Source organism: Rhinoraja longicauda, chromosome 40, assembly GCF_053455715.1.
Source record: "Rhinoraja longicauda isolate Sanriku21f chromosome 40, sRhiLon1.1, whole genome shotgun sequence".
In the NCBI taxonomy this organism is placed as follows: Eukaryota; Metazoa; Chordata; class Chondrichthyes; order Rajiformes; family Arhynchobatidae; genus Rhinoraja; species Rhinoraja longicauda.
In genome coordinates this window covers 2,663,364-2,807,335 of record NC_135992.1, presented here as the reverse complement: position 1 = coordinate 2,807,335, position 143,972 = coordinate 2,663,364, and the positions used below count along the sequence as shown (strand labels likewise).

Below are 143,972 nucleotides of genomic sequence, written 5' to 3'. Positions count from 1 at the left end.
TCCCGTTTTAGTCTCCGCAGTATTTTTATAGCTGGCTGTACAATATTGTTGGGGCCCGCCTGTCCCTTTAAGTGGAGTGGGGTGGGGGTGATGTGGAAACTGGGTGTTCCCCCTGATACGGGCATTAATTCCAGACCACAAATATCTCATTCCTGTTTTCAGGAAGGAGGCCACATTTTTTCCATTTGGTGAATAAAAATGAACAACAGGCAGCCACGGAGGAACACAGATATTGCTCTGGAAGGTTCCGTACAACGTCCTGTTTATCTCACTCGTCAGAACATCCCTCAACTCCGAAACAGCAGCAGCAGACAGCTCGTATCAACATCTAAACATAGTCCAGTCAGCAGCCTGTTTGATGAAACTTCAGGCGACCCGTTCCTTTCTCCAAGAACGACACCACAAAGATTCATCCCAACAGGCGGTGGTGCAGCGGTAGAGTTGCTGCCTGGCGGCGCTCACAGCGCCAGAGACCCGGGTTCGATCCCGGCTACAGGTGCTAGTCAGGGCGGAGTTTGTACGTTCTCCCCGTGACCTCCTCCCACACTCCCAGGACGTACAGGTTTGCAGGTTAATAGGCTTGGTATAAATGCGGAGATTGTCCCTCACGTGTGTGTGTGTAGGATAGTGTTAGTGTGCGGGGATCGCTGGGCGGTGTGGACTCGGTGGACTGGTATCCGCACTGTATCTCTAAACTAAACCAAACCCGGGACTCGCTGAGTAATACTGGTGGAGCTGCTAGAGCTGTTGCCTCACTGCGACAACCGTCCAGGTTCGATCCTGACTTCAGCTGCTGTCTGTGTGGTGTTTGCATGCTCGTAGATTCCCACCGGGTGCTCCGGTTTCCTCCCACACTCCCAAAGACACGCGGGTTAGTAGGTTCATCGGCTTCTGTAAATTGCACCTGGTGTGTCAGGAGTGGATGAGAAAGTGAGATAACATAGAACTAGTGTGTGGAAGGAGGAACCACAGGTGCTGCTTTACACCGAAGATGGACACAAAATGCTGGGGTAACTCAGCGGGTCAGGCAGCATCTCGGGAGAGAAGGAATGGGTGATGTGTGAACGGGTGAATGATGTGGACTCATTGGGCCGAAGGGCCAGTTTCAATGCTGTATCTCCAAACTAAACTAAAAATGAACTGGGTTCCTAAAATGGGGTTCATTTACCATATTAATTCGGGGAACACTGTAGGCCCCGACACTGTAGGCCCCGACACTGTAGGCCCCGACACTGTAGGCCCCGACACTGTAGGCCCCGACACTGTAGGCCCCGACACTGTAGGCCCAGACACTGTAGGCCCCGACACTGTAGGCCCCGACACTGTAGGCCCAGACCCTGTAGGCCCCGACACTGTAGGCCCGGACACTCTAGGCCCCGACACTGTAGGCCCGGACACTCTAGGCCCCGACACTTAGGCCCCGATGTTGTAGGCTCGACACTGAAGGCCCCAAAACTGTATGCCCTGACGCTGTAGGCCCCGACACTTAGGCCCCGACGCTGTAGGCTCGACACTGTAGGCCCCGACACTGTAGGCCCCGACACTGTAGGCCCCGACACTGTAGGCCCGGACACTCTAGGCCCCGACACTTAGGCCCCGATGTTGTAGGCTCGACACTGAAGGCCCCAAAACTGTATGCCCTGACGCTGTAGGCCCCGACACTTAGGCCCCGACGCTGTAGGCTCGACACTGTAGGCCCCGACACTGTAGGCCCGGACGCTGTAGGTTCCGACACTCTAGGTTTCTGACATTTTAGCTGCGGACAGCCTAGGCCCGGAGACCCGGGCGCCGCCGTTCGGAGGTTGCGTAGCAACCCGCCTCCCGGCCCGGGCGGCCACCATTGGTGGAGCGGGAGCATGTGGCCGCTGGCTGGGTGGGGTCACATGGGGCGCGGGGCGGTGACGTCACCCTGTCCCTTATTTGGGAGTGAGGAAGTTGGCAACCCCTACTAATACGGGACAAGGGCGGTCCCGTGCGGGACAAACCAATTTAGCCCAAAATACGGGATGTCCCGGCTAATACGGGACAGTTGCCAACCCTAACGTCTGCCCTTCCTATCAATGGGTTGGAGACCTTAACGTTCCAAGCACAGACCAGCCCCCCCCCCCGACCCATTGAGTCACCTCATCAAGCTCGCTCCTCTGTTGTGAGTCAGGGGTGAGAGCGGAGAGATGGATGGTAATGGGTCAAGTGGGAGAGAAGAGGAACTGTATGGGCGGGTACCAACGCTGGAGTTTCAGCAAGTGGACAATCTTCCATTTCCTTCCTGACCTTTCCATCCTCGGCCTCCTCCACTGTCAGAGTGAGGCCAAACGCAAATTGGAGGAACAGCACCTCATATTTCGCTTGGGCCGCTTGCAGCCCAGCAGTATGGATATTAATTTCTCTAACTTCAAGTAACCCTTGCATCCCCTCTCTCTCTCTCTCCGTCCCTCCCCCACCCTAGTCGTCTGACTAGTTTCACTGTCATCATGTTGAGTTTCACTATTAGTATCACTCATTATCACCTTCCCACAGCCAACAATGCACCATTGTGGGCTCCACCTTTCCTTAATCATCGTTGCTTCTTGTGTATTTGTCATTCATTTGTTCAATGTACCGTCTATATCTCTCGTTTCCCTCTCCCCTGATTCACAGTCTGAAGAAGGGTCTCGACCCGGAACGTCACCCATTCCTTCTCTCCAGAGATGCTGCCTGACCCGCTGAGTTACTCCAGCACTTGCGGCTATTTTCAGTGTAAACCAGCATCTGCAGTTCTTTCCCACACAAGCTTCCATCGTAGGGGAGAACTGCAGATGCTGGGTTAGATCGAAGACAGACACAAAACGCTGGAGAATGTCAGCGGGACAGGTAGCATCTCCGAAGAAGGGTCTCGAGCCCGAAACGTCACCCATTCCTTCTCTCCAGAGATGCTGCCTGACCCGCTTGGTTACTCCTGCATTTTGTATCTGCCTTCGGTGTAAACCAGCATCTGCAGTTCCTTCCCACACAAGCGAATGTGCTTTGATGGAGTGTGGAGAGACCATTGGGGGTGAGCTTTGATGGGAGATGAAGCCACTGCCTCACTGCTCCCGTGACCGGGTTCAATCCTGACCTTGGCAGCTGTCTGTGTGGAGTCTGCAGGTACTCCCTGAGACTGGGTGGGTTTCCTTTGGGTCCTCCAGTCCCCTCCCATCTCAAGGGCTGTGGGGGTGGTGTAGGAACGCAGCACTGAGTTTAGTTTAGTTTTCAGCTTCGTTTTACTTTGGAGGAAACATCGCGGAAACAGGCCATTCGGCCCACTGAGCCCGTGCTAACCGTTGATCACCCTGAACATATAAGACTATTAAGGGGTTGGACACGTTAGAGGCAGGAAACATGTTCCCAATGTTGGGGGAGTCTAGAACCAGGGGCCACAGTTTAAGAATAAGGGGTAGGCCATTTAGAACTGAGATGAGGAAAAACTTTTTCAGTCAGAGAGTTGTGAATCTGTGGAATTCTCTGCCTCAGAAGGCAGTGGAGGCCAAGTCTCTGAATGCATTCAAGAGAGAGCTAGATAGAGCTCTTAAGGATAGCAGAGTCAGGGGGTATGGGGAGAAGGCAATAACGGGGTACTGATTGAGAATGATCAGCCATGATCACATTGAATGGCGGTGCTGGCTCGAAGGGCCAATTGGCCTCCTCCTGCACCTATTGTCTATTGTCTATTGAATGCTAACACTATCCTACACACACGAGGTACAATTTACAATCTTTACCAGAGCCAATTAACCTACAAATCTTAACGTCTTTGGAGCGTGGGAGGAAACCGGAGCAGGGAAAGAAAACCCACACAGGCCACGGGGAGAACGTACAAACTCCGTACGGGCAGTGCCCGTAGTCGGGATGGAACCCGGGTCTCACTTTCTGTGCTGTGTTTCTCTGTGACTCCTTGAGGAAGCAACCTTGCTCTCTTCATGACCCAGTAAATGAGGGTGTGGGCGGAGATGAAGGGGTCCATGCAGCTGCCTGTGTAAATCTTTATCAACTCTCCGCCTGATAAACAAACACCAGTGTGGACGTGGCAGTGTGGCAACAGCTGACCAGCTGGACGTTACACTGGATGTGGGAACGCGTCTGAATCCGTGAACAGGTGCAGGGGTCTCCAGTGGGAATCTGCAGCGTCCCTCCCAACTTCCTTCAGAAAGCTATGAAGTTGCTTATCTCCAGAAAACAGGACAAACAGCTTCCTGACTCCCCCCCTCCCCCACCCCCACCCCCAACCCCACCCTCCCCCCACCCCCACCCCCACCCTCACCCCCACCCCCATCCTCACCCCCACCCCTACACCCACCCTCACCCCCACCCCCATCATCACCCCCACCCCCCCACCCCCACACTCCCCCCCACCCACCCCCACCCCCCTCCCCCTACCCCTACCCACACCCCCACCCTCATCCCCCCCACCCCCCTTCCCCCCACCTCTACCCCCACCCCCACCCTCACCCTCACCCTCACCCTCACCCCCACCCCCATCCTCACCCCCACCCCCACCCTCACCCCCACCCCCCCACCCCCACCCCCGCCCCATCATCACCCCCTCCCCCCTATCCCACCCCCCCACCCACACCCCCACCCTCATTCCCCCCACCCCCCCTTCCCCCCACCTCTACCCCCACCCCCACCCTCACCCCCAACCCCCCCTCATCCCCACCCCCACCCCCCCTCCCCCCAACCCTACCCCCAACCCTACCCCCACCCCTGCCCCCACCCCCACCCTCACCCCCCCTCCCCCCCACCCCCACCTCTGCCCCCACTCCCACCCCCATCCCCACTCCCACAAGCACAGGTGTTGGCGGTCAGCAACATTGGTCTGCTCAGCTCCAAAGCAGGGAGCGACTGGTGAGAACGTGGCCCATTCCTTCCAGCTGAGTCAAGGCAGTGAGGTCACATTGCGGAACTACACTTGGGAGATTCAAGCTTCAAACACGTCCGCCGGCCGGAGGTAGCTAACTGTTGGAACAATCCATTAGGTCAATAGACAATAGGTGCAGGAGGAGGCCATTTGGCCCTTCGAGCCAGCACCGCCATTCAATGTGATCATGGCTGATCATTCTCAATCAGTACCCCGTTCCTGCCTTCTCCCCATACCCCCTGACTCCGCTATCCTTAAGAGCTCTATTTAGCTCTCTCTTGAATGCATTCAGAGAATTGGCCTCCACTGCCTTCTGAGGCAGAGAATTCCACAGATTCACAACTCTCTGACTGAAAAAGTTTTTCCTCATCTCAGTTCTAAATGGCCGACCCCTTATTCTTAAACTGTGGCCCCTTGTTCTGGACTCCCCCAACATTGGGAACATGTTTCCTTCCTCTAACGTGTCCAACCCCTTAATAATCTTATATATTTCGATAAGATTTCCTCTCACCCGTCTAAATTCCAGTGTATACAAGCCTCTCGCTGTGGAGTCGTGCCCGGCTGGCTTTGGCATTCAGGATGGGCCGTTAGATTGAGCTGCACGGGTGCTGCACTCATGAGCTGTCCCTGTTCCAGACCTGGCTGCATGTGCAGCTGATGATGTGTGTTCGGCACAGCAGGTGAGATGAGGAGTCCTGATAGCACACGCCGTCCCGTCCCGTCCCGTCCCATGTTTGGCCTGGGGGTGAGCAGGGCCACTCCCTGCACAAGGGAGCAGCATTGTCTGGCTCTCCTGGCTGCTCGGCCCCATCTGTGACTGTGCCCATTGTTCCACACACTGCCCAGTCTGCGTCTCCACACCCCCCTCTGTGTAACGAGAGAATAAACGGGAGAACCATTTAAGACTGAGGTGAGAAAAAAAAAATTCACCCAGAGAGTTGTGAATTTGTGGAATTCTCTGCCACAGAGGGCAGTGGAGGCCAAATCACTGGATGAACTTAAAAGAGAGTTAGAAGACCGTAACCCGTGCCTGCCTTCTCCCCATATATCCCTTGATTCCACTAGCCCCTAGAGCTCTAGGGGGCTAGTAGGATCAAAGGTTATATGTGGAGAAGGCAGGCACGGGGTACTGATTGTGGATGGTCAGCCATGATCACATTGAATGGCGGTGCTGGCTCGAAGGGCCAAATGGCCTCCTACTGCACCTATTTTTCTATGTTTCTAAGCCACACGCAAACTGGAGGAACAGCACCTCATACGAGTCTGAAGAAGGGTCTCAACCCGAAGCGTCACCTATTCTTTTTCTCCAGAGATGCCACCTGACCCGCTGAGTTGCTCCAACTTTTTGCGTCTATCTTCGGTTTAAACCTGCAACTGCAGTCCCTTCCTGCACACCTTATATTCCTTGGTGTGGTCTGCCCGAGCTTAGTTGACCTCCCAGCGGAGCGAGCTGTCCGTCGGGGAATGTTGCTGACTGGGCCCGCTGCAGACTGCAGGAGTACATGCTGAGGGGCGCACTGGAGCTCGGTGCAGCCAACGCCAAGGCCGACCTGCGATCTCCGTACACTAACACTGCCTTACAATATCACAGCACTTGGTAGGAGATTACCGGTGATCTTCACGAGAGGCAGGGCAGGCTCGACGGGCCGAAGGGCCACCTTCAGCTCCTGCTTTGGGTACACAGTGTCCCTAGCAATGGCTGCACTGCGCAGCGTTTGCAGAACACTGGGACAATTCACAAGGTTTCTTGGCAGCTCTTCCCAGACCGTGACATCCAACGTCTGAAAGGACAAGGCCTGGGGAATGCTAACTATTCCAAGTTTCCCGCCCAGACACAGCCTGCCCTGACCCAGCGCCTTGCTGCAGAGTGAACACAGAGCAGAACAGTGCAGGAAAAGGCCCTTCGGCCCACAATCTCTCTGCTGAGCATGATGCAAACTAAACTACTCCTTCTGCCTGCAAGGGTCCATATCCTACAATAGACAATAGACAATAGGTGCAGGAAGAGGCCATTTGGCCCTTTGAGCCAGCACCGCCATTCAATGTGATCATGGCTGATCATTCTCAATCAGTACCCCGTTCCTGCCTTCTCCCCATACCCCCTGACTCCGCTATCCTTAAGAGCTCTATCTAGCTCTCTCTTGAAAGCTTCCAGAGAATTGGCCTCCACTGCCTTCTGAGGCAGAGAATTCCACAGATTCACAACTCTCTGGATGATTTTTTTTCCTCATCTCTGTTCTAAATGGCCTACCCCTTATTCTTAAACAGTGGCCCCTTGTTCTGGACTCCCCCAACATTGGGAACATGTTTCCTGCCTCTAACGTGTCCAATCCCTTAATAATCTTATATGTTTCAATAAGATCCCCTCTCATCCTTCTAAATTCCAGTGTATACAAGCCTAGTCGCTCCAGTCTTTCAACATATGACAGTCCTTTCTAGACGCCACTCTGGTATCTGCCTCCACCACCAAGCCAGGCGCCCATCTCTCTGTGTAAACAAAACTTGATTCTTGATTGGTGCGGGTGTCAGGGGTTATGGGGAGAAGCCAGAGAATGGGGATAGGAGGGAGAGATTGATCAGCCATGATTGAATGGCGGGGTAGGACGGCACGGTGGCGCAGCGGTAGAGTTGCTGCCTCACTGCGCCAGAGACCCGGGTTCGATCCCGACTACGGGTGCCGTCTGTACGGAGTTTGTACGTTCTCCCCGTGACCTGCGTGGGTTTTCTCCGAGATCTTCGGTTTCCTCCCACACACCAAAGACGTACAGATTTGTAGGTTAATTGGCTGGGCAAATGTAAAAATTCTCCCTAGTGTGTGTAGGATAGTGTTAATGTGCGGGGATCGCTGGTCGGCGCGGTGGGCCGAAGGGCCTGTTTCTGTGCTGCATCTCTAAACTAAACAATACAACCCCATCCCACCAATGGACAGTGAATATCCACCTAATCAGTAACCACCATGGATCATAGAACAGTACAGCACAGGCCCTTTAGCCCACAGCTTCCATGCCTAACATAATACTGAGATAAACCAATCTCATCTGCCTGCACATGATCCATACGCCTCCAATCCCTGCATCTTTGGTGAGATCCAGAAACGGGAGGGTGATGTCGGAGATGGTCCAAGTATATTTAAGAGCAGGATGGAAATTAGTGGTGAAGTGTATGAAGTCAGTGAGTTCTGCATGGGTACAAGAGGTAGCACCAATTCAGTCGTCGATGTAGCGGAGGTAGAGTTCTGGGATGGGGCCAGTGTACGTCTGGAACAGGGATTGTTCGACGTACCCGACAAAGAGGCAGGCGTAGCTAGGGCCCATGCGAGTGCCCATAGCTACGCCTCTGGTTTGGAGGAAGTGGGAGGAGTCAAAGGAGAAGTTGTTGAGGGTAAGAACCAGCTCTGCTAGGCGGAGGAGAGTGTTAGTAGATGGGGATTGGCTGGTTCTACGGTCGAGGAAGTTACGGAGGGCTTCGAGACCCTCCTGGTGGGGGATAGAGGTGTAGAGTGAAAACAGGCCCTTCGGCCTATCTTGTCCTCACCGGCCAACATGTCCCAACTACACATGTCCCGCCTGCCTGCGCTTGGTCCATATCCTTCCAAACCTGTCCTATCCATGTACCTGTCTAACTGTTACTTAAATGTTGGGATAGTCCCAGCCTCAACTACCTCCTCTGGCAGCTCGTTCCATACACCCACCACCCTCTGTGTGAAAAAGTTACCCCTCAGATTCCTATTAAATCTGTTCCCCTTCACCTTGAACCTATGTCCTCAGGTCCTCGATTCTCCGACTCTGGGCAAGAGACTCTGTGCATCGACCCGGTCTATTCCACTCATGATTTTACACATAGCAGCACGGTGGCGCAGCGGTAGAGTTGCTGCCTTACAGCGAATGCAGCGCCGGAGACTCAGGTTCGATCCTGACTACAGGTGCCGTCTGTATGGAGTTTGTACGTTCTCCCCGTGACCTGCGTGGGTTTTCTCCAAGATCTTCGGTTTCCTCCCACACTCCCAAGACGTACAGGTATGTAGGTTAATTGACTGGGTAAATGTAAAAATTGTCCCTAGTGTGTGTAGGATAGTGTTAGTGTGCGGGGATCACTGGGCGGCACGGACTCGGTGGGCCGAAGGGCCTGTTTCCCTAAATCTAAATCTAAATCAAAATCAAAAACTCCTCTATAAGATCACTCCTCAAATCATCAACCCTGCAGGTGGGAAGAAGCTGTCCTAGGATCAGGAGGTGTGCGTTTTCACACGTCTGTGCCTCGTGACTGATGCGAGAGGGGATGATTTGTTCGCCGGGCGGGGTCAAGGGTTGGGTGTGTGGCCGCTGGGAATTCTATAGAAATCGCGGAGAATAGCGGGCCATTGACGATAGCCCAGACCGTGGGCAGGCAGGCAGGCAGGCGGTGGGCAGCAGACAGAGGAAGCAAGGAGCAATCGCTGCTGTGATCCAAGCAGCTGGTTCTGCTGCAAAAGTCAGAGATGAACATCCGACCTTTGAATAATGGGGCCGTTTCTGCCGATGGAGACAATGGTGCATTGTAAACTGCCTCAGAGTGGCACAGAGACGATTTCTGTTTGTTCTGGGCTACAGATCGTGACGTACGAAATTTGCATTCTGAATAAAATGATGCCCTTGTAGATTTGCCGTGTGATTGAAGTGGGGCGTGGACCATATGTCATCGTGTCTCTTACGTGTCATTTTCCAGTCTTTAGAGACCTTCTCATATGCGTGGCATCTCTGTACTCTGGGGTGGAGGGGAAAAGATTTATTAGGAATCTGAGGGGTAACTTTTTCACACAGAGGGTGGTGGGTGTATGGAACGAGCTGCCAGAGGAGGTAGTTGAGGCTGGGACTATCCCAACGTTTGAGAAACAGTCAGACAGGTACATGGATAGGACAGGTTTGGAGGGATATGGGCCAAGCGCAGGCAGGTGGGACTAGTGTAGCTGGGACGTGTTGGCCGGTGTGGGCAGGTTGGGCCGAAGGGCCTGTTTCCACACTGTATCACTCTATGACTCTATGGCTGTCTTTCCTGCTCTCTGTCGTTCTGCAGTTCTAATAAGCCTCTGCTCACCGATCAGCCCCTGGTGATGGCAGTCTCTTACAGTCTCTCTCTGACCACAGTTTCTCACCTTCTAGTCTCAGTGGCACAGCGGTAGAGCTGCAGCCTCACAGCGCCAGAGACCCGGGTTCGATCCTGACCACAGATGCAGTCTGAGTGGAGTTTGCACGTTCTGCCTGTGACCTGCGTGGGTTTTCTCCGGGATCTCCGGTCTCCTCCCACATCCCAAAGACGTGCGGGTTTGTAGGTTAATTGGCTTTTGCAAATTGTCCCAAGCGTGTGGGATGGAACTAGTGTACGGGGTGACGGCCGGTCGGCGCGGACTCGGTGGGCCGAAGGGCCTGTTTCCACACGGTATCTCTGAAGTCTTTGTCACACTCTCACTGTGTCTCAGTCTCTGCCTCACTGTCACGAGGCTCGGCCATCAGGCTCTGTTGGATTGCAGAATGTCATGATTAATTGCCCGGTGATTTTAACCTTTGAATGATAGAGAGATACTACACAGAAACAGGCCCGTCATACCGACTGAGATGGCCATCTCCATTTGTCCCATTTTCCTGCATTTGGCCCATACCCCTGTGGCCTTTTCCTATCCACATACATCCAAATGCTTTTTAAATACTATTAGACGATCCGTGGGGTCCCGTTGGGTCCCGTTGGTGCTGAAGGTTCTTTAGTAAGTGAGCAGCAGGCGGAGCGGGCTGTGTGCCGGGCGGTCACGGCCTCCACGCACCACGCTGCCCGCGGGCCAGCTTCCGCAGCTCCACCGGCACCAGGGCGCTGGCACAGTGTTCCTCCGTGTGCTCCTGGAAGCCCCTCACGCCCATGGCCGCCAGGCCGGGAGGGCACAGCAACGGGCGGACGTGGGCACCAGGCGGTGAGGAGCGGGAGGTGGAGGGGGGAAGAGGAAAGGGGAGAGGGAGCCACTCACTCCGGCCCCGGGGGGCCATCGCGGCGGCCAGCAGCAGGAGGGCGGTCGCAAGGCGCTGCCGCCTGCTCGCCCTCCCGGCCGACAAACCTGCACGCCTTTTGGAGTGTGGGAGGAAACCGAAGATCTCGGAGAAAACCCATGTGGTCACAGGGAGAACGTACAAACTCCGTACAGACAGCACCCGTAGTCGGGATGGAACCCGGGTCTAGGGTGCTGTGAGGCAGCAACTCTACCGCTGCACCACCGTGACCGGTGTCTCCACCCAAAACATCACCTATTCCTTTTCTCCAGAGATGCTGCCTGACCCGCTGAGTTACTCCAGCATTTTGTGTCTGTCTTTGGCATATTGGGCTTGTCCCATTTGCCTGCATTTGGCCCCTAGCCCTCTAAAACCTTCCTGTCCATATGGAAGCCCCAAAGTCTTTTCAAAGTCGGATGGGGACGATGGCCTGGTTGGTTACCAAGTATATTGCATCCATCTTCAGTGAAAATGATGCTGCTAATGCCACAGTAATGTCCCACACATGTGGGCGGTCACGGTGGCGCAGCGGTAGTGTTGCTGCCTTACAGCGAATGCAGCGCCGGAGACCCGGGTTCCATCCCGACTACGGGCGCCGTCTGTACGGAGTTTGTACGTTCTCCCCGTGACCTGCGTGGGTTTCCTCCGAGATCTTTGATTTCCTCCCACACTCCAAACAGGTTTGTAGGTTAATTGGTTTGGTAAACGTCAATTTTTTTTATCCCTAGTGGGTGTAGGATAGCGTTAGTGTACGGGGATCGCTGGTCAGCGCGGACCCAGTGGGCAGAAAGGGCTTGTTTCCGCGCGGTATCTCTAAACTAAAGTAAATTAGAAAAAAAATTGTTTAAAATATAATCAGATAAAATGGGGCAAATTGATTAATTTAAGGCAAATTTAATTTAAATTAATTAATTTTTCATAAATTTAATAAATACCCTAACCCTCACTAACATTTGCAAATTCCTGGTAAAACACAGTAAATTAGACACAATACTCTAGGGAATAACCAGCGACTAGTGTCGGCTAAAAATAACCTCCTTGGGTTTCTATTCTTGTATTTATTAAAAAAGCCAACAATTCAGTGTTCTATTTTAACAACTTTATCAACGTGCCACGTCACCATCTCAGATCTATATTTATCTCCAAGGAAAAGATTCCATTGTTGCTCCCACTGCTGACTCCAGGAAACTGGACAAATAGGGGTGACATTTGCTCTCAACCGATCCCCATCATTAATTCCAAATTTCTTTCTTAACAATCTGTTTAATCCATGCATAGCAGTGCCTCAAGATTTCAAGATTCAAGATCCATTTATTGTCACATGTACCAATTAAGGTACAGTGAAATTTGAGTCACCATACAGCCACACTAAGTGAAAAGCAACAGGACACACGGCCACATAAAATAAAATTTAACATGAACATCCACCACAGCGGATTCCACATTCCTCACTGTGATGGAAGGTAATAAAGTTCAACCATCTTCCTCTTTGTTCACCCGCGGTCGGGGCTGTTGAACCGTCCGCGGTGGCCGCTGCTGACTGTCCGAGCCCTCGCGTCGGGACGATCGAAACTCCCCGCGTCGGGACGGTTGAAACTCTCTCTGCGGCACGGAGCTCCCGAGTCGGCCTCTTCTCACCAGAGACCGCGGGCTTCACGGTGTTAAAGTCCACAGGCCCTGCGGTTGGAGCTCTCCGCAGTCGATCCTCGGCAAAGGATCGCAAGCTCCACGATGTTAAAGTCCGCGCCGTGCCCGTGGCATGAAGCGCCGGGCCGGTCTCCAGGAAAGGCCCCCAACTCCACGATGTTAGGCCGCAGTGGGGACGGAGATACGATACAGAGACAAATCACATCTCCGTCGAGGTAAGAGATTGAAAAAGAGTTTCCCCCAATTCCCCCCCACATAAAACAAACCAAGAAACAATAAAACAAACATTTAACAGACTTAAAATAACAAAAACAGTAGAAAGGACAGACAGACTGTTGGCGAGGCAGCCAGTGCTGGTGGCGCCACCCGGTGGAATAGGGGCCTCGGGAGCCATAGAGTGATACAGCGTGGAAACAGGCCCTTCAGCCCAACTTGCCCACACTGGCCAATACGTCTCGGCCACACTAGTCCCACCTGCCCTCATTTGGTCCACATCCCTCCAAACCCTGTCCTATCCATGTACCTGTCTAACTGTTACTTAAATGTTGCGATAGTCCCAGCCTCAGCTACCTCCTCTGGCAGCTTGTTACAGACACCCACCACCCTTTGTGTGAAAAAGATACCCCTCAGATTCCGATTAAATCTTTTCCCCTTCACCTTGAACCTTTGTCCTCTGGTCCACAATTCCCCTACTCTGGGTAAGAGACTGTGCATCTACCCGATCTATTCCCCTCATGATTTTGTACACCTCTATAAGATCTCCCCTCATCCTCCTGCGCTCCAAGGAATAGAGACCCAGCCAACTCAACCTCTCCCTGTAGCTCACACCCTCTGGTCAACATTTTAATACGCAGGAATTAAACCCGGGCTAAAATTAACTAATTTATCTATTATCTCCTTTGATTCTATTTTAAATAGCTCGATCTCATCTAATGTCAACCCCTTTAGTAAATTGCAAAACAATATTTCTGCCATTTCATCGTCATAAGCTGTGAATTCAAGTGTCGTTCACTAGCCTCAATGTTATCTTATTTCCTCTTTCGCTATCTATGGACTTGTTGAATAATTTGCCATTTCTTTGTTTTCCTTGAAAAACAGATTATGTCATCCTATCGAGTCATACGGCAGAGAAATAGGTCATTTGGCCCAAAACCTGCACACTGTCTGCTGGTGAATCATCTGTTTTAATCCCACTGCCCTGCACCTGACCCAAGGCCTTCCAATGTCGAGGTGACTCAAGGGCTAGTCAAGCCACTTCCCTCGGCAGACACATAATGCTGTGGTAACTCAGCGGGTCGGGCAGCATCTCGGGAGAGAAGGAATGGGTGACGTTTCGGGTCGAGACCCTTCTTCAGACTGATGTCAGGGGAGGGGGTCCCGGGTCCCGCCCCCTCCCCTGACATCAGTCTGAAGAAGGGTCCCGACCCGAAACGTCACCCATTCCTTCTCTCTCTCTCCCGAGATGCTGCCTGACCTGCTGAGTTAACCCAGCATTTTGTGTCTACCTTCAATTTGAACCAGCATCTGCAGTTATTTTCCTATTAAATTCAATAGACAATAGACAATAGACAATCGGTGCAGGAGGAGGCCATTCGGACCTTCGAGCCAGCACCACCATTCAATGTGATCATGGCTGATCATTCTCAATCAGTACCCCGTTCCTGCCTTCTCCCCATACCCCCTGACTCCGCTATCCTTAAGAGCTCTATCCAGCTCTCTCTTGAATGCATTCAGAGAATTGGCCTCCACTACCTTCTGAGGCAGAGAATTCCACAGATTCACAACTCTCTGACTGAAAAAGTTTTTCCTCATCTCAGTTCTAAATGGCCCACCCCTTATTCTTAAACTGTGGCCCCTTGTTCTGGACTCCCCCAACATTGGGAACATGTTTCCTGCCTCTAACGTGTCCAACCCCTTAATAATCTTATAATGTTTTGATAAGATCTCCTCTCATTCTTCTAAATTCCAGTGTATACAAGCCTAGTCGCTCCAGTCTTTCAACATATGATAGTCCTGCCATTCCGGGAATTAACCTAGTAAACCTACGCTGCACGCCCTCAATAGCAAATTCCCTCAGTGACTCTGCCTCCACCCCTCTCTCCCACAGTCCATTCTAGATACTCACCGCTATCAATTGCCAAACCAATTTTGGATCCATCTTGGCAACTTGTTCGGGGTCACCTGGGCGTGTTAATCAAGTCTTCTTTAGCACTCTACTTTATCGAGTCTTCCAGCGTGGAAACAGGCCCTTCGTCCCAACTTGCCCAATGGGCCCATCTACACAAATCCCTCCTGCCTGCATTTGGCCCATATCCCCCTAAACCATGTACCTGTCTAAATATTTCCGAAACGTTGCGATGGTACCTGCTTCAACTACCTTCTCCGGCAGCTCGTTCCATACACCTACCAACCTTTGTGTGAAAAGGTTGCCACTCAGGTTCCTATCTAATCTCCCCCCCCCCCCCCCCCCCCTCACCTTAAACCTCTGGTTCTCCATTCCCCTACTCTGGGTGAGAGACTCTATGTGTCTACCTGATCTGTTCCTCTCATGATTTTGTACCTTTGTCAGGAGAAGTAGAAAAGCAGAGTTTTCTTCAAGGAGGGAGAACCTGAAAGGTGTTGTCTTTCAGGGGAACCTGTGCATGGAACATAAATCACTTACGTTCAATGCAGCAAGCGATGATTTGTTAGCCTACTTTGCAGGAGCGTATGAACTCAGTGGAGATGGCTGAGTTTAGTGACGGAGGGCGCTGGTGAAACCGCACCTGGAGTAGCGCGAGCAGGTCTAGGCTTGCTGTCTAAGGTCATGTTCCCCACTGAGCGTCTCGCTGAGTTCCAGGCAGCAGCTCGTCGCCGGGAGGAGGGGGTTCAGGAGGACCTAGGGTCGCCAACTTCCTCACTCCCAAATACGGGACAATGGCGGGAGCACGTGGCCGCTGGCTGGGTGAGGTCACGTGGGGCGCGGGGCGGTGACGTCACCCTTTGTCCCTTATTTGGGAGTGAGGAAGTTGGCAACCCCTACTAACACGGGACAAGGGCGGTCCCGTACGGGACAAACTGATTTAGTCCAAAATACGGGATGTCCCGGCTAATACGGGACAGTTGGCGACCCTAGGAGGGGCTGCCGGAGGAGGTAGTTGAGGCAGGGGACTATCGCAATGAAGCTGTTAGGCAGGGACATGGATTGGACGTGTTTGGAGGGTTGTGGGCCAAACGCGGGCAGGTGGGACTAGTGTAGATGGAACGTGTTGGCCATTGTGGGCAAGTTGGGCCGAAGGACCTGTTTCCACGCTGGATGTCTCTCGGACTCGAGGGCTCTGGGACACTGGGGAGACCGTCCTTGGCCAGACACCAGGAGAGACCGCACTGGAGTTAACGGCATGTGGATGAGTCTCAGTGAAGGTGACTCCATTTTGGCAGTGACCTTTAGACGTCACTTTCGACTTTAGAGATACAGCGCGGAAACAGGCCTTCGGCCCAACGTGTCTGCACCATCCAGCGATCACCCAGTATACTAGCACTGTCCAAAACATTTACACACAGAGGGTGGTGGGTGTGTAGAACGAGCTGCCAGAGGAGGTAGTTGAGGCTGGGACTATTGCGACTTTTAAGAAGCAATTAGACAGGTACATGGATAGGACAGGTTTGGAGGGATATGGACCAAGCGCAGGCAGGTGGGACTAGTGTAGCTGGGGCATGTTGGGCGGTGTGGGCAAGTTGGGCCAAAGGGCCTTTTTCCACACTGTATCACTCTATGAAGGGCCTGTTTCCACACTGTATCACTGTATGGAGCCTGTTTACACACTGTATCACTGTATGAAGGGCCTGTTTCCACACTGTATCACTCTATGAAGGGCCTGTTTCCACACTGTATCACTCTATGACTCTACGAAGGGCCTGTTTCCACACTGTATCACTTTATGACTCTACGAAGGGCCTGTTTCCACACTGTATCACTTTATGACTCTACGAAGGGCCTGTTTCCACACTGTATCACTGTATGAAGGGCCTGTTTCCACACTGTATCACTTTATCACTCTATGACTTCCCAGCCAGTGGAGTCAGAGGTTTCAATGCGATCACCTCTTCCCACTCTCTCCAGCGGCAAATGGCTCGATTGTAATCACTGTCTTTCCGCTGACTGGTTAGTACACAACAGCAACTTTTCACTGTACCTCGCTCGGTACACGTGCCGATAAACTAAATCAACTAAAGATCCACCACCCCTGGAAGGAGTCCCCTGAACCCTCGCGGCTCACCCTCCAGTGTGTCTATCCAGCTTTAGACAAAGGAATCAAAACTGTACACACACCAACAGTGTGTGGACTCACCAACGCCAGGCACAACCAGCCAGGCATTTTTACCCAAGCATTTCATCCTTCTGTCAATGACCCTCTCTCCCCTTCCCTGCCTGCTTCTCTAACCCTCCCTCCCTCTCTCTCTCTCTCTTTGCCTTTAACCCTCTCCATCTCCCTCTTTGCTCTTCACTCTCTCACTCTTTCTTGCACTCCCCCTTCCTCTCCTTCTCCTCGTCTCTCTCGCCCCATTCCCTCCTCCCCTTTCGCTCCCTCCCTCTCTCCATCTCACTCCCTCTCTTGCTCCCTATCTCCCCCACTCTCCCCTCCTCTCCCTCTCTCCTCTCCCCAACCCTCTCTGCCTTGCCATCTTGCTTTTTCTCTCTCCCCCATCTCCCCCCCCCTCACCTTCTCCCTCCCTCCCTCTCTCTCTCATCCTCTGTCCCTCCCTCACTCTCACTCCCCTCTCTTTCTCTCCCTCTCTCCCCTCTCTCTCTCTCGATCTTTCTCCCTCCCTCTCTCCCTCCCCCTCCCTCTCTCTCTCTCTGTCCCTCTCCCTCACTCTCACTCCCCTCTCTCTTTCTCCCCCTCTCTCCCTCTCCCAATCTGTCTCCCCCCCTCTCTCCCCCACCCTCCCTCCCTCCCTCCCTCTCTCTCTTTCTCTCATCCTCTGTCTCACACCCCTCTCTATTTCTCCCCTCTCTCCCTCTCCCTATCTGTCTCCCTCCCTCTCTCCCCCACCCTCCCTCTCTCTCATCCTCTGTTCCACACCCCTCTCTCTTTCTCCCCTCTCTCCCTCTCCCTATCTGTCTCCCTCCCTCTCTCCCCCACCCTCCCTCTCTCCCCCACCCTCTCTCTCTCTCATCCTCTGTTCCACACCCCTCTCTCTTTCTCCCTCTCTCTCCCTCTCCCTGTCTGTCTCCCTCCCCTCTCTCCCCCACCCCCCTCCCCCCCTCCCTCTCTCTCTCTCTCCGTGGGGCAGTGCACAGTGGGTTTGAGCGTGGGGACAGGAGTGGAATGTGTCTACAGGTTAATCATTGGCCTTGCTGTGGCGGTGGGGTGAGCACACAGGCATGAAGTCACCGTGTCTGAGTGCCGTGGTCTGCCCAGGTGCTGGGGCGGGCGGGCGGGCGGGCGGGTGTGAAGGCAACATTCCCCTGTCCCTGACTCACCATTGCCACAAACTCCCTGCCCCTGCCTGTGCCGGCCATCTCTCCGTCCGTCCCAGCAGCTGCTCTCCCTCTGCTGGAAAAAGAAAGTCTCTGTTGATTCTCTGGAGACTTTATTGTGACTTGGTACAGTGAAACTCTTTGCTTTGCATAGAAACATAGAAAATAGGTGCAGGTGGAGGCCATTCATTGTGATCATGGCTGATCGTCCACAATCAGCAACCTGTGCCTGCCTTCTCCCCATCTATACACTAAAACACCTGTTTGTTTGTTTGTTTGTTCCTGAACTACAGCCAAAACGGTACACGATAGCGTAACAATTTTAGGCCCACCTTACTCACCGTCGTCCCTTTGGTGCTAATGGAAGACGTTTCATTGAAATCGGTGTTATATTTTTAAAGTTATTCACATTTTAAGGGCAGTGGAGGCCAAATCACTGGATGGATTTAAGAGAGAGTTAGAAAGAGCTCTAGGGGCTAGTGGAATCAAGGGATACGGGGAGAAGGCAGGCACGGGTTACTGATTGTGGATGATCAGCTATGATCACAATCAATGGCGGTGCTGGCACGAAGGGCCGAATGGCCTCCTCCTGCACCTATTTTCTATGTTTCTTGGGTCAACGACGTAATGGTTCACATGGTTAACAAATTCACTGGGATTTTCTTAGTTTAGTTTAGGGATATAGCGCAGAAACAGGCCCTTTGGTTCACCAAATCCGCACTGACCAGCGATCCCTGTACATTAATACTATCCTACACACACCAGGGACAATTTACACTTATACCAAGCCAATTCACCTGCAAACCTGTACGTCTTTGGAGTGTGGGAGTAAACCGATGATCTCGGGGAAAACCCACACGGTCTCAGGGAGAACGTACAAACTCCGTACAGACAGCACCAGTAGTCAGGATCGAACCCGGGTGTCTGGCGCTGTGAGGCAGCAACTCTACCGCTGCGCCACCGCGCCGCTAACTATTATTGTGCAAAATTAAAGCACATGGGCTTGGTGGCAATATAATATTATTAAGGGGTTGGACACGTTAGAGGCAGGAAACATGTTCCCAATGTTGGGGGGGTCCAGAACAAGGGGCTACAGTTTAAGAATAAGGGGTAGGCCATTTAGAACGGAGATGAGGAAAAACCTTTTCAGTCAGAGAGTTGTGAATCTGTGGAATTCTCTGCCTTAGAAGGCAGTGGAGGCCAATTCTCTGGATGCTTTCAAGAGAGAGCTAGATAGAGCTCTTAAGGATAGCGGAGTCAGGGGGTATGGGGAGAAGGCAGGAACGGGGTACTGATTGAGAATGATCAGCTATGATCACATTGAATGGCGGTGCTGGCTCAAGGGGCCGAATGGCCTCCTCCTACACCTATTGTCTATAATACAGTGATGGGGACAGAGGGTAGAGTGGCAGATGGGAGACAAAGAGTAAGAATTGATGGGTCTTTGGGTGGCAGGCAGCCGGCTACTCACAGTGGCAATCGCTAACTGTGAGGAGGGAATTAACTGGACAAATGTTCACCGTTGCTGGGTGGGAAGGTGGGATATGGCGGGGGGTGGGGGGCGGGGGGGGACTTGAGTGGCCCACTGTTATCGGGTCTGAAGATGCACGGCTGATGCAGTGTAATGTGCACAAATGGGAGGTCATTCACTCAGGAAGCGAGCAAACAAGTAGTGTGGCGCTGTGGCGCAGCGGGTAGAGCTGCTGCCTCACAACGCCAGAGACCTGGGTTCGACCCTGACTTCGGGCGCTGCCTGTGTGGAGTTTGCACGTTCTCCCCGTGGCCACACGAGGCTCCTCAGGGCGCTCCGGTTTCCTCCCACACCCCAAAGATGTGCCGGGTCTGCAGGTTAATTGACTCTCTGTAAAATTGTCCATCGTGTGTGTGGGGAGTGGATGAGAAAGTGGGATAACGTAGAACTCGTGTGACCGGGCGACCGATGGTCGGCGTGGACGTGCCAGGCCTGTTTCTACTCTGCATCTTTCAATTCAATGGAACTCTTGGGAGATGGGGGGGGGGCTAGGGGGTGGGGGAAGATCTGGGTATCCTTGTACACCAGTCAATGAAAGAGAGCATGCATGTGGAGCAAGAGGTTGAGAAGGCAGATGGTACACTGGCCATTGCCAGTGAGAGGATTCTAGCAGGGATACGTCACTGCAACTTTGTGGAGATTTGGGATAACTGCACCTATCTAGGTGAGAAGGGCAAAGTTTAAAGGATGCACAAGGAACTGCAGATACTGGAGGAAAAAAACTGCAGATGCTGGTTTAAATCGGAGGTAGGCACAAAATGCTGGAGTAACTCAGCGGGTCAGGCAGCATCTCTGGAGAGAAGGAATGGGTGACGCTTCAGGTCGGGACCCTTCTTCGGACTGTCCATGTTCTTCAGAGATGCTGCCTGGTCCACTGTGTTTCACCAGCATTTCACGTCTATCTGCGGTATGGCAGGGCGGCACGGTGGCGCAGTGCATCGAGCTGCCGCATTACATCGCCAGAGACCCGGGTTCGATCCTGTCTGTACGGAGTTTGCACGTTCTCTCTGTGTCTGCGTGGGCTTTCTCCGGGTGCTCCGTTTCCTCCCACACTCCAAGGACGTGCAGGTTTGTAGGTTAATTGACTTCTGTAAATTGTAAAATGCCCCCCAGTGTGTACAATAGTGCTCGTGTGCAGGGATCGCTGGTCGGTGTGGAGCCATGGGGTACGTGTCTAACGTCTAAAAGACTGAAGTCTAAAGTCTCTAAACCAGTATCTGCAGTAAATTCTTATTACGTGGTGCTCAATATCATGGCAATTCAAGTGCTCTTTTAGAAAATGTATAAATGCAGTGGGAGTCTGTGCGTTCAACACCCTTCAGATAGTTTAGTTTAGAGATACAGTGCAGAAACAGACCCTTCCAACCAGCGATCCCCGCATACTAACACTACCCTACATACACTCGGGACAATTTACAGGTCGACACAAAATGCTGGAGTAACTTAGCGGGTCAGGCAGCATTTCGGGAGAGAAGGAAAGGGTGACGTTTCGAGTCAAGACTCTTCTTCAGACCCTTCTTCTGACCGGCTGAGTTGCTCCACCATTTGGTGTCTACCTTCGATTTAAACCAGCAATTGCAGTTTTTTTCCTACAGGGACAATTTACAATTTTAATAAGCCAATTAACCCATAAACCTGTATGACTTTGGAGTGTGGGAACGAAACCAGAACACCCGGAGAAAACCCACGCAGGTCACACAAACTCTGAAAAGACAGCACCTGTGGTCAGGATGGAACCCAGGTCTCTGGCGCTGTAAGGCAGCAACTCTACCGCTGCGCCACTGTGCCGCCCCAGTGTGGTCCAGATCACCCACTGCTCTGAGGAAAGCAAGTCCAATGTCTGCTGGTATCTACATGGAATATTGCAGCACAACGCGCCCCACTCCAGCTGTCAGCTGCTATTGCAGCTAATTGTATGGCAAGGAGAAACCATCAACATAGACACCAGGTGTACATCAGGGACAGGCTGCTCGTGGTGAGGGGGGATAGATTTAATAGCAACCTGAGGGGTAACTTTTTCACACAAAGGGTGGTGGGTGTATGGAACAGGCTGCCGGAGGAGGTAGTTGAGGCAGAGACTATCACGATGTTTAAGAAACATTTGGACAGGTACATGGATAGGACGGGTTTAGAGGATATTGGTCAAATGCAGGCAGGTGGGACTAGTGTAGATGGGACATGGTGGTCGGTGTGGGCAAGTTGGGCCGAAGGGCCTGTGTATCACTCTATGAAGGGCCTGTTTCCACACTGTATCACTCTATGAAGGGCCTGTTTCCACACTGTATCACTCTATGAAGGGCCTGTTTCCACACTGTATCACTCTATGAAGGGCCCGTTTCCACACTGCATCACTCTATGAAGGGCCTGTTTCCACACTGCATCACTCTATGAAGGGCCTGTTTCCACACTGCATCACTCTATGAAGGGCCTGTTTCCACACTGCATCACTCTATGAAGGGCCTGTTTCCACACTGTATCACTCTATGAAGGGCCTGTTTCCACACTGTGTCACTCTATGACTCTATGAAGGGCCTGTTTCCACACTGTGTCACTCTATGACTCTATGAAGGGCCTGTTTCTACACTGTGTCACTCTGTGGTGTGACTGACCATCTCTCACAGGGTCTCACTGCTGCCACCCAGTGGCCGGGCTCGGCTGGGGACGGGTTGTGTGGGATGGAGTGTGGGGACAGGGACAATGGGTTTGCCTTGTGTCACAGACTGTGTCGTTGGTGAACAGCCAGTGTGTGAGTCACCATGTGCCTGGGCAACACCTGTCAACGATGCTCCCCATCGTGGGAGAGTGAGAGATGGTTGATCCTGTGTCCCGGGGAACAAAGCCCCATGGACTCTCCCACACATCCCAGCGCCAAGACCCACACAGCCACTTCCCTGCACAGGAGAATGGCCTGGCGGGTCCTTTCCTCACTTAAAAATAGTGGCTGCTGCTATCCAGGGACTATTAATAAATCACCGGCCTGATATGAGTGAGCTCAGACCCAGAATATACACTGACAGCAAATTACAGCAACTCACCACTGCTGATTACCAACGGAATGGCCCAATATAAACCACAATTCACCATGTGGAACCAGAGAGCGGGAAGGAAGGAGCAAGGGAGGGAGGGAGGGAGGGAGGGGGAGAGAGGGAAAGAGGGACAGAGAGAGAAGTCAAGTCAAGTCAAGTCAATGTTGATTTGTATAGCACATTGAAAAACAACCCACGTTGACCAAAGTGCTGTACATCTGTTTAGGTACTAAGGAAAAAATGGAACATACAGTAGCACACAAACATATCAGCACATACAAAACAGTTCACAGCGCCTCCTCAATGGGCCTCAAACGCTAGGGAGTAGAAATAGAGAAGGACAGAGAGAGAGAGAGAGAGAGAGAGAGGGAGAGAGAGAGGAGGGACAGAACAAGAAAGGGTGTGGATGGAGCATGAGATGGGGGGGAGAGGGAGGACAGAACGAGAGGGAGAGAGGAACAGAGAGAGGGAGGGAGGGACAGAGAAGGGGGGATGGAGATAGAGAGGGAGGGACAGATGAGAAAATGAGGGAGGGAGGATGAGAGGGAGAGAAGGAGGAGAGAAGGAGGGAGCAAGGGAGGGAGGGAGGGAGGGAGGGAGGGAGGGAGGGAGGGAGGGAGGGAGGGAGGGAGGGAGGGAGGGAGGGAGGGAGGGAGGGAGGGAGGGAGGGAGGGAGGGAGGGAGGGAGGGAGGGAGGGAGGGAGGGAGGGAGGGAGAGAGGGAGGGAGGGAGGGAGGGTATAATTCTTGGTGTAAAGATGTCTGGGGGTGTGTGAGACTGGGACTGTGCAACAGGGAGCACATAAAGACTAGATCTGCACAGCCAGACTGGGGGGGAGGGAGTGTAACACAGGACAGTGCACATCAGAGGCTCCCTCCCTATCTCTGTCCCTCCCACTCTCCCTTACTCCTCCCCTCCCTCGTTCTGTTCCTCCCTCTCTCCATCCCTCTCTTTCTCTGTCTCTCCCTCGTTCTGTCCCTCGCTCTCTCGCCCTCATGCTCCATCGCTCCCTCCCTCGCTCTGCCCCTCCCTGCCTCTCTAACGCTGGGGCAGAACATATCAGGACAGTGTGTAGCACTAGGAATCTGCGTAGCTGGACTAATGTGTAACACAGGTACAGAGACCCCAGTTCGATCCTGATCACGGGTGTTGTCTGTACAGAGTTTGTATGTTCTCCCCGTGACCGCGTGCATTTTCTCCAGGTGCTCTGGTTTCCTCCCACTCTCCAAAAATATACTGGTTCGTAAGTTAATTGGCTTCTGTAAAATTGTGAATTGTGTGTAGGAACTAAACTATACTATACTATACTATACTATACTATACTATACTATACTATACTATACTATACTAAACTAAACTATACTATACTAAACTAAACTAAACTATACTAAACTATACTAAACTATACTAAACTAAACTATACTATACTAAACTATATTATACTAAACTAAACTAAACTAAACTATACTAAACTATACTAAACTATACTATACTAAACTAAACTAAACTAAACTAAACTAAACTAAACTAAACTATACTAAACTATACTAAACTATACTATACTAAACTATACTAAACTAAACTATACTAAACTATACTATACTAAACTAAACTAAACTAAACAATACTATACTAAACTAAACTATACTAAACTATACTAAACTATACACTATACTATACTATACTATACTAAACTGTACTATACTAAACTATACTAAACTATACTAAACTATACTATACTATACTATACTATACTAAACTAAACTATACTAAACTATACTATACTATACTATAGTAAACTATACTATACTATACTATACTATACTATACTATACTATACTATACTAAACTAAACTATACTATACTAAACTAACAGCAGCACGGTGGCGCAGCGGTAGAGTTGCTGCCTTACAGCGAATGCAGCGCCGGAGACTCAGGTTTGATCCTGACTACGGGCGACGTCTGTACGGAGTTTGTACGTTCTCCCCGTGACCTACGTGGGTTTTCTCCGAGATCTTCAGTTTCCTCCCACACTCCAAAGACGTACAGGTATGTAGGTTAATTGACTGGGTAATATGTAAAAATTGTCCCTAGTGTGCGTAGGATAGTGTTAGTGTGCGGGGATCGCTGGGCGGCGCGGACCAGGTGGGCCGAAGGGCCTGTTTCCGCGCTGTATCTCTAAATCTTTAAAAAATCTAAAATCTAAACTAAACTAAACTACACTATACTATACTAAATTAAACTACACTATACTATACTATACTAAACTACACTAAATTATACTATACTAAACTAAACTACACTACACTATACTATACTAAACTAAACTACACTATACTATACTAAACTAAACTAAACTACACTAAACTACACTATACTATACTACACTAAACTACACTACACCATACTAAACTAAACTAAACTACACTATACTATACTATACTATACTAAACTACACTACACTATATGATACTAAACTAAACTAAACTAAACTAATCTATACCAAACTAAACTATACTAACTAAACTATACTAAACTAAACTAAACTATACTAAACTATACTATACTAAACTACACTATACTATACTAAACTATACTATACTAAACTAAACTATACTATACTAAACTAAATACTATACTAAACTATACTAAACTAAACTAAACTACACTATACTATATAAACTATACTAAACTATACTATACTAAACTAAACTATACTACACTATACTATACTAAACTATACTAAACTAAACTGTACTATACTAAACTAAACTATACTACACTATACTATACTATACTATACTAAACTATACTATACTAAACTATACTAAACTAAACTATACTATACTATACTAAACTAAACTACACTATACTAAACTATACTATACTAAACTATACTAAACTAAACTAAACTATACTATACTAAACTAAACTAAACTACACTATACTATACTATACTATACTAAACTATACTATACTAAACTAAACTATACTACACTATACTAAACTATACTATACTAAACTATACTATACTGTACTAAACTATACTAAACTAAACTAAACTATACTATACTAAACTAAACTAAACTACACTATACTAAACTATACTATACTATACTAAACTAAACTACACTATACTACACTATACTAAACTAAACTATACTAAACTAAACTAAACTATACTATACTAAACTAAACTATACTATACGATACTAAACTACACTACACTATACTATACTATACTAAACTACACTATACTAAACTAAACTATACTATACTAAACTAAACTATACTAAACTACACTATACTAAACTAAACTATACTATACTAAACTAAACTATACTAAACTACACTATACTAAACTAAACTATACTATACTAAACTATACTACACTATACTATACTAAACTATACTATACTATACTAAACTAAACTACACTATACTACACTATACTAAACTAAACTATACTAAACTAAACTAAACTATACTATACTAAACTAAACTATACTATACGATACTAAACTACACTACACTATACTATACTATACTAAACTATACAATATTAAACTATACTAAACTATACTATACGATACTAAACTACACTACACTATACTATACGATACTATACTAAACTAAACTACACTACACTATACTATACGATACTATACTATACTATGCTAAACTATACTGAACTAAAGTGCAGACCCTGCAGTGCTGCACTCACTGAGGCCGAGTGTGGTTTGCAATCTGTGCTGCCACCCAGTGCTGAGACTGGGAACTGCTGTCCTCGTTTCACTCCTCTCCACCACCCTCCCCTCTCCTCCTGCTCTGCCCTCTGGTTACAAGTTCTTCATCATTGAGTTGAATGATGACCGCCAAAGTCACACAGCACGGAATCAGGCCCTTCGGCCCAACTTGCCCGTTCCGACCTGAAGATGCCGATGAGTCTGAAGAAGGGTGCCGACACGAAACGTCACCCATCCTTTTTAATCCAGAGATGCTGCCCCACACACTGAGTTACTCCAGCACTTAGATCATAAGATCATAAGTGATAGGAGTGGAGTTAGGCCATTAGGCCCATCAAATTTACTCCGCCATTCAATCATGGCTGATTTATCTCTCTCTCCTAACTCCAATCTCCTGCCTTCTCCCCATAACCTCTGACACCGCTGTCTTTCTTTGTATCTTCCTTTGGTATCTACCAGCATCTGCAGTTCCTTGTGTGTAAAAGATGCCCCATCTACACTAGTCCCAACTGCCAGTGTTTGGTCGATATCCCTCTAAATCTCTCCACGTACCTGTCCAAATGTCCTTCAAATGTTGTCATGGTACTTGGTTGTTCAACGTTACAGGACATTGCAGGTAGGGTTGCCAACTGTCCTGTATTAGCCGGTACGTTCTCCCTGTGACCTGCGTGGGTTTTCTCCCAGATCTTTGGTTTCCTCCCAAACTCCAAAGACATCCAGGTCTGTAGGCTAATTGGGTTGGTATAAATGTAAACTGTCCCTAGGATGGTGTTAATGTGCAGGAATCGCTGGTCGGTATGGACTCGTTGGGCCGAAAGGCCTGTTTCCGCGCTGTATCTCTAAAGTAAACCTGCTGCCTGCACCTTCGGTGTGGCCACCTCACTGAGGACCCCTAGTGAATCCAACTGCAGTTGCAACCACCAGAGACTCTGAAGAAGAGTCTCTATCCGAAACGTCAACCATTCCTTCTCTCCAGAGATGCTGGCTGTCCCGCTGAGTTACTCCAGCTTTTTGTGTCTCTCTTTGGTTTAAAGCAGCATCTGTAGTTCCTTCACACACTGAACATTTCCCTGATCACCCATGTCCTGCACGAACAGCTAGGGTTGCCGACTTCCCCACTCCCAAATAAGGGACAAGGTGACGTCAACGCCCCGCGCCCCACGTGACCTCACCCAGCCAGCGGCCACGTGCTCCCACTCCACCAATGGCGGCTGCCCGGGCCTACACTGTCCGGACCTACAGCGTCCGGGCCTACAGTCCCGGCTAATACGGGACAGTTGGCAACCCTAGCAATAGCATACCACTGCCATCTCCACACCACCAAGACCATACAGTCGTACAGTGTGGAACCAGGCCCATCAGCCCAACTTGCCCACAATGGCCAACATGTCCCAGCTACACTAGTCCCACCTGCCCACGTTTGGTCCATATCCCTCCAAACCTGTCCTATCCGTGTACCTGTCTAACTGTTTCTTAAATGTTGCGATAGTCCCAGCCTCAACTACATCCTCTGGCAGCCTGTTCCTTACTACACCCACCACCCTTTGTGTGAAAAAGTTACCCCTCAGGTTCCTGTGAAATCGTTTGTTCTTCACCTTAATCCAATAAGTAAATATAAAGTTTAAAAATCTTACCTTGCCCTACCTCAGCTTCACCTACACTTGAAATTCAGCACCCCTAAAATAATGAATACTTTATTGTCGTAAGGTATGAAAAGAATGGCCACATAAAGGGCGCCAACAAAGTATTCCACGCTGGGTCGACTTTAGTTCTCCCCCCCCCCCCCCCCCGCCCATGGCAGTCCCCACGCCCCGGGTTCTATGTTTTTGTCGGCGTGTCCTCTGGCTCCCACGAGGCCCATCTTCAACAGCTGGCACATCCTCGACCCGACCTCGGCCGTCGGTGCCCTCGACGTCCGCCAACCTCGACCAGCGCCCTTGGCGACCGCCTCCACCTCTACAACACTTTTTCAATAGCTGATCCAAAATGGCCGCTCGTTGCAGCTCAGGCGGCCGCCATTGGTGGAGCAGGAGCACGTGGCCGCTGGCTGGGTGAGGTCACGTGGGGCACTGGGCGATGACGTCACCTTGTCCTGTATTTGGGAGTGAGGAAGTTGGCAACCCTAAGCTCAGGCCCTCTCTCCGACACCCTCTCGCTAGGCCACGGGCTAAAATGAAGTAAGGCCTCACTTTACACAGCTCCTTTTAAATCTCTCTGGTGACAGAATACTTTCAGTGCTGTTGTGGCGGCTCCCAAGGGTAGGGCCATACTACTACCGACCCCTCGGCACGGGAATGGACCAGTCCCGGGAGGCGGTCCTGGACTCAGGGATATAAGGACAAGGTTTGGGCGCCAAGCCATTCCGGCAGACTAGACCCGTCTGAGACCCACGATACAATAAATATACCTTCCCGAAATACCTGGCTCCTTGCCTTTATCAACACGCTACACTGTCCAAGTTAGAGATGAAAAGAGGAAGTGTGAGAGAGAAGAATAAATAAAGAAAAGAATGTGAGAGAACTGTGAGAGACCAAACGCAGCAGTTGATGCAAATCTTTGTCGGTGTCAAACGTGGTGACACATGTGTTCTGCCGAGGTGAGGTCAGCTGCATGATTTTACCATTGCATGCAAAACAAAGCATTTTACTGTACCTGTGACAATAATGTATCGTTGACTCAATGAATCGTTGATACCTGAAATAAAACCTAGAACACTCAGCATGTGTGAAGAGAGTTACATAGAAACATAGAAAATAGGTGCAGGAGTAGGCCATTCGGCCCTTCGAGCCTGCACCGCCATTCAATATGATCATGGCTGATCATCCAACTCAGTATCCTGTACCTGCCTTCTCTCCATACACCCTGATCCCTTTAGCCACAAGGGCCACATCTAACTCCCTCTTAAATATAGCCAATGAACTGGCCTCAACTACCTTCTGTGGCAGAGAATTCCACAGATTCACCACTCTGTGAAAAAAAACTTTCTCAACTCGGTCCTAAAAGACTTCCCCCTTATCCTTAAAATGTGACCCCTTGTTCTGGACTTCCCCAACATCGGGAACAATCTTCCTGCATCTAGCCTGTCCAACCCCTTAAGAATTTTGTAAGTTTCTATAAGATCCCCCCTCAACCTTCTAAATTCCAGCGAGTACAAGCCGAGTCTATCCAGTCTTTCTTCATATGCAAGTCCTGCCATCCCAGGAATCAATCTGGTGAACCTTCTCTGTACTCCCTCTATGTTAAGTTAAAGTGGATAACCCCCCACCAGACTACACACACAGACTACGGGTGCCGTCTGTACGGAGTTTGTACGTTCTCCTCGTGACCTGCGTGGGTTTTCTCCAGGTGCTCCAGTTTCCTCCCGCACTCCAAAGACGTACAGGTTTGTAGGTTAATTGGCTTTGGTAAAATTGTAGCTTGTCCCTAGTGTGTGTAGGATAGTGCTAGTGTCCGGGGTGATCGCTGGTCAACAAAGACTCGGTGGGCCGAAAGGGCCTGTTTCCGCACTGTATATGTAAACTCCAAACTCTAAACCAGAATGGGCACAAACAGGAAAGGCTGGTTATCTGAAGTTGCTGAGCTCTGCTGAATCCTGAGCTGAGATGTGTTACCGTTACAGTTTAGTTTATTGTCACGTGTACCGAGGTACAGTGAAAAGCTTTTGTTGCATGCTATCAAGTCAGCAGAAAGACAATACATGATTACAATCGAACCATTTATGGATACATTATAAGGGAATAACGTTCAGTGCAAGGTAAAGCCAGCAAAGTCCGATCAATGATAGTCCGAGGGTCACCAATGAGGTAGATAGTAGTTCAGTACTGCTCTCTGGTTGTGGTAGGATGATTCAGTTGCCTGATAACAGCTGGGAAGAAACTCTCCCTGAATCTGAAGGTGTGCGTTTTCACACTTCTACACCTTTTGCCTGGTGGGAGAGGGGAGACGAGAGAGTGGCCAGGGTGCGACTGGTCAGAGGAGGGTGAGGGCTGGCTCCTCAGCTGGTGCTGGGCTTCATTGCGATGGCAGTGGAGGGCAAGGATAAAGAGGGCAGAGTGAGATTGGGAGGCGTGAGGTGGGAGGCGTGCAAGAAGTGCTGACTCAGGTTTATTGCGTGCAGCACCTGCAAGTTAGCTTTCCGAGAAACATTTGTATCTCAGCATTGCCCAATCTCGCTACCATTTCAACACACTCTGCACTTCTGCTTATTCTGCCAGAGCAGAGCCTCACACTGCCTAACGTTCTTCAGACCTGAAGATGGGTCTCGACTCGAAACGTCACCCATTCCTTCTCTCCAGAGATGCTGCCTGACCTGCTGAGTTACTCCAGCTTTTTAGACAATAGACAATAGACAATAGGTGCAGGAGGAGGCCATTCGGCCCTTCGAACCAGCACCACCATTCAATGTTTATAGATATGTCAAGAGAAAAAGATTAGTTAAGACAAATGTAGGTCCCTTGCAGTCGGAAACAGGTGAATTGATCATAGGGAACAAGGAGATGGCAGACCAATTGAACAAATACTTTGGTTCTGTCTTCACTAAGGAAGACATAAACCGTCTGCCGGAAATAGCGGGGGACCGGGGGTCTAATGAGATGGAGGAACTGAGGGAAATCCAGGTTAGTCGGGAAGTGGTGTTAGGTAAATTAAATGGATTAAAGGCAGATAAATCCCCAGGACCAGATAGGCTGCATCCCAGAGTGCTTAAGGAAGTAGCCTCAGAAATAGTGGATGCATTAGTGATAATTTTTCAAAACTCTTTAGATTCTGGAGTAGTTCCTGAGGACTGGAGGGTAGCTAATGTAACCCCACTTTTTAAAAAGGGAGGGAGAGAGAAAACGGGGAATTATAGACCAGTTAGTCTAACATCGGTAGTGGGGAAAATGCTAGAGTCAGTTATTAAAGATGTGATAGCATCACATTTGGAAAGTGGTGAAATCATCGGACAAAGTCAGCATGGATTTACCAAAGGCAAATCATGTGTGACGAATCTTATAGAATTTTTCGAGGATGTAACTAGTAGAGTGGATAAGGGAGAACCAGTCGATGTGTTATATCTGGACTTTCAGAAGGCCTTTGACAAGGTCCCACATAGGAGATTGGTGTACAAACTTAAAGCACACGGTATTGAGGGTTCAGTGTTGAGGTGAATAGAAAATTGGTTGGCGGACAGGAAGCAAAGAGTAGGAATAAACGAGTCCTTTTCGGAATGGCAGGCAGTGACTAGTGGGGTACCGCAAGGCTCAGTGCTGGGACCCCAGTTATTTACAATATATATTAATGATTTGGACGAGGGAATTGAATGCAACATCTCTAAGTTTGCGGATGACACGAAGCTGGGTGGCAGTGTTAGCTGCGAGGAGGATGCTAGGAGGCTGCAGAGTGACTTGGATAGATTAGGCGAGTGGGCAAATGCATGGCAGATGCAATATAATGTGGATAAATGTGAGGTTATCCACTTTGGCGGCAAGAACAGGAAAGCAGAGTATTACCTGAATGGTGACCGATTAGGAGAAGGGGAGATGCAACGTGACCTGGGTGTCATGGTGCACCAGTCATTGAAAGCAAGCATGCAGGTGCAGCAGGCAGTGAAGAAAGCGAATGGTATGTTGGCATTCATAGCAAGAGGATTTGAGTTTAGGAGCAGGGAGGTTCTGCTGCAGTTGTACAGGGCCTTGGTGAGACCGCACCTGAAGTATTGTGTGCAGTTTTGGTCTCCTAACCTGAGGAAAGACGTTCTTGCCTTAGAGGGAGTACAGAGAAGGTTCACCAGATTGATCCCTGGGATGGCGGGACTTTCATATGAGGAAAGACTGGATAGACTGGGCTTGTACTCGCTGGAATTTAGAAGACTGAGGGGGGATCTTATAGAAACATATAAAATTCTTAAGGGGTTGGAGAGGCTAGATGCGGGAAGATTGTTCCCGATGTTGGGGAAGTCCAGAACAAGGGGTCACAGTTTAAGGATAAGGGGGAAGTCTTTTAGGACCGAGATGAGAAAACATTTCTTCACACAGAGAGTGGTGAGTCTGTGGAATTCTCTGCCACAGAAGGTAGTTGAGGCCAGTTCATTGGCTATATTTAAGAGGGAGTTAGATGTGGCCCTTTTTGCTAAAGGGATCAGAAGGCAGGTACAGGCTACTGAGCTGGATGATCAGCCATGATCATATTGAATGGCGGTGCAGGCTCGAAGGGCCGAATGGCCTACTCCTGCACCTATTTTCTATGTTTCTATGTTTCTAATGTGATCATGGCTGATCATTCTCAATCAGTACCCCATTCCTGCCCTCTCCCCATACCCCCTGACTCCGCTATCCTTAAGAGCTCTATCTAGCTCTCTCTTGAATGCATTCAGAGAATTGGCCTCCACTGCCTTCTGAGGCAGAGAATTCCACAGATTTACAACTCTCTGACTGAAAAAGTTTTTCCTCATCTCCGTTCTAAATGGCCTACCCCTTATTCTTAAACTGTGGCCCCTGGTTCTGGACTCCCCCAACATTGGGAACATGTTTCCTGCCTCTAACGTTCCAACCCCTTAATAATCTTATATGTTTCAATAAGATCCCCTCTCATCCTTCTAAATTCCAGTGTAAACAAGCCTAGTTGATCCAGTCTTTCAACATATGACAGTCCCGCCATTTTTATGTCCCTCTTCAGTTTAAACCAGCATCTGCAGTTCCTTGGGGAGCAAATTCTAAAACCACTCGATCAACAGCTCTGGCTCTCTGCTTGTCCACTGCCGAGTATGCCTGTGCAGTGTGGGAGCGCTCAGCTCATGCAAGGAAGATTGATCCTGTGCTAAACACAAGCTGTCACTGCAGCAGTGAATGCATGAAACCTACCGAGACTGACAACATCTACCTACTCTCTGGCATTGCACCTCCTGGAATCAGAAGAGCTGTAGCCAGTCAAAAAGAACGCCTCAGACAATCAGAGGATGAAAGACACCCCCTACATGATGCTGCTGCAGATGTCAACTTATTTACATCGGCGAAACCAAACGCAGGCTCGGCGATCGCTTCGCTCAACACCTGCGCTCAGTCTGCATTAGCCAAGCTGATCTCCCGGTGGCTGAGCACTTCAACTCCCCCTCCCACTCCCAGTCTGACCTTTCTGTCATGGGCCTCCTCCAGTGCCATAGTGAGGCCCACCGGAAATTGGAGAAACAGCACCTCATATTTCGCCTGGGCAGCTTGCAGCCCAGCGGTATGAACATTGACTTCTCCAACTTTAGATAGTTCCTTTGTCCCTCTCTTCCCCTCCTCCTTCCCAGATCTCCCTCTATCTTCCAGTGTCTACCTATATCCTTCCTTTGTCCCGCCCCCCCTGACATCAGTCTGAAGAAGGGTCTCGACCCGAAACGTCACCCATTCCTTCTCTCCTGAGATGCTGCCTGACCTGCTGAGTTACTCCAGCATTTTGTGAATAAATACCTTCGATTTGTACCAGCATCTGCAGTTATTTTCTTACCCTATATGACCACCTCAGCGTTTGAAACCACGCAGAAGTTTATTTTCTTCTGTCCATCCCCTGGCCTGCAGTGCATCGTCCAGAAGGCTCAAACTCTGGGAAGGGAGACTAGAGAAATCTCCGGAAGACACTCGCATGGCAATCGACCCCTCTGAGAAACCCCCACCAGGTTCCGACCAGCCGTGGATAACCTGGCGCAGTCTAAACAGACTGCGGACAGGCACGGGGAGGAGCAGATCGAACGTGCTGAAGTGGGGATACACTGAAGATACGGCAGACTGCAAGTGTGGATGGGGCATCCAGACTATGGAACATCTCCTGAGCTGTGACATGCTGCATGACACACGCACTGTAAAGGATCTTGCAGAGGCCAACGACGTAGCACTAAAATTTGCTCGCTATTGCCAAACAGTTGTGTGATGACATGAATAAATAAGTTCCTTCCTACACATCCTCCTGTGTGCAGTTCTTGCCCTGTCCAGGGGCACCCTGGGGGATTTCCGGGACCGCCGGGGCTGGGATGCATCCTTGACAAGGAGTGCAAGATAGTTGTATAATAGTTTATTGTTTGTCTTGTATTATGGCGGTGGGTTCTGTTTTGGGTTTATTGTGCTGTATATATTAATTTTAATATTTGAATAAATATTTTTGATTTTAAAAAATGTGTGCAGTTCCGGTCACCCAGCCATGGGAATATCATTGAGCTACAGAAAAGATGTTAAATTATAAAGGATGGAGAGAAAATTTTAGTTTAGTTTAGAGATACAGCGCGGAAATATACCATTCGTGCTGCCAAGTCCGCGCCGACCAGCGATCCCCACACATTAACACTATCCTACACACACGAGGGACAATTTTTTACATATACACCAAGCCAATTAACCTACAGTCCTGTATGTCTTTGGAGTGTGGGAGGAAACCGAAGATCTCGGAGAAAACCTACGCAGGTCACGGGGAGAACGTACAAACTCCGTACAGACGGCGCCCGTAGTCGGGATCGAATCTGGTGCTGTAAGGCAGTAGCTCTACCGCTACGCCCTTAAAGGATTTACAGGGATGTTGCCAGGTCTCGAGGGTCTAAGCTGTAGAGAGAGGTTGAGCAGGCTGGGAATTTATTCTCTGGGTTTGTGGGCCTGAGTTATTGGGTGAAGTTGGAGAAGCTGGGACCTTATTCCCTGGAGCGCAGGAGGATGAGGGGTGATCTTCTAGAGGTGGATAAAATTGTGAGAGGAATAGATCGGGTAGACGCCTGTTCCACCATTGAGGAATTGGTTGGATTGCTCTTTGTCAGGGACCTCCCCCTCGACCTTACCGCCATGGGTGACCCTACCAGGAGCGTAGCTCCAGACGGCATCGCTCTCAGGATCTCACGACCACACAAGCTTCTCCACTACGACAAGGTGACAATCCACAGAGAAGAAACATTTAAGAAGCAATCAGACAGGTACATGGATAGATCAGGGTTAGAAGGATATGGGCCAAATGCAGGCAAGGGGAACTTGTGTAGATTGGGCATGTTGGTTGGTATGGGCAAGGCAACAGAAGGGCCTGTTTCCACACTGTAATACTCTACGACTCTTATGTTCGACAGGGTGCAAAAGAGATTCACCCAGGATGTTATCTGGGCTTGTGGGCCTGAGTTATTGGGTTGGATAAGCTGGGACTTTTTCTTTTGGAGTGTAGGAAGCTGAGGGGTGACCTTAGTGAGGTGTACAAGATCATGATGGGCAAGGATAAAGTGAAGGCTTGCGGTCTTTTTTTTTCTGGCGTAGAGTTTTCAAAAACTAGAGGACGTAGGTTTAAGATGAGAAATGGAAAGACTTAAGAGGGGCAACGTTTTCTCTCAGAGAGTAGTCTGTATCTGGAATGAACTGCCAGAGGAAGCTACTATATATAAGCGGATACAATTAAGACGTTTAAAAGACGTTCGGCCAGATATATGAAGATAGACAGAAAATGCTGGAGTAACAGCGGGTCAGGCAGCATCTTTGGAGAAAAGGAATAGGTGACGTTTTGGGTCGAGACCCTTCTTCAGTCTCGACCTGAAACGTCACCTATTCCTTTTCTCCAGAGATGTTGCCTGACCCGCTGAGTTACTCCAGCATTTTGTGTCTATCTTCAATGTAAACCAGCATCTGCAGTTCCTTCCTGCACATTCTGAGCAGGTATATGGATGAGTTTGGTTTATCTTGGTGTTATGTTCGGCACAGATATTGTGGGCCGAAGGGCCTTGTCTAGTGCTGCACAGTTCTATGTTCCATGTTCTATGAAGGGTTCAGAGGAATATGGCCCAAATACAGGAAAATGGGACTGGCCCATATACTGACCTGGTCAGCATGGACAAGGGCCTCTTTCAGTGCTGTACGTCTCTATGACTCTATGTGTAGGAAGGAACTGCAGATGCTAGTTTACACCAAAGATAGACACAAAATGCTGGAGTCACTCAGCGGGACAGGCAGCATCTCTGGAGAGAAGGAATGGGTGACGTTTCGAATCAAGAACCTTCTTCAGACTGAGAGTCAGGGGAGGGGGAGACTGGAGATGTGGAAGGGTGAGGTGTGACTCTGTGAGTCTGCTCTCTTGGCTGGGCTACATCAAGAGTTATACAGTACATTTACACAGGCAGAATATAACATTACGCCTAAGAAATATTTAGACAGATACATGGACTGGACAGGTTTAGAGGGATATGGACCAAACGCTGGCAGGTGGGACTAGTGTAAATAGACCATGTTGGTAAGTGTGGGGAAAGTTGGACCGAAGAGCCTGTTTCCATGCTGTATGACTCGATGACTATGAGTAACAAACAGGCCCTTCGGCCCACTATATCTGTGCCAGCTCTCAACTCGCGGTCGACACTCATCCCATGTATTAATAGCTTTCAGTGCAGTTGTAGCGACCATAGGGATTGGTCCTGAGAGTCGAACCCTCGGATTGGCCAGCAAGGTCACGTGGTTGTTTTGGCGCCCAATACCAGTTAGTTGGAAGAGGACTTCGATGTGAATAGTTTGAGTTTAATGGTTGTCTGCGATCTCGATTGTTATCTTTGTAACTGAATATTGCTACTGTAGCGACCATAGAAAGTGGTCCTAGTTGTCGAACCCTCAGATTGGCCAGCAAGGTCACGTGTGGGTACGACCGTAGGGATTGGTCCAGAGAGCGACACCGCTGATTGGACAGCGTGGTCATGTGCGCTTTTGGCGCCCAAAAAGAGTCAGTTGGGAGACATCTTCGAAGAGAACAGTTAGTTTTAATGGTTGTCTGTAATCTTGTTAAGAAAACTTTGTAATCGAATATTGCTGTCGCAATAAACTTCTTCAACAAAGAACAAGTTTCCAGACTCGCCATATTGGTGACCCCGACGTGATCCAGCCGATCACTTACCATGAGTGAATCAAACGCCTCGTTGTTGGTTCCTACGCCCAGCACACCGGAGCTAAGCGCGGTCAGCGGTCACCTTCCGTCGTTTTGGATACATCAACCACAATCTTGTCCATACCGAAGCCCAGTTTCACTTAAGAAACATCTCAGCAGACGCAACAAGGTATTACTACCTTGTCAGCGCTCTACCGCCGGAGACGACCGCGCGGGTGATGCGGTTCATCATCAATCCTCCGGCAGAAAACAAGTACGAGGCCATGAAGGCACTGTTGTTACGGACCTTCGGGTTCAGCAGGCAGGACCGAGCTAAGCGTCTTATATATATCATATCATATATATACAGCCGGAAACAGGCCTTTTCGGCCCACCAAGTCCGTGCCGCCCAGCGATCCCCGTATATTAACACTATCCTACACCCACTAGGGACAATTTTTACATTTACCCAGCCAATTAACCTACATACCTGTACGTCTTTGGATGCACCTACCGGATCTCGGAGATCGGCTGCCATGGCTGAAATGTTAACGCTAGCAGGTGAACATACGGATTGCCTCATGTTCGAGCAGGCATTCCGAGAGAAGCTTCCCGAAGATGTCAAACTTATGCTCACGGATTGTTCTTTTAAGGACCCCGTGGCATATGCAGAAAAAGCTGATGCGCTCATGGCGTCCAAATCGAAAGAAAGAGGTTCGATCAACAAGGTCTCAACATCAGCAGCCGGGCCACAGCGACATCAAGATGGCGCCGCGTCTCCCGCCATTTTTCCAAAAGCCCGCCAAAAGGATCCGCACAAGCGCGGCTGGTGCTATTACCATTTACGATGGGGTGGAGAATCCCACAACTGCCGCTCGCCTTGTACCTTCTCGGGAAATGCCTCGGCCGATCGTACATAGAGGCAGTTGCGATTGGCCAGAGCCGACGCCTCCTCGTCCGAGACCGATTCACGGACACAGAATTTTTGGTGGACACGGGAGCCATTGTCAGTATCGTACCGCCGACCGACCTTGAGACCACATCAGGTAAGACAGGTCCTACCCTCATCGCGGTTAACGGCAGCCCCATCCGCACGTATGGTACGCGGAAAATGTCCCTGGTTTTAGGTCTCCGCACGTATGAATGGCCATTCATTATAGCAGACGTCAGCCAGGCGATCCTAGGCGCAGATTTCCTCTGGGCCTTTTCACTAGTCCCCGACGTCCACGGTAACGACCTCCGACCCTCCGCCAGCAACGATGAGCCCGCCGCTCCGACAACCGCCACCCCGCCCAGCCCGACTGTCCAGGCCGTCGTCGCAGCCCCCGACTCGTATGCTGAGGTCCTGGCGGAGTTTCCAGAGCTGATCATCCAGCGTTTCGACGCCCCTTCGGCCAAGCACGGCGTGGTCCACCACATCCGCACCGAGGGCCCCCCCGTTTTCGCTCGGGCCCGGAGGCTACCGCCCGACAAGCTGGTGGTGGCACGGGCGGAATTTAGGAAGATGGAGGAAATGGGCATTGTCCGTCAGTCCGACAGCCCGTGGGCCTCGCCGTTGCATATGGTCTCCAAAGCATCTGGGGGGTGGAGACCATGTGGCGATTATCGGCGTCTCAACGCTGTCACCACGGCTGATCGCTACCCCATACCGCACCTGCAGGACTTCTCGTCTGGGCTGGAAGGTGCGGTGGTGTTCTCCAAGATCGATTTGGTGTGGGGATACCACCAGATTCCTGTGCGGCCGCAGGACATACCAAAAACTGCCACGATCACTCCATTCGGGTTGTTCGAATGGTTGCGCATGCCTTTCGGTTTAAAGAACGCGGCACAGGCTTTCCAGCGACTGATGGACCGTGTGGGTCGGGATTTGCCTTTTGTGTTTATTTATTTAGATGATATCCTGGTCGCCAGCCCCTCAGTGCAGGAACACCGGGCCCACGCGGGCCGTATTCAAGCGGCTCCAGGCACACGGGCTCGTCATCCAACCCTCCAAGTGTCAATTCGGCCTCCATTCTCTCGATTTCTTAGGGCACAGAATCATCCCTGCCGGCGCCACCCCTTTGCCCGAGAAGGTGGAGGCTATCCGGGCATTTCCGCGGCCCACCACAGTGAAAGGGCTGCACGAGTTCGTAGGTATGGTTAACTGCTACCATAGGTTCGTCCCGGCAGCAGCGCGGGTCATGCGCCCGCTCTTCCAGTGCCTTGCGGGTAAACCTGTAGAGTTGATATGGTCCCCGGCCGCGGAGTCGGCCTTTGCAGCAGCTAAGGCGGCTTTGGCAGACGCCACCATGTTGGTCCACCCGAGCGCTTCCGCCCCCACGGCCCTGACGGTTGATGCCTCTGACGTGGCGGTGGGTGGGGTTTTGGAGCAGCAGGTGGGTGGCTTTTGGCAGCCCTTGGCGTTTTTCAGCCGGCAGCTGAGTTCGGCTGAGCTGAAATATAGCGCCTTTGACCGAGAGCTTCTGGCCCTCTATTTAGCTGTTCGCCACTTCAGGTATTTCCTTGAAGGCCGCCCGTTTGTGGCCTTTACGGACCATAAACCATTAACTTTTGCTTTTTCCAAATTGTCCGACCCATGGTCGGCCTGCCAGCAGCGGCACCTGACTGCCATCTCCAAGTTTACCACCGATGTCCGTCATGTCGCTGGTAAGCTTAATGTCGTTGCTGACGCCCTGTCTCGGCCTGCTTTTTCCCCCATTTCAGCGGTGGACTGCGAGGTGGATCCCCAAGAGCTTGCGGAGGCACAGCTTCTGGCGGATACCGCCTCGGTATACCAGTCCACCACTTCGGGGTTGAAGTTGGCTCAGGTGGCCTGCGGGCCGGAGGGCACAAAAGTCTGGTGTGATGTTTCCCTTCCCCGTCCCAGGCCGGTAGTGCCGCCCTCCCTTCAGCGCCGGGTGTTCGATGCCATTCACGGGCTGGCACACCCGTCCATCCGCTCCACCTCTGCCTTAGTCGCCGCTCGGTTTGTGTGGCATGGCCTGCGTAAACAGGTAGCTGTTTGGGCCCGTTCCTGCGTTCCCTGCCAGACCGCTAAAGTCCAGGTCCCAGCGGTCCGTTTTTTCCATATTCACGTGGATTTAGTAGGACCCTTGCCTTCCTCCCGGGGCTACACCCATCTGCTCACGGTGGTGGATCGGTTCACCCGGTGGCCAGAGGCTTTCCCATTGTCAGATACCTCTGCTGCCTCTTGTGCCAGGACCTTGGCCCTCCATTGGGTGGCACGTTTTGGGGTTCCGGCTGTTATTACCACCGACAGGGGGCCACAGTTCACTTCGACCCTCTGGGCCACGCTAGCAGAGCTGTACGGTTCCCAGTTGCAACACACCACAACGTACCACCCCCAGGCTAATGGGCTCGTGGAGAGGTTCCACCGACAACTCAAGGCGGCCCTCAGTGCGAGGCTGGAGGGCCCGGACTGGGTAGACCAACTTCCCTGGGTCCTTCTGGGCATCCGGACCGCTCCTAAGCAGGATCTCGGTGCTTCATCCGCGGAACTAGTATATGGCTCGCCACTTCAAGTACCCGGGGATTTGCTTCCGGACTCCTCCGGCCAGCTGCCTCCAGTTCAGTCAGTCTTAGCATCTCTCCGGGCACGCGTGGGTTCCCTGGCCCCAGTTCCGACTTCACGTCATGGGTGTCCCATGGTACACGAACCGCCTGCCCTGCAGGACTGCGAGTTTGTATTTCTGCGTAAGGATGCCCATCGTTCCCCGTTGCAGAGGGTCTATGAAGGGCCATTCCGGGTTTTGCGTAAGGGGACGGTCACCTTCACCTTAGACGTGGGCGGCAGGAGTGAGCTCGTCTCGGTGTCCAGGCTTAAACCTGCGCACTTGGATCCGCACCGCCCGGTCTTGGTCGGCCAACCACCTCGGCGAGGTCTGCCTCCTGCAGTTCCGCTCAGTCCAGGACCCCCCGCTCCGGTAGTTCCACCAGGTCCGGAATCCCCTGCTCCTGTGGTTCAGGCTGCCCCTCTCCTTACTCGTTCTGGTCGCGAAATCCGGCTCCCTGCTAGGTTCCGTACCTTAGGTTCTGGGGGGGGTCATGTAGCGACCATAGAAAGTGGTCCTAGTTGTCGAACCCTCAGATTGGCCAGCAAGGTCACGTGTGGGTACGACCGTAGGGATTGGTCCAGAGAGCGACACCGCTGATTGGACAGCGTGGTCATGTGCGATTTTGGTGCCCAAAAAGAGTCAGTTGGGAGACGTCTTCGAAGAGAACAGTTAGTTTTAATGATTGTCTGTAATCTTGTTAAGAAAACTTTGTAATCGAATATTGCTGTCGCAATAAACTTCTTCAACAAAGAACAAGTTTCCAGACTCGCCATACTACCGCAATAAACTTCTTTGACAAAGTTACAAGTCTTCAGACTCGCCATACAGTTCAGTTTAGTACGTGTGCCGAGGTACAGTGAAAATCTTTTATTACGTGCTAACCAGTCAGCGGAAAGACAGTGCATGATTACAATCGAACTATTTACAGTGTAAAGATACATGATAGGGGAATAACATTTAGTGCAAGGTAAAGCCAGTAAAGTCTGATCAAAGATCGACGCTCCAACCTGCGGATTTCAACATCGAAGAGCTCGCAGTCTCAGGTAGAGACTGATGTCGGGAAGCTCCAAAGTCGCAGAAGGCTGGGCTAGCCCCGACCCGGGGTCCGATTACCTGGCGCGGGGGAGCTGAGATCCCTCCGATGCGGGAACTTGATCGCCCTGATGCGAGGGCCCGACCACCAGCCACGTGAGCCAAGACCGCCCCGTCAACGGAAGGCTTGAGGCCTCAGGAGAATAAAGAAGGGAAGAGATTGAACTTTATTTCACCTTCCATCACAGTGAGGAATGTGGAGGAGTCACTGTGGTGGATGTTCATGTTAAAATGTATTTTGTGTGTTTTGTTGCTTTTTATTGGTATGACTGTATGGCAAAACAAATTCCTCGTAAGTTGCAAAACATACTTGGCTAATAAAGTATGATTACGATAATGATGATGATTAAAGGATAGTCTGAGGGTCACCAATGAGGTTGATAGTAGGAGGTCATTGAAATATTTCTTCAATATTCTGAGCAGCCTGTATTTCCTTGTACAGTGCGTCCCAATTCTCATTGTCTTATGAGTGAAAACATTCTTCCCTGACCTCTCTGAATCTAACGTGCCATCTGACCAAAGATACGTCTTCCCAGCCTAATAGTTCCCCACTTTCCATCCCGTCTACACCTCTCATCATTTTGTGCAACTCTGTCAGACCCCCCCTCAGCCTCCTTCCTCTGAGTGTGCTGCTACCCAGCCTTGCGTCACTCCTTGTCACATCTCTCCTTGTGCCATCCTTACAACATTCCCACTTAGTTTTGTGTTGTTTAGTTGATAGTTTAAGAGACACAGCGTGGAAACAGGCCCTTCAGCCCACCGAGTCCGCACCGACCAGCAATTACCCCTACACGAGTTCCATCCTACACTTTAAGGACAATTTACAGAAGCCAATTAACCTACAAACCTGTACGTCGTTGGGATGTGGGAGGAAACCAGAGCGCCCGGAGGTAACAACACAGGGAGAACATACACACTCCACACACAAACACACACACACACACACAGACAGACAGCAACCGAGGACAGGAGTGACCGCGGGTCTCTGGTGCTGTGAGGCAGCAGCTCTACCCGCTGCACCAGTCTGTCACGACCCTGGCTTGTCCACCCCTGGTGAGAAGTCCTCACCATGGAACCATCAAAGGGATTCCCTGCTGCTCTTAGGTTAACATATGATGAGCGTTTTTCGGCACTGGGCCTGTACTCGCTGGAGTTTAGAAGAATGAGGGGGGACCTCATTGAAACGTACCGAATAGTAGTGAAAGGTTTGGATAGAGTGGATGTGGAGAGGATGTTTCCAGCAGTGGGAGAGTCTAGGACTAGAGGTCACAGCATCGGAATTAAAGGACCTTCTTTTAGGAAGGAGATGAGGAGGAATTTCTTTAGTCAGAGGGTGGTGAATCTGTGGAATTCTTTGCCACAGAAGGCTGTGGAGGCCAAGTCAATGGATATTTTTAAGGCAGAGATGGATAGATTTTTGATCAGTACGGGTGTCACAGGTTCTGGGGAGCAGTCAGGAGAATGGGGTTAGGAGGGAGAGATAGATCAGCCATGATTGAATGGCGGAGTAGGCTTGATGGGCCGAATGGCCTAAGTTTGCTCCTATCCACTCTTGGCCTGAGTGGGTTGTGGATGGCACGGCCGTGTAGTTAATGGAGCTGCTGCCTCACAGTGCCAGAGTCCCCACATCAGTCCTCTCTCTGTGGAGTTTGCACATTCTCTCTCTTGTGGCTTTCCCCCGGATGCTCCCGTTTCCTCCCACATCCCAAGGACACATGGACCATAGGGTTAATTGGCTGCTGCAGTTTAGTTTTTTCGTTTAGTTGAGAGCACAGCGCAAAAACAGGCCCTTTGGCCCACCGAGTCCGCGCCGACCAGCGATCCCCGCACACTAACACCATCCCACACACACCAGGGACAATTTACAATTTCCACCGAAGCCAATTAACCTTCAAACCTGCACGTCTTTGGAATGTGGGAGGAAACCGGAGCACCCGGAGAAAACCCACGAGGTCACAGGGAGGACGTACAAACTCAGCACAGACAGCACCCGTAGTCAGGATCGAATCCGGGGTCTCCGGTGTTGTAAGGCAGCAACTCTACCCGCTGCACCACCGTGCCCTGATGTGTGGTGAGTGGTACTGTTAGGGGAGAAATCTGAATGAGGATAGAGGCGGCACGGTGGCACAGCGGTAGAGTTGCTGCTTTACAGCGAATGCAGCGCCGGAGACACAGGTTCGATCCTGACTACGGGTGCTGTACTGTAAGGAGTTTGTATGTTCTCCCCGTGACCTGCGTGGGTTTTCTCCGAGATCTTCGGTTTCCTCCCACACTCCAAAGACGTACAGGTATGTAGGTTAATTGACTGGGTAAATGTTTAAAAAAAAAAAAAAATTAAACAAAATTTTAAAAAATTGTCCCTAGTGTGTGTAGGATAGTGTTAATAGTGTTAGTGTGCGGGGATCGCTGGGCGGCGCGGACTTGGTGGGCCGAAAAGGCCTGTTTCCGCGCTGTATCTGAAATATGAAAATAAATATGAAAATAAATAGAATGGGTGGGGAAAGGATTATTGTAAATGGGTGGGTGCATGATGGCCAACATGGGCTCAGTGGGCCGAGGGGCCTGTTTAATGCTGCAACACTCTCTGTCTCAATCAATAACCCCACCTCCCCAGTCCAGCTCAGCATGAAGGTGCAGCTAATCTTCCAACAGTCTCAACAGTGCTATATACAGACACAAAGTGCTTGCTTGTTATGTTATCTATTGAATGCTGTGTCTAAAAACCTGTTGTGTTGCTGTAATTAAGAATTTCATTGTTAAAAAGAGAATGACACAAAGTTCTGAAGTAACTCGGCGTGTCAGGCAGCATCTCTGGAGAACACTTAATTCAAGAAATTTCATTGTGCCATTTTGGTACAGATGACAATTAAACACATGTGTAGGAAAAAAACTGCAGATGCTGCTCTAAATCGAAGGTGGACACAAAATCCTGGAGTAACTCAGGCACCAGCGGGTCAGGCACCATCTTGGGAGAGAAGGAATGGGTGTCGTTTCGGGTTGAGACCCTTCTTCAGACTGATGTCAGAGGCCCCCTCCCCTGACATCAGTCTGAAGAAGGGTCTCGACCTGAAGCGTCACCCATTCCTTCTCTCCCGAGATGCTGCCTGACCCGCTGAGTTACTCCAGGATTTTGTGTCTACCTGACAATTAAACACTCTTGATTCTGTTGTACTGTGGGCTTCAAGTTATGAACTTCAGGAATCCATTTTGCTTTACCAACCAACTCACTCAGCATGCCCTCTCCCTTAAACATCTCTTTGAACATGCCTCAGAATGATACTATTTGGTGTGTATATACACACATACACCCGCACACGCACACACACGCACATACACATACAAACATGCATGCACACACACACACACACATACAAACATGCACACACACACACACACACATACACATACAAACATGCACGCACACACACACACACACACATACACACACACACACATACACATACAAACATGCACGCACACACACACACACACATAGTGGTTCTTACAGCGGCACAGTGGTGCAGCAGGTAGAGCCGCTGCCTCACAGCGCCGGAAGCCCAGCTTCGATCCTGACCTCAGGTGCCGTCTGTGTGGAGTTTACACGTTCTCCCTCTGACCGCATGGGTTTCCTTCGCGTGCTCCCACACCCCAAAGATGTACAGGGAGTGGATGGGAAAGTGGGAATGGGTGGTAGATGGTTGACGTGGACTTGGTGGGCTGAAGGGCCTCTTTCTGTGTTGCATCTTTCATTCAAGTTATCAAAAGTCCTCCTGTCAATATGTATCACCCAGATTTTACACACTTAATAAGGCACAGAAGTGGCCATTTGGCCCATTAGGTCCTTGCTGATTCCCATTGAAGAGCACTCTCATTTCTACTTATCCCTGCAAACTATCCCCACTCAAGTACCCATCGATACTTCCCACCCCAGGGGTAATATTCAGCTGCCACTTAAACCTGCCAGTATTTCAGTTGGATGTAGGAGGGAACCAGAGCACCTGGCATTAAACCACAGGGACAGCACGGTGGCGCAGCGATAGAGATGCTGCCTTACAGTGAATACAGCGCCGGAGACCCGGGTTCGATCCCGACTACGGGTGCTATCTGTACGGAGTTTGTACGTTCTCCCCGTGACCTGCGTGGGTTTTCTCCGAGATCTTCGGTTTCCTCCCACACTCCAAAGACGTACTGGTTTGTAGGATAATTGGCTTGGTAAATGTAAAAAGTGTCTCTAGCAGGGTGTAGGATAGTGTTAATGTGCGGGGATCGCTGGTCGGCGCGGACCCGGTGGGCAGAAAGGGTCTGTTTCCGCGCTGTATCTCTAAACTAAACTAAACTAAACTAAACAACATGCAAATTCTACACACACCCCAAGACCGGGATGGAAGCCTTGTTCATGGGTCTGTGAGGCAGCAACATCATTAGATCCACAACTTTCTACGTTAAATTCCACCTGCCACTTGCCAGCCCCAGCTCCCAGCCCACAGGATTCCTCCTGCAGTCAGTAAACATCACCTCTGCTCCCCACCGCAGCACTATCTGTTTGCTTTATACCTTGTGTGACGTAGACACTGACCACTGGCGAAAGTCTCTCTGGGACTCTGTCATTAGAAACATAGAAACATAGAAAAATAGGTGCAGGAGTAGGCCATTCGACCCTTCGAGCCAGCACCGCCATTCAATATGATAGACAATAGACAATAGGTGCTGGAGGAGACCATTCGGCCCTTCGAGCCAGCACCGCCATTCAATATGATAGACAATAGACAATAGGTGCAGGAGGAGGCCATTCGGCCCTTCGAGCCAGCACCACCATTCAATGTAATCATGGCTGATCATTCTCAATCAGTACCCAGTTCCTGCCTTCTCCCCATACCCCCTGACTCCACTATCATTAATAGCTCTATCCAGAGCTCTTGAAAGCATCCAGAGAATTGGCCGCCACTGCCTTCTGAGGCAGAGAATTCCACAGATTTACAACTCTCTGACTTTAAAAGTTTTTCCTCATCTCCGTTCTAAATGGCCTACCCCTTATTCTTAAACTGTGGCCCCTTGTTCTGGACTTCCCCAACATTGGGAACATGTTTTCTGCCTTTAACATGTCCAACCCCTTAATAATCTTATATGTTTCAATAAGATCCCCTCTCATCCTTCTAAATTCCAGTGTATAAAAGCCTAGCCGCTCCAGTCTTTCAACATATGACAGTCCCGCCATTGACATATGACAGTCCATGACATATGACAGTCCCGCATATTGCACGCCCTCAATAGCAAGAATATCCTTCCTCAAATTTGGAGACCAAAACTGCACACAGTACTCCAGGTGCGGTCTCACCAGGGCCCTGTACAACTGCAGAAGGACAATACAATACAATACAATACAATATATCTTTATTATCATTGTACCCAGGGGTACAACGAGATTGGGAATGCGCCTCCCATACGATGCAATAATTTAAGTAATTAACAGCAACCCAACGAAACGAAACAATTGTAACAGTTTTTTTAGACAGGGTAAAGTGCAAGTTGATCTATGTGTTGTGGCCATCCGGCTCAGCAGGACCGGTTCATAGCAGCTATGGCCCTGGGGATGAAGCTGTTCCTGAGTCTGGAGGTGCGGGCGTAGAAGGCCTTGTATCGTCTGCCCGATGGAAGGAGTTCGAACAGACTGTTGCAGGGGTGTGAAGAGTCTTTGTGGATGCTGGTGGCTTTTCTGAGGCATCGTGTGTTGTAGATGCCCTCCAAGTCTGGTAGCTGTGTTCCGATGGCCCTCTGAGCTCTATGGACTACCCGCTGTAGAGCTTTCCTTTCTGCCTCCGTGCAGCTGAGGTACCACACAGGGATGCCATGCGTTAGGATGCTCTCTATGGTGCAGCGGTAGAAGGTCGTCAGCAGCTGTTGGGGTAGACCAGACTTTTTCAGTGTTCTTAAGTAGAACAGTCTTTGTTGTGCCTTCTTGACCAGCGCAGCAGTGTTATTGGACCATGTTAGGTCCTCCGAAATGTGAGTGCCCAGAAACTTGAAGCTGGACACTCTCTCCACACTGTCCCCGTTGATAGAGATCGGGGCATATTCCCCGTTATGTGACCTACGGAAGTTGATGATCAGCTCCTTGGTCTTGGTGGTATTTAGGGACAGGTTGTTATCCGAGCACCAGTCTGCCAGGTTCTGCACCTCCGCTCTATAGTTTGTTTCATCCCCGTTGGTGATAAGCCCGATCACCGTTGTGTCGTCTGCAAACTTGACAATGGTGTTGGTGTCGAATGCAGGAACACAGTCGTGTGTGAAGAGGGAGTAGAGCATGGGGCTCAGAACACAGCCCTGTGGTGTGCCGGTACTCAGGGTGATAGTGGAGGACAGGTGCGGGCCCATTCTCACTGCCTGCGGTCGTTCCAGCAGGAAGTCCAGGATCCAGTCACATAATGACGAGCTGAGGCCTAGCTGGTGGAGTTTGGTGATGAGCTTGGTGGGGATGACCGTGTTGAAGGCGGAGCTATAGTCTATGAATAGCATCCTCACGTACGTGCCCTGTCTCTCTAGGTGAGTCAGGACAGTGTGAAGAGCCAGAGAGATGGCGTCCTCTGTGGATCTATTTGCCCTGTATGCAAATTGATGTGGGTCCAGTGAGTCAGGGATGCTGGATTTGATGTGTGAGAGGACCAGCCTTTCAAAGCACTTCATGACTATCGGCGTTAGGGTAACCGGGCGGTAGTCGTTCAGGTTGGAGATCTTTGCTTTTTTCGGCACCGGAACTATGATAGCCGACTTCAGGCACTTGGGGACCGTAGCTAGAGATAATGACAGGTTAAAGATCCTGGTGAATACCTCAGCCAGCTGTTCAGCACAGTCCTTCAGTACCCTTCCTTGAACTCCATCCGGTCCTGCAGCCTTGCGTGGGTTGACCCTTTGCAGAGCGCGTTGTACCTCCTGTGTGTTCAGTTGCAAGACCTGTCCCACCGCCTCGGCTGGGGTTCTTTCACTCAAGGTGGTTTTGCCAGTTTCAAAGCGGGCAAAGAAGTTGTTAAGCTCGTTGGTCAGTGCAATATCGCTGTGGGGGCAGGCAGGGCTGCTCTTGTAGCCAGTGATGTCCCTGACACCCTGCCACATGCTTCTGGTGTCCGTGGTGGTGAAGTGGTCTTCCACCCGTTGCCTGTGGGTGTCTTTGGCCCTTTTAATACCTTTGTTCAGGTTTGACCTGGCAACGCTGTATGCTGAAGTGTCACCAGATTTAAAGGCATTGTTGCGTGCCCTCAGCAGGTTCTGTACCTCCTTGTTCATCCAAGGTTTCCGGTTTGGGAACATCTTTATCTCCTTGTCCTCCATGACATTCTCCACACAGCAGTTGATGTAGGGGAGCACAGTGGATGCGTATTCCTCCAAGTCTACCTCTGAACCGTAGGTGGCCTGTTGTGCAAACAGGTCCCAGTCGGTGCGATCAAAGCAGTCCTGGAGTTGTAGGGTGGCATCCTCGGGCCATATTTTGACCGTCTTTATTGTGGGTTTGGTCTTGCGGATGAGGGGTTTGTATGCGGGCAGTAGAAACAGTGAGAGGTGATCAGATTGTCCCAGGGGTGGGCAGGGGAGAGCTCTGTAGGCGTCCTTTACATTGGTGTACACCTTGTCCAGTGTGTTTGAGCCCCTGGTAGGGCACTGCACATGCTGATGGAATTTGTGGAGCGAGGCTCGTAGGTCGACCTGATTGAAGTCCCCTGCAACAATGAAGGCACCGTTGGGGTGGGCATCCTGCTGCTTGCTGATGGCCGAGTGCAGCTGTGCTAGTGCTAGGTTAGCATTAGCCTGTGGGGGAATGTATACGGCCATGATGATGACCACCGTAACCTCTTTGCTCCTATACTCAACTCCTCTTGTTATGAATGGCTGATCATCCAAAATCAGTACGCCGTTCCTGCTTTTTCACCATATCCCTTGATTCCTTTAGCCCAAAGAGCTAAATCTCACTCTCTCTTGTAATTGAGACTGCAGCGCTGGAGAAAAGGAAAAGCTGACGTTTCGGGTCAGACCCTTCTTCAGACCCGAAACGTCACCTTATTCCTTCTCTTCAGAGAAGCTGTCTGACCCGCTGAGTTATGCCAGCTTTTTGTGCCTATCTTCGGTTTAAATCTTCTTTCCCTCTGACTCACCTACTTCCAGCCAAGACCCGGTCTCGCTGCTTCTGGCTACTGCTGAACAGCCCCAGTCGTGGCCGATCCAGGGCCTTCAGTCTACAGGCCTCCAGCCTGAGGAGTAAATACTTGCTACCACCTTGTGCTTTCTTTGTTTGAGCTATTTTCTATTCCTGTGGCGTTTTAATCCCAACGGTTTGATGTGACCTGAATAAATACTCTCAGCACCAGCCCATTCTGCCCAGACATGGCCATCAGGACCTTCAACCCGACAAAACACCAACTAAACAAGGAAAGAGGCACGGTGCTGGAGTAACTCAGCAAGTCAGGCAGCAAAAGGGATGGGCGACGCTTCGGGTCGGGACCCTTCTTCTTCACTTATCCATGTTCTCCAGAGAGCTGCCTGACCCATTGAGTTACTCCACCACTTTGTGTCTTTTTTTTGTAAACGGTTTTTCTAAACTAAACAATGAACTACATTGAACTACAGACTGCCTTTGGTTATACTAAGGATCTTGGGCTTTTTTGCACGAATATCGGGGTTATTAATTTATTCTTTTTTTTTGTTTATTATACGTTACCTTTGAGTATTGTGTTTGCAGGCCTGTTGTTTTTAGAGATACAGCACGGAAACAGGCCCTTCAGCCCACCTGAGTCCATGCTGACCAGCAGTCTCCGTACACTAGCTCTAACCTACACAATAGGGACATTTTACAGTCTTTACTGTAGCTGATTAACCTACAAACCTGCACGTCTTTGGAATGTGGGAGGAAACCGGAGCACCCGGAGAAAATCCACTCTCCTGCCCCTCCCACCCACGGGATCCTGAGCCATGGCCCATCTCCCTCCCTCTGCTCACTCCATGGTGGAGAAAATGGAGGGAAGAATGCTGGGTCCCTGTGGCCTTGCCCGTGACACACAGTGCCTTGGGCCAGTGGACATAGAAACATAGAAGCACAGAACATCCACTGCTTCCCCGTGCATCCTGCGTCTAATGTGCCTTTCCAACAACAAGATGCTTCTAGGTTGTTGAGATATTTTATAGATATTTAGATATTTACTGCACTTCCGTAAGCTATGGCACTGTCCGATTCACCTCTACCCCATTGCGGACATTGGACGTTGTCTGTGGAACTGATGCACTACAATGCTGAGAACTATATTCTGCAGTCTGTATCTTCCCCTTTGCTCTACCTATTATACTTGATTTTGACTTGATTGTATTTATATAGCATTATCTGAATAATATATTTATTTTATAAATATTTAATATATTTAAAAAGTAATAAAATGTATTATTTATATTAGACAATAGATGTAGGAGTAGGCCATTCGGCCCTTCGAGCCAGCACCACCATTCAATGTGATCATGGCTGATCATTCTCAATCAGTACCCCGTTCCTACCTTCTCCCCATACCCCCTGACTCCGCTATCTTTAAGAGCTCGGTCTAGCTCTCTCTTGAATGCATTCAGAGAATTGGCCTCCGCTGCCTGCTGAGGCAGAGAATTACACAGATTTACAACTCTCTGACTGAAAAGGTTTTTCCTCATCTCCATTCTAAATGGCCTACCCCTTATTCTTAAACTGTGGCCCCTGGTTCTGGACTCCCCCAACATTGGGAACATGTTTCCTGCCTCTAACGTGTCCAAGCCCTTAATAATCTTATATGTTTCGATAAGAAACTTCCTTCTAAATTCCAGTGTATACAAGCCTAGTCGCTCCAATCTTTCAACGTACGACAGTCCCGCCATTCCGGGAATTAACCTAGTAAACCTACGCTGCACGCCCTCAATAGCAAGAATATCCTTCCTCAAATTTGGAGACCAAAACTGCACACAGTTCTCCAGGTGCGGTCTCACTAGGGCCCTGTACAACTGCAGAAGGACCTCTTTGTTCCTATACTCAACTCCTCTTGTTATGAAGGCCAATATTCCATTGGCTTTCTTCACTGCCTGCTGTACCTGCATGCTTCCTTTCAGTGACTGATGCACTAGGACACCCAGATCTCGTTGTACGTCCCCTTTTCCTAACTTGACACCATTCAGATAATACTCTGCCTTCCTATTCTTACCACCAAAGTGGATAACCTCACACTTATCCACATTAAACTGCATCTGCCATGCATCCGCCCACTCACACAACCTGTCCAAGTCACCCTGCCACCTCACAGCATCTTCCTCACAGTTCACACTACCACCCAGCTTTGTATCATCTGCAAATTTGTTAATGGTGCTTTTAATCCCTTCATCATTAATGTATATTGTAAATAGCTGCGGTTCCAGCACAGAGCCTTGCAGCACCCCACTAGTCACTGCGTGCCATTATGAAAGGGACCCATTTATCCCCACTCTTTGCTTTCTGTCTGTCTACCAATTTTCTATCCATGTCAGTACCCTACCCCCAATACCATGTGCTCTAATTTTGCCCACTAATCTCCTATGTGGGACCTTGTCGAAGGCTTTCTGAAGGTCGAGGCACACCATATCCACCGGCTCTCCCCTGTCAATTTTCCTAGTTACATCCTCAAAAAATTCCAGAAGATTAGTCAAGCATGATTTCCCCTTCGTAAATCCATGCTGACTCGGAACGATCCCGTTACTGCTATCCAAATGCTCCGCAATTTCGTCTTGTATAATTGACTCCAGTATCTTCCCCACCACTGATGTCAGACTAACTAGTCTATAATTTCCCGTTTTCTCTCTCCCTCCTTTCTTAAATAGTGGGATAACATTAGCTACCCTCCAATCCACAGGAACTGATCCTGAATCTATAGAACATTGGAAAATGATCACCAATGTGTCCACAATTGCTCAAGCCACCTCCTTAAGTACCCTGGGATGCAGACCATCAGGCCCTAGGGATTTATCAGCCTTCAGTCCCATCAGTCTACCCAACACCATTTCCTGCCTAATGTGGATTTCCTTCAGTTCCTCCGTCACCCTAGGATCTCTGGCCACCAGAACATCTGGGAGATTGTTTGTATCTTCCTTAGTGAAGACAGATCCAAAGTACCGGTTCAACTCGTCTGCCATTTCCTTGTTCCCCATAATAAATTCCCCTGCTTCTGTCTTCAAGGGACCCACATTTGCCTTGACTATTTTTTTCCTCTTCACATACCTAAAAAAGCTTTTACTATCCTCCTTTATATAACAATAGACAATAGACAATAGGTGGAGTAGTAGGCCATTCAGCCCTTCGAGCCAGCACCGCCATTCAATGCGATCATGGCTGATCACTCTCAATCAGTACCCCGTTCCTGCCTTCTCCCCATACCCCCTCACTCCGCTATCCTTAAGAGCTCTATCCAGCTCTCTCTTGAAACCATCCAACGAACTGGCCTCCACTGCCTTCTGAAGCAGAGAATTCCACACCTTCACCACTCTCTGACTGAAAAAGTTCTTCCTCATCTCCGTTCTAAATGGCCTACCCCTTATTCTTAAACTGTGGCCCCTTGTTCTGGACTCCCCCAACATTGGGAACATGTTTCCTGCCTCTAATGTGTCCAATCCCCTAATTATCTTATATGTTTCAATAAGATCCCCCCTCATCCTTCTAAATTCCAGTGTATACAAGCCTAATTGCTCCAGCCTTTCAACATACGACAGTCCCGCCATTCCGGGAATTAACCTAGTGAACCTACGCTGCACGCCCTCAATAGCAAGAATATCCTTCCTCAAATTTGTAGACCAAAACTGCACACAGTACTCCAGGTGCGGTCTCACCAGGGCCCGGTACAACTGTAGAAGGACCTCTTTGCTCCTATACTCAACTCCTCTTGTTATGAAGGCCAACATTCCATTGGCTTTCTTCACTGCCTGTTGTACCTGCATGCTTCCTTTCAGTGACTGATGCACTAGGACACCCAGATCTCGTTGAACATCCCCTCTTCCTAACTTGACACCATTCAGATAATAATCTGCCTTTCTATTCTTACTTCCAAAGTGAATAACCTCACACTTATCTACATTAAACTGCATCTGCCATGTATCCGCCCACTCACACAACCTGTCCAAGTCACCCTGCAGCCTTATTGCATCTTCCTCACAATTCACACTACCCCCCCCAGCTTAGTATCATCTGCAAATTTGTTAATGGTACTTTTAATCCCTTCATCTAAGTCATTAATGTATATCGTAAATAGCTGGGGTCCCAGCACCGAACCTTGCGGTACCCCACTGGTCACTGCCTGCCATTCTGAAAGGGACCCATTTATCCCCACTCTTTGCTTTCTGTCTGTCAACCAATTTTCTATCCATGTGAGTACCCTACCCCCAATACCATGTGCTCTAATTTTGCCCACTAATCTCCTATGTGGGACCTTGTCGAAGGCTTTCTGAAAGTCGAGGTACACCACATCCACCGACTCTCCCCTGTCAATTTTCCTAGTTACATCCTCAAAAAATTCCAGTAGATTTGTCAAGCATGATTTCCCCTTCGTAAATCCATGCTGACTCGGAATGATCCTGTTACCGCTATTCAAATGCTCAGCAATTTCGTCTTTTATAATTGACTCCAGCATCTTCCCCACCACTGATGTCAGACTATCTGGTCTATAATTACCCGTTTTCTCTCTCCCTCCTTTCTTAAAAAGAGGGATAACATTTGCTATCCTCCAATCCACAGGAACTGATCCTGAATCTATAGAACATTGAAAAATGATCTCCAATGCTTCCACTATTTCTAGAGCCACCTCCTTAAGTACCCTGGGATGCAGACCATCAGGCCCTGGGGATTTATCAGCCTTCAGTCCCATCAGTCTACCCAAAACCATTTCCTGCCTAATGTGGATTTCCTTCAGTTCCTCCATCACCCTAGGTTCTCCGGCCCCTAGAACATTTGGGAGATTGTGCGTATCTTCCTCAGTGAAGACAGATCCAAAGTAACGGTTTAACTCGTCTGCCATTTCTTTGTTCCCCATAATAAATTCCCCTGCTTCTGTCTTCAAGGGACCCACATTTGCCTTGACTATTTTTTTCCTCTTCACGTACCTAAAAAACTTTTGCTATCCTCCTTTATATTATTGGCTAGTTTACCCTCGTACCTCATCTTTTCTCCCCGTATTGCCTTTTTAGTTAACTTTTGTTGCTCTTTAAAAGAGTCCCAATCCTCTGTCTTCCTACTCTTCTTTGCTATGTTATACTTCCTCTCCTTAATTTTTATGCTGTCCTTGACTTCCCTCGTCAGCCACAGGTGTCTCTTACTCCCCTTAGAGTCTTTCCGCCTCTTTGGGATAAATTGATCCTGCAACCTCTGCATTATTCCCAGGAATACCTGCCATTGCTGTTCTACCGTCTTCCCTGCTAGGGCCTCCTTCCGGTCAATTTTAGCCAGCTCCCGCCTCATGCCTCTGTAATCCCCTTTGCTATACTGTAATACTGACACTTCCGATTTTCCCTTCTGCCTTTCCATTTGCAGAGTAAAACTTATCATGTTGTGATCACTGCCTCCTAATGGCTCTTTTACCTCTAATCCCCTTATCAGATCAGGATCATTACACAACACTGAATCCAGAATTGCCTTCTCCCTGGTAGGCTCCAGTACAAGCTGTTCTAAGAATCCATCTCGAACGCACTCTACAAACTCTCTTTCCTGGGGTCCATTTCCAACCTGATTTTCCCAGTCTACCTGCATGTTGAAATCTCCCATAACCACCGTAGCATTACATTTGTGACACGCCAATTTTATCTCCTGATTCAACTTGCACCCTATGTCGAGGCTACTGTTTGGGGGCCTATAGATAACTCCCATTAGGGTCTTTATTATTGGCTAGCTTACCCTCGAACCTCATCTTTTCTCCCTTATATTCTTATAATATAAATAAATATATATATTATATAATACCAATGAATATAGCAAATGAGAGGAAACGCACAAAGTACCAGGAGCTGGTGCGGAGGCTGGAAGACATGCTATGAACCCATAGAGGTCGGCTGTACAGGCTTTGCAGGATGCTCACTCTGCAAAGTCCTCAACCAATTGGGCATTACGGGGCTGGCAAAGAAGAGGGCCATTCAAGTGAAGCCGCAGTGAAAGCCACTGGGCGGCTTTGGATTAAGAGGTCTGATGGGGCTCACGTTGTCGACCTCCCTGTGGTGAGCCCTGGCAACTGACCTCAGTCAGGCGAACGACAACAAACAGAGACAGCAGAAGCAGAAGCAGCTTAATAACTTCTGTTGCCTCAAACGCAAGAAGAAGAAGAGGGTTGATCCGTGAGCGGTTGCTGTTGGGACGCAAGTCGGGGCCTGATCAACCACGGCCGGGTCACCTGGGCGAGGGTGTCTGATGTTGTGAGACCCGAAACACCCGATGACCCCAGGTCACATCAGTAAGGATGCATCCCAGCGCATCCAGAAGATGCATCTTGCACACATAGAGTGTTAGATTCAGCTCTTAGGACTAAAGGAATTAAGGGATATGGGGCAAAAGCAGGGACGGGGTACAGATTGTGGATGATCAGCCGTGATCATATTGAATGGCGGTGCTAGCTCGAAGGGCCGATTGGCCCACTCCTGCACCTATTTTTCTATGTTTCTATATCTTCAGATTCAGATTCTTCTGAAGAAGGGTCTCGACCTCAAATGTCACCCATTCCTTCTCTCCAGAGATGTTGCATGACCCACTGAGTTGCTCCAGCTTTTTGTGTCTATCTTCTATATATATATACTGTATATATACTGTATATACACACACACACACAAAGGTACAGTCAAAGGCTTGATGCTATATGTAAATATTATCAATGTTACCCATAAACAATGGTACTTATGTATAAATACATCATTAGTTAATATAAATATATAGATGCACAAACATGCTATTTATGTATAGCATTGATAATAGACTTGATGGGCCGAAAGGCCTAATTCTACTCCTATCACTTATGTTCTTATGATTTAGCTTGAGGTTTACTTTTGCATATATATATATATAGCATTAAGTTTTTGACACGTGACAAAAGTAAACCTCAAGCTAAATCATAAGAACATAAGTGATAGGAGTAGAATTAGGCCATTCGGCCCATCAAGTCTACTCCGCCATTCAATCATGGCTGATCTATCTCTCCCTCCTAACCCCATTCTCCTGCCTTCTCCCCATAACACCCATACTAATCAAGAATCTAAATCTAAATCTAAATTGAACCTAAATCAAGAATCTAAATCTAAATCTAAATCGAACTTAAATCAAGAATCTAAATCTAAATCTAAATTGTACCTAAATCAAGAATCTAAATCTAAATTTAATCTAAATCAAGAATCTAAATCTAAATCTAAATTGAATCTAAATCAAGAATCTAAATCTAAGGGGGCGCTAGTGTGCATATGATGTAATAGACGTGTTTTGCTAGAGCTCCCCTCCGATAAATCGAGATTAAGGAATAAAAGACTATTTATAGTACAACTCCCACTTTAAGTTGTGTCTACTGCTGTAATAACAGACCGACATAAAATGACAACGCAGAAGTCGTCCAGAAAGCAGCCAGCCGTCAGGAAATTTAATGAAAACCCAGCATCGTCACTGGATGAGGAGCGGCCTAGTGGTGGAGAGCCGGAGCTAATCACACTATCGGCAGAAGGAACTCCTGAAACAGCCATCATTCTTACAGCTATAAATGAAATGAGCAAGAAGATGGATGACCGATTTAATACCCTGGAGGTGTCCCTCCAAGTTACCCAAGCCACTCTGACTGAACATGGAGCACGGATATCTATGGTAGAAGATGCGAGCAGTGACCATGACACTCGACTAATTCAGTTGGAGCAGCAGTGGCTAAGGCTAGAATATGCTAACAAGGCCCTCCAGGATAAAGTTATTGATCTGGAGGCGCGCTCCAGACGCCAGAACATAAAAGTGGTCGGACTACCAGAAAAGATTGAAGGCGGCCGCCCCATGGAGTTCATTGGTAACTTTATTCGGGACTTGTTGGGGGCAGAACATTTCTCGATGCCCATAGAAGTTGATAGGGCGTATAGGCTGGGAGGACAACCGGCTAACGATCTCGCGCGCCCCAGAGTCATGATAGTTAAGATCCACAGCGGCCATCAGAAAGAGCGGATAATGCGACTGTCACAACAACAATACCCGCTGAACTACAATGGGAAGCAAATTCACATTTTTCCTGATCTCCCGGCAGAGATAATGAAACAACGTCGTCTTTTCGAGGTCACGAGGAAGAAGCTCAAAGAGGCAGGCCTGCGAACCGGATATATCTACCCTGCTCGCCTCCGGGTTACCCAGGGTATCGACACGTCGATATTTAGCACCCCGGAGGAGGCCAAACTATTCGCGGATAACCTGCCGCCCAGCCCGGTGACAACGGTGGGCTAATGTCGGCTAACAGACTAACACTGACTAGCTGGTCTCCAGACCAGCTGTTTCAGCCAATCTCAACGTGGGGGCATGGTCACCCTTTTGTCGAGTAAGCTTAAATCCTGAGGATACAAGCTTTTGTCCAAGTGCACTGACTCTCCCATGTCTATCCATGTTTAAGCCGCTGGCCCGGAGTGGACGGCGGGCGTCGGCTAACATGCGAACGAGTTAACTCTGAGCCATGGACATGGTCATTCACACGAAAGGTAGACGTTGGACTCAATAGATTTAACTTTAACTTTGTTTAATGTGCTTAATTCGTTTCAGGAATAGGATGATTTTACAGGATGGGTTCCTGCTAATTTTTCAAAGGGAAACGTTTTTTTTGTTGAACACATCCGTAATTTTGTTTGTTCATCGGAGGGGATGCCGACTGAATTTGTAGTTAACTAGCTAGCGGTTTCACAATTTAGCCTTTAGCTAGCCTTTGGGCTTAACAGGCTAGATAGTTGAAGTAACCCCCGTTTACAGTATGTTAGGATATTTTCTCTCACTTTGTTTGGGAGAGTGGGGATGGGGGGAGGGAAAGTCCGAGTTTTGTGTGTGTTTTTGTGTTGGTGGTCTTCCTGTTTTTTTGTTTGAGGCAAATTATTATGTCGCTGCTTATGTAATACAATTTACACCTTCTGATGGTACCTGGGGATGATGATGTGCGTGGGAGGGTTACCATGGTGAGCTGGAATGTCCGCGGCATGGGCCACCCAATTAAACGAGCTAAGGTGTTTTCACATCTTAGGTCTTTATCTGCCGACCTTGTGTTCCTCCAAGAAACTCACATTAGAACATTGGGGCAGAGACAGTTGCGCTGCAGATGGGCAGATCAGATATTTCAATCCACATTTTCTAGCATAGCCCGCGGGGTGGCAATTATGGTTAAGAAAAACATAGATTTCAGACATATTTCTACAGTAAGTGACCCGAATGGTCGATTTCTCATAGTAACTGGGTACCTTTACTCTGTTCACGTAACACTGCTTAACATTTATGGTCCGAATATTGATGATGCAGCTTTCTTTCGCAAAATCTTTGATAAGCTACCTGACCTTTCTAATACGAATGTGATTGTTGCAGGGGACCATAACACAATCCTTGACTGGCACCTGGATAGGTCATCAAATAAAATGTGTAGCCCTTCGAATGCATCCACGGTTTTGAAAAATCTCATCTCCTCCACCAATTTAGTTGACATTTGGAGGATACAGCATCCCACAGACAGAGAATACTCTTTTTTTTTCTAAAATGCACAATTCATACTCTCGTATCGATTATTTTTTATTAGACTCGAAACTCATACCTAATGTAATAAATACCAAATATCATAACATTTTGATCTCAGATCACGCTCCAACCTCAATTATCTTTGACTTTAAGCTGTCTAAACGATGTGCTAAATGGCGACTACGCCTTTCCTTGCTTAATGATGGAACTTTCTGTAAATACATGTCTGAAAAAATTACAGAATATTTGGAGACCAATGACACTTCTGATGTCTCGGACTCCACCTTGTGGGAAGCTTTCAAGGCAGTTATGAGGGGTCATATTATTTCGTATGAAGCGTCTTTAAAGAAATCCAGAGAGAGACGTCTACAAGAAATTGATTCGGAGCTTTCTCCAATGGAGACGTTGTATCGGAGTACAAACAACCCCCAAACGCTGCAAAATATGCTCAGTCTTAAATATGAGTATAACACGATTCTAACAAATCAAGTCAGTGACCAGCTACTGCGACTGAAACAGCGATATTTTGAATTAGGGGACAAACCGCATACATTGTTAGCCCGTCAGCTTAGAGGGCAACAAGCAAGTAGGGCCATACATATAATAAAATCAGGCAAGGGTGTTGCTTTAACCGATCCAAAATTAATAAATGAACGCTTTGAGGAGTATTATCAAGAGCTGTATAAATCCAAAGCTAACGGTGATATCAATGCATGGTTAAAAAAGTTGGACATACCAAAATTAGATAGTGCCTCTTGTGAGGCCTTAAACTCAGAACCCTCCTCTGTAGAAATCAAGGATGCAATTAGGTCGTTGCAAAACGGCAAGAGCCCTGGGCCAGACGGTTTTGGAGTCGAATTTTATAAGAAGTTTGCTGACCAGGTAACTCCGATTCTGCACAGGATGCTCTCCCACTCAATCGAGTTGAAAAAGCTCCCACCGTCATTGTACAATGCTAATATTTCTCTCTTATTGAAACAAGACAGGGATGAAACCAATCCCTCCTCATACCGACCAATTTCTATGCTTAATTTGGATTTCAAGATTTTTACTAAAATAATGGCGACTAGACTAAATAAGTGTATAGAATCCATTATCCATACGGATCAGACCGGGTTCATCCCCAATAGGTTCTCTTTCTTTAATGTTAGAAGAGTAATGAACATTATGTATCACAAATTCGATAGTCCTTCCAAACAAGCCATTCTGTGTTTAGACGCAGAAAAAGCTTTCGATCAGGTTGAGTGGGGATATTTACTCAGAGTGCTGGAAGAGTTTGGTCTTGGAGCCTCTTTTATTTCCTGGGTGCGTCTTATATATGCTCATCCCACCGCTTCCATACTCACAAACCAGGATAGGTCACCCCCTTTTGCCCTTCAGAGGGGTACGCGACAGGGCTGCCCCCTCTCGCCGCTCCTCTTTGCGTTAGCCATTGAGCCGCTGGCAATCGGCATAAGAGGGCATGCGCTTATAAAACCGATAATACTGGGTGGGGTGGAACATAAGATTTCGCTTTATGCGGATGATATTGCCATCTTTGTATCTGACCCTGAACATTCTGTTCCTTACCTATTCCAGCTTATTAATTCCTTTGGCGAGGTCTCAGGTTACACTATAAACTGGCAGAAGAGTGAACTTATATCGATAACAGCAGAATTAGACCCTGTATTCTTAGCCAACATGCAGTTTAAAACAAATCCGGATAGTATAAAATATCTGGGCATTAAAATATCTAAAAACCCCAAGACCCTTTTTAAAATTAACTTTACCGAAAGGTTGAACAAGCTAAAGGAGAACATAGAGAAATGGAGAACGTTGCCTATTTCCTTGATTGGCCGCGTGAACGCAGTAAAGATGGTCTCCCTGCCGAGATTTCTGTATTTATTTCAGAATGTTCCTGTTTTTATCCCCAAATCCTACTTTAAGTTAATCGATTCTATCATTATGCCATTTATTTGGGGATATAAAGCACACAGGATCTCAAAAGCTTATCTTCAAAAAACGAGGGAACATGGGGGACTGGGGTTACCGTGCTTTTTATATTACTATTGGGCGGCCAATGTTAGAGTCATGGTATACTGGCAGTATGCATATGAACGGGGAGTTGGATATGACCTGCCACCTTGGCTGGCGATTGAAAAAAGCTTAACCCCAAAAACTTCTCTCCCTGCTCTCCTTTTTTCATTACCCAGATCTCTCACCTCTCTTAGAGAGGATCACTTCACTCTGTCCAATGCTCAGAGAATATGGCACCAAATTAGGAAAGCTTGTGAGCTTCCGAATACGTCAATGCACGCCCCAATCTGGCATAACCACGCTTTCCCCCCATCATTTACAACAACACAGCATTCAAAGAATGGAGCTGTAAAGGGATAGTTACAATAAAAGATCTTTACATAAATAGACACTTTGCATCATTTGATCAGCTACAATCCAAGTTCTCATTGCCCAAAACTCAATTCTTCAGGTACTTACAGCTGAGAAATTATGTTCGACAAAACAATTCGCTTTTTGAGTCCCTGCCCGAAGACGACTTGTTGTCCAAAATTTTGCTGGGTCCCCCGGAAGCAAAGAACCTAATCTCATCGTTTGTAGGTATCTTTTTAAACAAACTAGATAAATCTACTTTAAAAATAAAACAAACCTGGGAAGAAGACCTTAACATTGAAATTGATGACGATGTCTGGAAGGAAGTACTGAAAAGTATAAAATCCTGTTCTATTAATTCTAGGCTACAACTGATTCAATTCAAGGTTATACACAGATTACACTACTCTAAGGTTAAGCTGCATAAAATCTTTCCTGATCTCTCACCTTTGTGTAATAGATGCAAGACCGCTGAGGGTACACTCGCTCACCACTTTTGGACTTGTCCAAAACTTCACAACTTTTGGTGTCTTTTATTTCAATGGTACTCCACTGTTTTAAACGTCACTTTAACTCCGGACCCTGAAACTGCTCTATTCGGGTATTCCACAACGCTTGAGAAGCTAGACCATAATGTTCGCACAATCTTGGTTTATGGTATGGTAATTGCCAACAGATGTATTTTGAAACTATGGAAATCAGACTCTGCTCCTCAGTTTGAGACTTGGTTAAGAGAATTAATGGGCATATTACACGTAGAGAGGTTGAGATATGAATTGTCTGGCAACCCTCAAAAGTTCTTCAACATATGGAACCCAGTGCTGCAGCATATTAAGGACAAGTAAAACTATCCCCTCAATGCCACATGCTTTTGTACCTTCTTTGAATCCAGCAGTGAAAATACTGAAATATTTGACTTGTGAAAATTACCTTGCCTCATGTTTTTGTGCTTTTGTCTTTTTTTGTTACATTGTAGTTATGTTTTTTTTAAATGTATTTTTATTTATTTATTTGTTTGTTTTTGTTTGTTGGTTTTCATGATTATGTAGGGAAGGGGAGGGATGGGGTTTACTGTTGTTGTTATATGCATTGTAATCAATTATAAAATTAAAAAAATTAAGAAATAAAAATAAAAAAAAAGAATCTAAATCTAAATTTAATCTAAATCAAGAATCTAAATCTAAATCTAAATTTAATCTAAATCAAGAATCTAAATCTAAATCTAAATTTAATCTAAATCAAGAATCTAAGTCTAAATCTAAATTGAATCTAAATCAAGAATCTAAATCTAAATCTAAATTTAATCTAAACCAAGAATCTAAATCTAAAGCTAAATTTAATCTAAATCAAGAATCTAAATCTAAATTTAATCTAAATCAAGAATCTAAATCTAAAGCTAAATTTAATCTAAATCAAGAATCTAAATCTAAATCTAAATTTAATCTAAATCAAGAATCTAAATCTAAATCTAAATTTAATCTAAATCAAGAATCTAAATCAAAATTTAATCTAAATCAAGAATCTAAATCTAAATCTAATCTAAATCAAGAATCTAAATCTAAATCTAAATTTAATCTAAATCAAGAATCTAAATCTAAATCTAATCTAAATCAAGAATCTAAATCTAATTCTAAATTTAATCTAAATCAAGAATCTAAATCAAAGCTAAATTGAACCTAAATCAAGAATCTAAATCTAAATCTAAATTTAACCTAAATCAAGAATCTAAATCTAAATCTAAATTTAACCTAAATCAAGAATCTAAATCTAAATTTAATCTAAATCAAGAATCTAAATCTAAATCTAAATTTAATCTAAATCAAGAATCTAAATCTAAATCTAAATTTAATCTAAATCAAGAATCTAAATTTAATCTAAATCAAGAATCTAAATCTAAATCTAAATTGAACCTAAATCAAGAATCTAAATCTAAATCTAAATTTAACCTAAATCAAGAATCTAAATCTAAATCTAAATTTAATCTAAATCAAAGAATCTAAATCTAAATCTAAGTTTAACCTAAATCAAGAATCTAAATCTAAATTTAATCTAAATCAAGAATCTAAATCTAAATCTAAATTTAATCTAAATAAAGAATCTAAATCTAAATCTAAATTTAATCTAAATCAAGAATCTAAATCTAAATCTAAATTTAATCTAAATCAAGAATCTAAATCTAAATTTAAATTTAATCTAAATCAAAAATCTAAATCTAAATCTAAATCTAAATTTAATCTAAATCAAGAATCTAAATCTAAATCTAAATTTAATCTAAATCAAGAATCTAAATCTAAATCTAAATTTAATCTAAATCAAGAATCTAAATCTAAATTTAAATTGAACCTAAATCAAGAATCTAAATCTAAATTTAACCTAAATCAAGAATCTAAATCTAGATCTAAATTTAATCTAAATCTAAATTTAACCTAAATCAAGAATCTAAATCTAAATTTAATCTAAATCAAGAATCTAAATCTAAATTTAATCTAAATAAAGAATCTAAATCTAAATCTAAATTTAATCTAAATCAAGAATCTAAATCTAAATCTAAATTTAATCTAAATCAAGAATCTAAATCTAAATCTAAATTTAATCTAAATCAAAAATCTAAATCTAAATCTAAATTTAATCTAAATCAAGAATCTAAATCTAAATCTAAATTTAATCTAAATCAAGAATCTAAATCTAATCTAAATCAAGAATCTAAATCTAAATTTAAATTGAACCTAAATCAAGAATCTAAATCTAAATCTAAATTTAACCTCAATCAAGAATCTAAATCTAGATCTAAATTTAATCTAAATCTAAATTTAATCTAAATCAAGAATCTAAATCTAATTCTAAATTTAATCTAAATCAAGAATCTAAATCTAAATCTAAATTGAACCTAAATCAAGAATCTAAATCTAAATCTAAATTTAACCTAAATCAAGACTCTAAATCTAAATCTAAATTGAATCTAAATCAAGAATCTAAATCTACATTTGGGCAGTCGAGTGAAGGATCCATTGGGCTTTCCCTGCGGTGAGTTGGCTGAAGAACACATCCGCCCCTGGACAAGCATGCCCAGCTCATTGTTGATGCAGGTGAAGGAATTTGAGTGAGTGACTTTGTGCTGTCATCCTGCCACTGTGATGTCAGATGGGGCTCACACTTTGTTATCTCCATTGTTGCCCGCAGCTAGTCCAACCGCACATGGAATTAGAGTGGTCAGAATGAGCTGAGCAGAGAATAGCAGGAGTCGCTCGACAAGAGGTACCAAAGACAATTCCACAGATCCACGATATCGCAGCATTCTTGACTTTTATTGATTGAGAAGTTGGGGCCTATTTGTTGTGGGCTTTGTCATAATGTGACACATTGCATTAAGGAGAGAAAGAGACAAATTGTTGAAGTGTGCAGAAGAGATTGTTCTTGATCACCTGCGCATGAAGGAACTGCAGATGCTGGTTTAAACCGAAGGTAGACACAAAAAGCTGGGGTGACTCAGCGGGACAGGCAGCATCTCTGGAGAGAAGGAATGGGTGACGTATTGGGTCAAGATCCTTCTTCAGTCTGGTCTGAAGAAGGGTCTTGACCCGAAAGGTCACCCATTCCTTCTCTCCAGAGATGCTGCCTGTCCCGCTGAGTCACTCCTGCTTTTTGTGTCTATCTTTTGTTCTTGATCACCATGTTCAGGAATTGCTTTAGTTCGTCCTGGGAACGTTGTAGTTTAAAAAATGTCAAAAGAGGGAGCATCTTGGAAATAGCGATCACTGCATTTGAAGTGTAAGAAAATAACTGCAGATGCTGGTACAAATCGAAGGTATTTATTCACAAAATACTGGAGTAACTGAGCAGGTCAGGCAGCATCTCAGGAGAGAAGGAATGGGTGACCTTTTGGGTCGAGACCCTTCTTCAGACTTGACATTTCAGGTCGAGACCCTTCTTCAGACCAGTTAACCTCCCTGCTATTATATTCTGTGCTCTGGCTAATGAAGTCAAATAACCTGTATACCTTTGACACCACCTTCTATCCTTATCTGATTCCCTTTTGTCTTTGATTTCGCTTCTTGCCTTTGTCACTTACCCCACCCGTCCACCCTCCCGTAGAACGGCCCATCATGTACTCCACCATTCAGTCATGGGTGACCGATCTCTCCCTCTCAACCTCACCTCATTCCCCTGCCTTCTGCCCATAACCAACACCCATACTAATCAAGAACCTAGAACGAAGGTGGACTCAAAATACTGGAGCAACTCAGCGGGACGGGCAGCATCTCTGGAGAGAAGGAATGGGTGGTGCTTCAGGTCGAGACCCTTCTTCAGACTGATACCGGGGGAGTGGACGGTACAGAGATAAAATGTAGTCGGAACCTGTCAATCTCCGCTCTAAAAATACCCATTGACTTGGCCTCCACAGCCTTCTGTGGCAATGAATTCCACAGATTCACCACCCTCTGACTAAAGAAATTCCTCCTCATCACCTTCTTAAAGGAACGAACTTTCATTCTGAGGCTATGACCTTTGGTTCTAGACTCTCCCACTAGTGGAAACATCCTCTCCACATCCACTCTATCCAGGCCTTTCATTATTTGGTAGGTTTCAATGAGGTCCCCCCTCATCCTTCTCAACTCCAGCAAGTGCAGGCCCAGAGCCTTCAAATGCTCCTCATAGCTTGACCCAATCATCCCCAGGATTATTCTTGTAAACTTGCTCTGGACCCTCTCCAACACCAGCACATCCTTCCTCAGATATGGGGCCCAAACCTCATCTACCTCTGTTGCCACCTTCATGGATGCTTGGAATTGTACAGGCCCCACTGTTCATCAATACTCTCTGGAGCCCTACCATTCACTGTGTAGTTTAGAGATACAGCATGAAGACCGGCCTTTCGGCCCGCTGAGTCCACGCCGACCATCGACCACCCGTTCAAATTGTTTCTATGTTATCGAACTCTCGCATCCAGTCTTTGCACACAAGGGGCACATTACAGAGGGCCAATCAACTGACAAACCTGCATGTCTTTGGGATGTGGGAGGAAACCCACGCGGTCACAGGGAGAACATGTGGCAGCAGCTCTGCCGCCTGTGTGTACATGCAAACATTATTATTCCATCCAAAAACATCACCTCACCGTTACCATCTGCTGTTGCAATGCCTGTGTTAACACTGAGCGGTGCTGCTCAGTGAAATGATGCATGGCTGTGGAAGTCATAATGACATCCTTGGCATTTAACCATCAACGAGCCTGCAATAAGGGAGAAAAATATTCAAATTGGTCTGGGGAGGGGGAAGCAAAGCATTTCATAAACCACACAGCGCACACAGCCAGGAAGTTACATCTGCAAGGCATTATATGAAGCCTGGTTTGAGTACTTTGCCCTGTTCCAGAAATTCAGGTACAGAAGGTTTGTGAGGTTTGGAGAGGGCACAGAGGGACTTACAGGAGAGATGAAGAATTATGTGTTGTATTCACAAAATGCTGGAGTAACTCAGCGGTCAGGCAGCATCTCGAGAGAAGGAATGGGCGACGTTTCGGGTCGAGACCCTTCTTGTGTGTCTGTGGGTGGGCAAGGGAAGCCGAGGATGTTTCCTTAGAGCCGAGGAGCAAGAGGAGCAGTAACAGCACTGTGCTGCAGTTTGTTGAGCCACCTCTTCACAGCTCCTCTGACATGGGGTTCAATCCTGACCTCAGGTGCTGCCTGTGTGGAGTTTGCACGCTCTCCCTCTGAATGTGTGGGTTCGGGGTTCGCTTTGGGCACATCAGGGAAACAGTCCCAGCTGTGAAGGGTGAGGTTGCCATAACCAGAAGGTATTGATTTAAGGTGGTTGGATGAAGAAATGAAGACAAACATGGGAAGTACATCTTGCATGGAGGGACGAGCTCTTGAAATAGCAGACAAAATGTGTAGGAAGGAACTGCAGACGCTGGTTTAAACCAAAGATAGACACATAAAACTGGAGTAACTTAGCGGGACAGGCAGCATCTCTGGAGAGAAGAAATGGGTGACGTTTCGGGTCGAGAACTGAAAGACATAGGAAAGGGAAAAAAGAGATATAGACGATGATGGAGAGAGATATGGAACAATGAATGAAAGATATGCAAAAATGTAACGGTGATAAAGGAAACAGGCCTTTGTTAGCTGTTTGCTGGGTGAGAACGAGAAGCTGGTGCGACTTGGGTGGGGGAGGGATGGAGAGAGAGGGAATGGCGGGATTACTTGAAATGAGAGAAATCAATTTCTGGGGTGTAAGCTGCCCAAGCGAAATATGAGATGCTGTTCCTCCAATTTGCGTTTAGCCTCACTCTGACAATGGAGGAGACCCAGGACAGAAAGGTCAGTGTGGGAATGGGAAAGAGAATTAGAGTGTTTAGCAACCGGGAGATCAGGTAGGTCCAGGTGGACTGAGCGAAGGTGTTGGAGGGTTGGTGTGGGAGTGATGGTGGGTTGGTCGGGGAGTGATTGAGGGGTCGGGGGTAGTACTGGGGATTGGGGGGATGCGGCCGGTGGTGGTGTGTGGGGGTAGTGGCGGGGTGTGGTGTGGGGATGGTGGTGGTAGGGTGGGGTGATGGGGATGGACAGGAGTGTGGGTGAGGGGAGGGGTGGTGGATGGTCAATGGGGGTGTTGGGAGAGATTGAAGTTGCTAGGCGTTTGGGTTGGTGGGTGGGGGGTGGCAGGGTGTGGCGTGAGGACGGAAGGGTGGGGGTGTGGGGTGGTGGGGGAGGGCGAGAGTTGGGCTTGGTGATGTGGTGGGGGGGTGGGCATGCGGATGCGGATGGGGATGGGGGGTCAGGGAGTTGGGGTTGGGGTGGGCGGAGCACGGGTGGAGTTGGAGGGTAGGTGATGGGGGAGTGGGGGAGTGGGGTGTGATGGGGGCATGGTGCTTTGGCTGGTGCCAGGGTGAGGGTCAGATGGTGAGGGTGATGCTGTTGTGCTGGTGTTGTGAGGGGTCAGGGTGGGGCTGGTGTGAGGGTGGGGATCGGGGGTGGTGTCAGGGTGTGGTGCGGCTGTTGTCAGGGTGTGGGGGTGGGGCGGCTGTGGGGGTGGGGGTGGTGCGGCTGTTGTCAGGGTGTGGGGGTGGGGGTGGTGCCCACTGTTGTCAGGGTGTGTGGGGGTGGTGCCACTGTTGTCAGGGTGTGTGGGGGTGGGGCGGCTGTTGTAACGGTTCCTGTCCCCACCCCCGGGGGGGTGGAACCGCCACACTAACTGACACAAGACAATGTAGCATTTTGAACGGGAGCAGCCAATGGGCGGCGGCGCCGGGGCGGATACAGATACAGACAGATACACACGGATAGACAGACGGCGGCGGGGACGGTACCAGTGTCTGCTCTCGGTGCTGTGTGGGGACCGGCGGGCACACGGTGAAGTGGCGGCCGGGGGGGGGGGGAGAAAGTGGTTGAAGCGGCCGCGCCCCCGTTCCTTGTTCCCGGCGCCGCGGGGAAGCTTCTGCCGCTCGGGGCCCGGAGGGACCATCACTCGGTGGGTCTGTCTGTCTGTGTCTGTCTGTCCTGTCTCTGTCCTGTGTGTGTGTCTGTCCTGTCTCTGTCCTGTGTGTGTGTCTGTCCGTCCTGTCTGTCTGTCCCTGTCCCCGGCCCCGGGGCCCTGCGGACGGGGGCGGCTCCCACCCTCACCCCATTAAACACCGAGCCCAGGGGCGCTTCACCGCTTAGTGAATTAACTAACCGCAGACTGTAAAGAGGTATTGTCCCAGAGGCTGATAATAGACAGTATTTAAAGGATTAAGGTGTATTACCGCTGTGAGGATTTGCTGCTCCTTCTCTGGCACTTTAACTTTGGATCACAGGTTTATTGTCAACGTTTATCATTGTTAAAGGATGCCTCCACCTCAGTCAGCATTGGGCTTTGGTGGATCATAGACTGGGGTGTCCAGTTCAAGGAGAGGCCATCGGCTGCTGTTTTGAAAAATAACCCGGTATGGACCTTCACGCTCTCTTGAAGGTCCTGTATTAATCCCGGGCTTTAGCCTAGTCTATCTTCCTTATTTTTGTGCCCTCTGCGTGTTCACTGGTGCCGGTATTATGATTATTATTATTATTATTATTATTATATGGTATCTCGGCCCATGATGAATTTACAGTGTCATGGCCCTAAAGCTGTGTAGAGAGGCTTCTCAAACCATCCTGCGCTGTGGTGGCATCTCGTTGCAAACTTCCGTTATGTCAGTGGTAGTAGGGAAGGAAGCTGTTCACTACCTGTGATCAAATCTGAAAGAAAATGTCATGTTTCCAGAACCAGGGGCCACACGGTCTAAGAATAAAGGGTAGGCCATTTAAAACTGAGATGAGAAAAAAAAACCTTTTCACCCAGAGAGTTGTGAATCTGTAGAATTCTCTGCCACAGAAGGCAGTGGAGGCCAATTCATTGTATGAATTTAAAAGAGAGTTAGATAGAGCTCTAGGGGTTAGTGGAATCGTGGGATATGGAGAGAAGGTAGGCACGGGTTACTGATTGTGGATGATCAGCCATGATCACAATGAATGGCGGTGCTGGCTTGAAGGGCCTCCTCCTGCACCTATTTTCTATGTTTCTAAAGGGAGAATGATTGAATTTGCCAAAAGTATTATTATTGTATTGTATTAGTTTAATATTGCCATGTATATCAAGATACAGTCAAATCATAGCATACAGGAGGAGTTCATGATGGTGGAAGGTTGCTTTTCAGACTGGAGGCCTGTGACTAGTGGTGTGCCTCAGGGTTCGGTGCTGGGCCCGTTGCTGTTTGTCATCTACATCAATGGTTTGGATGAGAACCTACATGGGATGGTTAGCAAGTCTGCAGATGACACGAAAGTGGGTGGTTTTGCAGATTGTGAAGACGGTTGGCAAAGATTACAGCAGGATCTTGATCAGTTGGCCAGGTGGGCTGATGAATGAATGGTTGTTGGAATTTAATACAGAGAAATGTGAGGTGCTGCATTTTGGGAAGTCTAACATGGGCGGGACCTACATAGTGAATGGTAGGGCTCTGGGGAGTGTTGCAGAGGGATCGAGGAGTGCAGGTACATAGTCTGTTGAAAGTGACATCACAGGTAGATAGGGTGGTCAAAAAGGCTTTTGGCACATTGGCCTTCATCAGAACATTGAGTACAGAAGTTTGGAGGTCATGTTGCATGTGCATAAGACGTTGGTGAGACCGCATGTAGATACTGCATTATCCAGGGGCCAGAAGGCCGGGAGAAGTGGCGTGTGGATGTTTTTGTACAAAGCGGGCAAGTCCCAGTACTGTGCCCAGTGTCTGCTCTTTGTGGAACCTGTCAGTAACCTGTGTATTAACCGTATTGTTTGTTCCCCAGTTTGGGCGAGGCAGTGAACTGTGAGGAGGCAGTGTTTAACAAGTTCAGATTTCAGGTGCTGGCAAGACCAGAGAGGGGCTGGGTCAGGGAACACAGTGGTGGTTATAACGACTGTGGAGGAAGCCTTGCTTATGACCACAGGGCTAAGTGGGGGTTGCAAAGCTCCACTTGCTTCCAGTTAGATCGTCAGGACCCTGTATGGTCTGAGACAGGCACCAAGTGCTGGAGTAACTCAACAGGACAGGCAGCATCTCTGGAGAGAAGGAATGAGTGACGTTTTGGGCCTAGACGCTTCTTCAGACTGATGTCCGGGGAGTGGGAGGTGCATAGATAAGGAAGTGTAGGGAAAAAAACTGCAGATGCTGGTTAAAATCGAAGGTAGACACAAAATGCTGGAGTAACTCAGCGGGTCAGGCAGCAACTCTGGAGAGAAGGAATGGGTGATGTTTCGGGTTGAGACCCTTCTTCAGACTGATGTCAGGGGAGGGGACGGGACAAAGATAGGATGTAGTCAGAGACAGGAAGACTAGTGGGAGAACTGGGAAGGGAGGGGATGGCGAGAGAGGGAAAGCAGGGACTATCTGAAGTTAGAGAAGTCAATGTTCATACCGCTGAGGTGTAAACTACCCAAACGAAATATGAGATGCTATTCCTCCAATTTGCACTGGGCCTCACTCTGACAATGGAGGATGCCCTGGACAGAAAGGTCAGATTGGGAGTGGGAGGGGGAGTTGAAGTGCTGAGCTACCGGGAGATCAGGTTGGTTAAGACGGACTGAGCGAAGGTGCTGAGCGAAACGATCGCCAAGCCTGCGTTTGGTCTCGCCGATGTAGAGAAGTTGACATTTGGAACAGCGGATACAGTAGATGAGGTTGGAGGAGGTGCAGGTGAACCTCTGCCTCACCTGGAAAGACTGTTTGGGTCCTTGGATGGAGTCGAGGGGGCAGGTAAAGGGACAGGTGTTGCATCTCCTGCAGTTGCAGGGGAAAGTACCTGGGGAGGGGGTGGTTTGGGTAGGAAGGGACAAGTGGACCAGGGAGTTACGGAGGGAATGGTCTCTGCAGAAAGCAGAAAGGGGTGGAGATGGGAAGATGTGGTCAGTCGTGGGATCCCGTTGGAAAAGGAAGTGTATAGATAAGGAAATCTATAAGTGTATAGGTAAGTGTATAGATAAGGAAATCTATGTATCTCCCACTCCCCTGACATCAGTCTGAAGAAGGGTCTCGACCCAAAACGTCACCCATTCCTTCGCTCCAGAGATGCTGCCTGTCCTGCTGAGTTACTCCAGCATTGAGTGTCTATCTTCGATTTAAACCAGTATCTGCAGTTCCTTCCGACACAGCCTGTGTTGTCCTGTCAGGATACCTGGTGGTCAGAAGGCCAGCGAGACGGAGCAGAGACTAAATGAACGTGATGGGTTTCATGAAAGAGTGAACCCTAAAAGCCAGTCGGGCAGAAGATAGTAACAAAGTGCTGGATTAACTCAGCGCTTCAGGCAGCATCATTGTTCCGTTTTGGTACAGATGACAATTAAACACTCGAGATCCTGCCCAGCTCCGTGCTGTTGTACTCTGGGCTTCAAGTTAGCAACCAACTCACTCAACATAACCTGTCCCGTTAACATTCATTTGAACACACCTCAGAACTATATATATATAGGCACGGTAGCGCAGCGGTAGAGTTGCTGCTTTACAGCGAATGCAGCGCCGGAGACTCAGGTTCGATCCTGACTACGGGTGCTGCACTGTAAGGAGTTTGTACGTTCTCCCCGTGACCTGCGTGGGTTTTCTCCGAGATCTTCGGTTTCCTCCCACACTCCAAAGACGTACAGGTATGTAGGTGTAGGATAGTGTTAATGTACGGGGATCACTGGGCGGCACGGACTTGGTGGGCCGAGAAGGCCTGTTTCCGGCTGTATATATATGATATGATATATATATGTGTGTGTGTATATATATATATATATATATATATATATATGTATATGTATAGTGGTCCTTAGGCGCCACAGTGGTGCAGCTGGTAGAACTGCTGCCTCACAGCACCAGAGGCCCAGGTTCCATCCTGACTTCACGTGCTGTCTGTGTGGAGTTTGCATGTTCTCCCTCTGACCGCATGGGGTTGCTCCGGTTGCTCCAGTTTTCTCCCACATCCCAGAAACATGCGGGTTTGCAGGTTAATTGGTGTGACTTGTGACGTATGGGTGACATTTCGGGGAGGAACCCTGACATTTCAGTCTGAAGAAGACCCGAAAAGTCACCCATCCTTTTCCACCAGAGTTGCAGCCTGACTTGCTGTGTTACTTCAGCATTTGGTGTCCATCTTGGGTGTAAACCAGCATCTGCAGTTCCATCCTACACAAGGCAGTTGGGCAGACCGGTGGGGGTGAAGAGGAGAGGAGAGGAGAGGAGAGGAGAGGAGAGGAGAGGAGAGGAGAGGAGAGGGGGGGGGGGGGGTGGGGAGGTGGTGGGGGTGAGTAGGGGTGAGTAGGAGGGGGTGTGGGGTGAGTAGGAGGGGGTGTGTAGGAGTGGGAGGGGGTGGGGGTGAGTAGGAGGGGGTGGGGGTGAGTAGGAGGGGGTGGGGTGAGTAGGAGGGGGTGGGGGTGAGTAGGAGGGGGGTGGGGGTGAGTAGGAGGGGGTGTGGGGGTGAGTAGGAGTGGGAGGGGGTGGGGGTGAGTAGGAGGGGGTGGGGGTGAGTGGGAGGGGGTGGGGGTGAGTGGGAGGGGGTGAGTGGGAGGGTGGGGGTGAGTGGGTGGGGGTGAGTGGGAGGGGGTGAGTGGGTGGGGGTGAGTGGGTGGGGGTGAGTGGGAGGGGGTGAGTGGGAGGGGGTGAGTGGGAGGGGGTGGGGTGAGTAGGAGGGGGTGGGGGTGAGTAGGAGGGGGTGGGGGAGGCGTGTAAAATCACAAAGGGTAGTGAATGAGGAGAAGCCGTGAGCAGGGACGACAAGGTCACTGTTGACGGTGCAGGTTTAAAAGAGCGCAGTGGTAGAATTGCTGCCTTGCAGCACTTGCAGCACTTGCAGCGCCAGAGACCAGGGTTCGATCCCGACTACGGTTTAAATAGAAGATAGACACTCAATGCTGGAGTAACTCAGCAGGAGACAGGCAGCATCTCTGGAGCGAAGGAATGGGTGACGTTTCGGGTCGAGACCCTTCTTCAGACTGATGTCGGGAGTGGGAGATACATAGATTTCCTTATCTTTACACTTACCTATACACTTATAGATTTCCTTATCTATATACATATCTATACACTTATACAGTTTGTACGTTCTCCCCGTGACCTGCGTGGGTTTTCTCCAAGATCTTTGGTTTCCTTCCACACTCCAAAGACGTACAGGTTTGTAGGTTAATTGGCTTGGTGTAAGTGTAAATTGACCCTAGTGTGTGTCGGGTAGTGTTAATGTGCGGGGATCCCTGTTCGGCGCGGACTTGGTGAGCCAAAGGGCCTAGTTTCTGTGCTGTAAAATAAACTGAGCTAAACTGAAGTGCAGTGTTGTGGGAAGCTTTGCCAGTTGTCGTGTGGCCTGTGGCCGGTGTTATCTGAGATGTTATCTGCTGTTTGGGCACAGCCTCGCGTGTTGAGTGGAAGCAGTGTTGGCCCTGCAGCTGGTGCAGGCTGACACCAGCCGGTTGGAAAGCAAAAACGCGCAGATACTGGAAGTCCAAAATGAAAACGGAGATGCGTTGGAGGCTTTGCAGGTCTGACCCCATTAACGTGTCAGATCAACGACCCTCTATTGACACAGTCATAAAACAGAGAAACAGGCCCTTCAGGCCCACCCCTCGTCCATGCTGACAAAGGAGCCTTCCCGAGCTGCTCCCAGAGTAGGAAAAAACTGCAGATCCTGACCACGGGTGCCGTCTGTACGGAGTTTGTACGTTCTCCCCGTGACCTGCGTGGGTTTTCTCCGAGATCTTCGGTTTCCTCCCACACTCCAAAGACGTGCAGGTTTGTAGGTTAATTGGCTGGGCAAATGTAAATATTGTCCCTAGTGTGTAGGATAGTGTTAATGTGCGGGGATCGCTGGGCGGCGCGGACCCGGTGGGCCGAAGGGCCTGTATCTCTAAAAAAATCTTTTAAAATCTAAGATAGATGTAAAATGTTGGAGTAACTCAGCGGGTCAGGCAGCATCTCGGGAGAGAAGGAATGGGTGACGTTTCGGATAGTCTGAAGAAGGATCTCGACCCGAAACATCACCCATTCCTTCTCTCCCGAGATGCTGCCTTACCCGTTGAGTTACTCCAGCATTTTGTCTACCCATTTGCCTGTATTTGGCCCATATCCCTCTAAGCCTTTCCAATCTATATCCCTCACCAAACGTCTTTTAAGCACTGTAAATCACTTCCTCTGGCAGTCCGTTCCATGTACCCTCCACCCTCTGTGGAAAGGTTGCCCCTCAGATTGCCTTTAAAATCATTCTCCTGTCACCTAAGCCTCTGTCCCCTTGTTGTAGATTTCCGAACCTGGAGAAAAATATGCCACTTCACATCTACACCCTTCATCTATATTCTATATACTAAAACTCTCGTTTGTTTGTTTGTTCCTGAACAACAAACGGAACACGATAGCGCGACAATTTCAGGCCCACCTTACTCACTGTCGTCCCTTTGGTACGAATGGAAGAAGTTTCATTGAAATCGGTGTTATATTTTTAAAGTTATTCACATTTTAAAGTTTAAATCTATCTCCTAGGGAGGAGGGAGGATAAGAGGGGTTGAGGGGGATGGAGTAGAGGGGGGAGGTGAGAAGGGGAATGGGGGAGGTGGGGAGGGAGGTGGGGAGGAAGGGAGGAGGAAGGGAGGAGAGGGTGCTGCACCAATGCAGGAGAGGTTTGGGCCCAACGGGTCCACTTGGTCTAGTAACGTTATAAACCGCCCCTCGGCCACCCGCACTCCAGTGAATGCAGTCTTGGTTTAATTTAGTTTAGTTTAGAGATGCAGCACGGAAACAGGCCCTTCGGCCCACCGGGTCTGTGCCGACCAGCGATCCCCACACCTTAACACTATCCTATACCCACGAGGGCCAATTTTTACATTTACCAAGCCAATTAACTTACATACCTGTACGTCTTTGGAGTGTGGGAGGAAACCGAAGATCTCGGAGAAAACCCACGCAGGTCACGGGGAAAACGTACAAGCTCCGTACAGACAGCACCCGTAGTCGGGATCGAACCCGGGTCTCCGGCGCTGCATTCACTGTAAGGCAGCAACTCTACCGCTGCGCCACCGTGCCACACAGCCCCAGCTTTTCCAGTCGCTCCCTATCACTCGAACCCTCCAATCCTGGCAGAATCCTTGTGAACCTTTGGTGCTCCCTCTAGCTTAATCGAGACCGGAACTGCACACAATATTGCAGATGTGGTCCCACCGAAGTCTTGTACAGCTGGAACATGCCGTCTGAACTCTTGTACTCAGTGCAGCAAGGGAGATGCTGGCTTGACACAAAATGCTGGAGTAACTCAGAGGGTCAGGCAGCATCTCTGGAGAGAAGGAATGGGTGATGTTTCCGGTCGAGACCTTTCTTCAGACTCCGACTGAGTTACTCCGACATTTTGTGTCTATCTTCTCAGTGCCCAGCCTAATGAAAGCAAATGTGCCAAATACTCTCACAACTGTCAAATCTGCCGCCACTTTCAAGGAACGATGTGCTTTCGTCTAGTTTCCCTCTCCCCTGACTCCTGGTCTGAAGAAGGGTCTCGACCCAAAATGTCACCTGTTCCTTTTCTTTAGGGATGCTGCCTGACCCCCTGAGTTACTCTAGCGTTTTGTGTCTATCGTCAGTGTAAACCAGCATCTGCGGTTCCTTCCTGCACATGTGCATACCTAATTTAGTTTAGCAATCCAGCAGGAAAACAATCCCTTCGACCCACCGAGTCCATGTTGACTATCTTCTCAGTTTCACATCCTCTCCCTACACACTTTCCAGAGGCCAATTAGCCTTCAGAACTAGGTCTCTAAGTCTTCAACACTCCAAGCATGTGGCCTGTGCGTTCCTGACCTGGTTTAACGTCTTAAAACATATCACGTTTGTCTGAGTTAAATTTCATCTGCCGCCTCTTGGCGCACTTTCCCAGCTGATCCTGACCTCGTTGTAAGTCTAATATGACCTCCTTCACTGTGCATCCTATTCACTTCCTTTCACATCACACTACTCCATTCTCATCCAAGATGTTAATGCAGATGATAAGCGAGTGATGTGAGAAAACAAGTGTTTTCTCAGCTGGTTGGAGATGGGGAGATCAGAGGGAATGTCTGTGTTAGATAATAAGGTCATAAGTCATAAGTGATAGGAGTACAATTCGGCCCATCAAGTCGTCTACGCCATTCAATCATGGCTGATCTTTCTCTCCCTCCTAAGCTTGGAAGGGTGGCACAGTGGCACAGCGGTAGTGTTTCTGCCTTACAGCACCAGAGACCCAGGTTTGAAACTGAATACAAGTGCTTGTCTGTGTGGAGGTTTGCACGTTCTCGTGTGGGTTTTCTCTGGGAAGTTCCGGTTTCCTCCCACACCAAAGACACAAGTTTGTAGGTTAATTGGCTTGGTATAAATCTAAGTTGTCCCTAGTTTGTAGGATAGTGTTGTTGTTGTTCGTCCTTCGGGTTGGAAGATGACCATGACTTCACTTTCAGTTGGAGGATTGGTGACTGTGGGTCCGGAAGTGACTGGTGAGGCCAATCCGGGCCCGGAAGGCACGCCCACACGTAGGACACAAGTGGATGGGTGCTGCAGTGGGAGTGGAGGTAGCCCGGGCCTTGCGCACGGTGCGTTTCCTCTGAGCCTCTGCAGTGTGTCTGTTATCTGCTGCACGGGCTCCTGTGGTGAGCTTGCTACGCCAGGTTGGACGGTCCAGAGCAAGAGACTCCCAAGTGCTGAGATTGATGTCCAAGTCTTTGAGGGACACTTTGAGGCAGTCCTTAAACCGTTTCTTCTGTCCTCCTACTGAGCGCTTGCCCAGACACAGTTCTCCATACAGAAGCTGTTTTGGCAGTCGACTCTCGGGCATTCTGACATGGCCTGCCCATCTGGCTTGGGCTTTCCGTAGGAAGGTGTGGACGCTGGGGATTCCGGCCCGTTCCAAGACCTGTGTCGGGAATTTTGTCCTGCCACCTGATGTGAAGGAGTCTGCGTAGGCAGCTGAAGTGAAAGTGGTTGAGCTGTTTGGCATGTCTGCTGTAGACAGTCCAGGTCTCAGTGGCATAGAGAAGAGTGGTGAGTACCACTGCACGGTAGACCTTCAGCTTGGTGGTAGGATAGTGTTACTTGTGTGGGGATCGCTGGTCGGCGCGGACTCAGTGGGCCGAAGGGCCAGTTTCCACGCTGTATCTCTAAACTAAACTAGACTCTCCTGTCGGTGATGGTTGCTTTTGTTGCCAAGAGAAGGAAATTAATGCTTGTTAAACACAGCAGATCTGTCTAGAGAAGGGTAAACAGAGGAAATGTGTAGGAAGGATTAAATGCTGGTTTAAATCTAAGATGGACACAAAATGTTGGCGTAACTTAGGCAGCATCTCTGGGGAGAAGGAATGGGTGACTTTTTCGGTCGAAAATGTAGCATAGATCATAAATGTAGGATAGAAGGTAACAACAAAGCAAACATAAAATGTAGTCGGAGACAGTAAGACTGGTGGGAGAACAGGGAAGGGAGAGGGGATGGAGAGAGAGGGAAAGCAAGGGTTACTTGAATTTCGAGGTAAACAGAGGAAGATGGGGGCTGGGGGAGAGAGAATATCTGCTTTACACATTGGTGCTGTGAGGTACAGAATACAGCAGCTGTTGACAATGTGACAAAACACCAGAAATATTCAGCAGATCAATCAGCATCTGCAGAGAGGGGAAACTCGGTGACTTTGCATCAGAACCAGCCAGTTCTGGCACAGGAAATGCTGGTTTAGGTTTATTATTGACATGCGTACTGAGGTACAGACTGATCATGCTTCGACTTATAGTGTAAGAAAATAATTGCAGATGCTGGTACAAATCGAAGGTATTTATTCACAAAATGCTGGAGTAACTCAGCAGGTCAGGCAGCATCTCAGGAGAGAAGGAATGGGCGACGTTTCGGGTCGAGACCCTTCTTCAGACTGATGTCAGGGGGGCGGGACAAAGGAAGGATATAGGTGGAGACAGGAAGATAGAGGGAGAACTGGGAAGGGGGAGGGAAAGAGAGGGCCAGAGGAACTATCTAAAGTTGGATAAGTCAATGTTCATACCACAGGGCTGCAAGCTGCCCAAGCGAAATATGAGGTGCTGTTCCTCCAATTTCTGGTGGGCCTCACTATGGCAATGGAGGAGGCCCATGACAGAAAGGTCAGACTGGGAGTGGGAGGGGGAGTTGAAGTGCTCAGCCACCGGGAGATCAGGTTGGTTAAGGCGGACTGAGCGCAGGTGTTGAGCGAAACGATTGCGGAGCCTGCGTTTGGTTTCGCCTATGTAGAGAAGTTGACATCTGGAACAGCGGATACAATAGATGAGGTTGGAGGAGGTGCAGGTGAACCTCTGTCTCACCTGGAAAGACTGTTTGGGTCTTGGATGGAGTTGAGGGGGGAGGTAAAGAGACTTTTTGATGGTACAAACACTGGGCGACGGCAGCTTGCTTGTGGTCACGTTATCGACTGTCTTTAAAAACGTTTTTTTGACTTATGGTATTTTAGGTTAACGATGGGTTTATTAGAACATAACCCCATCGTAAGTTGAGGAGAAACTGTATAATGAAAAGCATTGTTTTGCAGATGATAAAAACAAATTAGATGCAGTAACGCCTCATTGTTATGGACCGCTTTATAGTGTGTTTGGGTTATAGCAGATGGACGTACCGCCATTCACCGCCAGGTGGCTCTGCCGACGCGACCCTCCCCCGGCCCGCACCGCCTCCCCGGCCGCTTCCAGACCGCGCCTGTAGCCACCGCCGCCAACCTCGCGGGCCGTGACCGCGACTCTGCCGATCCTTGCCTCCCCCGGGCCGCCACCAGTCAGCTCACCTAGATTCCAGGCCCAGTTCCCCGACGGAGAGTCTGAAGGAGGTGTCTCGACCTGAAACGTCACCTATCCATGTTCCCCAGAGATGCTGCCTGACCCGCTGAGTTACTCCAGCACTTTGTGTCCTATTGTGGATTAACCAGCATCTGCAATTCCTTTCCACTACTTGTACAATGACCTATTACTCAGTTATAGAGGACAATTGGCAATAACGGACACATCATTCTGTCCTCTCTGTTATAATGAGAGTTCTCTGCAATGTTATATGTAAATACAACCATGCCAAACTCAAATACAATAGGTAGAGCGAAAGGAAAGATACAGAATATATTTCTCGGCATTGTAACGCATCGGTTCCGGAAACAAAGCACAATGTCCACAATGGGGTAGAGGTGAATCGGGCAGTACCCGAGGTTATGGGAGGACCGTCCAGAGGCCTGGTCACAGAAGGGAAGAAGCTGTTCCTGAGCGAGGTGGTGTGTGCTTTCATGCTTTCATCTTTGTTGTTGTTGGCTGCTTTTCCAAGGCAGCGTGGTGTAGATGGAGTTAGCGGGGAGTCTGGTCTGTGGTGGACGGGGCTGCAGCCACAACTCTGCAGTTTTTTGCGGTGTTGGGCAGAGCTGCCTTTTATTTGAGATTGTCGAGCATTGAATCCCGAATTAAAGTGACGGATTAGGGTGGCACGGTGGCGCAGCGGTAGAGCTGCTGCCTCACAGCGCCAGAGACCCGGGCTCCATCCTGACTATCGGTGCTGTCTGTCTGGAGTTTGTACGCTCTCCCCGTGACCTGCATGGGTTTTCTCTGAAGCTTAGGTTTCCTCCCACTCTCCAAAGACGTACAGGTTTGTAGGTTAATTGGCTTGGTATAATTGTAAATTGTCCCTGATGTGTAGGGTAGTGTTAGTGTGCGGGGATCGCTGGTTAGTGTGGACACGGTGGGCTGAAGGGCCTGTTTCCGTGCTGTATCTCTAAACTAAAGTAATCTCAAGTTGACTGCTGAATGGCTTGACACAAGTGCAGACGATGCAGCTGGATATCGGGCAGAGCAGGGGGGGAGAGCAGCATGGGGATGGTCATACGTGATAGGAGTAGAATTAGACCATTCGGCCCATCAAGTCTACTCCGCCATTCAATCATGGCCGATCTATCTCTCCCTCCTAACCCCATTCTCCTGCCTTCTCCCCATAACCTCTGACACCCGCACTAATCAATAATCTATCTATCTCTGCCTTTAAAAACATCCACTGACTTGGCCTCCATTGCCTTCTGTGGCAAAGAATTCCACAGATTCACCACGCTCTGACTAAAGAGGTTCCTCCTCATCTCCATGCTAATGGACCGTCCTTTAATTCTAAGACTATGACCTCTAGTCCTAAGCTCTCCCACTAGTGGAAACATCCTCTCCACATCCACTCTATACAAGCCCTTCAGTATTCAGTACGTTTCAAAGAAGTCCCCCCCCTCATTCTTCTAAACTCCAAGAGTACAGGCCCAGTGCTAACAAACACTCATCATAAGTTAACCTAATTCCTGGGGTGTGGTTCAAGTTGCTGTGGGTCTGTCGTATGTCAGTCGCTGCCTGATTTGTGCTGTTCCTGGTGACCACAGTGGTGCAGTCGGTAGAGCTGCCTCCTCACAGCATCAGAGAGCCGGGTTCCATCCTGACCTCGGTTACTGTGTGTGTGGAGTTTGCGTGTTCACCCTGTGATCGAGTGGAATTCTTCTGGATGTTGCGGTTTTCTCCCACTTCGACAAAGGTGTGTGGATTTGTCGGTTAATTGGTTCTCTGTAAATTGCCGAAGGGCCTGTTTCTGCGCTGTATTGCTGAACTAAACTGATATGCCTGTGCCTGCCGTTGGGCCAATTCACGAGAACGTTTCTTCTGGTGTGGTCAGTCCTGTTTAATTCTGCTGTAGTGATGGGTCGGGAGTGAATGGCAAGGATTTCTACCATCGGCCATCGGCTAACCTTAGACAATAGACAATAGGTGCAGGAGTAGGCCATATGACCATAGGTTTAGAGATACAGCCTCTTTCGGCCCACCGGGTCCACGCCGACCAGTGATCCCTGCACATTAACACTATTTTATATCCACCAGGGACAATCTTTACATTTACCAAGCCAATTAACCTACATACCTGCACGTCTGTGGAGTGTGGGAGGAAACCGAAGATCTTGGAGAAAACCCACGCAGGTCACAGAGAGAACATACAAACTCCATACAGACAGCACCCGTAGTCAGGATCGAACCCGGGTCTCCGGCGCTGCATTCACTGTAAGGCAGCAACTCTACCGCTGTCTTTAGAGATGCAGCGTGGAAGCAGGCCCTTTGGCCCACCAAGTCTGTGTCAACCAGCGATCACCCCGTACACTAACTCTATCCTACGCACAAGGGACTTGCAATTTACAGAAGCCAATCAACCATTGAATGGCGGAGTAGACTCGATGGGCCGAATGGCCTAATTCTACTATCACGCGGTATGTAGGACGACACAGTGGCGCAGCGGTAGAGTTGCTGCCTTACAGTGAATGCAGTGCCAGAGACTCAGGTTCGATCCCGACTACGGGTGCTGTCTACGAAGTTTGTACGTTCTCCCCGTGACCTGCATGGGTTTTCTCCAAGATCTTCGGTTTCCTCCCACACTCCAAAGACGTGCAGGTATGTAGGTTAATTGGCTTGGTAAATGTAAAAATTGTCCCTAGTGGGTATAGGGTGGTGTTAATGTGCTGGGATCGCTGGTCGGCGCAGACTCGGTGGGCCGAAAGGGGCTGTATCTCTAAAGCTATGGTCATATGATCCAACATACAAGTACGTCTTTAGGTTTTTATTCACAAAATCCTGGCGTAACTCAGCGGGTCAGGCAGCATCTCAAGAGAGAAGGAATGGGTGACATTTCGGGTCGAGACCCTTCTTCAGACTGATGTCAGGGGGGCGGGACAAAGGAATGATATAGGTGGAGACAGGAAGATAGAGGGAGATCTGTGAAGGAGGAGGGGAAGGGAGGGACAGAGGAACTATCTAAAGTTGGAGAAGTCAATGTTCATACCACTGGGCTGCAAGCTGCCCAAGCGAAATATGAGGTGCTGTTCCTCCAATTTCTGGTGGGCCTCACTATGGCACTGGAGGAGGCCCATGACAGAAAGGTCAGACTGGGAATGGGAGGGGGAAGTTGAAGTGCTCGGCCACCGGGAGACCAGTTTGGCCAACGCGGACCGAGCGCAGGTGTTGAACGAAGCGATCGCCGAGCCTGCGCTTGGTTTTGCCGATGTAAATAAGTTGACATCTGGATGCTGTACCAGCATCTGCAGTTATTGTCTTATAGTACGTGACTGTCTTTCTCTTTGCCCACAGTGAGTGCGGGAGGCTCGCAGTGCTGGGCCTGGGGCCTGGAGCTCGGGTCTCGGGGTGGTGGCGGCGCTCTGGTGAGGATGGCTCGCCGCAGTATCCGCCTGGCCACCAGCGGCTACTACCAGGATGACGACGATGCCTCCAGCAGCAGCGGCGGCTCCGTCATCAGCGGAGCCCCCTCCTACAAGGAGAGTCCCGTCAGGTACGTCTCCCCAACTCTCTCTTGCCTCGTTCCCCCTCCTCCCCCTTCTCGTTCTCTCCTCTCTAAGCTATGCTCCTTTCTAACAGTGAAGAGGCAGCCTCTGCCCTAATACCTCACTCGGGGAGCTATGTATCGCAACAACACCGCCGATTTACGCAGAGTTACGTGCATGATAGACAATAGGTGCAGGAGGAGGCCATTCGGCCCTTCGAGATAGCACCACCATTCAATGTGATCATGGCCGATCATTCTCAATCAGTACCTCGTTCCTGCCCCCTCCCCATACCCCCTGACTCCGCTATCCTTAAGAGCTCTATCTAGCTCTCTGTTGAATGCATTCAGAGAATTAGCCTCCACTGCCTTCTGAGGCAGTGAATTCCACAGATTCACAACTCTCTGACTGAAAAAGTTTTTCCTCATCACAGTTCTAAATGGCCTACCCCTTATTCTTAAACTGTGGCCCCTAATTCAAAAATATGTAAATTAAACAGATTGGCGACTATGCCGTCAACAGTAAATTTGAACGTTTTATTCAAATATCAGCGTGTAAATTAGGCCTCTGTGCATCTACCCAATCTGTTCCTCTCATGATCTTGTACACCTCTATACGATCACCCCTCATCCTCCTGCGCTCCAAGAAATTGAGTCTCCGGCCTACTCAACCTCTCCCTATAGCTCACACCCTCTAGTCGAGGCATCATGCTCGTAAATCCTCTGTGTACCCGTTCCAGCTTGACAACATCTTTCCTATAACATGGTGCCTCGAACTGAACACATTCCTCTAAAAGCAGCCTCACCAACGTCTAATACAACTGCAACTTGACCTCCCAACTTCTATCCTCAATACTGTGTCTGATGAAGGCCAATGTGCCCAAAGCCTTTCTGACCACCCAATCTACCTGCGACTCGACCTTCAAGGAACCATGCACCTGCACTCCTAGATCCCTCTGCTCTACAACACTGCCCAGAGCCCTTACCATTCACTGTGTAGGTCCTGCCCTTGTTAGACTTCCCCAAAATGCAACACCTCACATTTTCCCTGCACGGCCTAATTCTGCTCCTGTCACCTACGAGATTAAACTGTGAGACAGAACAGAAGACATTTTAGAGTGAGGACCAAATGATAGCACGAGATGAAATATTGCAGCAGACTGGTGCAAGTGGAGGGGCAGCTGTGCATTTGGCAGGAAGCGGGCTGGGAAGGAAGGGGAGGGATGGAGGAAGCCTGCAGTTACTTGGAATCTGATGCCAACCATGTGGTAAGCGGGAACAGTGCCAACACTGGAGCGCAACCCAAGGTCAAGACCCATGTAGGATTGGCAGAATGCAAAAGTTGAGGCTGTTCAGTGCTTTAAATGTCGCTTGGAGCAGGTCGGATCATGTTCCTCGTGTAGTTTCCTGTGACATGTTATGTGTAGTGTGCTTCACTGGGCACTAAACTGGAGCAGGGCCAAACACACGCAACAGCAGTGTTTTGCTTATGACATGCATTGAGGGATTAATGGAGCAGAAACCCAGCAGAGTATAGAGGGTGTAGAATTAAAGGGGACCACTACAGAAAGCAAGGAGGGTTTGGAAATAATTGGCAAATAAAATCAAAAAATGGTTTATGTGCACGAAGCGCAAGACAATGACCAAGAAACGACTAGGGCCGTTGGGGGACCTTTAGACTTTAGAGATACAGCCGCGAAACAAGACCTACAGCCCCCAGGTCCGAGCCAACCAGTGACCACCCCATCAGCTAGCATTATTCTTCGCACACACTATGGACAATTTACAATTATCAGTAGCCAATTATCCTACAAACCTGTACATCTTTGGAGTGTGGGAGGAAATCAGAGCACCCGGAGAAAACCCATGCAGTCACAGGGAGAACGTACAAACTCCATACAGACACCACCCGTAGTCACGATTGAACCCGGGTCTCTGGTGCTGTGAGGCACCATCTCTACCGCTGCGCCACCGCGCCGACCCAAAAGGTTGTACATGAGTGGATACGTGTACGATTAATGAATATTTAGTGTAAGAAAATAACTGCAGATGCTGGTACAAATCGAAGGTATTTATTTCACTAAATGCTGGAGTAACTCAGCAGGTCAGGCAGCATCTCAGGAGAGAAAGAATGGGTGACGTTTCGGTCAAGACCCTTCTTCATCCTCCTCACAGCCACCTAGCTTTGTGTCATCCGAAGAAGGGTCTTGACCCGGACGTCACCCATTCCTCCTATCCAGAGATGCTGCCTGTCCTGCTGAGTTACTCACTGAGTGCATTGTATGTCTATCTTCAGTCTGATTTTAAAGGCCACCTTGTCCTCGACCCAAGGTGTTCTGGTACCCTGGGCACAGTGACTGCTTCATCTGCCCTTGTACCCCCAGACATAAGTTCTTGGAGCAGAATTATGCCATTCCGCCCATCAAGTCTACTCCACCATTCAATCATGGCTGATCTATCTTTCCCTCAACCCCATTCTCCTGCCTTCTCCCCATAACCCCTGAACACCCGTACTAATCAAGAATCTGTCAATCTCTGCCTTAAAAATATCCACTGACTTGGCCTCCACAGCTGTCAAGGCAGTGAGTTCCACAGATTCACCTCCTTCTCATCTCCTTTCTAAAGGTACGTCCTTTTAATCTGAGGCTATGGCCTCTGGTCCTCGACTCTCTCACTAGCGGAAACATCCAGGAAAAATGTTCCTGGTGTTGGGGGAGTCCAGAACCAGGGGTCACAGTTTAAGAATAAGGAGTAGGGGATTTAGGATTGAGATGAGGGAAAAAAATGTCTCACCCAGAGAGTGGTGAATCTGTGCAATTCCCTGCCACAGAAGGCAGTGGAGGCCGATTCACTGGATGCATTCAAAAGAGAGTTAGATATAGCTCTTTGGGCTGGTGGAATGAAGGGATATGGGGAGAAGGCAGGGACGGGGTACTGATTGTGGATGATCAGCCATGATCATATTAAATGAGGCTGGCTCGAAGGGCCGAATGGCCTCCTCCTGCACCTATTGTCTATTGAAAAGCTGAAGAAACTCAGCGGGTCAGGCAGCATCCCCACGATGTGTTGTGGAATGCTGTGGCAATTGCCCAGAGGTTGCTGCTTCTCTTTCGCAGTCCTGGTCTGCCTCCGCCCTAAATTGTTGCCCTTTATCATAGAAAACATAGAAAATAGGTGCAGGAGGAGGCCGTTCGGCCCTTTGAGCCAGCATCGCCATTCATTGTGATCATGGCTGATCATCCACAATCAGAAACCCGTGCCTGCCTTCTCCCCATATCCCTTGATTCCACTAGCTCCTAGAGCTCTATCTAACTCTCTTTTAAATTCATCCAGTGAATTGGCCTCCACTGCCCTCTGTGGCAAAAAATTCCACAAATTCACAACTCTCGGAGTGAAAAGGTTTCTCACCTCAGTTTTAAATGGCTTCCCCTTTATTCTTAGACTGTGTGGCCCCTGGTTCTGGACTCCCCCAACATTGGGAACATTTTTCCTGTATCTAGCTTGTCCAGTCCTTTTATAATTTTATATACTGTAAGATCCCCTCTCATCCTTCTAAACTCCAGTGAATGCAACCCCAGTCTTTCCAATCTTTTCAGGTTGCACAAGAAAAAGTCCAACAGCAAGCGAATGGGACCTGTGCCTGGCATCAAACGTTCCACGTCCAACAGTTCAGTCAACAGTCTGAGTAGCTTCGCCAGCCACGTCAGCAACGCCTCCACGCGCTCTCAACACCTCTGCGGCGGCAGTGGTAGCTGGCAGGAGCCCGAGCCCGTCGGTACGTGTCCGGGGAGGGGGAAGCTGGGCGCCGGCGTATTTCTTTAGTCAGAGGGTGGCGAATCTGTGTAATTCATTGCCACCGAAGGCTGTGGAGGCCAAGTCAGTGGATATTTTTAAGGCAGAGATAGAAAGATTCTTGATTAGTACGGGCGTCAGGGGTTGTGGGTTGAATGCAGGAGAATGATTAATTGGTTCTCTGTAAATTGCCGATTAATTGGTTCTCTGTAAATTGCTGAACTAAACTGATATGCCTGTGCCTGCCGTTGGGCCAATTCACGAGGACGTTTCTTCTGGTGGAGGGAGAGATGATGATGGAATGCCATGATGGAATGTCAGAGTAGACTTGATGGGCCGAATGGCCTAATTCTGCTCCTATGACTTATGACCTTATGACAGCAGTGTTCTGAAAGCCTTACCCCTTCCCTCCAACAAGCTGTCTGACCTTATTCTGTCTGACCTTGTTCTGTCTGAAGAAGGGTCTTGACCCTAAACGTCGCCCATTCCATCTCTCCCGAGATGCTGCCTGACCCGCAGAGACTCCAGCATTTTGGGTCTACCTTCCCTCCAACAGACTGATGAAGGGCTTCTCCCTGGTTCAAAGTTCCACGATGACTGGTGCAGGTCGGAGACATGTGCTGCAGTATCTCAGTTTTAGTTGGAAGCGGGCCCTTTGGCCCACCGAGTCCGCGCTGACCAGCGATCGTTGCACAGCTGCAATGAGACTTTGCCTAGCCCGCTGGGTGCTGGGAGGCCGACAGGAGAGGGGCACCCTGCCGCTCGCTTCTGCCTGTGAGCACACACACTTCAGTTACTGTGGGGAGCAGTGGGTCGGGGTCTGATCGTCGCTCCATGGTGGTGGGTGGTGACGGGTGCTGCAGTTACTGGGAGGCGAGGGATTATACCTTCCTTTATAGGAAGGAACTGCAGATGCTGGTTTACACCAAAGATAGACACAAAATGCTAAAGTAACTCAGCGGTACAGGCAGCATAAGGTCATAAGGGATAGGAGCAGAATTAGGCTCATCAAGTCTACTCCGCCATTCAATCGTGGCTGTTCTATCTCTCCCTCCTAACCCCATTCTCCTGCCTACTTCCCATAACCCCTGACACCCGCACTGATCAAGAATTTATCTCTGCCTTAAAAATATCCATTGACTTGGCCTCCACAGCCTTCTGTGGCAAAGAATTCCACAGATTCACCACCCTCTGACTAAAGGAGTTCCTCCTCATCTCCTTCCTAAAGGAACGTTGTTTCATTTTGAGGCTGTGAAGTCTGGCGCTAGACTCGCCCACTGGTAGAAACATCCTCTCCACATCCATTCCATCCAAGCCTTTCATTTTTTTGGTAAGTTTCAATGAGGCCCCCCTCATTCTTCTAAACTCCAGCGAGTGCCGTCAAATGCATTTCTGGAGAGAAAGAATGGGTGACGTTTCGGTCGAGACCCCTCTTCAGACTTGGAGTCAGGGGAGAGGGAGATATGGAAGGGCAAGGTGCGAAAATGCGAGATCAAAGGGGACAAGGTTCAAATGTAGAATAGATCATTGTTGGCTGGGGGAAGGTGACAACGAGGATAAAGATAAAATGCAATCACGAGGACAGTTAAACTGGCCAGAGAATTCAGATGATGGAGGGATAGAGAGAGAGGGAAAACAAGGGTTACTTGAAGTTGGAGGTCAGCATCACACTGCTGGGTTGTAAGGTGCCCAAGCTGTAATATTTTCCTGTGATGACGTGCCTCGGTAACCTGTATCTCGCGTCCAGCAGTCGGAGGGCCGTCCAGCTTTGAGGACAACAACGAAGGGATATCAAAGAGAGCAAATGGCTTCAGGACGGGGATACTGACCGCGCCTCCCACCTCCGACGTCTACACGTCGTCGACATCCGGCTACTCGTCCGAGGATGAGCAGCAGGGTAAGTGGAGCGTCCATCATACCACCCCACGCCCCTCATCCGGAACAGCCACTGCGCTATCGGGAGGGGACACACTGGCTGGGGCTGCAACACACGGTTTAGGGATTTGATCTTGAACTTGGGCAGTGGGGCGGCTGAGTGGTGGGTGGGTTGGAGGTGTTACTAGGGTGGGGAGGAGGGTGGGTGGAAGATATTACTAGGGTGGGGACAGGGTGAGTGGGAGGTGTTATTAGGGTGAGTGGGAGATGTTACTAGGGTGGGTGGGAGATGTTACTAGGGTGGGGAGGAGGGTGGGTGGGAGATATTACTAGGGTGGGGACAGGGTGAGTGGGAGGTGTTATTAGGGTGAGTGGGAGATGTTACTAGGGTGGGGTGAATGAATGAATGGGGGCAGTTACTCGGGCATGGACAAGGTGGGATGGTGAGTGGAGGATGTTACCAGGGTGGGGACAAGGTGGGTGGGTGGTAGATGTTCCTTGGGTGTGGGCCGTGGGTGAATTGGGGATGTTACTAAGGTGTGGACAGGGTGCGTGAGTGGAGGATGTTGGGGGGTGTGGGTGAGTGGAGGTTGTTAGAGGGTGTGGGTGAGTGGAGGTTGTTAGGGGGTGTGGGTGAGTGGAGGTTGTTAGAGGGTGTGGGTGAGTGGAGGTTGTTGGGGGGGGGGGTGTGGGTGAGTGGAGGTTGTTAGGGGTTGTGAGTGAGTGGAGGTTGTTAGGGGGTGTGGGTGAGTGGAGGTTGTTAGAGGGTGTGGGGGTGTGGGTGAGTGGAGGTTGTTAGGGGGTGTGGGTGAGTGGAGGTTGTTAAGGGGTGTGGGTGAGTGGAGGATGTTAGGGGTGTGGGTGAGTGGAGGTTGTTAGGGGGTGTGGGTGAGTGGAGGATGTTGGGGGGTGTGGGTGAGTGGAGGATGTTGGGGGGGTGTGGGTGAGTGGAGGATGTTGGGGGGTGTGGGTGAGTGGAGAATGTTGGGGGGTGTGGGTGTGGAGGATGTGGGTGTGGGGGTGTGGAGGATGTTGGGAGGTGGGTGAGTGGAGGTTGTTCGGGGGTGTGGGTGAGTGGAGGTTGTTAGAGGGTGTGGGGGGTGTGGGTGAGTGGAGGTTGTTAGGGGGTGTGGGTGAGTGGAGGATGTTGGGGGGTGGGTGAGTGGAGGTTGTTAAGGGGTGTTGGGGGGGTGTGGATGTGTGGAGGATGTTGGGGGGTGTGGGTGAGTGGAGGATGTTGGGGGGGTGTGGGTGAGTGGAGGATGTTGGGGGTGGGTGAGTGGAGGATGTTGCGGGGTGTGGGTGAGTGGAGGATGTTGGGGGGTGTGGGTGAGTGGAGGGTGTTGGGGGGGTGTGGGTGTGTGGAGGATGTTGGGGGGGGTGTGGGTGTGTGGAGGATGTTGGGGGGTGGGTGAGTGGAGGTTGTTAGGGGGTGGGTGAGTGGAGGATGTTGATGGGTGTGGGTGAGTGGAGGATGTTGGGGGGTGTGGGTGAGTGGAGGATGTTGGGGGGTGTGGGGAGGTTGTGGGTGTGTGGGGGTGAGTGGAGGGTTTTGGGGGGGTTGTGGGTGTGTGGAGGATGTGGGTGTGTGGAGGATGTGGGTGTGTGGGGGTGAGTGGAGGATGTTGGGGGGGTGGGTGTGGGGGTAAATGGAGGATGTTGGGGGGGGTGTGGGTGAGTGGAGGATGTGGGTGTGGGGGTGAGTGGAGGATGTTGGGGGGGTGTGGGTGAGTGGAGGATGTTAGGGGATGTGGGTGAGTGGAGGATATTGGGTGTTGGGGGTGAGTGGAGGATGTTGGTGAGTGAAGTTTGTTAGGTGGGTGTGTGGCTGAGTGGAGGTTGTGGGGGGGATGAGTGGAGGATGTTGGGTGTGGGGGGTGTGGGTGAGTGGAGGTTGTGGGGGGGGATGAGTGGAGGATGTTGGGTGTGGGGGGTTGTGGGTGAGTGGGGGGTGTGGGTGAGTGGAGGTTGTGGGGGGGATGAGTGGAGGATGTTGGGGGGGTGTGGGTGAGTGGAGGATGTTGGGGGGCTGTGGGTGAGTGGAGGGTGTGGGTGAGTGGAGGATGTTGGGGGTGTGGGTGAGTGAAGTTTGTTGGGGGGTGTGGGTTAGTGGGGGGGTGTGGGTGAGTGGAGGTTGTGGGGGGGATGAGTGGAGGATGTTGGGGGGGTGATGAGTGGAGGATGTTGGGGGGGTGTGGGTGAGTGGAGGATGTTAGTGGGTGGGGGGTATGGGTGAACATCCCATTGCTGGGGTAGGGTGAGGTTAAGTGGGCTATTACAGGACGCGGGTGTCGGGACATGGGGTGGGTGCATGTGCTGTGCTGTTCCTGGGATGGGGGTGATGGGCGGTGGACTGACACTGGGCAGGAGCTGAACCTGTTGTAAAGGATTGTAGATTTCCAAGATGCTGGGTTACAGCAGGTGGACTGAACTGTTGTTTGGAGCAGCTTATTGCCAGCCAGTGGCAGTAACCCACTGTGACGCGTGGACAATCTTTGTACCAGGTCCTAGTGGGGAAATGTGTAATCAGTGCTGAAGGCAGACACAAAATGCTGGAGTAACTCAGCGGATCAGGCAGCATCTCTGGAGAGAAGGAATGGGTGACATTTCGTGTCAAGGGGGTCTCAATTTGAAAAGTCACCCATTCCTTCTCTCCAGAGATGCTGCACGACCCGCTGAGTTACTCCAGCATTGTGTGTCTATCTTCGGCATAAACCAGTATCTGCAGCTCCTTCCTCCAACGTGTAATCAGTGGTGCTGGCTGCGGTCTGCCTTGATGGGACCGGTCAGGAGCAACCATTCGTATGAATGCATAATGCCAGTTTTGTTATTCATAGATTTTAAAGCAAGTTTAAAGCACGATTTTAAAGCAAGTACGATCATAATCATACATTATTAGCCAAGTATGTTTTACAACATACAAGGAATTTGATTTGCCACATGGTCATACCAATAAAAAGCAACAAGACACACAAAATACATTTTAACATAAACATCCACCACAGCGACTCCTCCACATTCCGCATTGGGATGGAAGGCAAAAAAAGTTCAATCTCTTCCCTTCTTTCTTCTCCCGCGGTCAGGGGCCTCGAGCCCCCCGTTGTCGGGGCGACCTTGGCTCCCGTCGCAGGTGGTCGGGCCCTCCGCATCGGGGCGATTACGCTCCCGCATCGGGGGGATCTCTGCTCCACCGCGCCGGGCAATCGGGTCCCGTGTCGAACCTCCTGCGACTATGGAGCTTCCCAACATCAGTCTCTAGCCGAGACTGCGAGCTCCTGGGTGTTGAAATCCGCAGCGCTGTATGAGCGGGTCACTGTGATCCACTGAGCAGATACTCCACATTGTGAGGTCATTTTGTCTACTGTTGTTAGGTGGTGTCACTACCTGTTCCCCCAAATGGACCCCGTTCCCCAAGTGCCACGAGTTAAGTATCTCTGTCAATGCAGTAAAACACCTGAACCTCCCACTGTACGATGTACGATGATCATGCCTTTAGTGCGGCTTGGGTGTTTAATGTTACACAGGGCGAAGCATAAGCCGCACACAAAAAAGTACTGGACTTCTCTCTTCAATGTCACGATACAGGATCAAACAAGGGCAAAGGAGACGAGCTTAGAAGGGCATCTTGGTCGGTAAGGATGAGTTGGGCCAAGGGGCCCGTTTCCGTCCTATATGACTCGATGACTCGAATAGTGAAAGGCTTAGATAGAGTGGATGTGGAGAGGATGTTTCCACTAGTGGGAGAGTCTTGGACCCGAAGTCATAGCCTCAGAATTAAAGGACGTTCCTTTAGGAAAGAGATGTGAAGGAATTTCTATAGTCGGAGGGTGATGCATCTGTGCAAATCATTGCCACGGAGGGCTGTGGAGGCCGTCAATGGATATTTTAAGGCGGAGATAAATATATTTTTGGTTAGTGCGGGTGTCAGGGGTTATGGGGAGAGGCAGGAGAGTGGGGTTAGCCGTCCTCACCTTCCATCCCATCAGCCGTCGCATCCAGCACATAATCCTCCGACATTTTCACCACCTCCAACAGGATCCCACTACTGGCCACATCTTCCCATCTCCACCGCTTTCTGCTTTCCGCAGAGACCGTTCAATCCGCAACTCCCTGGTCAACTCTTCCCTTACCACCCAAACCACACCCTCCCCAGGTACATTCCCCTGCAACCGCAGGAGATGCAACACCTGTCCCTATACCTCCCCCCTCGACTCCATCCAAGGACCCCGACAGTCTTTTCAGGTGAGGCAGAAGTTCACCTGCACCTCCTCCAACCTCATCTACTGTATCCGCTGTTCCAGGTGTGCACTGCTGTATATCGGCGAGACCACGCGCAGGCTCAGCGATCGTTTCGTTGAACACCTCCGCTAGGTCTGCCTAAACCTACCTGATCTCCCGGTTGCTCAACACTTTAACTCCCCCTCCCATTCCCACACTGACCTTTCTGTCCTGGGCCTCCTCCATTGTCAGAGTGAGGCCCAGTGCAAATTGGAGGAACAGCACCTCATATTTCGCTTGGGCAGCTTACACCCCAGCGGCATGAACATTGACTTCTCTAACTTCAAGTAACCCTTGCTTTCCCTCTCTCTCCATCCCCTCCCCTTCCGTTCTCCCACCAGTCTTACTGTCTCCGACTACATTTTATCTCTGTACCATCCTCTCCATAGCAGCTGTCCCGAGGGCAGTGTGCGCTGGTAGTGAGGTTCTGGCGGTGCAGGAAGGATCTGACTGGGAGGGCCCCCCTCACCGCCAGCGAGGTATAAGTGGAGTCGTGTCTACTGCCAGACGGCCGGTTATCAAACACACTAAGAAACAAACAGTGCAAAATCTTAACCCATTTCCTGTGTTAGCTTTCAGCCAGAGCTTGACTGACAAAAGCTGCTCGGTGCCGAGATACACAGACCTCTGCTTGAGCTCCGACCAATACAGAACCCACATGATGATTGCAGGGCTCCAAGAGACCATGGGGCAAAGTAGAAACACTTGCATCACTGTTAGACTGCTGGTCGCCATTAATGTAGTCATTGCTATCTCCCTCTGCAGAACAGGCTGTGGGTGAATGGAACGACTGATAAGACGGTTGAAGGACTGATGTGTTTCACCACGGTTTATAGGCTGAGGCACAGAACGTAAAAGCATAGAGGTTATTGTTACAAGAATAGCACAGTTCACTGGCCAGGGCTGATGCTGGGGATTTGGTTGTGCCATGTGTTCCCAGTGGGGGGATCGCAGGCCATTTGTGGACGAGCCTTGCCCGTTACCTGTGTGATGCTGGTGGGACTCACTGCTTGTCAGCCCGATCCCGCAGGTTGTCCCTGTCTTCCAGCACCTGGGTGGGGAAGGTTTGAAAGTCACAGGAGCAGAATTAGGCCATTCGGTCCATCACATCTATTCCACCATTGAATCTGCAATTATTTGTGGTTTGGACAGTTGCCAAACCAGTCCCGATAGGATGCCTTCTACGGTGGAAATGTAGAAATTGGTGAGAATCATTTGAGTCATGCCAAATTTCCTTAGTCTTGCGAAGAAGTAGAGGTGTGGTGTGGTGTGCTTTCCTGGCCATGGCATCAATGTGGTTGGAAGAACAAATTGTTGGTGACATTCATATCTTGGAAGGTCTTGACCGTTTCCACTTTGCACCATGTTTGCAGAGAGCTATCAGTGCCACACCCTGCAGGCCACAGGGTTGGGGGGGCGGGACTTGGGTCATGGGAGGGGTGGAGAGTTGGGCCGTGGGGGGGAGGAGGGGTTAGTTGACTCATGGAGTGATCGGGGAGGGTGGGGAGTTGAGCCCTGGGCTGATCATTTGCATGGTGCTTTTGTGAACAGCAGCACCAACATTGGACCACGTGGCCCTTTGAACATTGTAAACCTTGAGAGAGAAGTTTGCTTTGTTGACATCTTGCCGTTCTTTCCCAACCCCAGGTTCGGCGTACTCCGCATCGTTCTCTCCCCCTGCCAGGCTGTGGGGCTGGGTCTCGCTGCTGTCTCCAGGTATCTGCATTACTAATCTTCCCTCTTCTGTGGTCCATGGCCCCAAAACCCAGTCAATCAATGGCCTGCTGATACAGGACCCAGTGGTGTGGTAGAGCCCGCTGCCCCCCCCCCCCCCCCCTTAAACTCCCAGGGTTTGCAGAAGGCCTGATCCCCAGTGTTCTGTTGTTAGTGCAGCCCAGGACCATTGTCCTAGAGGAAGCCGTCTATCAGCTTGGTACTCCAGTTCCCTCAGCCTGACTGGGTCACTCGCTGAGATGAGTGGTGCATTGCCGAAAGGACCATAGAGTCAAGGGACGACTGACTGTCAATGCTCGGATACTCAATCCCGACTGAAGTCATGTTGGAACTCCTAAGGGAGGCATGGTTTGTGCTCCAGGGTCACAGGGGTGATGAAAGAATAGGATCTCCATTAGATTTCCCAAGCTGTGTGGCACTGAGGACTAGGATTGCCAACTGTCCCGTATTAGCCGGGTGATCCCATATATTCGGCTAAATTGGTTTGTCCCTTATCATCCTGTATTAGGCCCGGGGGGTGCTGTAGGCCCGGAAACTGTAGGCCCGGAGGTTGCGAGGCAACCTGCCTCCCGGCCGGGGCAGCCACCATTGGTGAAGCGGGAGTTCGTGGCCGCTGGCTGGGTGAGGTCACGTGGGGCGCAGGGCGGTGACGTCGCCTTTTGTCCCTTATTTGGTAGTGAGAAAGTTGGCAACCCTACTAAGGACGCTTTTGAAATGTGGTGTAACGTGGTGGATAAGTGGCCAAGCTCGCACACAGCATTGCGGCGATGAGCGGAAGCGCCCATGTTGAATAAATATAGATTTCTCTAACTTCAAGTAACTCTTGCATCACCTCTCTCTCCGTCCCTCCCCCGCCTTAGTCGTTGTACCTGTTTCACTGTCATCCTGGTGATTTCATTGTCTGTATTATTCGTTAACACCGAGCCCACAGCCAACAATGGCCCGTTTACTTGATCATCGTTACTTTTGTGCAAATCTTTCATTGATTTGTTCCATATCTCTCTATATCACCGTCCATATCGCTTGTTTCCCTTTCCCCTGTCTCTCAGTCTGAAGAAGGGTCACCTATTCCTTGTCTCCAGAGATGCTGCCTGTCCCGCTGAGTTACTCCAGCTTTTTGTGTCTATCTTTGCCCATGTTGGTTGTGGGATAGGGGATTGACTGGGACTGACTGCCATCCACCCACATTCAGGCAATCTCTTTGTGTTGAAAGGTGATGCTCCCTGCTAAGTGGAAGGGTCATTGATAATCTCCCGTTTATTTAGTCTTGATACAAAAGGCTATTCGGCCCGTCGTGGCCTCTGGAGTACCCCCATCAGTGCTGTTGTCCCATCTATATCCCTGCGATCTATTCTTTCTCGGGTACCCTATAGCTCCCCTGGGTTCTCCTGCCACCACCCTGCGGTGGACTTTCTGTGGTGGTCCCAGCAGGGGAGAAGGTCTCTCAGCCTGATGCGGTTCCGTGGTATCAGTGGGTTCCGTGTTGGAGAGTCTGAGCTTTCTCCGCATTCACTGATGGGAAGCATTGGGGTCCAACGTTGCCTAATGTTGTGTTGCTGTCTCTTTCAGGGAAAGCTCTGCCCATGGTGTACTGGTGGCTGGGCACCGCCTGGTACCAGTTAACAACGGCCTTCTCCTTGCTCGATGTCTTCACTCTCTCCAGGTATGTGCTCCGGGTATCCATGGACTCCCTTCCTCCACCCAGTCGGTCACTGAGGCAAAGTCACCTCACTTGACTGGGTGGACCGGAAAGATTGCAGCAGGATCTGGATCGATTGGCCAGGTGGGCGGTGGAATGGTTGATGGAATTTAATACAGAGAAATGTGAGGTGTTGCATTTTGGGACGTCGAACAAGGGCAGTACCTACACAGTGAATGGCAGGCCTCTGGGTAGTGTTGTAGAGCAGAGGGATCGAGGATTACAGGTGCATGGTTCCTTGAAGGTCGAGTCACAGGTGGTCAAAAAGGCTTTTGGCCTTCATCAGTCAGAGTATATTGAGTATAGAAGTTGGGAGGTCATGTTGCAGTTGTACAAGCCGTTGGTGAGACCGCATTTAGAATATTGTGTTCAGTTCTGGGCACCATGTTATAGGAAAGATATTGTCAAGCTTGAAAGATTTACGAAGATGTTGCCAGGATTAGAGTGTGTGAGCTACAGGGAGAGGTTGAGTAGGCTGGGTCTCTATTCCATGGAGCGTAGGAGGATGTGGGGTGATCTTATAGAGGTGTACAAAATCATAAGTGGGATAGATCGGGTAGATGCACAGTCTCTTGCCCAGAGTAGGGGAATCGAGGACCAGAGGACATATGTTCAAGATGAAGGGGAAAAAAATTAATAGGAATCTGAGGGGTAACTTTTTCACACAAAGGGTGGTGAGTGTATGGAACAAGCTGCCAGAGGAGGTTTAGGTTGGGACTATCCCATTGTTTAAGAAACAATTAGATAGGTACATAGATAGGACATGTTTGGAGGGATATGGACCAAGCAGAGACAAGTGGGACTAGTGTAGCTGGGACATTGTTGGCCGGTGTGGGCAAGTTGGGCCGAAGGGCCTGTTTCCACACTGTATCACTCTATGACTCTAGGTAGGTTAGTGTTAGTGTGCGAGAATCGTTGGTCGGTGCGGACTCGGTGGGCCGAAGGGCCTGTTTCCGTGCTGTATCTGTAAACTAAACTAAAAAATGATAACCTATTGTACCCCAGGTAAACCCACCACAGGCTAACCCACTTGTACTACCCCAAATACACCCACTAGAAACATAGAAAAATAGGTGCAGAAGTAGGCCATTCAGCCCTTTGAGCCTGACACTACAAGATAGCCCGCTTACATACACCACAGAACAGCCCTCTGAAACTGTACCGTAGAAACAACCTCATAAAAATGTAAATTGACTAATCTTTACATCATGGCTCTGAGCTTTGAGTGTGTGGAGTGAAGGTCTGTCAGGAGCATGGGTCTATGGAGGGGTCTGTCCATCTCTTGACCATATTCATTGACCTGATTCTGTCTGGGAGCATTCGGTTTGCTTGAAACGTGTGTGTGGGAAGGAAGCTGTTTTAAACCGAAGATAGACACAAAAAAACGGAGTAACTCAGCGGATTGGGCAGCATCTCTGGAGAGAAGGAATAGGTGACGTTTCAGGTCTACATCCTTCTGACTCCAGAGATGCTGCCTGACCCACTGAGTTACGCCAGCTTCTTGTGTCTATCTTGCTTGAGACAGGGTTGGGTTCAATAGCCGACTGACGTGTGTGTTTCCCCTCCAGGTGTGTCCCTCACGTGAAGAGGTGGCTGCTGCTGGTGTTGCTGGTATTACTGGGTAAGGACCTGCTCCATTTCACATCTCACTTCATCCATCATTGATGTCTGCAGGACAATATGAAGAGAAAATCTTCACTGAGGGTTAGAGCAGTTGAGGCAAAGCATGAGGAGAAACAGTCAAGTTGAGAGTAAAGGATTAAAGGCGGAGGGAGGGATTGGGGTGGACCCTGGGCTGTATTTAGCAGCTGTTTGACAGAACAACCTGGCGAATTTATTGTGTAAACGGAGTATCCGAAGCCCAAAGTTCTTATTGGAATTGGAGAGTGAGGTCCAAGCAGCTGAATTGATTCATAAGTTATCGGAGCAGAATTAGGCCATTTGGCCCATCAAGTCTACTCTGCCATTCAATCATGGCTGACCTATCTTTCCCTCTCAATCCTATTCTCCTGCCTTCTCCCCATAACCCCTGACACCTGCACTAATCAAGAATCTTAAAAGTACCCATTGACTTGGCCTCCACAGCCATCTGTGGCAATGAATTCCACAGATTCACCACCCTCTAACTAAAGAAATTCTGCCTCATCTCCTTTCTAAAGGCACATCCTCTGGTCCTAGACTCTCCCACTAGTGGAAACATCCTCTCCACGTCCACTCTATTCTGGCCTTTCACTATTCGGTAAGTTTCAATGAGGTCCCTCCTCATCCCACAGCAAGTACAGGTCCAGCGAGTACAGGCCCAGTGCCTACAAATACTCATCATACGTCAACCCACTCATTCCTGGGATCATTCTCGTAAACCTCCTCTGGACCCTCTCCAATGCCAGCATATCCTTCTTCAGATGTGGAGCCCAAAACTGCTCACAATTCTCCAAATGTGGTCTGACCAATGCCTTATAAAGCCTCAGCGTTACATCCCTGTCTTTATATTCTCTTATCAAGGTGCTTGTATTTGAAATTCTCACTGTTCTAACGCATGCAAAGATGCTAATCTCCAAATTACTCCCTAAGTTGGTACAGTGAGTGTCGGTGTAGGAAGGGAGTGTGGGTGATTAGGGGAATGATGGTGCCAGAGGGAGGGCTGTATATTGCTCGGGCACTGGTTCTGAGGGTAGGTGGCACCTCAAACCTGGGACCAATCTCCTCGATGGGTTTGCTAACACTGTTTGGATGGGTTGATATGGTTTGGTATGGAAGGAAATTTGAGCCAAGATTTGGGGAGAAGATGGGCAGAACTGGAAACGAGGGCATGAAGTTAGTGAGTGTTTGGAAGGAAGAGTAAAGAAAGGTTGGAAAATACAATGGAGGAGTGTGGCTCCACTTGACGCAAGGGTTCCATTGAGGGGAAAATGTCAAAGCTAGAGGGTATAGCTTTCAGGTGAGAGTGGCTATGTTTAAAGAAGATATGCCCCCAAAGTTGTTTTTAAGAGTGGTGGGTATCTGGAAAGTGCTTCCAGGGATAATGGTGGAGGCAGATATGATAGTTGATGTTTAAGAATATTTTAGATAGGCACATGGATATGCAGGGAATGGTGGGATATGGATCACATGCAGGTGGAGATTAGTTTAACTTGGCATCATGTTCGGCACAGACATTGAACTGAAGGTCCTGTTCCTGTGCTGTACTGTTCTATGTTGGAGGATGACTTGCTTTCACTCTGATTTTTAGTTCTGAGCAGGTCATTATGGGGAAGGGAGACTGAGGGATGACAGTACTACTAAATGAAGCACTGTAAACTGTGAAAGGGATATGTGTAGGAAGGAACTGTAGATGCTGGTTTAAACCGAAAAAGGATCTTGACCTGAAACGTCGCTCATTCCTTCTCTCCAGAGTTGCTGCCTGTCCTGCTGAGTTATTCCAGCATTTGCATCTATCTTCAAAAGGGATGATATGTTAAAAAGTCATCAAACGAGGCTCCCATGAGTCGAATAAGATCAAAATGGGAAATTGCTGACTTGTGAGTGCACTGTTGACCCCAAATAGGGTTTAAAACAAAAGGGTGTGAGAGAGAACGTTCATAAGCAAATTTCCACTGTGTAAATGTGCAAGGACAATGGTATTGGATCTCAATTCCCCGGAGGTAAATAAGGTCTTACTGAATCGTGATTAGTTGTAACTATTCATACGAGGGGGATTGTTATGGTAAACAAATGTGAAATACTGTATGGGATGTACAGAGAATAAGGGGAGGCTTCAACGGTCGGCCATTTTAGTCAATGGATAAATCACCAGGATCAGATGAAATGTATCCCAAAATGTTGAAGGGAGCCAGGGAAGAAATTATAGATGCTCTGACTGTGATATTTCGATTTTTCCTCACTGCAGGAGTAATACTGGAGGATTAGATTAGATTACTTAGGTTGTTTAAAAACGGAGCATGGGAGAGCCGAAGTGATTACAAGCCAGCTAGTTTAACCTGTGGAAGGCAAATTATTGGAATAGATTCTAAATGGTATAAAATTCATTTAGAAAAGCTGAGTTAACGAGAGGTTGTCAGGATTTAGTTATTGCAGGAAGGTTCTGTCTGACTAATGGTTAAATTTTTTTTGAGAAGATGACAAAGAATTGATAAGGGCAGCATGTTTCATGGAGACTACATGGTTTTCAGTGAGGTTTTTGACAAGATTCCATATGGCAGGCTGGTCAAAAGGTAAAAGGTGAGTGGTACATTGGAACCAAAATTAGATCTGTGGTAAAAAGCAAAGGTTAATGCGTAGGAAGGAACTGCAGATGCTGGTTTACACCAAAGATAGACACAAAATGCTGGAGTAACTCAGAGGGACAGACAGCATCTCTGGAGAAAAGGAAAAGGTGACATTTCGGGTCGAGACCCTTCTTCAGACTGAGAGTCGGGGGAAAGGGAAATAAGGGATATAGACAGTGATGTAGAAAGATATAGAACAAATGAATGAAAGATATGCAAAACAATAGACAGTAGACAATAGGTGCAGGAGTAGGCCATTCAGCCCTTCGAGCCAGCACCGCCATTCAATGCGATCATGGCTGATCACTCTCAATCAGTACCCCGTTCCTGCCTTCTCCCCATACCCCCTCACTCCGCTATCCTTAAGAGCTCTATCCAGCTCTCTCTTGAAAGCATCCAACGAACTGGCCTCCACTGCCTTCTGAGGCAGAGAATTCCACACCTTCATCACTCTCTGACTGAAAAAGTTCTTCCTCATCTCCGTTCTAAATGGCCTACCCCTTATTCTTAAACTGTGGCCCCTTGTTCTGGACTCCCCCAACATTGGGAACACGTTTCCTGCCTCTAATGTGTCCAATCCCCTAATTATCTTATATGTTTCAATAAGATCCCCCCTCATCCTTCTAAATTCCAGTGTATACAAGCCTAATTGCTCCAGCCTTTCAACATATGACAGTCCCGCCATTCCGGGAATTAACCTAGTGAACCTACGCTCCACACCCTCAATAGCAAGAATATCCTTCCTCAAATTTGGAGACCAAAACTGCACACAGTACTCCTGGTGCGGTCTCACCAGGGCCCGGTACAACTGTAGAAGGACCTCTTTGCTCCTATACTAAACTCCTCTTGTTATGAAGGCCAACATTCCATTGGCTTTCTTCACTGCCTGCTGTACCTGCATGCTTCCTTTCAGTGACTGATGCACTAGGACACCCAGATCTCGTTGAACATCCCCTCTTCCTAACTTGACACCATTCAGATAATAATCTGCCTTTCTATTCCTACTTCCAAAGTGAATAACCTCACACTTATCTACATTAAACTGCATCTGCCATGTATCCGCCCACTCACACAACCTGTCCAAGTCACCCTGCAGCCTTATTGCATCTTCCTCACAATTCACACTACCCCCCAGCTAAGTATCAAAACAGTAACGATGATAAAATGGGCCATTGTTAGCTGTTTGTTAGGTGAGAAAGACTACAGACAATGAGACTCGTCAAGACGACTTTGAAGCTGGTACAACTTGGATGGGGAGGGATGGAGAGAGAGGGAATGCAAGGTTTACTTGAAGTTAGAGAAATCAATGTTCATACCGCTGGGTTTTAAGCTGCCCAAGCAAAATATGTGTTTGGCCTCACTCTGACAATGGAGGAGGCCCAGGATAGAAGGGTAAGTGTGGGAATGGGAAGGGGAATTAAAGTGTTTGGCAACCGGGAGATCAGGTAGGTCCAGGCGGACTGAGCGGACTGCATACCTTGAATGTTGTTTGCTTCAGTGCAACCTTTCTGCCTCTGCAGGTGTTGGCCTCTTGATGTCATCGAGAGGTATCTGGTCTCGTGCCGAGAAGCCGGTGGGGGGAGCAGGAGAGGCTAGGACGAGGGCGGCGGGGCCATGGGAGCCGGTCGCCAACGCGCTGGACCGCACTCCACAAGTGAGCCCCTGACCGTTCCATCCTCGTGCACTCTCGCTCTTCCTCCTGGAGCCTCCGCCCCCGCAGGTCACGGCTGCCCGTGAGCAGGATATGGGAGTCGGGTTATGGGGAGAAGGCAGGAGAATGGGGTTAGGAGGGAGAGATTGATCAGCCATGATTGAATGGCGGAGTAGATGGGCTGAATGGCCTAATTCTGCTCCTATCACTTATGACCTTATGACCCTGGCTGCAGGATCCAACGTAGTCCATTCCCACATTCTGGTACAGCTACCAGTGACCCAGTAACTAGTACAATCACAGTAGGCCCTCAGCACAATCGTCTCCATCGCTGGGACTCCAGGATAGTTATGGTGTTGTAGTCATGTTGTTAGTTGTCCTTGCCAAGCAAATTGGCAAACTGGGCTCATTTGGCCCACAGTCCTCTAAACCTTTTGTCAATATTTCTATTCAAATATCTTTTCAGATCGTCAGAAACCAGTGAGTATCTGGTGGAGCTTGGCATTCACTGAAACTCTTCCACAGCAGCAGGAGCTTAAAATGCATACTTAAAATTCCATGTGTGGGTTTTAGTGGGTTGGAAGTTGTTCTTCGTCCTTCCGTGGCCAAGTCTGACCTAATAGGCCATCCTGTCGATCAGAAGAGGCTGTCCTCCCTTCCAATACACTTCAATAGACCATCCCTCTTGCCAATCACAATACCGAATACATTTGGCTGACCCTCCCTCCTTGTCTATTGTGCATGGGCTTCAATCAGCCATCCCTTCCAGCTTCTCACTGTGCCTTTGTCTGGTTGCCCGTTCACTTACACTGGAGGCCTGTCCTCCTGATGCAGCTGATATTTGTAGTGGGAATGGCATGTGAATTGGCCACAGCACTAGTGCAGCTAGTGGCATGTGCTTCGGAGATCTGAAAGGGAAGGGTGGGAGAGAGAGAGTACCGAGGAATGACAGCAGGGGCAGTGCACCTCCTTGAATTCGCCCACTGAATGCCACCCCAGCCTGCCCTAACTGATTTCTGAATGAAGTACAAAGCTGCAGGTTCAGTTTAGTTTAGAGATAGAGCATGGAAACCGGCCCATCGAGTCCGCACCGACCGGCGATGCTCGCACATTAACACTATTCTCCACACACTAGGGACAATTTTACATTTGCACCAAGCCAATTAACCAACAAACCTCTACGTTTTTGGAGTGTGGGGGGAAACTGAGGATCTCGGAGAAAACCCACGCAGGTCATGGGGAGAACGTACAAACTCTGTACAGACAGCACCCATAGTCAGGAATCTAACCCGGGTCTCTGGCGCTGTAAGGCAGCAACTACCGCTGTGCCACCGCGCTGCCCATGACTCCTCAGTATCATTTCTCTGGTTTAAAAAAAAAGATGTTATAATGTTACTGAGTGTGGAGGGTTTGAGTTCTAAAGGGAGGCCAGATAGACTGGGTCTTTACCATGTAGTGGAGGAGGCTAAGGGGTGACCCTGTAGACGTATATGAAATCATCAGAGCACAGATCAGTCTTTTCCCCTGGATCAGGGAGTTTTAAACTAGAGGGCATCGGTTTAAGATGAGAGGGGCAAGATTTAAAAGGGACCTGAGGGGCAATGATTTTGCAGAAAGGGCAGTGCGTATATGGAACGAGCTGTCAAAGGAAGTTGTAATAGAGGTGGATACAATTACAGCATTTAAAAGACACTTGGTCAGGTACATGGACAGGAAAGGTTTGGAGGGGTCTGAACCAGACACTAGCAAGTAGGACTTGCTATGTTTAGGAATACAGCGTGGTAACAGGAGCTGGGGTCCAGCAAGTCCACGCTAACATTCCATCACCCATTCACACTAACTCTATGTTGAACTAGTCCCACTTTGTCATCCACTCCCTTCACATCAAGGGGCAATTTAGAGGTAAAATGACTTAAAAACCCACCCATCCTTAGTAGACACACAATGCTGGAGTAACTGGTCAGGCAGCATCTCGGGAGAGAAGGAATGGGTGACGTTTTGGGTCGAGACACTTCTTCAGACCTGAAGAAGGGTCTCGACACAAAATGTCACCCATTCCTTCTCTACTGAGATGCTGCCTGACCCGCTGAGTTACTCCAGCATTATGTGTCTACCTTCGATTTTAACCATCATCTGCAGTTTTTTTCCTACCCATCTTTGGGATTATTTTAGCGATACTGTGTGGAAATAGACACTTGGGCCCACCGAGCCTGCGCCGATCAGCGATCCCCGTACACTAGCACTATCCTACACACTAGGGCCAACTTGCGATCCTTACTGAAGCCAATTAACCTCCAAACCTGGGTGTCTTTGGAATGTGGGAGGAAACGGGGCACCTAGGGAATACCCGTGCGGTCACGGGGAGAACGTACAAACACCAGACAGACAGCACCCGTAGTCAGGATCAAACCCAGGACTCTGGCACTGTAAGACAGCAAGAGTCATGGATGTGGCTTGGATGTGGGAGGAAACCGGAGCACTCAGAGGAAACTCCTGCGGTCATAGGGAGAATGTACACAGAGAGCGCCCGAGGTCTGGATCAAACCCAGAACCTCTGGCACTGTGAGGGCACTGAGTCGGCTTTGATGTTGGGCTGAAGGACCTGTCTCCGTGTGGTATGATTCTACAGACCTGAGTGTGCTTCCAGATCAGCAGCAGGCTAGTCGGCCAGGCTCCCAACACTACTGGTCCCACTACTGATCCAACCACTGTGCACAACTGCACAGATTTGCTAGACATTAAAAGCTGGAGTAACTCAGCGGGTCAGGCAGCATCACTGGAGAAAAGGAATTGGTGACATTTCTGGAGGGTCTCGACCCGAAACGTCACCTGTTCTTTCTCTCCGGGGATGCTGCCTGACCCGCTGAGTTACTCCAGCATTTTGTGTCTATCTTCGATTTAAACCAGCATCTGCAGTTCCCTCCTACGCATTCTGACAGCTTGCTAGCTGGTTTCTCGACACTAGCCGTGCTGTGCAGCTTTGAGCTCCCTGTCCGTGCGTGTGGTCTGCACACCCTTCATTAGCTGCCCAGTTCTGTGTGGCCAGCTCACCTCCCTCCCCCATGCAACAAGTGAGAAAAATCCATGGGCCAACCCATACTTATTTATATCCAAAGCATTCTCAAGATAATCTTTGCCATTTGATGGTTACCACACAGGGTATGGATGTCAGCTCCGGTCAGTAAATGTGGAATCAAAGGTGGCATGGTGGCGTCGCGGTTGGTGTACTGCATTACAGCGCTTGCAGCACCAGAGACCCAGGTTCAATCCTGACTACGGGTGCCGAGAAAAAGTCTGAAGAAGGGTCTCGACCCGAAACGTCACCCATTCTCTCCAGAGATGCTGCCTGAGCCGCTGAGTTACTCCAGCATTTTGTGTCTATCTCTGACTACGGGTGCTGTCTGTTCGAAGTTTGTACGTTCTCCCCGTGACCCACGTAGGTTTTCTCCGAGATCTTCGGTTTCCTCCCACACTGAAGACGTACAAGTTCCTAGGTTAATTGGCTTGGTATCGGTGTAAATTGTCTCTAATGGGTGTAGGACAGTGTTAGTGCATGGGGATCACTAATCGGTGCGGACTCGGTGGGTCAAAGGGCCTGTTTCTGCACTGTCACTCTAAACTAAACTGCACACAATCTCCAGGCAGAAAGAGCAGTGAGACTTGCAGCTTTGTGTCTGTGGTTGGGAGGTGTTGGCCAGAGCTGCCACCCAGGGACAAGGCAGCGTTTAATTTCGTACCCGAGAGATGTCACACACACACACGCCCGAGGTGGGATTTGACCTCCTGCAAGTGTTGTTGCTGGAACGACTTGAACTGGAGAAATGTTGATCAAAACTTTCCCATGGCCAGTGGGGGAATGGGCGAGCAGAGAGGAAAGGAAGAGGAGTGCTGAAAATATGGGTGGGAGGAGGGAGCAGCAGGGGGAATACACGGAACAGTACACAGCACACGAATAGGCCTTTCACCCCACAATGTCAATGTCGAACATAATGCAAGGATAAACTAATCTTGCTTGCCTGCACACGATCCATAGCCCTCCATTCCCTGCATATCCATACGACTATCAAAATGCCACTATCGTATCTGCCTCCACCGCCGCTCCTGGCAGCGTGTTCCACGCATTCACCTCGTAGTAAAAATTCTATCACCTTTTATACTTTACCCCTCTCATCGTAAAGCTATACCTTCTGGTCTTTGACATTTCCACCCTGGGGAGAACGTAGATGAGACGAAAATAGAGGAGAGATGTGAGATAAGTGGAGGAGAAGGGGTGGGCTGGGGGCAGAGTGAATGGGGTGGAGAGTTGTGGGTTGAGATGGGGTTGCAGGATGGAGAGTCTGTCTGCCTGTGTTAGCTGCAGTGGGCCTGCATTAGGTTGGAGGTGTCCCCCTCCATGCTGTGGAACCTGGTCTTGACAATAAATGTGCGGTGAATGGTCTCGTTGAATGGCTATATTCTGGGTCGGGTTGATGTGGAGTTTAGTTTAGTTTGGAGATACAGCCCTGGGACAGGCCTTTTGGCCCACCGGGTCCACACCGACCAGCGATCCCTGCACACTAACACCATCCAACACACACCAGGGACAATTTTACATTTATACATTAATACTAAGCCAATTAATTTACAAACCTGTACGTCTTTGGAGTGTGGGAGGAAACCGAAGATCTCGGAGAAAACCCACGCAGGTCACGGGGAGAAAGTACAAACTCCGTACACCCGTAGTCAGGATCAAACCCGGGTCTCTGGCGCTGTAAGACAGCAGCTCTACCACTGCGCCACAATACCGCCCAAGCTGACCGTCTTGCTCTGTTCCCAGGCTGACCTGCAGGTGCGAGTGCAGAGAATGGAGAAGCAACTGGAGCAGCTGACCGCTGACTTCCGGGCTTGGCTGGACCGGGGCGGTGGGCAGGCTCAACCCGTGGAGGAGAACCCCCCACCCCTCCCTCCCCCGCTGACACCGGCACAAATCACCAAGCTGCTGGGCGAGATGACCAGTCAGAAACTGGAAGAGCTTCAGAACAGCCTGCCCATCGACTCGCTGCGGAGGGTGCAGGTGAGTGTCAAACCGTGGCAGCTTGGCCTCTCCCACCCCTGCCTGGCAGTGATGTGTAGACAGTCCGCCGTAGGGGGGTGAGCAGAGCCTGGACACAGGAGGACATCCAGCTGTTAGTTAACCTGTTGCTTCACCTGTCTGGTAGTCATTGAGAGAGATGGCATGGAAACAGGCCCCTAGACGCACTGAGTCCACACTGACCATCGATCACCCATTTGCACTAATCTAATCCAATGTTATCTGGTAACTGAATCAGCTTACCACAACTAGAGAGCAATCCTGAACCACTATCTACCTCATTGGTGACCCTCGGACTTTCTTTGATCGGACTTTACTGTCCTTACCTTGCACTAAACGTTAATCTCTTATGTATCGATACGCTGTAAATACCCCAATTGTAATGATGTATTGTCTTTCTGCTGACTGGATAGCACGCAACAAAAGCTTTTTACTGAACTGAACTTTATTCTTTCCATATTGTCTTCAATTCCCCCCCCCCAAAGATTCTCCACTTGCTTACAAGCGGCCAATTAACCTATAAATCTGCACACATTTGGTAATCTCTCTCTGCAAAGGCTCTCGCTTTGTGTTGCACAGAGGTGGGGTGGGTGAGGGAGACTGTGATGCTGCGTATGTTTGCTTCCAGGCTGACGTCGCCACCATCCGGCAGAAGCAAGAGGAGCGGACGGAGCCGGCGCTGCGGGCAGTTAGTGGCCAAACCCAGGTGGGTGGGGGGAGAGGGAGCTGGTGCTGGTGTGGGAGAAGGGGTAAAGGGGGCACAGGGAGTCATGGTTCATTGATAGGAGCTGAATTAGGCCATTTGGCCCATCAAGCCTACTCCGCCATTCAATCATGGCTGATCTATCTTACCCTCTTAACCCCATTCCCCTGCCTTCTCCCCCTGACACCTGTACTAATCAATAATCCATCTCTTCCTTAAAAATATCCACAGCCACCTGTGGCAGTGAATTCCACAGATTTACCACCCTCTGATTAAAGAAATTCCTCATCTCCTTCCCAAAGGAACGTCCTTTTATTCTGAGGCTAAGGCCTCTGGTCCTACCTAGCATGGCAAGCTTTCTTTCACATTCTGCCTGAAATGGCTGGTTTTAGACACACTACCACTACCCTGCACACACTAGGGACAATTTACAATTTTAACAAGCTATTTAGCCTACAAACCTATACGTCTTTGGAGTGTGGGTGGAAGCAGGAGCACCTGGAGAAAATCCACGCAGGTCACGGGGAGAACGTACAAACTCTGTACAGATAGCACCCATAGTCAGGATGAAACCCGGGTCTCTGGCGCTGTAAGGCAGCAACTCTACCGCTGCTCCACCATGCCGCCCCTCAGCTGCTCTACCTCTCATCTTGGCAGCGTTTAACACCATACTCTCAATTCCGTAATATCAAGGCCAGTCACCTCGGTGTTGAACTGGTCTCAAGGAGTGGTCTCCGTAGCCATTTGGGCAGAGAATTCCCTGCATTTCCCATCCTCTGGGTGTTATGCTGTGCTACATTTCAGTGAATTTTGCTTTAAATTGACCCTGGGTCTGAGGTGAATGGTGGATTCTGCAGGCAATTGATGAGAATTTGTGAGGAACTACTTTCAAGGAAAATTAATGAAGGGCTGGGATTCTCTGAGCTGGTTGATTTGATGGCTGAAATGGCCCATGTCATAAGGAAATATGAAGCATGGAAAAGTGACTATACTGCATTGCATATTTGTAAATTTGACGAGTATGTTGTGAAATAAGTAGCTCGAGTAGAATTAAAATGCCTCCGAACTTGAAAATAAACTTTTTTTAAATTTCTATTCCTAGGAGATGTTGCAGAAGGTGAAGGAGATGGAATCTTCTGTGGAAAGGTACAGGGCTGCACTGCAGCAGTTTCCCCAACTTTGCATCAACTGCTCACAACGATAGAGCTAAATAACTGTTAGGAGTTGATGTTGTAGGCCACAGTATCTGCACATGCATCAAGATGCCCCTGGGGTGTGGCACAGCAGCAGGTTTGCCTGTGGCTGAGCTGTGAGCAATATAATGCTGATGCTGTGTGTCTCCAGCCAGGAGTGGAGCAGCAGCAGACCCTGGAGAGGGGCCTTTGTCAGTTGCTATTAAACAGGTCAGCGTCGTTTTTAGTTTAGAAGTACAGCGTGGAAACACGCCCTTTGGCCCACCGAGTCCGCGCAGACCATCGATCATCCTTGCACTAGTTCTTCCCCACACACTAGGGACAATTTACAATGTCCAATTAACCTACAAACCTGCAGGTCTTTAGAGTGTGGGCGGAAACTGGAGCACCTGGAGTAACCCACGTGGTCATATCATCATATCATATATCTACAGCCGGAAACAGGCCTTTTCGGCCCTCCAAGTCCGTGCCGCCCAGTGATCCCCGTACATTAACACTATCCTACACCCACTAGGGACACGGGAAGAAAGTACAAACTCCGTACAGATAGCACCCGTAGTCAGGATCGAACCCGGGTCCCTGGTGCTGTAAGGCAGTCGCTCCACCACTGAGCCACTGTGCCGCCCACTTAGCATTTGCCTTCTTCTAGAATTAATGTACATGCCTCCCCCACCCCACCTCGTGCTCTGTCTTTGAGGGTGCTGAATTTTGTTCAGTTCCTGACCTGCGGATTTCAAAGGGCCCAGAACTTAGTTGCACCTCAGAAATCAGTGAGAACCATGATAACCTTTTCTATTGTCTGCCTCTGGTTCATTGAGTGTGATACCTCCCTCCCCCCCCCAACTGTTGCACAAGGTGTGCAGAGACTGGAAATCTCCTGTTCCTGGGTGCTGTGAGTGGTACTGGTCAACCGCAATACACTGAGTGGGGAAGGTTTCTTTCGGATGTGGAATCCATTGAAAGATATTCTTTAAAAATCTTTTTGTTTCTCCAAGATAGCTGTCCAAATGCTGCTAGGTAGTTTAGTTTAGAGATACAGCATGGAAACAGGCCTGTCGGCCCACTGAGTCTGCACCGACCAGTGATCCCTGCACATTACACTATCCTACACACACTAGGGACAATTTTTATACCAAGCCGATTAACCTACAAACTTGTACGTCTTTGGAGTGTGGAAGAAAACAGAGGATCTTGGAGGAAACCCACGTGGTCACGAGGAGAATGTACAAACTTCGTACAGACAAGGATCGAACCCGGGTCTCTGGCGCTGTAAGGCCGTAGCTCAACTGCTGCACCACCCTGCCGCCTCTGCTTTTGAACTCCGATGGCTTGATTTGTCCTGTGTAGGACAGGTTGTGTCCGGGCCATAGCCAGACGTAAAATCAGCATTTTTCCACGAGCAGTAGCTCTATTCAACAGCCAAAAGTCTGTAACCTCTTTTTACTCTGGTACTTTAGTTCCATATGTTTAAATTATAATGTTTTATTTTTAATTGTCTATTGTACACTGATCAGCCAAAACATTATGACCACTGACTGGCAAAGTGAATAACATTGATTGTCTTGTTGCAATGGCACCTGTCAAGGGGTGGGATATATTAGGCAGCAAGTGAACAGTCAGTTCTTGAAGTTAAAGTGTTGGATGCAGGGGAAATGGGCAGGAGTAAAGACCTGAGCGACAAGGCCAAATTGTTATGGCCAGATTACTGGGCCAGAGCATCTCTGAAACGGCAAGGCTTGTGGGGTGCTCCCGGTCAGCATTGGTGAGTACCTACCCACAGTGGTCCGAGGAGGGACAAACCACAAACCGGCGACAGGGTGTTGGGCGCCCAAGGCTCATCTGGTCCGAACCGACAGAAGGTCTACTGTGGCACAAGTCACGGGAGGAATGTGTCACCAAACACAGTGCATCGCACCCTGCTGCGTATGGGGCTGCACCAACAGCATATTAGGCAGGTGGTCATAATGTTTTGGCTCATCAGGTCATAATGTTTTGTCTGATCGGTGTATATCATGTTTTTATCCTTGTGTGCAAAGCACCAAGACAAGTTTATTGTATGTATACATACTTGGCAAATAAAATTTTATTATTATTATAGTGTGACAGATGAACAGAAGCAGCTACTGACTGCGCTGGGGCTGCTGGAGGAGCAGCTCAGCCAGACGCAGCTGGAGCTACTGGCTGCACGTGCGGCACAGAGGGACATGGACTCCAGCGTGAAAGCATTGAGCAGCAAGGTTGAAAGTGGGACTGATGTAAGTTTTCCCAAATAGTTTTTTATTTAACTGTAAAAGGCCAAAATTTTGCACTCCTGCCTTGGAGATAATCAAAGAGATTGAGGTGAAGAGGAAAGTGTGGAAAGTATCTTGCCCTCTTCTCTCCCTTTCTCTAACCCTCCACTCCTACTCTCCCACTCCCACTCTACTGCATTCTTCCCTTTCTCTCACTGCTTCTCCTTTTCCTCCTCTGCTCCTTTCCCTGTGGACACAATGTGGTCTCCTCTACATTGGAGAAACCAAATAGGTGTTGAGTTTCTACTTTGCAGGGCACTTGTGTTCGATCCATGGGGCACTCCTGAGCTTCCTGTTATCTCATTCTGACTCTTGGATGTGGGAGTGACTGAACAGTCTGTGATTTCCGGCACTGTTGCAATGAGGCTCAAAGCAATCTTGAGGAATGGCAGCTCACCTTCCATTTGGGCTCATGGCAGTCCTCTGGGCTTGAACTGAATTCTGTAATCTTGGGTAACTTAATTCCTATGTTAGTATCAGTTGTCCATTTGTGATAATTGGGTTGGCTTGTTTTAAAAAAAATCTCTAATCAAAAGTGGAGGGCATGTCCATGCTGACCTGCCAGACATGTCTTGTCTGAAAAGGGCCTCGACCTGAAGGGTCACCCATTCCTTCTCTTCAGAGATGCAGCCTGTCCAGTTGTCTGTCTTCGGTTAAAACCAGCATCTGTTGTTCCTTCCTAGACATGTCTTCTTGCTCTGCATTTTGCAACTGCTACGATCTTTTGTCTATTTTTCTTATCACCTAACTGCTCCTATTCACTCCTTGACCAGATAACTTTGTTTGCAGCTTATCCCCATGGTCACCTGGTTTTACACTATCAGAGCCATCCACCCTCCTGTGCAGCTTTACAATCTTCTTTTGTCGCCTCCCCAGTTCTGACGAAGGGTCTTTGACTTGAAATATTAATTCTGTTTCTCTGGCTACAGATACAGCCTGACCCGAGTATTCCCATGTTTTTGTTTTTCAGATTTATTCCATCTGCAGTTTTTGATTTTCACGCATTTATTCTACCTGTTTTTTTCTACATGACTGCCACCTTTCAGTCCATGTTAACACACTTCCTCCAATATCTTGGGCTTTTAATTTTTTTGCAGCAGCCTCGTATGTGGCAAATACAGAGATCTAAATACATTTACAGGAGATAGACACAAAAAGCTGGAGTAACTCAGCGGGTCAGACAGCATCTCTGGAGAAAACAAATAGAAAATTCCTTTTCTCCAGAGATGCTATCTGACCCGCTAAATTACTCCAGCTTATTAGGTCTATCTTTGGTTTAAACCAGCATTTGCAGTTCCTACTACATTTACATGGTCGTCCCAGTCACGACCCGTTTCCTGTTCTGTTCTTCCCCACCATTCGCATACCACAAAGATTTGCATCTTCGTGCTTTCATGCTGCCCTGAAACCTGTTCAGTCAGAGAGTTGTGAATCTGTGGAATTCTCTGCCTCAGAAGGCAGTGGAGGCCAATTCTCTGAATGCATTCAAGAGAGAGCTAGATAGAGCTCTTAAGGATAGCGGAGTCAGGGGGTATGGGGAGAAAGCAGGAACGGGGTACTGATTGAGAATGATCAGCCATGATCACATTGAATGGCGGTGCTGGCTCGAAGAGCCGAATGGCCTCCTCCTGCACCTATTGTCTGTTGTCTAAGATGACAAAGATACTGATTTGCATTGATTTCAATGTTTAAAAGGAGGAGCACTAACTTTCCTGCTCCTGTGTGTTTAGGTGGAGACGGCGTTGGTCCCGCTTGTCCACAAGCTGCTCTTCGGTTCATCACTGGACAGCACAGTGGTTTCTTCAGGGGAACCACTAACAGCACAGCTGGTACTTCGCAAGGAACTCGAGGTCCTCCTCGCTGGCTTGGAGGAGAAGATCCTCTCAGATGCTTCACTTTACCCTGCTCAGGCAACGGAGGCACACTCGGCAATTGTCAGAGCAGCGATCACGAAGGTACAATCATGCAAGCAGCCAGTGGCCCTAACTCTGGAACAGACTTTTGTATTTCAGAAAAGTACTTTATTCATAATAGTTGCAGTTCATGAAATTGGGGCATGTCTTGCATCAATTCAGCACTTTCGCTTGTAATGTGTCAATGAACACCACATCCTTAATCACTGCTCCCATGAAGTGTCTGAGAGTCCCTCAGTATCTAGTGGTGGCCGGACCCTAGACTAAGGCCACTCCCGCACAACCTCTGCGGTGACTGCACTGAGCTTCAGTGTATCCCTCACACCACATACTCTAGCACCCTGGAATGTGCCAGTCGGCAGCAATTAATTTACCGACATCTTATACAGGAAGATCAATTTTTGGGCAGACCAAAGTGGGTCTTCCGCTGAGATAATGATCTTCCAGCAGCAATTGACATTTATCTTGTGCGTCCCTGTGAACAGCCCATAGATCACTGATGCACAACTGCTCAGGACAAACCATGAAAAGAGCCCTTGCATTCTTCTTCTGACCTTCCTGTCAAACACCCAGTGCATAAGGAGGTGAATGTTGTCCACACCACAACCATCTCAAAGGCATCGTGTGGTGCGGTGCTTTTCTGACCGAGCAGGCAGGGTCTGAGTGTGAGGGCTCCTCACACTACGGTTGGCGAGTTCCTCTGTCTGCTTGGGAAGCTATCTGACAGGATCCATCGAGTCCTTCTCCCGCAGTGCCTGCAGCTCATTCTACGTTGATCACTCCCGCAGTGCCTGTAGGCTCATTCTGCGTTGATCATTCCCAGAGTGCATATAGCTCATTCTACGTTGATCACTCCCGCAGTGCCTATAGCTCATTCCACGTTGATTACTTATGGTCAAAGGTAGTTTTCTTCAGGAACCTTTCTGTGAAGGACAGGTAGTAAGGCAATGTCAAACTGAATGGAACATTGCATAAGTCATAGAGTGTGGAAACAGGCCCTTCAGCCCAACTTGCCTACACTGGCCAAAATGTCCCATCAACACCAGTCCCACCTGCCTGCTTTTGCCCCACATCCCTTCAAACCTGTCCTATCCATGTCAATGTACTTTAATAATTATTTACCTGAACACACAATCCTGCCGCCTTCTCTGCAGTATACTTGGGCTCTCCATTGCTCACTTTTATTAGGTCTTGCTAATTCCAGGTTATGGGAATGGATAAGAGGGAACATTTTGTGGGAACTGTTGAAGGGAGCATTGCCCATCTGTTTTTTGTATGTTTATGGGCTCTGCACTCTACTGCCCCCTTCTTATCCCAGATTATTGCTATTTTGTTCCTTGGTAGGAAGTGAAAAACACTGTGGAGCAAGCCCTGAAACTGTACAGTGCTGACAGGATTGGATTGGTGGATTATGCACTGGAATCTGCTGGTAAGAATCAGACAAAAGCCAGGGCCAAGTAAAACTCTGAATGGAACAGATTGAAAGGGTGTTGTGTGGGCTGGCCTTGCCTTTAGGCATGTTTGACTTGCTCCAGAGGAATGGGGTGCTCTGTCACACTGGGCTTTGTGCCAATTTGTCCTGAATAGGCAAGTACAAAGTATAAATCCATGTTCACAATGCAGGTTTCCCCAGAGCTGCTGAGGTTCATGCTGCTGAATGTTAATTTAACTTCTAACTGCTTGATGTTGCGCCAGCCATAACTCATTTAAAGGCCGAGCCATCGGTGGGATGGCCTTGCCCTGGGCCATTTTCATTCTGTCCACTGGTCCACCATCCCTGCAATCACATTGGTTAATCTCTTGTGCACTCTATCCGAAGAATCGTGTCTTTCTAAGGGTAAGGCAGCCAGGACTGGATGCACTACTCCAGCTTTGGCCAAGCCCGTGTTTTACAAGTTCCCCCATCACTTCTTTGCTCGTACTCTTTTGAGCTTATAAAGTACAGGAGTTTTTAAACAACATCCTAAACTTCCTTCTTTCGGTAAACTAGGCACATGTATCACCTAACGTGTGTAAGAAGGATGATGAAGGTCTGATGAAGGGTCTCGACCCGAAACGTCACCCATTCCAGAGACAGTTACTCCAGCATTTTGTGTCCATCTTACATATATCACCTACTCCCCACTCCCCACTCTTTGTTTCTAAGTTGCAGAGAAAGTGAGAACAAAATAGATAGACTGGAGACCAGGGAACATTTGAGATGAACGTCGATATCAGCTGGATCGGTGCAGATGTAACTAGTGGCAGACGAATGAAATCTTAAACACCAGTAGAAGTGCAAGAAAAGAAGACAAGCTCATGGTTTGAAATGTGGATAGAAGCTTGGTTCTTCCCAAGCTAACATTGGACTTAATTGGAATTGTGTAAAAAGCTGAAGATCTACTTCAGGTTTCAGCCATCTGCAGAATCACCAGGATGCTGCCTGGATTAAAGAGAATACTATAATAGAATATTAGCTATAAGGGGAGATTGGACAAACAATGTTTTTGCTGGAGCGTCAGAGGCTGAGACGAGACCTAATAGAAGTGTACAAAATTATGAGAGATATAGATGGAGTAGGCAGTCTATCTTTTCCCCAGGGTGGAAATGTCAAATACGGGAGGCTATAGAGTTAGGGGGAGGGGGGATGTTTAAAGGAGATGTGTGAGGTAAGTTTTTCTTGCACAGCTGTAGGTGCTTGAAACATGCTGTCAAGGGAGGTGGTGGAAGCAGAAACAATAGTAATGTTTAAAAGGCATTTGGACAGATACATGTACAGGCAGGGAGTAGAGGAATGCAGACCATGTCGAGTCTGATGGGATGAGTTTGGCTGTCATCATGGTCAGTGCAGACATAGAGGGGCAAAAGGGCCTGTTCCTGCGATGTACAGTTCTGTTCTATAATATAAATTGTCCTTTCTGGTTAGTCTCTAAACTAGGTCAGATGTAATGCTATATGGCTTTATATAATTGATAGAAAGAACCTGTGCAGACAGCAGTCATTTGTTGCACATGTTCCCAGCGAACTGCCCACAAATAACAATATTTTTATACCTTGGTCAGCTGGTAGAAGTTTTGCTTCCATTTTATGTTACTGAAATATTTCTCATTGTACTTAATTTTCTGTAAAAATAGCTCCTTGTTTATTATAGTTGTATTGAATGGAAAAATTATGAGAACAAGTAAATGGTTAAAATTTGGGAGGGTACTTATCCAACCACCGCCATCTATTGGCCATTCAGCTGTGCACTTAAAGTTTCAGCTGAATTCTGTGGTCGAACCTGTTGGACATTGTATGAAAATTAGCTTTCAAGTTTACTTAAACAATTGCGATTGTAGCAGTAAATTATTTCTGCAGTTGTGCTGGATGTGTTAAGTTCTTGGACAAATTGGAAAGTTCTTCTAAGTGGCCAGCATTCAAGCAAAAACTTTCCAATCCCTTTGCCAGAGTTTTGCATTTCTCTGCAAACCTGCATATTTCTTGAAGGATTCATGATTAACTTTGTCCATTCAGTGATATGATTATGATTATTTCTTCTCTTGTTAGGTGCCAGTGTGATCAGCACGCGCTGCTCAGAGACGTTTGAGACCAAGACTGCTCTTCTTAGTCTGTTTGGCATTCCATTGTGGTACTATTCTCAGTCACCCAGAGCTGTCATTCAGGTATATAATCCTTGTACTGCTGTTCCCTTCTGTCTTGAAAGCAGTGACCCTCGAATACTCTCCTGGAGGCAGAAAGGTACAGGCATGCTATGGGTCCACAACTTCAAGATTTGCTGTTGGGGGCACCACAACTAGTGTGTATCTCCTGCTTTCCCCAAGTTTATGTAAAACATACTCTGCCTGCATAACACTTCTTCCCAGTCAGAAGAATGCAAGGTATTGATATACATGTCGAGAAAAATCATGCATTGGCCCATCATGCGTGCTTGTTCAGTACCACAGTTCTGGGATATGGAATAGAAACATGAAAATTATGAACAGAAGTAAGCAATGTGACCCTTCAAGCCCACACAAACGCTCAGTGTGATCATGGCTGATCATCCAAATTGAGTCCCCAGTTGGATGACTCCCCATACCTCTTGATCCCTCTAGCTACAAGAACAATATTTAACTCATGAGTATATTCAACGATCTGATTTCATTTGCATTCCATGATGGAGAATTCTTCTGGTTCACCACTCTGGATGAATAGATTTCTCCCCCTCTGAATTTGACATGATCTCGTCTTATACTCACACTGTGATCCTGGTCCTAAAACTCCCCAGCATCAGGAACATCCTACCTCTAATCTTTCCAGTCCTGTTAGAATGTTGTAGGTTTCTATAAAATTATCACTCCTTCCAAACTCCAGTGAATATTGAGCAGATTGCTCTTCATATGTCAGCCCTACCATCCCTACAGTTAATCTACTGCACTTTTGATGTGTTCCCTCCAGAGCAAAAATATCCTTCCTTCAGGAAAGGTGGGCTCCTCTCTGCTTTAACCAAACTACGACGCTTTATGCTCCCCATTCCTCTCACCTGGATGTAGAGAGTGTTTGGCAAATCTTCAATTGAGTTCAGATTTTTAAAATCCACTTATGGAGTCATATAGCACAGAAACAGCCCCTTTGTGCCCAACATGTTCATGTCAACCATCAAGTACCGGTACAACTAATTCCATTTGCCTGTAGTCTACAGAGGTGCCCAAATCCAGAGGGTATAGGTTTTAAAGCAAAGAAAGATTTAGAGGAAATCGGAGAAAGCATATTTTGGGTTGCATTTGATCACACTGCCCAAGACAGATGTCCTGCTGGTTCAGGTCCTTGTCCTGATACTTTGTAAATGGTGTAAGAGTATCTGTCTTGGGTGCAGTGTGTTCAAAATGTCTCAGTAACTCCTGTTCTCTGCATTAACTTGACATTAACACACCGTGAACCGAGAGCAGCACAGGGCTCTGCTGAAAAATTGTAGTGCGTTTTCTCATTGTGCAGAGTTGAGGTAAATTGGCAAAAAACATTGAGGAATAGAGGCTGCAGATTCCTGCCACAGCAACCCCCACCCCAACAACCCATCCCTGTGTCCCAAAATAACCCTTGACCCCTGTTCTAATCAAGAATTTGTCTCTCTGCCTTAAATATCCACTGACTTGGCCTCCACAGCCCTCTGGCAATGAAGTTCCTCCTCGCCTCCTTTCTAAAAGAGCGCCCTTTAATTCTGAGGCTATGACGTCTGGTCCTAGACTCTCCCACCAGTGGAAACATCCTTTCCACATCCACTCTATCTATGCCTTTCATTATTCTGTATGTATCCTCATGTCCTCACGTGGATCATGTCTCAAAATCCACATCTTTGCCGTCCCTTTAGGAAGAATCAGTGTTCTGTCGAAAGGAAGGGGGATAATTGTGGGTAGAGAATTGTGAGCGGCACGATGGCGCAGTGGTAGACCTGTTGCCTTACAGCGCTTGCAGCACCAGAGATCCGGGTTCAATCCCAACTACGGGTACTGTTTGTACGTTCTCCCCGTGACCTGCATAAGTTTTCTCCTAGATCTTTGGTTTCCTCGCACTCTCCAAAGACGTACAGGTTTGTAGGTTAATTGGCTTGGTAAATGTTAAAAAAAAACTATCCCTAGTGTGTGTAGGATAGTATTAATATGTGGGGATGCGTGGGCTGAAGGGCCTGTTTCCGCGCTGAATAACTAAACTAGGAATCTTTCCTGATTTTTTGTTCTTGCTCTCTCTTGCAGCCGGATGTTCATCCTGGGAACTGTTGGGCATTTAAAGGCTCCCAAGGCTTTGTTGTCATCCAGCTTGCTGCCCGGATCAGGCCTACAGCCTTTACCCTAGAGCACATTCCAAGATCAATTTCTCTGCTTGGATCAACTAGCAGTGCCCCTCAAGACTTCTCTGTTTTTGTGAGTGAAACGTATAGAATATGAGTGTATGTTTGGGAACCATGATGTTTGTCTGGAGCATGCCGCTAAACATGGCAAGGCTTTCTTGGACATTGGATTCCTTGTTCGTAGTCCCGAGGGGTCTCACAATCCATGTCAATAGCATTAACAAGTTCTGTTAAAAATGAGCACATTCCATTTCACAGTCCAGAACAATAATCCCTCAAATAGAAGGCCCTCTAATATAAACTTCAATCTCCCATGCTACACAAGTTGCTCATACTGGTGATTGAACTGTGATTCTGGGTTTTCACTGTGTTTACTGAGTTTTGTCACTTTACTGCACAATCCTCAACACTGCTAACCATAAAAGCATCATACAGCGATTAAGCAACTTTACAATCAACAGATGAGATTAAAGTTGACACTACCCAACACGTACTAGGGACAATTTTTATGCCAGATGCTTTCCTGAGTGGGGGTGAACAATTCTTCACGAATATTCTCTCAGGATTGAGGATGACTTGCTTCCACTCTAGTTCTCTGGGTATTGAGGTGGCTGATGAGGCCCCTGTGTGGGACACACTGGTTCTACCACAGATGAGAGTTGATGCTAAGCATGCAGGACATCATTTAATTCCATTTGATTGTGTACAGATTCACTTCGTGTGCTAAATGAGGTGATGGAATTCTTCCAATTGACTTTTAGGGAACTAGTTCTGTTTCAAATGAAATGACTTTATATATTCAACCAAGCTCTCTTCCAGGCAAGGGTGAAAGTCCTGCTTTCACCAAGCTGGTATAATTGTTAGGGTGACTGGAGAATAATTTTCTGTGTGCAAAGCTTGTTAATTTCCACTTGTTCACAGGGCTTGGACAATGAAAATCGAGGCGAAGGAGTCCTATTGGGGCAGTACACGTATAACCAGGAAGCAGATTCAATCCAGACATTTGAGGTGCAGGTAATACAATACAATACAATATATCTTTATTGTCATTGTACCCAGGGGTACAACGAGATTGGGAATGCGCCTCCCATGCGATGCAATAATTTAAGTAATTAACAGCAACCCAACAAAACGAAACAGTTGTAACAGTTTTTAGACAGGGTAAAGTGCAAGTTGATCTATGCGTTGTGGCCATCCGGCTCAGCAGGACCGGTTCATAGCAGCTATAGCCCTGGGGATGAAGCTGTTCCTGAGTCTGGAGGTGCGGGCGTAGAAGGCCTTGTATCGTCTGCCCGATGGAAGGAGTTCGAACAGACTGTTGCAGGGGTGTGAAGAGTCTTTGTGGATGCTGGTGGCTTTTCTGAGGCATCGTGTGTTGTAGATGCCCTCCAAGTCTGGTAGCTGTGTTCCGATGGCCCTCTGAGCTCTATGGACTACCCGCTGTAGAGCTTTCCTTTCTGCCTCCGTGCAGCTGAGGTACCACACAGGGATGCCATGCGTTAGGATGCTCTCTATGGTGCAGCGGTAGAAGGTCGTCAGCAGCTGTTGGGGTAGACCAGACTTTTTCAGTGTTCTTAAATAGAACAGTCTTTGTTGTGCCTTCTTGACCAGCGCAGCAGTGTTATTAGACCATGTTAGGTCCTCTGAAATGTGAGTGCCCAGAAACTTGAAGCTGGACACTCTCTCCACACTGTCCCCGTTGATAGAGATCGGGGCATATTCCCCGTTATGTGACCTACGGAAGTTGATGATCAGCTCCTTGGTCTTGGTGGTATTTAGGGACAGGTTGTTATCCGAGCACCAGTCTGCCAGGTTCTGCACCTCCGCTCTATAGTTTGTTTCATCCCCGTTGGTGATAAGCCCGATCACCGTTGTGTCGTCTGCAAACTTGACAATGGTGTTGGTGTCGAATGCAGGAACACAGTCGTGTGTGAAGAGGGAGTAGAGCATGGGGCTCAGAACACAGCCCTGTGGTGTGCCGGTACTCAGGGTGATAGTGGAGGACAGGTGCGGGCCCATTCTCACTGCCTGCGGTCGTTCCAGCAGGAAGTCCAGGATCCAGTCACATAATGACGAGCTGAGGCCTAGCTGGTGGAGTTTGGTGATGAGCTTGGTGGGGATGACCGTGTTGAAGGCGGAGCTATAGTCTATGAATAGCATCCTCACGTACGTGCCCTGTCTCTCTAGGTGAGTCAGGACAGTGTGAAGAGCCAGAGAGATGGTGTCCTCTGTGGATCTATTTGCCCTGTATGCAAATTGATGTGGGTCCAGTGAGTCAGGGATGCTGGATTTGATGTGTGAGAGGACCAGCCTCTCAAAGCACTTCATGACTATCGGCGTTAGGGCAACCGGGCAGTAGTCGTTCAGGTTGGAGATCTTTGCTTTTTTCGGCACCGGAACTATGATAGCCGACTTCAGGCACTTGGGGGCCGTAGCTAGAGATAATGACAAGGAAGTGCATAAAGGATCATTGATTCTTTGCTGGAACAATCCTATAACCATGGCCTTTTCCTGCAAGCTTTTATTTTCCTTTGCCTCAAATATTTATATATCTTTTACAACAATATGCTTCGCGATGTGGTAACTGTTAACCAAAATCTGGCATGTGCCAATATTTGACAGTTAGCTCACTGGTGTTTGAACTGTGATTCTGAGTTTTGGTGCTGACTTCATCCATATTTTAGTTTAGAGATTCAGTTCGGAAACAGGCCCGTCGCCCGCCAAGTCCGCACCAACCAGCGATCCCCGCACACTAACACTATCCTACACACACTAGGGACAATTTACATTTAAACCAAGCCAATTAACCTACAAACCTGTGTGTCTTTGGTGTGGAAGGAAACCGAAGATCTTGGAGAAAACCCAGGCGGTCACGGGGAGAACGTAAAACTTCGTACGGACAGCACCGGTAATCGGGATCGAACCCGGGTCCCGAGCTTTATAAGGCAGCAACTCTACCGCTGCGCCTCCGTGTCACCCTTTTCTCCCTTAAAACATATTTGCTTTAAGCAAAGGCTTTATAGAATGCCAAGCTGATTGATTCCAGTAATGGAGATCAAGGCAGCAAAGATCAATCACATGATCCAGGTGCTACCAGTAAGTGAATGGGGATGAACTCCAGTGAAGGCAACTAAAGCTTGAAATTCTGGCACGGTGCTGTTTTATACAGTGTCTTGAAATCCCTTTTCCTCTGGAAACTACAGTATTTACTGTAATTGTGCCCATTGTGCATCTGATGTGGTCTCCGCATTGGTCTTTACAGGGTGTTCTTTCTTCTTTTGGGGCATTGCCACAGACGTTCGACCAAGTTGATCATGCCCAGGATACTGCTTCATAAAGAACATACTTTTTGCTGTTTCTTCCAACCGAATGAATGCCCTCACATTTTTAATAATAATAATAATATAATATATTCATTTATTCGTCCCACACCGGGGAAATTTACAGCGTTACAGCAGCAAAGTGGATAGCAAAACATTATAAATAAAAGTAAAGACGAGGATAAATTGTCATCAGTTTTCTGTGTGTTCTTAACTGTTACTGTTGACTCGTCTGCTGGGAGCAGTGCTGGTTGTGCAGTCTCACAGCAGCTGGAAGGAAGGACCTCCTATATCTCTCCTTCACGCACTTGGGGTGAAGGAGTCTCACTGAAGGAGCTACTCTGCAGTGACAGTGTCCTGCATGGGGTGGGAGTCGTTGTCCAGCAGCGATGTTAGCTTTGCCATCTCTCCCACCACCTGCACTGAGTTGAGGGGGCAATAGACAATAGACAATAGGTGCAGGAGGAGGCCCTTCGAGCCAGCACCGCCATTCAATGTGATCATGGCTGATCATTCTCAATCAGTACCCCGTTCCTGCCTTCTCCCCATAACCCCTGACTCCGCTATCCTTAAGAGCTCTATCTAGCTCTCTCTTGGATGCATTCAGAGAATTGGCCTCCACTGCCTTCTGAGGCAGAGAATTCCACAGATTCACAACTCTGACTGAAAAAGTTTTTCCTCATCTCAGTTCTAAATGGCCTACCCCTTATTCTTAAACTCTGGCCCCTTGTTCTGGACTCCCCCAACATTGGGAACATGTTTCCTGCCTCGAACGTGTCCAACCCCTTAATAATGTTATACGTTTCGATAAGATCTCCTCTCATCCTTCTAAATTCCAGTGTATACAAGCCTAGTCGCTTCAGTCTTTCAACATATGACAGTCACGCCATTCCGGGAATTAAGCTAGTAAACCTTCGCTGCACGCCCTCAATAGCAAGAATATTCTTCCTCAAAACTGCACACAGTACTCCAGGTGCGGTCTCACTAGGGCCCTGTACAACTGCAGAAGGACCTCTTTGCTCCTATACTCAACTCCTCTTGTTATGAAGGCCAACATTCCTTTGGCTTTCTTCACTGCCTGCTGTACCTGCATGCTTCCTTTCAGTGACTGATGCACTAGGACACCCAGATCTCGTATGTCCCCTTTTCCTAACTTGACACCATTCAGATAATACTCTGCCTTCCTATTCTTACCACCAAAGTGGATAACCTCACACTTATCCACATTAAACTGCATCTGCCATGCATCCGCCCACTCACATAACCTGTCCAAGTCACCCTGCAACCTCATAGCATTTTCCTCACAGTTCGCACTACCACCCAGCTTTGTATCATCTGCAAATTTGCTAATGGTACTTTTAATCCCTTCATCCAAGTCATTAATGTATATTGTAAATAGCTGCAGTCCCAGCACCGAGCCTTGCGGTACCCCACTAGTTACTGCCTGCCATTCTGAAAGGGACCCATTTATCCCCACTCTTTGCTTTCTGTCTGTCAACCAATTTTCTATCCATGTCAGTACCCTACCTCCAATACCACGACCAGCTTGTCGAGTCTCATCCCTTCTGCCGCTGAGATGCCCCCTGCACTCCAAAGAACCCGAGTCTCCTTAGCAGATAAAGTCTGCTCTGGCCCTTTCTGAGTAGTGCATCGGTGTTTTCGGTCCAGTCCAATTTATTATTGAAGTAGACACCCAGGTACTTATAAAAATCCACCCTCTTGATGATTCTGCATGATATTTCATCCGCATGTCCCTGCTCATTCATTTAACCTGTCATTAGCCAAATAAACCTCTCCTAATCCTGTTCAGCTCACACAGCCACCCTGCTTTCGTTAGCAAACTTCTTTACATTTTGATCCCTTCGTCCAAATTATTAATGGGACTTAGTTGGACACTTCCTGAAAGACTAAATACACACCATCTTACTCCTGCTAGTTAAACCTTAAAAAAAACGAAGGGATTTGTCAAACATGATTTTTCTTTCAAAAATCAATCTTGACCCTACCCAGCCTATTTATTTTAAGCATCATGTTACTACTTCGGTATTAATAGATTGTATTATTTTCCATAACTCTAAAAGACAGACTGATCTGTAACTTACCATTTTTTTTCTCTCCCTCCTTTCTGGAATTTGCTACCTTCTGATCCGTGGGAAAAGTTCTACAATTATGGAATTTTGAAAGATGACAACCACTGTTGCTATAGCCATCTTTCAACATATTAAGATGTAGTTCATCCAGCCATGGAGATTTATCATCTTTAGTCACTTTATTTCCAGGCATGTGAGCGAGGTTAAAAAAAAGAGGAAAAGATCCGAGCACTTCAAAAAATTACACACAAATTACCAGTTTCAAGCCTCTTAGTGCATTTCAAAGTAAAAACAGACATTACAAAATAATGTGAATATGTCACTGTACACTAATAACATTTTGAAGTAAATTCGCACATTAATTGATAATAAGCCCAAAAAGGTGGTAATTGGCTTTTCTGCTGCGTTTTATATTTTGATCCTGTCTTAATTAATTTAGTTGAATAATCTTGCACTTAAATTTAATATTTACTCATTACAGTTCCACCACTGATTTTCTGGTACTCTTGGTTCCAGAGGTTTGCTGGTTTATCCAGCAGGCCAAGGACATCGGCTATGGCAAGATTTGCTGGCTCCAGCTGGGCTGGACTTCCAGAGCCCCGGCTGCAGGTTGCAAATTCAACCCACCGATCGGCCATGGAAGTCCTGATGAGGTAGAGATTGGCTGCCTTGCCCTGCCTATGTGCCACATTTTTGGGAAGACTTTCACGGCGCGGGGGATTTCTCGCGGAATCCCTAGTGACCGAATTGACAAATTGGCCATGGAAGTCCCCGATGAGGTTGAGTGAGATAGGCTGCCTTACCCAGCCTAGGTGCCACATTTCTGGGGAGACTTCCAGTGCGCGTGGAGGGGGAGGGGGGGGATTTCTCGCGAACCGTTAGCGACCTCTAGTGGAACCTATTGTTCATTACAAGTCTATACATCGTTTTATTTTTATTTTTTTCGATCCGATTTCTCTGTTTATTTGGCAAAGTGAAAAACACGGAAACCATGCAAAAAGCTCGGAAAATGGATTTTAAAAACGCGGAAATCCGCGGAAACGCAGAAAATTCACATGCCTGATTTCCCCCAATGCTTTTTTTGTTTTACTAATGCTAATGCTAAGCTTCATTCTGGATGTATAGTTCTCCACAATTTCTTTCTACCTTCACAATGCAATGCTGGTTAGAACCTAAGGTAGGCTCTGTCCTGGCCTCTTGATCCCCGATCTAACCCCAACCGTTCTTGTTCCTACGCCACTGATCAGCTAAGACTTACAATGGAGGCCCTAGATTGTAGATTCTTGTCCAACCCCCTTCCCCAATCTTGCTTGCAGCTGATCCCTTCTCAACTGAACAGATTTGCAGCCCCCTTCAGTGATGCTCATGGCCTTGGCTGTAAGATCTGACCCAAGAGATCAGATGGACTGCTGTCAGTAAGTTCTCTCATATGTGTCTTTTCCTGAAGATTAAATATGTTATGGCAAGTATGTCAGGAGTTTGTGATTTGCAAATAACGCATTGTGTAAGAAGGAACTGCTGATGCTGCAGATGCTTTACACCAAAGATGAACATAAAATGTTGGAGTAACTCGGGACAGGCAGCATCTCTGGAGAGAAGGAATGGGAAGTGTTTCAGGTCGAAACCCTTCTTCAGACTTGTATTATCGCAAATATCGTATTGACTGGAACAAATGACAAGCTAAATAGAAAATTGCAAATCTGCAGGTAATGGAAGACTGAAACACAGTGCTAGAAATACTCCGGTCAGGCAGCAGGTGTGCAGAGATACTTTTTTAATTGACCATCCATGCAATCTGGTCAAGGATAAACATGTTTTCAGAAGCAAAGATAGGGAAACAGGAAAGCTGGATCAATGGCTGATCTACTTGAAGCATCTATAAGTTTCAAACTTGCTAAACCAATCCAGATTACAGATTGTAGAAACAAGAACCTGCAGATGCTGGTTTACCAAGGAAAGACGCAAAGTGCTGGAGTAACTCAGCAGGTCAGGCAGGTCCAGAAATGCTGCCTGACCCACTGAGTTACTCCAGCATTTTATCTTTCCAGAATAAAAGTTTATTTTTCATGGTCACTTTATTCACAATTTGTCAGTTGCCACAAAGCAAGCCTGTGTAAGTAAGCATGTTCTCTCCCCATCCCGATGCTACATGGAGTAAAGTTGTTGCTCCCAGTATTTCCTGCTGTAATTTGAGATCCATGTTCTTGTCATACCTCTGTGAAACATCTACTTTTTCCATGATAAAATTGGTATCAATACTGCATGTAATTGAATAGAATGTCCTGAAATCCATGATCAGCAGCACAGTAATTGTGCTGGTAGGATGTTTTAAGTCTGGTTTGTAGCTAAGCCATCTTCTCTCCTGCCTGCAGTACTTTCATACTGAAGCACAAGTTCCCTGATCTGTCCTCATGTTTTTTTGCTTTGTAGAGTAAAGATGCTGCAGCATACCAAGTCATTGAACTGAGGGTGAATACCAACTGGGGTCATCCTGAATACACTTGTCTGTACCGGTTCCGTGTCCACGGAGAACCAGTGATGTGATTCTGGGAGTCGGCTGCCCCGTGCTCTACAACCCTACATGGACCTTGCCAAGTTTTTACTTTCTCCACATACGAAGCTTCAGAGCCAGCAACTGTTCTAACTACTGCCCAAACTCTGCTCTGCTATGTTGCTTGTTGCAAATAAAAGAAGCACATTTTTCTGGAAAGAATTACAAAGGTATTTAGAACTGGAAAGTATTGAAGAGAAACTCTCAATTTCAAGACTGTATACATCCTCAGCCATAAATAATTTGGACTAAAATTATAGGAAGAAATCTATTGGATGGTTTTGTTTCAAAGTAGACCCTTGAATCAAAGTACACCCTTCAGATTCAGTGTCCACCTGTTCATCCCTGTGGAAAAAAAATCAGCTCTTGTTTTCATGATGGATCTTACAACACATTCATTTTAAACAATTTGTACTGGACATTCAAAATTCCATAATATTGGTTCAAAGTTGATTTCCCGCAACAATGTCAACCGCAACAATGAAATACAAGAACACACTAGCAAACAAAGTGTCACTTTATAAGGGGCATCTGGGCTTTCCCTCTTGTACATAACCATTAACTCCAGTTTGGCATAGAGGTTGCAAATGGTCGAACATTTGTAATAGTCATGCACCTGACTGAAATTCCAATACCACCAACCACATTTCAATACAAGATAGATCAATGCAGGCATTGTATCTGTCAGGAATAAACTGTTGCGCTGATCAAATGTCCAATTGGACTGTTGTTAAATGGGTTCTATTTTAACTAAAATTATTAATTTTCCCGAACCTAGTCTTTGACATAAATTGTCCCCACCTCAGATCTCCATCAAGAATATTAAGCAAGTTTGCTAGCACAGCACACAAAATGGCTTGCTGTGGAATACGGAAGAATTCCAGAAAATTCAGGTATCTTTGTAAGAATTCTAAGGTCAGATGGCCTGGGTAAGCCCAGATCAGTTATTGTCTGAAAATCCGCATTACCTTTTGTCTCTTATGTGCATGAGAAATGAACAAAGCTGATATGTTATTGCCAATCGCTACATGCTTTGACAGGCAAAGTATCTGGACTGGATGGGTGTCTTCCTGAGTCTATGGTTGCTCTCCAAGTGGAGGCTGTGACAAATTAACAATATTTATTGAATTTCATTTTGAGCTGTCCAATCTTTTTAATTTATCTGTTCAGGATGTGGCAAGCTTTGCGTGTACTGCCAATTTCTAATTGCCTATTCAGTTGCTTAAGTGCAGCACTGCTGCTATCGGTGTTTGAAGGTTCCTGGTCCCATACTGTGACCATAACCCTGCTCTGCTCAGTGTAATGAGCAGCAAGCTTTCTGCAAACTCTGGGTTCATTTCTCAGCATCAGGAGTGTTAAGTTTCTGTTAAACTTGTCAATAGTTCAGTCACTAAACAAACCAGAATGACAAGCCCTTTGCTGCAGTTTGAATTTGTGGATATGCATTAATCCCCAAATTCATATTCTTATGTATTTGTAAAAGTTTTATAGATGCTCGGCTCACCCACTCTCAAGACTAATAAACAGTCCATATCTTTGGCAACTAATGAATTTCCTCAATTACCTGGTTAAGTGTTGAATGTATGGGTGTAAAGGGGAAAAAAGCACAGTTTCAAAGGATACACAAAATTTCAAAGAATACACAAAAGGTTAATTTTCTGCTTTTTAAAAATTAAGGGTCAATGTATATTAATTTGAAACTAATAAAATGAAATCCAAGAAATGGTGAAGCTACTGGGGTTATTAATTAAAAATCCAACTGATTCTGAAAAGAGATCTCTAACCATTGTTTGGCCTCTATGTGACTTCAGGTCCATGGTAATGATGCTTACAGTTTAGCTGTTGTCTGATATTGCCTACACACTTCTATCAAATTGTGAAAGAGTGATCCAAAAATATGGCTCATCACCATCTCAATGACAATTGGCTTTAGGCTATAAATGCGAACAATGTCAAGACTCCCACATATATTTAATTGAAGTGAATTATTTTTGCTGTGCTGAAGTTGAACAACATCACTGCAGCATGATGAGAGCAAGCCCCAAAAAGTTATTCTCTGATAAACTTATTTCATAATGGTCCCTTTTACCATTCAATCAGCTTTGTACCCATTCACTTTATACAATTGACCCAAAATGCTCTTCCAATGTTAAGTTCCATTGCAGTTTAAAATTTTCACGAGTACATATTTTATTGTTGAGCAGAAGTAACATGTTGAAAATGTTAAAGGCTTCAGTTCCCTCTAGCATGTATTAAGTTGTGACATTTTGTAAGATAATGTCACAACACTGTTTTATTTGGGAATTTGATATTGCAGCAAATGGTAATGATTTACTATTGCATAGTTTGAGTTTGAAACATTCTTCTCCAGACCTTTTACATATTTTTGGATAATTTTCTCCAGACCTTTTTCTGTATATATGTATTTGATTCTGAAGTGCAATATTCAGTTGCAGTTAAAAGATACGTATTTGATATTTATTATTTAACATTTTGTTACCTTACATTTTCATTTTGTTTTGAATCAATCCAGTTTTTCTGTGAAAAAAAAATCAATTAATCAATAGGTACTAAAAGAGCAAAAGAAAATCTTAATACTGTAAATATCAACTATTCTTGCAAATAGAGTTTTTGGGGTCAATGACCTTTCATCAAAGATCTTCTGAAATATTAACGTTATTTTCCATTGCATAGATCCTGCCTGACCTGAATGTTTCCAGTATTCTGTTTTTATTTAATGAAAGAAACATGCAAGCAAATGCCCTCTGCTGCCATGGTCTTATAGTTTAGAAAAGTGAGAAGCGATTTCAATGAAACAAGTGTGGGTTCTTGACAGGATGGTTGGAGAGCATGTTTACTGTTTTGGGGGAATCTAGAACAAGGTGATCTTTGAGATTTTTTTTGAGTCATGGAACTCTTCTTAAAGGGTGGTAGCAGCGGAATTCATTTTTAAGGCAGTTAGATAGATTCCTGCCAAGTAAGGGTTATCATGGATAATGGGGCTTTGGAACTGAGGTTATGATTAGACCAGCCATGACCTTGTAAAATTGTGGAGCAGGTTTGATAGGTTAAGTAGCCTGCTCCGCTCTTAATTTGTATGTTCATTTGTATTATCTGTAACCAATGTTAAGAGCTAGATTTTTGTAATTTAAATCCTTTAGGTGTATGTAACCTGTTGATGATTGCAAGTTTAAATCTAAGCGAATATTATTTTCAATGTGCACTGCCCCTCCAATCAGTGAAGCAGATTAATAGTGGAAATGCTTGTATCCCAGACAAGCAAGCACCATCTAGCTTCATTTGATTCTTTTCCTTACAAATTAGGCAGTGATTTATGAAATTATATGTCAGTGATACATGGTGCATTCAAAAAGATGTATAAGGAACTGTATGGATGCCCACCCCACCTACCATGCTGACTGTGGAGCTTTATTGCTCTCATACAAGATCACCAAACCACCTACACGACTGTGGTATGCATCTTCTCCAGGGCCTTCCAGCTTGGCCCCTTCTGCTATACAATTACAATGCAAAATTTGGTTAAGAATGAAAATGAAATCAGAAATTCCCTCATGGAAATTTTAACTAAATAACAGCAGCTAGTTGACGAAACAGTTGGAGGTACAGGATTTATGGCTAACAGTATGTCAGGAGCTAGTTGCAATTTTTTTTTTCATCCATTTGTTCATTTTGTTGGAACTTGTTATTTTCAATTCTTGCTTGTGTTCGCCCATGTGATTTTGTTCATAGATAGGAAATGCTTCATTCTCAAGTGTCATGTATAGAATATGTAAGAAATACATTGCTAACCGGCTACTTCACACTGTCGATTTAAGGAAAGTCAGTTTAGAACTCAAACATTGGAAATGCTTTGGGGAAGGGTAAACACAAGAGTTGGTACTGTCCACAATAATGTTCCCAGACTGAACGACATTCTAGTAAAAATCTGTCATACCGCACCTAGAAATGGCATTTCTGATTTACTTTCCACCTGTTTTACATTTCACTTAGGCCTTTCCACTATTATCTAGTTACCTCCCTCAACAACACTGGCCTACCACTATCTGAGAAACATATGATTGTGATGATACCTTGACCTCTGCCAACGCAGCTTGTCCTTTCCAGTTCCATTTCAAATCTCTTCCAAATTACCAAAATAACTTCTCAGTGGTTAATAAGACCTTGGCAATAAGAAATGAACCTTAAATGTATTTATATACAGTACAAGTTGGTAAAACAGCTTGGGGTGCTATCTTTTGGCATCATGGACTGTATTTTAAACAAGACATGAACAGGAATTCTGCCATACCCAATCTGAAAATCAATTTCAGACCATTGTATTAATTGGCAATCTGATCAAGGAGTTTCCATTGATTAAAGTGGGAAATGAAAGCAATGAGATGGGCAAGACATTCGAGAGTTGGGTGTGCACTTTTTGGAGGCTGCATAAGCAAGCTTTGATGTGCATCCAATATTGAACTGGAGCTGGTCTAGAAACGATTGACCTCTGGGCCTGAAATGAAGCAATATTTCATTTTCTGATTAACATCCATCACTTTGCTTTTATTCAAAAAGTCAAATTTAGCACATTTATTTTCAATGCTCCCATGATTTCATTTTACAATCATCTTAAACTATAAAATCCAGTATCAGCTAGTTTGTGGTTGGAATTTTAATTTTGTTCTCCCTCCCCATACTCTTTTTATTTCCTGCAGTCGGTGTTTAAAACATGTTTAACTAATATGGAAAAATGTCAGAAGACAAGCGCTAGACGCCAAGTACTTTAGCTTAATGACTTGCAGTATTAACTGAACCTGCTCTGTATCATGAGGCAATATTTGCACTACCCTGCTATTGCACTGCTCACAAGCACCTTTTAAAATATGTTAAAGGATTTGTCACCATGATTCATAGAGAACCAGCAAAATGAGCGTAAACTATTGCCAACTAATGTTTTTACATAACTTTTGTATGAAAGTATTTATTGACAGGGCTATCATCTTTAAAAATATATGGACACAATTGAAAAGGGTGTTTTATTTCCTTATTTTAAAAATATTGCAATTGTTGAAGCTGGTGAGTCATCCATGCTGTACAAGGCAGTAGGTTTTAACCAGAATATAATTGCAAAACCACTTAATACATGAGCTGCACCTTGTATTTTGCCACTAATATCTCTAATATTACTGTTTTACTTCATTCCAACACTGATTCCATGCAGTGTTTGATATATTAGTGTTTTGTTGTGATAAAACAATGGTTTGATTCCTGATGATGTGTAAGGATATTTTACTGTAAAGCTTGCAACTGAAATGCAGAAGTACCAATGTTTGTTTATTCTGGAAAAAAATGAGTTTGCCCCTTTACTGCTTATTGTTTACAATCAAATTTAAATATACAGTTTGTATGTGTTTACATTATCAGTTCTATCATGACATAACTACTTGATCAATGCAAGTTTTTTCTACACTTACAAGAATTCTGGAATTTTTAGTTTTTTATGCTTCTCTCTTAACTTACCAATGTTTTGTTTGCACTGCTGAAAATTAAAGCTTCAAATGCATTGAAAAGGTATGATGTATTTTTAAATATTTAAGAATGAACAAAAATCAATAGCAGGATGTCAGTGTATCCAAATAAGCTTGTCCAAGTTATTTGAAATATTTTGAAGGTAAAAAGTCCATTTCAACTCTTAGTTTTGCCAAAGGCTGACTCTGTACATTGAGAGGTAGGTTTCTGTAGGTGGTTAGGCAGACATCTGCGAGCGTGTGGCCTCTGCTAAAAAATAGTGATCTTTCGTGACCCTTGCTTCATTAGTATGAACTACAATGTCTAATGGTCAAAAGCCCAGCACAACACCGGCTCACCATTGTAACAATCAGCCAGGCCAGATTGTGTCAGATTAATCTGTTCTTTATAAATGAAAGATTTTAATGTTTATCGCACTTCTTATTTCCCTCTTAGCAACCGCATCAGCAGAATTCCTGTTGTAAAGACTGTCACAAAATTAACCTTATCCATATCCTCTTGCCTTCACACAACCTTTTAGGATTACAGTGGCACTCAGCTCTGAGATATTCTCTTGCTCTGTATGTGTATAAAACATCTTTGAATTTTATTTGCCAAATATTTTCACATCCTCTCTTGGGTGTCATAATTTTCATTTTAATTTGACTCTTTGTCAGGAAATTTCCTTTTCTTGCTTTATCCTGCTCTCTTAACCTGATGAGAGCTTGAATTTTGGCAATCCTACATATTTTCTTTGGAGCAATATGATTATCCATCTAATTTCAATCTAATCCGTGGCAATAACATATCCCTCCTCGACAAGCTCAATGCATTTATTTCAATTAATGATGTCACCTCAATAGTGCTTTATTTGTCACACATGCAACTGCACAGTGAAATTCTTTTTGCAGGCGTTGACATTCAAAGTCTGATCAGCCCGCTTGCTCGCTGTACTGGAGCAGTTCCTGCGAACTAACGTCCCCTTCTCCTCGCCCAGCCATCTTTGTATCCCGGGGGTGCCTCCTGCAGCCTATTTTGAAGGCGCTGGAGGCATTGCCCCAGTTCACCCTCCTTCTGGCACACTCCTAGTGCCCAATATCTCCATCTGGTTCCACCGTCCGCCGAGCCTTTGAGTGGCGCCATATGATCCTTATGGCAGGTTCCTGGTCCCGTCGAGCCTTCAGGCAAGGTCCTGCCAACCAATTAACCTTCTGGCGGGCACCATGACCTGTCCCGATACTTTGTTGCACCTGTGCCCACAGACACCATAGAAGGCGTCAGATGGGCCTTCCTGAGTGTGAACCCACAGAAAATGATTGGCTGAGATAGTTACCAGCCATGTCCTCGGAACCCATGTGGACCAGCAGGAGTAAGCATGGATATTTGTGAACTCTTTCTACACCAATGTGTGGTTCTCATCTGCCTTAAGAAAACCACTAACATCCTGAGTATTTATCCACAAAATGCTGGAGTAACTCAGCAGTTCAGGCAGCATCTCGGGAGAGAAGGAATGGGTGACATTTCGGGTCGAGACCCTTCTTCAGACCATCAGTCCCTTCCCAAGCAAAACAGACCATCCCCAGGTAATTTCTCCGGCAACTGCAGCAGATGTAATAACTGTCCCTATACCTCCTCCCACACATCTGTCCAAGGACCACAGCAGTCCTCCAGGTGAAACAGGTTCACGTACACTTGTAACCTCATCTGCATTTGGTGTTCCCAAAGTCGTCTCCTATACATCGGCGAGATCAAGTGTAGACAAGGCAACCGTTTCGCCGAACACTTGCACTCAAGGACAGCTGGATGTCCTGGTTATTGGCCATTTTAACTCCACTTCCCATACTGACCACTAGGCTACCTCCATTGCCAGGATGATGCCTCACACAAACTGGAGGAACAGTACCACCTATTCTGTGTAGGTAGCTTACAACCTAACTAAATTCTTCCCTCCCCTCTTCCCTGTGCCCCTTTATTTCCCCATTTACTGATTCAACACCATGATTCCAAGCAAAATCCTGGATGTAGGACAGCACATTTGCAACTGGATCCTTGACTTCCTAATCCATAGACCAGTCAGTAAGGAGCAAATCTTCCTCTATGCTAATTCAGACCCTTAATTCAGTCCCTGTACACCTATGACTGGCAAAATTCTGCTCTAACACTATTTCTAAGTTTGTAGATGACACCACCACTCGATCTGAAATTATGAGGAGGCAGAGTTTAGTGGTATCAGTGGTGTGATGGACATCAACCACTCCCTCCACGTCAAGAAAACAAAATAGTTGGTCATCAACTTCAGGAAGCAGTGTGGAGTACACCCCAGTCTATCAATTGTGCTGAAGTGGAGATGATTGAGTGCTTCAAATCCCTGCATATGAATATCATGAACAATTTGTCCTAGTTGAACCACTGCTCTACTTCCTCAGAAAATGAAGGAAATTCAACATGTCTCCAATGATTCTTATCAATTTCTACAGATGCAACACAAAAAGCATCTCATTGGGACAAATCGCAGCTTGGTTAGGGAACTGCTAAGTCCAAGATCGTGAGAAATTACAGAAAGTTAAGGATGCAGTCCAGTCCATCGTGCAAACTAGTCTTCCCACACCCCATAAACTCCATCTACACGCTGCCTCGGAAAAACAGCCAATTTAAGTCCACTATTCTCTGGTCATTCTCTCTACTGGGCGGCACGGTAGCGCAGCGGTAGAGTTGCTGCTTTACAGCGAATGCAGCGCCGGAGACTCAGGTTCGATCCTGACTATGGGTGCTGCACTGTAAGGAGTTTGTACGTTCTCCCCGTGACCTGCGTGGGTTTTCTCCGAGATCTTCGGTTTCCTCCCACACTCCAAAGACGTACAGGTATGTAGGTTAATTGGCTGGGTAAATGTAAAAAAAAAAAAATTGTCCCTAGTGGGTGTAGGATAGTGTTAATGTGCGGGGATCGCTGGGCGGCACGGACTTGGTGGGCCGAAAAGGCCTGTTTCCGGCTGTATATATATGATATGATATGATATGATACTTCCCTCTGACGTCATGAAGAAAATATAAAAGCTTGAAAGCATGTAACGCCAGATTATTTGGCAGCTTGTTCTACATACCCACTACAAAATGTTGCCCCTCTGGTCCCATTTAGATCTTTCCCCTCTAGTTATTAGACACCCCTGTCCTGAGAAAAACACTGACCATCCACCTTATCTATGCCTCATAATTTTGTATGTCTACCTCTATGACCACCTACATTTCAGAAGAAAAATCTCAGCCTTTCCAATGTCCCAACTCTTGTCACAAATGTTGTTTGATGTGATATTTCCAAAATCTTCCAATTTTATTTGCAGTTTTTTGTTCAAAACTCGTTCCATTCAAGTTAGCTTTGCAAAAGGGGGTTTTCAGCAATGGCTGCAAGTAAATCCAAGTACCAAATCATAATGAGTATCACAAAATGCTGGAGTAACTCAGCAAAGGTTTGTACCAGCATCTGCAGTTATTTTCCTACAAATCATAATGAGCATTGCTAAGTCACTTTGAATATCATTTTCGAATCTTTCCCAGATGGAAAAGCTTGCATTCAATTTAGCAGGTAAGAAATCTCATTCACGCATGGTAACATGATTTTTTTGTAGTTATCTTTATACACAAGTGGAACAGTTAAAAGATAGCTTGTTATTATGCTTTTAATTTGTATAAACATTATGAACTGTTATCTGCAGCTTACTGCAATGTGTTTTAGTAAAATAAAATAAAGACTCCCTTAACTCGACCAAAGACATGGAGCCTACATTTAAAAAATAACCAGTTTTAAATGCAAGTGCAAAAAGTAAAACTACTTCCCACCTCTAACAAAGACATGGATCTACATTAAAAAATTACCTTTGTCACTTCATGTCAAAGGTTACTTCTAAAATATTGAACCTCAAAGGAAAAAAAAATGTTATCTGTACCAAATAGGGCAAAATTCAGATTATTCGCTTTAAATTAATTAAACACCAATGCATGTTTTTAAATTTAATATCAAGTGTTTATGGCATTAAATATTGTTGTAAATGACCTTAAAATAGGACAATGTCAGTTTAGTAAGACAGCTGTTCTCAATATCAAGGGTTGAGAAATGTTTGCCTATTGTGCTTTCACAACAGAAATTCCCATTTGGTTTTTGACTTATATTGCCTCATTTTGACAATCCAGCTAACGCATTCCTTCTCAGAGCTGTGATTGTTTATTTGACTAATACTGCCATCAGACCCTCCTTTTTAAATTCCCTTTGTCTATATTCTTAGCAAAAGGGATAAAAATCGACCCACTGAGTTCCTCAAGCACTTTGTGTTTTGTTCTGGAGCAGCTTAAAACTCTGCTGAGGTTTAAAATGGTGACAGATGAATACTTCATCTGGAATGCCAGGGGAATTCCATAAATGATGAAGATATTCAAAATCGCACATTTAACCCTTAATAAGCATTAACAGCTCCCTGAGGAGACGAAGGGCTTTGGACTTGAAAATCAACATCTGTGCTCACCTGTTGACCATTACCACCATGAAGGGTCGGTTAATGTAAAAACACATGATCTTTGGGAGCAAAGTGAACATTATGTATTTTGGTGTCAACTTGCAGAAAACATTGAAAGATTCTTTTTTTTAAAGTAGGAACTGGAATGGTTGAAGTCAAAGGACGTTTACTCATTCAAAACGAGAGGTTTGGAGTTTGCAGTGGTGATAGCAACAAATTGGCTTTGTCCATCAAAACTGGGGTCAGTTGTGGACATACTCAGTGTAGTTTATTGTCACGTGCAACTCAGCGGGACAGGCAGCATCTCTGGAGAGAAGGAATGGGTGATGTTTTGGGTCGAAACCCTTTTTCAGACTGAAGACTTAAGTCTTAGAGGTCAGTCTGAAGAAGGGTCTCGAGCCGAAACGTCACCCATTCCTTCTCTCCAGAGATGCTGCCTGTCCCATTGAGTTACTCCAGCATTTTGTGTCTACCTTCGATTTAAACCAGCATCTGCAGTTCTTTCCTCACTTCACAGTTTAAGATTAAGGTGGTAGGCCATTTAGGACTGAGATGAGGAAAAACGTTTTCACCCAGAGTTGAGAATCTGTGGAATTCTCTGCCACGGAAGGCAGTGGAGGCCAATTCACTGGATGTTTTCAAGAGAGTTATAGATCCTAGGGCTAACTGAATCAAGGGATGTGGGGATTCTGGGTGATCAGCCATAATCATATTGAATGGCGGTGCTGGCTCGAAGGGCCGAATGGCACCTATTTTCTATGATTCAGTAAAATGGAGTAAGATGCACACTAAATGCTGGAGTAAGTCAGCAGGTCAGGCAGCATCTCTGGAGAAAAGAAGAGGCGACGTTTCGGGTCAGGGCCCTTCTTCAGACTATTTTAGCTTCAACTGACGCTGGAGTAAGGTTCCATTCATCGAGCCGTGCAATCCGCCAGGAACCCTGCCCCATTTCTCCGGTACTTCAATAAATTATCTCGGTGTGAGGTGCCAGTGATATGGGCAAAAATTATTTCTTATTCAGAAATATATTCTTATTCAGGAGTCTAAGAGCTTTGGACTTGAAATTCAACATATGAGCTCACCTGTAAATCATTGGCGTGAAGGGTAGGTTAATGATAAAATGCATGACCTGGCTTTGGGAGCAAGGTGAATGCATTGTGGATTTTGGTGTCAACTTGCGGTAAACATTAAAAAGAGTCTTTGAAAAACAAACGTAGGGAATCGGGATGGATGACAAAAGGCGTCCCTCCCCCTTCCCCATCCCTCTCCTTCCCCCCCACTCCCTTTCCTTCCCTCCACTCTTTTCCCTTCCCTCTCCTCTCTCCTCTCTCCCTTCCCAATCCCTCTCCTGCCCCCTCCCTTCTTTCTTCCCTTTCCTTCTCCACTCTTATCCTTCCCCTCCCTCTCCTTCCCTTCCCCACTCCCTTCTTCCTCCCCTTGCCCCCCCCCTCCACTCATTTCCTTTCCCTCTCCCCTTCCCTTTTTCCTCCCCTTCACTCTTTTCCTTCCCCTCTCCTTCCCTCCCTTCATTCCCCTCATCATTTTCCACTCCCTCCCCTCCCTTCATTTCCTCTCCTTCCCCCTCCTCTCCTCCCTCCCTTCTTCCTCCCCTTCACTCTTTTCCTTCCCCTCACCTCCCCTTCCTTCGTCCCCCTCATCATCTTCCACTCTCTCCCCTCATCCCCTCCCCCTCAGGTGCCTCCCCGTCACCTACACAATGGCGCCGTGTAGGTGACGGCCGTCGACGCCCGCTCCCGCCAAAAGCAACCGCCGTCATGTGACCTGACTCGAACTGCCGCTCGCTGCGGCCTCGGGACACGGCGCCATTGTGTAGGTGACGGTACGCACCTGAGGGGAGAGAGTGGAGGATGATGAGGGGGACGAAGGAAGGGAAGGGAAGGAAAAGAGTGAAGGGGAGGAGGGAGGGGGGAAGGAGAGGAAATGAAGGGGGGGAAGGGAGTGGAAAATGATGAGAGGAATGAAGGGTGGGAAGGTGAGGGGAAGGGAAAGAGTGAAGGGGAGCGGGGGAAAAGGGAAGGGGAGAGGGAAAGGAAAAGAGTGGAGGGAAGGCAAGACGGAGAAAGAAGGGAGTGGGAGGGGGGAAGGAGAGGGATGGGGAAGGAAAAGAGGAGAGGAGGAGAGGGATGGGGAAGGAAAAGAGGGAGGGGAAGGAAAAGAGGGAGGGGAAGGAAAAGAGTGGAGGGGAGGGAGTAAAGGAGGGGAGGGAGGGGAGGGGGCAGGAGAGGGATGGGGAGGGGGAAGGGAGAGAGGGGAGGGGAAGGAAAAGAGTGGAGGGGAGGGGGTAGAGGGAGGGGAGGGGGTAGAGGGAGGGGAGGGGGCAGGATGGGGAGGGGGAAGGGAGAGAGGGGAGGGGAAGGAAAAGTGGAGGGGAGGGAGTAAAGGAGGGGAGGGAGGGGAGGGGGCAGGAGAGGGATGGGGAGGGGGAAGGGAGAGAGGGGAGGGGAAGGAAAAGAGTGGAGGGGAGGGGGTAGAGGGAGGGGAGGGGGTGGAGGGAGGGGAGGGGGCAGGATGGGGAGGGGGAAGGGAGAGAGGGGAGGGGAAGGAAAAGAGCAGAGGGAAGGGAGGGGAGGGGGAAGGAGAGGGATGGGGAAGAAGGGGGGGAGAGGAGAGTGGGAGAAGGAAGGGGAAAGTGAGGAAAGGAGAGGCAGGAGACAGCGCAACGAGAAGACGGGATAGTAGTATTATTGTTGGAAGGGGAGAATGGGGAAATCTGAGCAGAGGGGGGAGGGGAGGGGAATGTGAGGGAAATGAAGGGGTGGTGTGGAGGAAGCGGGAGAGCAAGGAAAGACAGGGATAGGGGAAAGGAGCAGGTAGTGGGAAATATGTTTCATGTACCAAAGTGGATGGTGGCATATTTTGTGTAAGAAGGAATTGCAGATGATGGTTTACAAAAAGCTGGAGGAAGTACACTTACCGAGTTCTAACCCTCTCATTCAGCTGGTCCGTCGCCCTGAAACTTCCCATTCTTCTCCCAACACACATCCCTGTTCACTTTTTGCCTCAGATATGACATTGATACCCCCCAGCTTCCAACCAAATGTTTTATATAGTTTGAATACTTGAAACCCATACTCCTATCTCTGCAATACCCCATCAGTCGTAGTCTGCGAAGAATCTCTTTATTCCCTCGCATTTCTAACTGTAAACCAGATGGCAGTTCATGAATGTACATTCCCACCAATTCCCATGCAGCTTTGTCATCGTCATGCCACAAAATTGGTGAGTTCACCTGGTTGAGATAGTTTCAGCAACAAGGAACTATAGATGCTGGTTTCCACAAAGTACTGGAGTAACTCAGCTGGTCAGACAGCATCTCTGGAGAACATTGATAGGTGATGTTTTGGTTGGGATCCTTGTTCAGACTGATTGTAGGTAGGGAGAAGAAAGCTGGAGGAGAGGGAGGACAAAGCATAGCAGATGAAACAGATGAGGGGGGTGTTGACAGGCAAATGTTGGAACAAAGGGCCAAGATAAAAGCAGAAGGCGTGAGACAGGATGGAAGAGTTGCAAATTATGAAGGTAGAGGAAGGAATGTAGGTGGGGAGGGGTGAGGGTAGAGAAGCAGGTGGTTCAGTTGAGGTGGGGGGAGGGAGGTAAAAAAAATAGACAATTCAGGTGAGGTACAGTGGGTGGGGGGAGAAAGGTAGGGGGTAAGGGGAAGTGTTGATTAATAATAATAATGCATTACATTTATATAGCGCTTTTCATACACTCAAAGACGCTTTACAGGGATTTAAAGAACATAGGGAAGTGAATAAATAGATAAATAACTAAACGAACAGAGAAAGGAGACAGAAGGTGAGGTAACCTTCAGTGGATGAAGGCAGTACTGAACAGGTGAGACTTCAGTGATGTTTTGAATGTGGTGAGTGAGGAGGAGTCTCTGACGGTTTGGGGTAGTGAGTTCCATAGGGTGGGAGCAGCGATGGAAAAGGCCCTGTCCCCCCAGGATCTGAGTTTGGTCCGGATGGGGGGGAATAGGAGATTGGCAGCAGCAGAGCGGAGGGTGCAGGTGGGAGTGTGCCTGTGGAGGAGGTCAGTCAGGTAGGATGGGGCCAGGTTATGGAGGGCTTTGTAGGTCATGAGGAGGATTTTGTACTGGATTCTCTGGGGGATGGGGAGCCAGTGGAGTTTGAAAAGGACGGGGGTGATATGGTCACGGATCGGGGTGTGGGTGAGTAGACGGGCAGCGGAGTTTTTAATGTATTGAAGTTTACTGATGATTTTTGAGGGTGCGCCATAGAGGAGGCTGTTGCAGTAGTCCAGACGGGAGGTGATGAAGGCGTGGATGAGGGTTTCTGCAGCTGTGGAGGAGAGGGATGGACGGAGACGGGTAATGTTTTTGAGGTGGAAGAAGGCTGTCTTTGTGATGTGTTTGATGTGTTTGTCGAAGGAGAGGGTTTGATCAAAGATGATTCCAAGATTCCGGATGTGAGGGGAGGTGGATACTGGGAGACCATCAATATTGAGGATGAAGTTTTGGGTGGATTTGGTGAGCGTTTTTGGACCAATGATGATGATTTCAGATTTGTTGCAGTTGATTGTTCGAGGTTACCTAAAATTGGAGAATTCAATGTTCATATCATTGAGTTGTAAGCTGTCCAAGCACAACGTGAGGTGCTTCTCTATTTTGTATGTGGCCTCACTGGCAATGGAGGAGGCCCAGGACAGAAAGGTTAGAATGGGTTTGGGAGTTAAAATGGTTAGCAACCGGGAGATCCAAAAGGCCTTGGTGGACCGAACACAAGTGTCCAGCACTTTGCTGAAACTGAATGAATGGCATCTCCTGGTATAATGTTTCCCTCTGTTGACCAGTCTGCATGGGATCTTATTGTCAGCCTTCTCTAAATCTAAATGAACCACTGTGCTGCCTCTCCATCTCTCTGGCTTTAAGAGGATGTGAACCAGCTAAATGAACATACAAAAGCATGGTGGATGGAATATAATACAAGATCAAACTGGTGCATGAAACAGAAAAGCAGACTATTTCACATTGACAGTTTTGTAAATTCTGATGTTCAAATGGACCATGGCTTATATTTACAGGTTACTGAAAGCCATCATGAGGTGAGCCTAGAGAAAAGGGGAGATAGATTGGGGAATCACTGGGGAGATTAAGTGGTGAAGGTAGATTTAGAAAGGGAGATGTGCAAGAAAAAGACTCTCACTCAGAGCCAGTCATTAACAGCTGGGTATTCACACAGAGGCAGAGCTGTCAGTTAACATGCCCCATCAATGTCTGACCTCAGCATCTATTGGAGAGCAAGGGCTGGTGCTGGATGTGCCATACACGTTTTGCTATGATATGTCCTGACTTGATACGAGCTTTAATTTTCAAAGTGTGTTTAGAGATACGACGGGGGAACAGGTTTTTCGGTCCACCGACTAGCGATCCCCACACACTAATGCCATCCTATGCTCATTAGGGACAATTACAATTATACCAAAGCCAATTAACCTACAAACCTGTACGTCTTTGGAGTGTGGGAGGAATCCGGAGATCCTGGAGAAGACTCGTGCAGGTCACGGGGAGAACATACAAACTCCATTGTTATTTCTTCAATTCAAAAATGGTGATCCTTAGTTCAATGTAGGCTGAAGGAACAGAGTCTCATCTTGTGTTTAGGATCTTCACAGCTTTCAGGTTCCACCAACTGAGATAATCAGCCTGCCCTGTTGTATCAGAGTCCCATTCTGTAAGGTCATCCACCTGCAATATTAACTTTTTTTCTGAATTCATGGATGTTACCTGACTTGAGTATTTGCAGGATCTTCATTTATTTTGCATTTACAGAAACCACTGTATTTTCACTTCAAGGTTCCAGCATGTTTATTTTTATGGAATGGGTGACATTTCGGGTCGAGACCCTTCTTCAGTGAGTCTGAAGAAGGGTCTTGACCCGAAATGTCATCCATTCCTTCTCTCCTAGATGCTGCCTGACCTGCTGAGTTACTCCAGCATTTTGTGATACCTTCGATTTGTACCAGCATCTACAGTTATTTTCCCACCAAAAACAATTACATCAGTTGGATAAGCTTGCTTTCT

The 143,972-nt window shown here is 47.8% G+C and overlaps 1 protein-coding gene across 5 annotated transcripts; it reads left to right on the top strand.

Annotated features, from left to right (window-relative positions):
* The first annotated feature begins 69,110 nt into the window (after positions 1-69,110).
* LOC144611310 (SUN domain-containing protein 2-like) lies at positions 69,111-133,429 on the top strand. Of its 5 annotated transcripts, none has more exons than XM_078430353.1 (18): positions 69,111-69,191; positions 83,474-83,672; positions 87,260-87,438; positions 89,203-89,352; positions 95,256-95,324; positions 96,912-97,005; positions 98,610-98,662; positions 102,827-102,960; positions 107,774-108,010; positions 108,657-108,734; positions 109,834-109,877; positions 112,023-112,179; positions 113,946-114,170; positions 115,473-115,557; positions 117,654-117,769; positions 119,837-120,004; positions 120,853-120,945; positions 127,772-133,429. In XM_078430353.1, exons 2-18 carry the CDS (start codon positions 83,551-83,553, stop codon positions 127,883-127,885), a joined length of 2,118 nt encoding a protein of 705 aa, XP_078286479.1. In that variant the 5' UTR covers positions 69,111-69,191; positions 83,474-83,550; the 3' UTR covers positions 127,886-133,429. The 5 variants fall into 5 exon arrangements, with proteins under 5 accessions (XP_078286479.1, XP_078286480.1, XP_078286478.1 ...); XM_078430354.1 differs by having other exon boundaries at positions 69,123-69,309; positions 89,206-89,352; XM_078430352.1 differs by having other exon boundaries at positions 69,123-69,309.
* The last annotated feature ends 10,543 nt before the right edge of the window (positions 133,430-143,972 follow it).

Bases quoted from the DNA above. Each gene is read 5' to 3' on its own strand.
- LOC144611310 (XM_078430353.1), top strand. From the start codon at position 83,551: ATGGCTCGCCGCAGTATCCGCCTGGCCACCAGCGGCTACTACCAGGAT. The intron at 95,325-96,911 runs GTATCTGCATTA...TGTCTCTTTCAG, and splicing joins GGTCTCGCTGCTGTCTCCAG to GGAAAGCTCTGCCCATGGTG. The intron at 112,180-113,945 runs GTAAGTTTTCCC...CTGTGTGTTTAG, and splicing joins AGGTTGAAAGTGGGACTGAT to GTGGAGACGGCGTTGGTCCC.